General features: G+C 34.8%; 8 protein-coding genes, 1 non-coding gene and 2 pseudogenes across 16 annotated transcripts; 3 read left to right on the top strand and 8 right to left on the bottom strand.

Moving 5' to 3' along the window:
* Nucleotides 1-28,845: 28,845 nt before the first annotated feature.
* Nucleotides 28,846-36,060, bottom strand: LOC146900688 (S-adenosyl-L-methionine-dependent methyltransferases superfamily protein). Its single transcript, XM_085733832.1, has 7 exons — nt 35,884-36,060; nt 35,638-35,806; nt 35,333-35,412; nt 31,952-32,012; nt 31,689-31,804; nt 30,498-30,630; nt 28,846-29,982 (listed from the first exon to the last, which is right to left on the bottom strand). The coding sequence occupies exons 1-7, from the start codon at nt 35,981-35,983 to the stop codon at nt 29,697-29,699; spliced, it is 945 nt and encodes a 314-aa protein (XP_085589958.1). The 5' UTR covers nt 35,984-36,060; the 3' UTR covers nt 28,846-29,696.
* Nucleotides 36,061-37,858: 1,798 nt separating this feature from the next.
* Nucleotides 37,859-43,258, bottom strand: LOC146900686 (putative pentatricopeptide repeat-containing protein At1g77010, mitochondrial pseudogene; annotated as a pseudogene). Of its 2 annotated transcripts, XR_015022015.1 has the most exons (7): nt 40,448-43,193; nt 39,663-39,763; nt 39,463-39,573; nt 38,913-39,030; nt 38,630-38,813; nt 38,422-38,514; nt 37,859-38,028 (listed from the first exon to the last, which is right to left on the bottom strand). The product of XR_015022015.1 is annotated as a putative pentatricopeptide repeat-containing protein At1g77010, mitochondrial pseudogene, transcript variant X2 (transcript). The 2 variants fall into 2 exon arrangements; XR_015022014.1 differs by having other exon boundaries at nt 38,913-39,573; nt 39,663-39,771; nt 40,448-43,258.
* LOC146900687 (2-oxoisovalerate dehydrogenase subunit alpha 1, mitochondrial-like) lies at nt 39,553-40,618 on the bottom strand. The gene is made up of 4 exons (XM_085736969.1): nt 40,448-40,618; nt 39,938-40,032; nt 39,663-39,771; nt 39,553-39,573 (listed from the first exon to the last, which is right to left on the bottom strand). The coding sequence occupies exons 1-4, from the start codon at nt 40,616-40,618 to the stop codon at nt 39,553-39,555; spliced, it is 396 nt and encodes a 131-aa protein (XP_085593095.1).
* Nucleotides 43,259-58,471: 15,213 nt separating the features above from the next.
* Nucleotides 58,472-63,853, bottom strand: LOC146900685 (TMV resistance protein N-like). Of its 2 annotated transcripts, XM_085738488.1 has the most exons (6): nt 62,401-63,853; nt 60,982-62,089; nt 60,478-60,756; nt 59,583-60,368; nt 58,976-59,502; nt 58,472-58,671 (listed from the first exon to the last, which is right to left on the bottom strand). In XM_085738488.1, the coding sequence occupies exons 1-5, from the start codon at nt 62,886-62,888 to the stop codon at nt 59,032-59,034; spliced, it is 3,132 nt and encodes a 1,043-aa protein (XP_085594614.1). In that variant the 5' UTR covers nt 62,889-63,853; the 3' UTR covers nt 58,472-58,671; nt 58,976-59,031. The 2 variants fall into 2 exon arrangements, with proteins under 2 accessions (XP_085594614.1, XP_085594615.1); XM_085738489.1 differs by lacking the exon at nt 58,472-58,671 and having other exon boundaries at nt 59,216-59,502; nt 59,606-60,368.
* Nucleotides 63,854-66,568: 2,715 nt separating this feature from the next.
* On the bottom strand, nt 66,569-72,113 carry LOC146900684 (TMV resistance protein N-like). Of its 2 annotated transcripts, none has more exons than XM_085738491.1 (7): nt 71,572-72,113; nt 69,511-70,624; nt 69,115-69,393; nt 68,223-69,002; nt 67,613-68,126; nt 67,370-67,470; nt 66,569-66,888 (listed from the first exon to the last, which is right to left on the bottom strand). In XM_085738491.1, the coding sequence occupies exons 1-5, from the start codon at nt 72,063-72,065 to the stop codon at nt 67,668-67,670; spliced, it is 3,126 nt and encodes a 1,041-aa protein (XP_085594617.1). In that variant the 5' UTR covers nt 72,066-72,113; the 3' UTR covers nt 66,569-66,888; nt 67,370-67,470; nt 67,613-67,667. The 2 variants fall into 2 exon arrangements, with proteins under 2 accessions (XP_085594617.1, XP_085594616.1); XM_085738490.1 differs by having other exon boundaries at nt 67,370-67,447.
* A 3,074-nt stretch (nt 72,114-75,187) lies between these two features.
* LOC146900683 (S-adenosyl-L-methionine-dependent methyltransferases superfamily protein) lies at nt 75,188-78,693 on the bottom strand. 2 transcript variants are annotated; one of them, XM_085738492.1, is made up of 9 exons: nt 78,526-78,693; nt 78,292-78,436; nt 78,105-78,195; nt 77,036-77,233; nt 76,662-76,894; nt 76,438-76,569; nt 76,275-76,342; nt 76,095-76,156; nt 75,188-75,459 (listed from the first exon to the last, which is right to left on the bottom strand). In XM_085738492.1, exons 1-9 carry the CDS (start codon nt 78,639-78,641, stop codon nt 75,326-75,328), a joined length of 1,179 nt encoding a protein of 392 aa, XP_085594618.1. In that variant the 5' UTR covers nt 78,642-78,693; the 3' UTR covers nt 75,188-75,325. The 2 variants fall into 2 exon arrangements, with proteins under 2 accessions (XP_085594618.1, XP_085594619.1); XM_085738493.1 differs by having other exon boundaries at nt 76,662-76,891.
* Nucleotides 78,694-80,521: 1,828 nt separating this feature from the next.
* On the bottom strand, nt 80,522-85,726 carry LOC146900682 (uncharacterized; annotated as a pseudogene).
* Nucleotides 85,727-89,133: 3,407 nt separating this feature from the next.
* STR18 (sulfurtransferase 18) lies at nt 89,134-97,460 on the top strand. Its single transcript, XM_085735191.1, has 6 exons — nt 89,134-89,275; nt 89,375-89,455; nt 89,600-89,679; nt 96,668-96,738; nt 96,900-96,953; nt 97,127-97,460. Exons 1-6 carry the CDS (start codon nt 89,253-89,255, stop codon nt 97,211-97,213), a joined length of 396 nt encoding a protein of 131 aa, XP_085591317.1. The 5' UTR covers nt 89,134-89,252; the 3' UTR covers nt 97,214-97,460.
* Nucleotides 97,461-102,082: 4,622 nt separating this feature from the next.
* LOC146900680 (putative rRNA-processing protein EBP2 homolog) lies at nt 102,083-104,636 on the top strand. 3 transcript variants are annotated; one of them, XM_085734904.1, is made up of 3 exons: nt 102,083-102,238; nt 103,404-104,271; nt 104,471-104,636. In XM_085734904.1, exons 2-3 carry the CDS (start codon nt 103,409-103,411, stop codon nt 104,556-104,558), a joined length of 951 nt encoding a protein of 316 aa, XP_085591030.1. In that variant the 5' UTR covers nt 102,083-102,238; nt 103,404-103,408; the 3' UTR covers nt 104,559-104,636. The 3 variants fall into 3 exon arrangements, with proteins under 3 accessions (XP_085591030.1, XP_085591031.1, XP_085591032.1); XM_085734905.1 differs by having other exon boundaries at nt 102,088-102,229; XM_085734906.1 differs by lacking the exon at nt 102,083-102,238 and having other exon boundaries at nt 103,397-104,636.
* Nucleotides 104,637-108,915: 4,279 nt separating this feature from the next.
* On the top strand, nt 108,916-114,383 carry LOC146900679 (26S proteasome non-ATPase regulatory subunit 4 homolog). Its single transcript, XM_085738355.1, has 10 exons — nt 108,916-109,009; nt 109,121-109,234; nt 109,385-109,490; nt 110,570-110,684; nt 110,776-110,985; nt 111,639-111,927; nt 112,486-112,609; nt 113,027-113,115; nt 113,379-113,447; nt 114,055-114,383. The coding sequence occupies exons 1-10, from the start codon at nt 108,998-109,000 to the stop codon at nt 114,094-114,096; spliced, it is 1,170 nt and encodes a 389-aa protein (XP_085594481.1). The 5' UTR covers nt 108,916-108,997; the 3' UTR covers nt 114,097-114,383.
* A 1,667-nt stretch (nt 114,384-116,050) lies between these two features.
* LOC146900678 (U5 spliceosomal RNA) lies at nt 116,051-116,163 on the bottom strand. The gene has a single exon (XR_015024454.1). It is a non-coding gene; the product is annotated as a U5 spliceosomal RNA (small nuclear RNA).
* Between the last annotated feature and the right edge of the window lie 12,468 nt (nt 116,164-128,631).

The raw sequence follows: 128,631 nt of genomic DNA, 5'->3' as shown, positions 1-128,631 counted from the left end.
AAGAAAGACACAAAGCAATTATACTGGTTCCTTCCACAATCCGGAAGTAGTCCAGTCCCCCTTGCACTTCCAAGGAGATTTCACTAAGAGTAATATCTGATTACAATTGCTCAAGCACACAAGCAAGAGACTTCCTTTGCTCAAGCACACAAGCTAGAGACTTCCTTTGCTCAAGAACACAATCAAGAGACTTCCTGCTCAAGCACAATTGCAAGAGACTTCCTAACTAAACAAAATTACACAGAAAATTGTTTAAGGTTGAACACTTGATATACAATCAGAGGTGCTCACAATACACATCAGATACAGACTCAATGGACTTAAGAATTTCTAAGATATGACTTTAAGACACAGAAATTCTAAGTGAATGCAGAACAATTTCAGCAGAGGTTTGGCACTTGTAAAAATGTTGTGAGTCTTTCGTTCAGCGTTCTTGCATTACCAAATCTCTAGGTCTTCACTCCTTTATATAGAGGTGTGAAAGAGACATTGTGAAATTGCCAGCACACCAAAGAGTCGTTGTTGAAGCTTGATCTTTCACCAATGATATTTTGCCTGATTTGGTTGTTGTCCTATGAAGAACCAATTTGAAATCCATTCCTTATCCAAACGAACATCTATGCAGGCGAAGCCGTATTCTGGAGCTGTTTTCTTGTCTTGTAGCGTGGACACAAAACAGAGTAGTGGAGAACGTGGTTGTACAATTCGTACAAAGTACAATGTCAACGCTTTTGTCCAAATTGCAAGCACATGCCTTCAAACACCTTTGAAATGACCGTTGCAATGTTCCACTAATTTTCTGCTATGTTTTCGAATCCAATAGACAGCTTTTGCAATGTAGATTCTTCAATCTTTGAATCTTTTGCAAATCCAGTTGATCTTCAGCTTCTGGTGAAATGACTTCTGATGAGGCAGCTTCTGATGATGCAGCTTCTGATGAAACAACTACTGCAGCTTCTGATGGTGCAGCTTCTGATAATTGTGGCTTCTGGACCTCTTGTCTTTAGGAGCGCTTTTACTATCTTCAGGAGCAGCTTGACTTCAGGAGCGCTATTTCTTCAGGAGCAGCTTGCCTTCAGAATCATCTAAGCTTCATTTTCTTTTGCTCTTTATTTGCTCATTCAGAACCAATTAATGATGTAACTTTTTAACTGTGGTCATGTACACTTGAACAAATATTAGCTAGTCCAATTTACAATTTTTAATACCTTGTTATCATCAAAACTCTTTAAGGTTCATTGTTAAACATATTTTGTTCCAACATACCGTTGTTGAGTGGGGACTGACAGAAATGATCAATCAGCCTGAGCTGCTTCGAAAATCCATAGAGGAGTTAGACAACGTTGTTGGGAAAGGAAGGTTTTGGTCCAAGAAATAGATATTCCAAAACTCGACTATGTCAAGACATGTGCTAGGGAAGCATTTAGATGCCACCCAATTTGTGATTTCAACCTACTACATATGTCAATGGAAGACACAACTATTGGTAACTACTGTTATACCCTAATTTTGGACCTAAAAATACTAGCTCAATTCTTCTTTTCTTGCATTTCAAGTCATTTGATATGTCTCTGATCAGTTGCATTTTTCTCTGCATTTTATTTCAATATTATTTGCAAAATTCATGAAAAAGGGCATTTTAGTCATTTCCTATGTTAAAGTTCTTTCAGTCTTTTAAAAATTTGTTTGAGTCCTTTCAAATAGTTTGAATAAGTCCTCATTTCAATTCTATGTCAAAATCCATTTTAAAAGTTGCATATGAAGTCATTTTGAGTCGGTTTAGCCCCTAGGGGCATTTTAGTCTTTTCATGTGTTAAAACCCTGTTTAAATTCTAAAAATTGTCTCTGAGTCTTTTAATTCGCTTGTATGAACTCTTGCTTTAATCCCTTGTTAAAAAATCATTTTAAAATTGCATTTGAGTCGTTTCGAGTCATTTTAGTCCCTAGGGCGTTTTGGTCATTTCACATAATATTTCTGATTCATTTTAATCTGCTTTGTTGTTTTTAAACGTCTCGCTTTACGTTAATTTTCAACTTACTTTTTCAATTCAATTTTAGTTTTAATTTTCATATTTGTTCTTGTACTTTTGTTATTTGCATTTTAATCCCTTTTAGGTGTGTTAAGTCCACGTGCCACGTGTCCAAATGCTATTAGTCCACAAAAGTTTGTTAGAGTCCAGTGCCACATGTCCCACTCCAATTGGCCCAAGGCTTACCACATCACCTATAAAGGTCAAACCCATGGTCAATTTTCAAGGCACCAATCATTTCCACAAAAAATACACAAAAATAACCAAATTTTTTTCCCTCTCTCTCTCTTTTCTTCCCCAACCGTAACAACTTTTTCTCCACCACTTCCATCACCCTAACAACCTTCTCTCTCATCCCTAACCAACTTTCTCCACCACTTCCACCACCCTAACAACCTTCTCTCTCAACCCTAACTAACTCTCAACCACCACTTTCCACCACCAAAACCACCATAACCGCCATTTCACCACCATTTCCATCATAAACCTCCATTGATCCATTCCATTTTCGGATTCAAAACTTCACAAGGTATAGCCATCCGAAATCCATTCCAACGCTAATTCTCAGTGATGAACACCATCATCACAACCATAGTTGTCAAAGCGGAAACGCGGCGCGACGCGGCCACCCTAAAAATTGACGCGGCGCGGTATGCGGGCCCGACGCGGGGGCTATTACATGACGCGGATCCTAAAACTAAAAATTATTTTATTAATAAAGGGCTACTAAAATATGGAAAAAAATGTATTTAGTATTAGTATAAATGAAAAATTAAAGACTATTAATTGTTTTTAGTATTAAATACTATTATACTTAAATACTTTTAATTTTAAAATATCATATTATTCAAAAAAAATATTAAAATACCTTAAATAATATACTTAAACAATATACAAATTATATATTTTTTTTATAAAGACAAATAATATATCATGCCATAATTTAAAACCAATATACTACACTATGTATTATTTATTATTCCTTTAAAACATGTATTATTACTATTAATTTAGTAATACAAATTATTATTATGATTATTATATGAGTGTGACTTTTTTAAATCACATTAATCATTAATTATTAATCATTATTGAAAATAAAAAACAAAAATGAAATTAAATAAAATAAAGAATTGATGAGGGATAAGAAAGCAAAATAACAAATAATAGTAGGTTGTAGTGGAGTGGGTAGGTTCCAGCATAAAGTGCCTCACGTGACTAATAGTACGTGATTCTTTTAAATCAAACAGTGTGGAGCATAAAGTGCCTCACGTGACTATTACTTTCATCATCTTCAGATCTAGATCTAACAGTACGCGTCTTTTTTCTTTCCTCTTCCTTCTCCTTCCTCTTCCTCCCCTCGTCTCTCTCTCCTTCAGATCTACCGGAAACAACATCCAAGAACCAAAACACAGTCGTTTTGGCTCTCTCACTCTCGTTTTATGCTCCGACCCGAAATAGCGGCCGCTTTGACCCGCTATCGGCCCGCTACGCTACACGATTTTGCGGCCGCGAAACCCGAGTTCTCCGATAGCGCTGCGCAGTGGCGTTCTGACGCGGCTGTTCATTTTTGGCCGCTCCGCGCTGCGATAGCGCCGGGAGCGGCCGCGATTGACAACAGAGATCACAACAACACCAGAACGGATTCGAATCGAAATCACGAAGGTTCGAAGACAAAAGGTACTTGACGGTAACATCAATTCTGTGGCGAAATTGGAAGCAGCAAAGTAAAGAGAATCGAAGAGAAGCATCCAGATCGGTGGAGGTGTTTGCTGGATCGAAACTTCGTGGAAGCCTTCCGTTTAAGCATGTTCGTTCCTCCGATTTAGTTCAGGTATCGTCATCTTTCTTCTCTCGCTCCGATCTGTGTTATGTATATGTGCCTGTAATCATGTCGTCTTGCTACTGGTTCATCCTTTGCTCTCTGTTTCTGCATCGAATTTGAGTTTAATGTGAAGGATTTGCGTTTGCGTTGTTGCCGTCGTGTGTGTAATTGTTTCGGTTTTGGAGTTTTGTTCTTGATTTGAGAAGATTGAAGGAGGGTGACGTGAAGCCCTGTTGTTGTTTTGTGCTTGTGTGTTTAGATATGAAGGATGTCTTTTGAAAGATAAGAGGGTCTTAGTGGTATGTGTTGTATGTTTGAAAATGAAAGAAGAAAAGAAAAGAATGAACGATTGAAGGAAGAAGAAGAAGCCTGTACCCAAACTGGTTTTTATGTTGCCCTTGCTGGACCGGTTCGGTTGAACCGACCCGTTCCTGAACCGGTCCAGCCTAGTTAACCCGTTCCAGGCCCATATATTTTTCATTTCTGCTATTTCACTACAGTTTTGCTATATTCACCCCCCAGTGCTACTTCCTGCACCCCCTGTTTGCCTAAAACGTTTTAAAAAAATTCCATAAAAAATTCATAGTTTGTTCTTATTAATTTTGTGGTGTTTTTATGATAATCTTGTACTAAAAAACTTTATGAAAAATATTGATGCATTTTTTGTATTAATTCTTGAGTTTTATGTTGAAAGGCTTGTGAAAATGTGCACCATTTTGGTCCCAATTCTTGATACATGTGTGTGATTGGTGATGTGTGCGTTTATGATGAATTCACCACTGTTTAGTGCATTTCTTGCTGCATGGGAGTATGTGTAATTAGTTGCTTGTTTCGTAGGGCGTATTAATGATTGTTTGCGAAAATAAAACGTTAGATATATTTAGGAATGAATCATAATCTTGTAATTTGAGCATGAACCTCTAATTCTCACCTTCTTGCTGCATTTAAAAATTGCAATAATGTGGAAATTATAAGTCATGTGCCTCTTGAAGTATTGTGATTAGTTCTTAGTGTATCTTAACCCTTTATTTTTGTGTTCTTTGCATTTGTTTAGTGTTCTTTTGCCTTATTGCTTTCTTCATTACATTTGGTGTTACTAACCCCTTTCATCTTATGTTTCATGCACTCCATAAGCATACTTCATTCTTCCATCTTAGTTTCATTTCTTGCACTTTAAAATTCATGCAAAAAAAAATTAGAATGTAAAACTTAGGAATTCTTGTACTTTACTTTTATGCATTTTAATTTCTTGCAAGACCATAGAATGTATCTAGGCCAATGATGCAAAGGACAATGGACTCTAATGATGTACACTGACACAAGCACCGACACACGCACACACCTCACTTTAGATGTATGGCTAGGATATGCATGTTTAGATGTATGGTTAGGTAATTGCATGTTTAGATGTATGCCTAGGTTTTACACTTAGAGAAAATTCCAATTTTCCAAACAAAAAAACTTGAACCATCTCACTCAAATTTTTTTCCAAATAAACTCTTGGAACACATTCCAAGTGAATTTTTCTCTTTATTTTCTTAATAAAAGCATCAATGAAACTAATTCCAATTTTGACTTGTTTTTGCAAATAACTAATTCCAACCTCCCAATTTCACAATCTTATGCCCTTGAGGCCTCTCTCCCTCATTCTTCAAAATTCCAATTTTCAAACTTAAAATCAACCAACAAAAACAAAAACATTTTTGGAAGCGAACTACGGTGGATTTGATCCCTTAAACGGGTACGTAGGCAAGGAACAAAATTCCTTCAATTCAAATAAAATAAAAATTCAAACACTTCCTTCTCCCTCCAATTCTTCACTTAGAAACTCTTAGGTTTAATATTCCCTTTCTTAAATAGCATTTAAAAATAAAGCGCGCGCGTAGAAAGTAAAGACGGTTCCTATAGGATACTATAGTCGTTATGGGTGCCTAACACCTTCCCGTAGCGAAAACAACTCTCGGACCTCGATTCTCAAGGGTTTTGCTTACTTTTTCCCTTCCCAAGAAAAAAATAAGATATCACCGGTTAAAAAGGTTCAAACTTAATCAATGTTTGACACCCGAAAACCAAGATAAAACAGCTGGCGACTTCACTGGGGAGATTCGAGAGTTACGCCTAGTCTTTATTTCCACGCTTGCGCTCTTTTTACCTGTTTCTTTTACTTGCTTTCCTATGTGAATAAATGTTTAATTTCTTGCAAACGTGTGGGGTGAGAATATCAAAAGTCCTGCACCCGGGCTGAGTGAACTTAGGATTTAGGAGGGATATAGTCGACAATTCATTCTGGGGGTTGCCTCGTGTTTTGGATTATGCGATCAATCCCACATAGTTGAGGCATTTTAGGGGTGATGTTGTCGGCGCGTGTTGTCGCGTTTAGGCACTTTACTTCTAATTGTTCTATGACGCTATGAACCGTAGATAACCAAACCCATCCATGGCCATTTTCTAGGACGTAGTGCGGAGGCTAAACCGAGTGTTGTCTCGAGTTTTAGTCGTCACGCGATACTACACTCAAGTTAGACCTTCCACGGATAATCATGGGCGAGTGTTTGTCTCGTGACACCGTGATATATGTCGGAGAGGTTGCAACTTGGGAACCTTTTTAGAACCCGGTTACTATTATCCTAAAGCCCTAGATTCACCGGACACCGTGTCCACCCATGACTCCTCGACTTTGAACTTCAAACCCACCATGTTTTCTCCGAACTTGAACATAATCCTGCATTCATGCATACATGCATACATGCACAAACTTTTTCCATGCATTGTTATCGAAGGGCTTAGACAAGTTGAATTTGTAAACATTGTAGGAATGAAGAAGACTAAGTCCTACAAGTTCAAGGAAGTGGATTTGGCTAGTTTGAGAGATTTGGCACTCAAAGTTGAGGATCCGACTGGTTTCCGACATCGTTACGGGGCTTTACTTACTATTCTCCAGACTAATGTGGATGAGAAGCTTGTGCACACTCTAGTGCAATTCTATGATCAGGAGTATCGGTGCTTTACTTTCCCCGACTTTCAGTTGGTGCCTACTCTAGAGGCTTATTCTTCCTTGATGGGTCTATCTATTGCTAAGGGGGTGCCTTTCGCGGGATTTGAGAATCCTCCTACTCCATTGGTTATTGCTAAAGATCTCTATCTCAAGACCACCGATGTCTCCAAGAATATTGTCACTAAGGCACGCATCCGAGGGTTCACTTCAGAGTATCTTCTTGGGAAAGCCAACCTCAATACCACTTGTCAGGACACTCTTGAGGCTATTCTTGCACTTCTCATCTATGGGCTTATTCTCTTTCCGAATCTTGATGACTTCGTGGACATGAATGCTATTATGATCTTCCACTCCAAGAATCCGGTTCCTACTTTGCTAGCTGACACATACCATGCTATTCACGATCGTTCCGGCAAAGGTCGTGGATACATTCTTTGTTGTGTGCCTCTCCTCTATAGGTGGTTTATTTCGCACCTTCCGCAGTCTTTCCACGACAATCCGGAGAATTGGTCTATTTAACAGAGGATTATGGCTCTCACTCCTAATGAAGTGGTTTGGCTCACTCTCGCTTCTAGGGTTAAGGAAATCATCTTTGGCGGTGGGAAGTTTCTTAATGTACCTCTTCTTGGTACCCGGGGTGGAATCAACTATAACCCGGAGCTTGCTTTGCGACAATTTGGTTTCCCGATGAAAGAAAAACCCATCAATCTTGCTACAGCTCCTTACTTCTTTCACTACTCCAATGCTCCCACGGGAATAAGAGAGGATTTCATGGAAGCTTGGTCTAAACTTCGAAAGAAAGAGGTGAAGCATATGGGTGTAAGGTCCGGTATTGCTCATGAGGCCTATACACAGTGGGTGATAAACCAAGCTGAGGAGATTGGTATGCCTTACCCCTCTATGAGATATGTGTCTGCATCTGTTCCTACCATGCCTTTGCCTCTACTCCCACCTACCCAGGAGATGTATCAGGAGCATCTAGCTATGGAGAGTCGGGAGAAGCATCAGTGGAGGGCTAGATACTATGAGCCTGAGAACTTGATCATGACTTTGGATGGAAAGGATGAGCAGCAGACTCATGAGGTCTTGACACTGAAGAAAGAGTTAGCTAAGGCTAGGAGAGAGATCGAAGAGAAAGATAGGTTGCTTATGAGAGACTCCAAGAGGGCTAGGGGGCCCGTGACTTCTATGCACGATACTGCAGCTATGAGTCTGAGTCTGAGGATGATGCTTCCACTTCCTATGCTTGAGGATTTCTTTTTCCTGTTGTTATTTCCAGTTGTTTATGTTGTTTTACATTTCAAAGTCTATCCCTTGGCTTAGCATTTCAAAGGGAATCGTCTTGTAAAACTATATGTTGGTTGTTTGTTCCCCGTTTATGTTAATTGTTGTTTAGTAATGTTTACAAGTTTCTAGTTTGTCTAAAACCCTTCGATAACACATAAAAAGAATCTTTTTGCATATGCATTTACACATTTCATGCATCATATGCATTCATTGGTCACAAAAGACTTCTCTCGTGCTCATTGCCTCCTGGTTTTGTCCGCCGCAGTCTGAAAAGTGGCTCGTGCTCGCAAAGTCTACCAACCAGATAGAATTCATCAAACAAGATTTCACAAGAGAAGGATCATGGCTAACTTTGAAGAAGAAAATGCTCAGCTCCGTGCCGAATTGGCTTCTATGAAAGAAGACTTGGCTAAGGCTCATGACGCTATGTCCACTATGATGGCTGCCCAAGAACAACCAGCCACATCTGTCCCAGTTTCTACTGAAACAATTCCCTCTATCCCACTGTCTACTGTGGCTACTGATGCTCGTTTTGTTATGCCCAATGGGCGTCCTTATGGACTCTCGGCTTACTATTCTCCTAATACTGCTGCTGGTGTCTCTGGTTTTGCTGGTCAAGGACAGATTCCCGTATCCACTGCTATGCCTCAGGTGACTACTGTTGTTACCGATCCTATCGTCCACACTGTGCAACAGGTGATTGATGTCGATACTCCGCGTGGACAAGATCCTGCAATGGAAGCCATGAAAAGACAGTTAAGGGAGTTGGCTGGAGAACTCCGTGAGGTCAAGGCTAGCTGTGGGAACAATGTCTCTGCTAAGGCTCGTGATATGTGCTTGGTATCCCGATTTGAGATTCCTAAGAAGTTTAAGGTGCCAGATTTTGACAAATACAATGGATCTTCCTGTCCACATAGCCACGTCATTCGGTACGTCCGAAAGATGACCAATTATGCAGATAATGATGCACTGATGATACACTGCTTCCAAGACAGCCTAGCAGAAGATGCGGCAGACTGGTACACTGGTTTGAGCAAAGACAACATCCATACTTTTGAGGATCTGGCTTCTGCCTTTGAAAGTCATTATGAGTTCAACACCCGTCTGAAGCCGAATAGGGATTCTCTTAAGTCCCTGTCTCAGAAGTCAGATGAAACCTTCCGTGAGTATGCTCAGAGATGGAGAGGGGCAGCTGCCCGTGTTTCTCCTCGGCTTGATGAGGAAGAATTAACACAGACGTTCCTGAAGACCTTGAAGAAGGAATATGTTGAAAAAATGATAGTCTCTGCTCCAAACAATTTCTCCGACATGGTTACTATGGGAACTCGTCTAGAGGAGGCTGTCAGAGAGGGTATTATTGTTCTTGAGAAGGGTGAATCCTCAACTAGCGCACCTAAGAAGTATGGTAATGGCCACCATAAGAAGAAAGAATCTGAAATAGGGATGGTATCTGGTAATCAGTCTACACCTGCTAATGCTACTCCGTTACCTTTACCCTATCAATATATGCAGTACTCTCAACATCCTTTCTTCCCGCCATTCTACCAACAATATCCTTTGCCACCGGGTCAACCACCAGTGCCCGTTAATGCCATTGCTCAACAAGTACAACCATAACCTCCTGCTCAACAACAACAGCAGCAACAACAGGGTCCTCGGCCCAGGACTTATTTTCCACCAATACCAATGCGGTATGTTGATCTGCTCCCAACTCTACTTGCTAAGGGACATTGTGTTACCAGACCAGGCAGGCCTCCGCCTAATCCTTTGCCTCCTAGGTTCCGACAAGATCTTACATGTGAATTCCATCAGGGCGCTCAAGGCCATGATGTTGAAGGTTGCTATGCTTTGAAATATGTTGTGAAGGATCTGATAGACAGGGGAAGGTTGACCTTTGAGAATAGTGTTCCTCATGTTCTTGACAATCCACTTCCTAATCATGCCGCAGTTAACACGATCGAGGCTTTTGAAAGGGTTCCTATTTCTAGAGAGGATTCCATGTTGGATGTCCGCAATGTTGCTACTCCCTTGGTGCCGCTACATGTCAAACTGTGTCAAGCTTCTTTGTTTAATCACAATCATGCTTCCTGTTCAGAATGTCTTCAAAATCCTATGGGCTGTTGTGTGGTGCAAGAGGATATACAGAGCCTGATGGATGACAAGCACTTGATTGCCAGTGATGTATGTGTGATTGTGCCAGTGTTTCATGATTCTCCCGCTTAAAGTGTATCTAAGACAAGGAATGTTGAGCCCTTAGTGATCAGGTTACCTGGTCCAGTATCTTATGCCTCTACCAAGGCAATCCCTTACAAGTACAATGCAACCATGATCGAGAATGGAGTGGAAGTGCCTCTGGTATCCCCAGCTATGGTTGATAATGTTGCGGGAGAAATTACAGCTCTAAGAAGCGGAAAAGTCCGTCCACCCTTGTTCCAAAAGAACGTGGTTACACCTATTGCCACAATAACTCCGCCAGTTGCTCCTCCTATTGACAAGAGCCCCGGCCCAACAGGCCAATCTATTGACGAGTCTAATCTGGATGAAATTCTGAGGCTTATTAAGAAGAGTGATTATAAGATTGTTGACCAGCTGCTGCAAACTCCGTCAAAGATATCCATCTTGTCTTTGCTTATGAGCTCAGAGGCTCATAGGAAGGTGTTGATGAAAATACTGGAACAGGCCTATGTTGATCATGAAGTCTCTGTGGATCAGTTCGATGGAATAGTGGGTAACATCACTGCTTGCAATAACTTGGGGTTTGGTGACGATGAACTCCCCGAAGCAGGGAAACACCACAATTTAGCTCTGCATATCTCGGTACATTGCAAGTCTGACATGATATCCAATGTGCTGGTGGACACTGGATCATCCTTGAATGTAATGCCTGAATCTACACTAAGACAGTTGAGTCATCATGGAATCTCTCTAAGGGGAAGTAGTTATCTGGTTAAAGCTTTCGACGGATCTCGCAAAGATGTTCTTGGGGAAGTAGACTTGCCAATTACCATTGGTCCTGAGACATTTCAGATTACTTTCCAGGTCATGGACATCAATGCTTCTTACAGTTGTCTCCTCGGAAGACCGTGGATTCACGACGCTGGGGCAGTAACTTCTACTCTGCATCAGAAACTTAAGTTCATGAAGAACGGTAAGATTGTCACTGTACATGGTGAAGAAGCATATCTGGTTATCCAAGTGTCATCTTTCTCTTGTGTTGAAGCAGGGTCCGCTGAAGGGACGTCATTTCAAGGCTTGACTGTTGAAGGTGCAGAACCCCGGAGGGCTAGTGCTAGCATGGCTTCATTGAAAGACGCCCAGAAGGCTGTTCAAGAAGGGCAGGCTGCTGGCTGGGGCAAAGTGATTCAGATTCTGGAAAACAAGCGTAAAGAGGGCCTTGGATTCTCCCCAACCTCAAGCGTTTCAACTGGAACTTTCTACAGTGCTGGGTTTATCAATGTTGTTGCTGAAGATGCTGCTGAGAGTAGTTATGTGCCTACATTTGTTGTACCAGGAGGCACTGTGAGAAATTGGGAGGCCATTGATGTTCCTTTAGTCATGCATGCTTCCATGTAATGTGTCTTGTTGCTCATGTTTTTCTTTGTTTTCAAAATAACAATCCTTTCGCTCTGCCCAAGGCGAAAGTGATATCATTGTAAGGGCATGTTTATTTCGGCATTGCCGTTATCAATAAAAGTTGTCGTCTTTCTCACGACTCTTTGTTTTTTACTTTTTAGTGCCTTTTTCTTGGAAATAATGGTAATGCCAGAAAAAACCAAAACATCTGTATTTTCTTATTAATTTCAAAAATCTGCATAGAAAACATTTTTCCTAAAAATCATTCCAATCATATTATGCAGATTGAACCACAATAAACCCGTTGAACACAGTGACCCTATAGTTCCTCCAAATTTTGAATTCCCTGTATATGAAGCTGAAGATGAGGAAGATGATGAAGAGATACCGTATGAGATCACTCGACTGCTTGAGCAAGAAAGAAGAGCCATTCAGCCTCACCAGGAAGAGATTGAACTCATCAACCTGGGTACTGAAGAAAACAAGCGAGAGATCAAGATTGGTGCTGCACTTGAGCCAGAAGTGAAAAGGAAGATTATTCAGCTCCTCCATGATTATCCAGATGTCTTTGCATGGTCCTATAAAGATATGTCGGGTCTAGATCCCAAGATTGTGGAACATCGGATACCGACAAGACCTGAATGTCCTCCTGTCAAGCAGAAATTGAGAAGGTCTCGTCCAGACATGGCTCTTAAGATCAAGGCTGAAGTACAAAAGCAAATTGATGCCGGTTTCCTCATGACAGCTGAATACCCTGAGTGGATTGCCAACATCGTACCAGTACCAAAGAAAGATGGGAAAGTTCGAATGTGTGTTGATTACAGAGATTTGAATAAAGCCAGTCCGAAAGATAATTTCCCATTACCTCATATTGATGTGCTTGTTGACAGTACCGCCCAGTCTAAAGTGTTTTCTTTTATGGATGGTTTCTCTGGCTACAACCAGATACGAATGTCACCTGAAGATAGAGAAAAGACGTCCTTCATTACTCCGTGGGGAACGTTCTGTTATAAAGTGATGTCGTTTGGCTTGATAAATGCTGGTGCTACCTATCAAAGGGGTATGACCACTCTGTTTCATGATATGATTCACAAAGAGATTGAAGTATATGTTGATGACATGATTGTGAAATCAAGTGATGAGGAGCAGCATGTTGTGTATTTGAAAAAGATGTTTGAAAGACTGAGAAAATACAAGCTGCGGTTGAATCCTAACAAGTGTACATTCAGTGTACGATCGGGAAAGTTGCTAGGCTTCATTGTCAGCCAGAGAGGCATTGAAGTTGATCCTGACAAAGTCCGAGCCATCAGAGAGATGCCGGCCCCTCAAACTGAGAAGCAAGTCAGAGGTTTCCTCGGACGTCTGAATTATATTTCAAGATTCATATCTCACATGACTACTACCTGTGGACCAGTTTTCAAATTGCTCAGAAAGAATCAGCCTGTTGTATGGAATGATGAATGCCAGGAAGCTTTTGATAGCATTAAAGAATACCTGTTAGAGCCACCTATCCTTGTCCCACCAGTGGAAGGAAGGCCTTTGATTATGTATCTGTCAGTGTTAGATGATTCAGTGGGTTGTGTTCTCGGTCAACAAGACGAAACTGGTAAGAAAGAACATGCTATCTACTATCTGAGCAAGAAGTTCACCGACTGTGAGACTCGGTATACAATGCTTGAAAAGACTTGTTGTGCTTTAGCTTGGGCTGCCAAACGCCTGCGTCATTATATGGTGAATCATACAACTTGGTTGATATCCCGAATGGATCCAATCAAGTATATCTTTGAAAAGCCTGTTGTTACTGGAAAGATTGCACGTTGGCAAATGTTGTTGTCTGAATATGACATTGTGTACAAAGCTCAGAAAGCAATCAAAGGAAGCATCCTTGCTGAGCATCTTGCTTGTCAACCTCTTGATGATTACCAGCCGATTAAGTTTGATTTCCCTGATGAAGAGATCATGTATTTGAAAGCGAAAGACTGTGAGGAACCACTGATCAATGAAGGGCCGGACCCCAATAGCAAGTGGGGGTTGGCATTTGATGGTGCTGTTAATGCTTATGGTAAAGGAATTGGGGCCATCATTGTGACTCCGCAGGGACATCACATTCCTTTCACTGCTCGAATAACCTTTGAATGCACAAACAACATAGCTGAATATGAAGCATGCATCTTGGGCATTGAAGAAGCCCTTGATCTGAGAATTAAGCACATTGACATCTATGGAGATTCTGCACTTGTCATTAATCAGATAAAGGGTGAATGGGAGACTCATCATGAGAAACTGATCCCTTACCGTGACTATGCAAGACGTCTGTTGACATACTTTACCAAGGTTGAGCTGCACCACATCCCTCGGGATGAAAACCAGATGGCTGATGCTCTCGCTACTTTGTCTTCCATGTTTCGTGTCAATCACTGGAACGATGTGCCCGTAATCAAAGTGCAGCGTCTTGATAGACCCGCTCATGTGTTTACTATTGAAAATATGCCAGATCAGGTTGATCAAGATGTGAATGATAAGAAGTCTTGGTATTACAACATCAAACAATTCTTGCAGAATCATGAATATCCACCTGGTGCTTCCAACAGGGATAAAAAGACTTTGAGACGATGGGCTAGCAAATTCCTTCTGGACGGAGAAATCCTATACAAGAGGAACTATGACATGGTCTTGTTGAGATGTGTTGACAAACAAGAAGCTGAGAAATTGATGCATGATGTACATGATGGCACTTTTGGGACCCATGCTTCGGGCCACACCATGTCAAGGAAACTGTTAAGAGCCGGCTATTACTGGATAACTATGGAACGTGATTGCCACAAACATGCTAAGAGATGTCACAAGTGTCAAATTTATGCTGATAAGATTCATGTGCCTCCACATGCTCTCAATGTTATCTCTTCCCCATGACCTTTCTCTATGTGGGGCATTGACATGATCGGAAGAATTAAGCCAAAAGCTTCCAACGGACATCGTTTCATTCTAGTGGCAATTGACTACTTCACCAAGTGGGTTGAGGCTGCCTCCTATGCAAATGTGACCAAGCAAGTGGTAGTGAAGTTTATCAAGAATAACATCATCTGTCGATATGGTGTTCCCAACAAGATCATCACTGACAATGGTTCCAATCTGAACAATAGCATGATGCAAGCTTTATGTGAAGAATTCAAAATTGAACATCACAACTCCTCTCCTTATAGACCTCAGATGAATGGTGCATTTGAGGCCGCTAACAAGAACATCAAGAAGATTGTTTAGAAGATGGTCACTACTTACAAAGACTGGCATGAGATGCTACCGTTTGCCTTGCATGGTTACCGTACTACGGTGCGCAGTTCAACCGGGGCAACTCCTTTCTCTTTGGTATATGGCATGGAAGCAGTTCTCCCTCTGGAAGTGGAGATTCCATCTCTTCGAGTGATCATGGAAGCAAAATTAACTGAGGCTGAATGGTGTCAAAGTCGGTACGATCAATTGAATCTGATTGAAGAGAAACGTATGGATGCTATGGCTCATGGACAGTTGTATCAAGTGCGAATGAAGAATGCTTTTGACAAGAAAGTCCGACCTCGAGAATTCAAGGAAGGCGAACTTGTATTGAAAAGAAGAATAAGTCAGCAACCCGACCCAAGGGGCAAGTGGACACCTAACTATGAAGGTCCTTATGTTGTCAAGAAGGCTTTCTCTGGTGGTGCCTTGATTCTTACACACATGGATGGTGCTGAACTCCCAAATCCTGTTAATGCCGATATAGTCAAGAAATACTTTGTCTCAAAAGAAAAGAACAGCGTGGTAGGTCGAAAACCCGAAAGGGCGGCCTAGGCAAAAATACGCTTCCCGGTGGATCGAAAACCCGAAAGGGCGATCCAGGCAAAAGTTAGGGACAAAAAAAAATGAATATGAAAAAGCTCGCTGAGATTGTACGCAACTCAGGCAAGAATGAGCGCCTCGATGAGCCGAAAACCCGAAAGGGCGGTTCATGCAAAAATGAGGTTGACAATAAAAGACAAGTAACTATATCTGGCAAATCACCATCACCCTTGGGACATCTGCAACTGTCAATGATCGTTTTCATCAGAGGCTTCTGTACTTGTGAATTCAAAATTTCTATGAAATGTAGCGGTCATCGTGTTCAATGTATCACCAACCAATAAAATTACCATTTTCCAAGCTTTGTAAATCCGTGAAGTCATGCCTTTGGCTGACCCTCACTCTTCTACATCAATTTGAGTCTGTGCTATTTGTTTGAAACTCTATTTTTCTTTCCACTTTCAATGCTATATACAAAATATTCCCTTTCCATTTTGATGATGACAATGTCTGAAACAAACATTTTTGAAAATTGAAAAATCTTTTTCTGTCTATTTTTGAAAGCAAACCTGAGCAATAGGGTACATTTCAATGAAACATGCATGAATAAATGAGTGTCAATGTCTATTTCAATACATGTTACAAGCAGGTTACTCCCCAGGATGATCTGTGGTCAATGGCAAGAATGAAAAAACAGAATGAAAATAAAAAAGTTGAAAAATGCAAATGAAAAGCTTGCTAAGTTGAAAACCCGAAAGGGCGGCTTAGGCAAAAATGAGCATCCCGCTGATTGACAACCTATGAAGGCAATTCAGGCAAAAATGGGGCAATGAAAAGAATTTATTCCCCGGTGAATCGAAAACCCGAAAGGGCGGTTCAGGCAAAAATGGGGTTTGAAAATGAAAAAATAAAATATTGAAAAGCATTGACCACAGATGCGAACATCCAATGTTTACCCAGCACTGACACGCCTAGCAAAGGCGACCCGTATCCAAGATCTTCCAATGGTCCCTCCTTTACAAGTTTATATTGCCCTCAGCCATGGTTTCGATACGTCTCTCCACGACGGTCTCTCCAAAGAGGATTTCTATGTGAATATGTTGCAGCACGAGCCACTACGTGCCCAATCTTCCAATGTTTTGTCTGCCTTTGTGAAACTTCTCTGTCAAACTACAAACCAATCATGAATTTCAAGCATTCATACATGCATAATCATGCATTTTATGTGCTCATACATTTAATAATCTTGTTATACCATACATACATGTTGCATTCCCGATTTCAATTCCCAACTCAACTCAATCTTCACTTTCAAACTCAACTCACTTCCAATTTCAATCTAATCTCAATTTCGATTCTGTTCAATTTCAACTGTCAAATTCAAATTCAATCTCAACTCTCCAATCTCAATTTCAAATCATTTCAAATCTCAAATTCGATGCAATCTCAACTCTCAAACCTCAAATTCAATTCAATCCAATCTCAATTTCAGTTTCAACTCAATCTCAATTTCAATTTCAAATCAAATTTCCAATTTCAATCCAATCTCAATTTCAATCCAATTTCAATTTCGAATTCAATTCAATTTCAACTCTCAATTTCTATGTCTCTGATCAATCTCAACTTTCAATCTCTCTTTCAACATCAAACTTTCAATTCAATGTCATTATCAATGTCAATTCACTCTCAATTTGCTTTTTGGACCAACAAAATTGGTCATGTCTATTTTCAAATCAAATCAATGTCAGCTTACTCTCAATTTGAATCTTTCTAAATCCAACTTTCAATTTGTATCTTGTTGTCGGTCAAGTGGCAAGTTCGATCGAAAGAACAGCTTGTACCTGCTTATATGTCTATGTTTCAGGTCAAACGGCAAGTTCGATCCAAAGAACAGTTTGTACCCTTTGCTTATGTTTTGTTATCGGTCAAACGGCAAGTTCGATCCAAAGAACAGTTTGCACCTACTTACATGTTGTGGTATTGATCAAGTGGCAGGTTCGATCCAAAGAACAGCTTCTGTCTACCCTTTGTCTATATCTTCGATCAAGTGGCAAGTTCGATCCAAAGAACAGCTTGTATCTGCCTATATGGCTATGTTTTCAATCAAGTGGCAAGTTCGATCCAAAGAACAGCTTGTATCCATTTCTTGTTTGTATTTCTTGGTCAAGTGGCAAGTTCGATCCAAAGAACAGCTTGTATCTGTCTTTTGTTTGTATCTCTTGGTCAAGTGGCAGGTTCGATCCAAAGAACAGCTTGTGCCTATCTTTTGTTTGTATTTCCTTAGTCAAGTGGCAGGTTCGATCCAAAGAACAGCTTGTACCCATCTCTTGTTTGTATCTGTCGGTCAAGTGGCAGGTTCGATCCAAAGAACAGCTTGTACCTATCTTTTGACCCCTGGTTTGTCTACCCTGTCAATGTCTACCTAAATCCCCGGTGATATGACATGCTCTGTTAGACTCCAGTTGCTTGTCTTGCATTCATAATCAAAATGGCATGGCATTCGTGTTTTGAAAATCTAAGAGCGTATTTTTATGTCCAAAAACAGTGCAAATGTTAATATTTAAGTATCTTCGTCCCGTCAAGTCAAAGACCTCGTCTCTTGACTCTCCGGACAAAGAAACTTAAATAGGGGCAGCTGTTATACCCTAATTTTGGACCTAAAAATACTAGCTCAATTCTTCTTTTCTTGCATTTCAAGTCATTTGATATGTCTCTGATCAGTTGCATTTTTCTCTGCATTTTATTTCAATATTATTTGCAAAATTCATGAAAAAGGGCATTTTAGTCATTTCCTATGTTAAAGTTCTTTCAGTCTTTTAAAAATTTGTTTGAGTCCTTTCAAATAGTTTGAATAAGTCCTCATTTCAATTCTATGTCAAAATCCATTTTAAAAGTTGCATATGAAGTCATTTTGAGTCGGTTTAGCCCCTAGGGGCATTTTAGTCTTTTCATGTGTTAAAACCCTGTTTAAATTCTAAAAATTGTCTCTGAGTCTTTTAATTCGCTTGTATGAACTCTTGCTTTAATCCCTTGTTAAAAAATCATTTTAAAATTGCATTTGAGTCGTTTCGAGTCATTTTAGTCCCTAGGGGCGTTTTGGTCATTTCACATAATATTTCTGATTCATTTTAATCTGCTTTGTTGTTTTTAATCGTCTCGCTTTACGTTAATTTTCAACTTACTTTTTCAATTCAATTTTAGTTTTAATTTTCATATTTGTTCTTGTACTTTTGTTATTTGCATTTTAATCCCTTTTAGGTGTGTTAAGTCCACGTGCCACGTGTCCAAATGCTATTAGTCCACAAAAGTTTGTTAGAGTCCAGTGCCACATGTCCCACTCCAATTGGCCCAAGGCTTACCACATCACCTATAAAGGTCAAACCCATGGTCAATTTTCAAGGCACCAATCATTTCCACAAAAAATACACAAAAATAACCAAATTTTTTTCCCTCTCTCTCTCTTTTCTTCCCCAACCGTAACAACTTTTTCTCCACCACTTCCATCACCCTAACAACCTTCTCTCTCATCCCTAACCAACTTTCTCCACCACTTCCACCACCCTAACAACCTTCTCTCTCAACCCTAACTAACTCTCAACCACCACTTTCCACCACCAAAACCACCATAACCGCCATTTCACCACCATTTCCATCATAAACCTCCATTGATCCATTCCATTTTCGGATTCAAAACTTCACAAGGTATAGCCATCCGAAATCCATTCCAACGCTAATTCTCAGTGACGAACACCATCATCACAACAACACCAGAACGGATTCGAATCGAAATCACGAAGGTTCGAAGACAAAAGGTACTTGACGGTAACATCAATTCTGTGGCGAAATTGGAAGCAGCAAAGTAAAGAGAATCGAAGAGAAGCATCCAGATCGGTGGAGGTGTTTGCTGGATCGAAACTTCGTGGAAGCCTTCCGTTTAAGCCTGTTCGTTCCTCCGATTTAGTTCAGGTATCGTCATCTTTCTTCTCTCGCTCCGATCTGTGTTATGTATATGTGCCTGTAATCATGTCGTCTTGCTACTGGTTCATCCTTTGCTCTCTGTTTCTGCATCGAATTTGAGTTTAGTGTGAAGGATTTGCGTTTGCGTTGTTGCCGTCGTGTGTGTAATTGTTTCGGTTTTGGAGTTTTGTTCTTGATTTGAGAAGATTGAAGGAGGGTGACGTGAAGCCCTGTTGTTGTTTTGTGCTTGTGTGTTTAGATATGAAGGATGTCTTTTGAAAGATAAGAGGGTCTTAGTGGTATGTGTTGTATGTTTGAAAATGAAAGAAGAAAAGAAAAGAATGAACGATTGAAGGAAGAAGAAGAAGCCTGTACCCAAACTGGTTTTTATGTTGCCCTTGCTGGACCGGTTCGGTTGAACCGACCCGTTCCTGAACCGGTCCAGCCTAGTTAACCCGTTCCAGGCCCATATATTTTTCATTTCTGCTATTTCACTACAGTTTTGCTATATTCACCCCCCCAGTGCTACTTCCTGCACCCCCTGTTTGCCTAAAACGTTTTAAAAAAATTCCATAAAAAATTCATAGTTTGTTCTTATTAATTTTGTGGTGTTTTTATGATAATCTTGTACTAAAAAACTTTATGAAAAATATTGATGCATTTTTTGTATTAATTCTTGAGTTTTATGTTGAAAGGCTTGTGAAAATGTGCACCATTTTGGTCCCAATTCTTGATACATGTGTGTGATTGGTGATGTGTGCGTTTATGATGAATTCACCACTGTTTAGTGCATTTCTTGCTGCATGGGAGTATGTGTAATTAGTTGCTTGTTTCGTAGGGCGTATTAATGATTGTTTGCGAAAATAAAACGTTAGATATATTTAGGAATGAATCATAATCTTGTAATTTGAGCATGAACCTCTAATTCTCACCTTCTTGCTGCATTTAAAAATTGCAATAATGTGGAAATTATAAGTCATGTGCCTCTTGAAGTATTGTGATTAGTTCTTAGTGTATCTTAACCCTTTATTTTTGTGTTCTTTGCATTTGTTTAGTGTTCTTTTGCCTTATTGCTTTCTTCATTACATTTGGTGTTACTAACCCCTTTCATCTTATGTTTCATGCACTCCATAAGCATACTTCATTCTTCCGTCTTAGTTTCATTTCTTGCACTTTAAAATTCATGCAAAAAAAAATTAGAATGTAAAACTTAGGAATTCTTGTACTTTACTTTTATGCATTTTAATTTCTTGCAAGACCATAGAATGTATCTAGGCCAATGATGTAAAGGACAATGGACTCTAATGATGTACACCGACACAAGCACCGACACACGCACACACCTCACTTTAGATGTATGGCTAGGATATGCATGTTTAGATGTATGGTTAGGTAATTGCATGTTTAGATGTATGCCTAGGTTTTACACTTAGAGAAAATTCCAATTTTCCAAACAAAAAAACTTGAACCATCTCACTCAAATTTTTTTCCAAATAAACTCTTGGAACACATTCCAAGTGAATTTTTCTCTTTATTTTCTTAATAAAAGCATCAATGAAACTAATTCCAACTTTGACTTGTTTTTGCAAATAACTAATTCCAACCTCACAATTTCACAATCTTATGCCCTTGAGGCCTCTCTCCCTCATTCTTCAAAATTCCAATTTTCAAACTTAAAATCAACCAACAAAAACAAAAACATTTTTGGAAGCGAACTACGGTGGATTTGATCCCTTAAACGGGTACGTAGGCAAGGAACAAAATTCCTTCAATTCAAATAAAATAAAAATTCAAACACTTCCTTCTCCCTCCAATTCTTCACTTAGAAACTCTTAGGTTTAATATTCCCTTTCTTAAATAGCATTTAAAAATAAAGCGCGCGCGTAGAAAGTAAAGACGGTTCCTATAGGATACTATAGTCGTTATGGGTGCCTAACACCTTCCCGTAGCGAAAACAACTCCCGGACCTCGATTCTCAAGGGTTTTGCTTACTTTTTCAGTTCCCAAGAAAAAAATAAGATATCACCGGTTAAAAAGGTTCAAACTTAATCAATGTTTGACACCCGAAAACCAAGATAAAACAACTACCATATACCAAAAGGTAGTTGTGTGGTACTTGGAAGAAAAGGACTCGGTATGAATCCAAAAATATGGACAAAACCACTTGAATCTAAATCAGAAAGACATCTTAAGACTAATGGTTCTAACTTTAATTTAGGATATCCAACTTTAAATGTGATAACGTTTAGCATAGGAAGAAGTGGGTCTCTTGGGCTCGTCCTTGGGACTTCAATGACTTTAACATAAAATAAAGTGCACAACAAGCAACAGAAGCAAGTGAACCAAAAATCATTTTGACTCTCGATTTTTGTAAATTAAAACACCCCTCCCCATGTTCCAAATAACCTATTGGCTCCTTCATGTATAGAAAATAAGAAGACAATAAATATATTATTTTTACTCAAAACAATAAATACACGAGTAAACAATAATTTTTTAAAGAAATATTGAATAAGGTTAAAAATGGTATTTTTGAATGGAAAAAGGTTGTCCTATTTTATCGTTTTGGAAATGATTTACTTTCCTGTTATTTATTTTGATGTGTAAGAGAAAATATGATACCTTGAAGCCATTGTGACGATTACTTTGTTAATTATTTTATATTCTATAGTTCTTTTCTCCGCTTCAAAATGTCTTTCAAAGAATATTTTTGAAAATAGGTACTTTAAAGTTAAATATTTATGTTTTTGAGTTTAAAGTGTCACACATGCTCGCTCGAGCGCGCGCGAGCACACACACACGGATAAACATTGGCTCTGCCAATGCCACAAGTGGATTGACTTTCGTGGTACCAGCATGTTATTCATAAAGGTTGATGCTAGATTAACCGGGTGGCACACTTCAGGTGAAGGCATGAAGCATCCTCGCAAATAACATTAAAGTCATTGAAGTCCTAAATCATGTATGACTCAAAAGAGAGTAATGGATTCAAATGAGTCTCCCCAAATCATATATCTTCCATATAAATTTAGTTGAGAAGAATAAATTAAAAATTGTATTGTTAGCATAATTCTTTTCTTTATCCTAAATTTCGATTATATGCTAATCGAGCCAAATCGGTATTTACTTATTATTTTCTTTACGGTATTCTCTAATTTGATGTATTATAAATCAGTAATCGTATTGAAACACAAATCAGTATTTAGAAAGACTCGTTTGAATCTGTTACTCTCTTTTGAGTCATTCATAAGTTAAACCAATCAATAATTGCTTTAAAAAATTATGACCAGGTCATGGAATTGTAAAATTCATGAGTTTGAGTAAACTGTAGAAGATATTATTAATTAGATATTTTGAGTTGAGATGATATCATGCTTTTAAACCTTTTTTTGTGATAACATGCTTTTTAAACTTTGTGTTATGAATGAATGTTGGGTCGATAACCCATCGTCTATAGAAAAAGATAATCCCTGCTGTCTATGTGATAATCAAAGGCAAATTGCTATGATAAGGCATTTTCAAATCCTTTTATGAAATGTCATAACAAAGTAATCTATATTGTTTTTAGTGTGAGCAAGCAAAAGATAGTTGACGAAAGGAAAGGGTGAGAAATTGAGGTGAAAGCTTAATATGACAAATGACAATGGGAGTCAAGTTGCTTTTGTATTTTTCATTGGTTGAATTGATAAATAATATTTAACTACTTTATATCTCATGGTTTCAACGTTCAATATTTTAGGAAAATTTAATTCTTAACTTTAAATTTTGTATGTCAAAAAAACTTTGAATTTTGTCTTTAACTTCAAAACAAAAGATAAGAATGGGTGATTGAAAAACACTAGGACTTGGTCATATGAATGGCTGATTACCTTTACGATAAATTTATGTTTAAGGAAACCTTCCACTCATAATGAAGGATTTTGGATTACTCAATTGAGACAAAAAAAAAAAAAAAAAAAACAGATTACTCAATATATCCTCACATCATTTTGCAGTTAATAATGTTTAACAAGTATTAGCAGAGAAATTTATAAAAAAAAAAAAAAACATAAAAGAACATAAATGAATTATACTAAAAGTTAAATAACGAGCAAAAGTTATATGATCAAATAGGCTCTAAAGTACAAACACCTCTGAAATTAGGCGTGTTCGTATGAAATGCTTTCTAAAAAATTATTTGCTTCGACACAATTCACATATTCCTTTGACACTTCACAAACATATTCTACGAGGTAAAGATGTTTTGAAGTAGTGATCACCAATGAGGGGGGTCAGAGGCCTTACATTTGATTACATTATTGTTATTTTCAATGGAACATTTGGAAGGCAGTAATGCACCGCAATATCAATATCAAATATACTATGTGTATTTTATTTATTATTAATTATGTTATTGGTATGAAGTGTCCACGTGCTTTAGTGATCAGTGATCACCCATCTTTTTGGGAAATATGGTATGTCATCTTTAGTGAGCTCCATCTTCGTAATCACATTTTTTCCAACCACACGACTCAAGCATGTAAGATATCCGAATATAGTTTCATTTGGACCAATGTAACAATGATATACTATATGAATGTTTGGTTTTACTTATGAGAGGCAAAACTGATCACATTAGAGGTATGTTTGGTTCCATTGATTCAAAATCAATTTTCACAAACACAAATCCAAAAAATATGAAATGCTATAGTTATGGGCTTTGTATGCTCTCTGTTGGAAAGGGTAACCCAAGTTGCCATCTCAGTGGTAATTGTGGATGGGAGTGCAACTGGTTCTTTTCACTAACGTGGGAGTTTGAGAAAGAACAAGAACAGTGATAAAGCATACTACCCAGAAAAGAAATCATAATTCAGTCAAAAAAATAAGATCATAATCAACCCACTTTTGGTCCCAAGATAAGATAACAAATTAAAGTCCAATCCTTATTGGTTGTTTATCACTTTCTAGCATCAACTTTTCCTTAATGTTTATGTACCCCAAAGGCAATGTGAACAAATTCAACTGACCAATATACTGTAACCAACGGTTATTGAGAGAACATGCAAAGGGATATATAACTAGCACTAAAGATTAACGGTTCCAAGCAAATTTGCAACGATAACAAAAGTTGCAGCTCAAAAGTAGACCCAATATAGCAAAGGAACCAATAATACTATAAACTGTAATGGAAATTTTCTACTATAATTTATCATTCCTTTTTTTTTCATAGATTTTCTCCACATCGTGGGAATTTAGCCTTTTCTGCTATATTCAATTCAATTGATAATTAATGATTTATTTAGTGAGACACTTATTTATTCTTTGCATGCCTTTTTTCTTTCTATTTTGAACAATTGTATATATATATTCAAATGTTTTATTATTCCCTTAAAAAATATTTACTAAAAACATAATTCTTTATCCCCTAAAAAAATACAACTCTTTAGCTTGTAAAAAAAAACATTATTTTTAAGCTCTGAAGCACACAAAGTGTTCTGTCGAACACATTTTAGATATTGATACTTCTTACACACGCCTTAGACATGTGTCAATGGCCTATTAGCAATATATAAGTAAAAACAAAAAGTATATATGTTTTCAACTCAAGAGGCATGTTAGATACCTCTTAAACACGTCCCCGTAAGCTTAACTCAGCTGGTAAAAACAATACATGATATATGCAAGGTTTGAGATTCGAACCCTAAATATCACAAATAAAAAAAAAACCTTTTAAACACCACTAAAGCACAGCATCCACAATGGAGACTCTCATCTTTGAGGTCTTAAATGAGTCCCACATTGACACATCACTTTTTAATAATTTTTTAATAATAGTACCTAATAGGCACTCAACCACTCCAATGAAGACCCTCTAACAAAAGGTCTAATTGGGTCCCACCAATATTATTTATTTAATACACTAGCTATTTTAATACACTTTTTAATTATTATTTTAATAAAAAGGTGATGTGGGCCCATTTAAGAATGAGGTCTTAATTTAAACCTTACATCTTTTAAGACCCTCACTTTTTTTTTCCACAATGGGGGTACCTATTAGGTACCAGGTCTTAAATGTTTAAGACTCTCCCATTGTGGATGCTCTAAGTTGACTTTTGGTCAAACACTCCTAACCATAGATTTAAACTTTTTACAATTTTACTTTTTGAGACAAATAGAAAATGATTCTCTAGTTCACAAAAAAAAAAAATGATTCTCTTATCATATTTTTTGTGCGGCTAATTATCATAGGATTAATTTAGTTCTTATAAAGTACATGATTCATCTTATCTTAGCATTATTTATGCAAGGATTTCATTGTAAAAAGATCCTATCATTACTCTTTTTCCCAGGGATCATTATCATTCCCATAACTTTGTTATCATAAGGCTAATATATTAATTATCTCAACTTTCAATTTAGTTTATGTCATGTTAACGTGTCATATGTCTGATGTCGGTATAAAGAATATGTGCTTCATTGTTCTTAAGTATCACATTCAAGCCACGTTCCACTCGTAAATTGTCCTTAATGCTTTGCCAAGAGTGATTCCTCCTTACATCAATTTTTTAGGGTACCATCAATTTTGAAGAAAGTAAAGTGTATGTTTATATTCACTGTGAATTTATCAAATCTACGATGATTCTAAACATGAACTCAGAGATATTTGGAATCTCTAAAGAGAAAATACACTCTAAAAATAAACAATTGTGTTTATATTTATGAAAACTAATAAACAAACAAAACATTTTCATTATTTTTGAAAGTACATCATCCCTAATTAATATTTTGTCTTTTCTCCATCACAATGAAGAAATCACAAAGTAAACAGAGACAATAAAATACTCGTGTCTTCTTTATTATATTGACACTATAGTACTACAGCTTAAAAATCAACTACGGTAGGTTTGCTTTTATTCTGATTTAGAATGTGACAAATGTCACTTGTCATCATCATAAATATTTTTTTGATCCAATGTAGAACAAGATAGAGATCATGCACCGTCATCATGATCAACTTTTGATTGGACAATGCACTAATTGAGTTGACGGTTGATTTGATCCAGCTCATCTTTCAGCCCGGATAGGGTGACATCGTCACGAATCCTAAACAGATGGGGTGGTGTTCCACCGTTGTAGTAGACTGCCACTAGCTTGGTGTTCGGATCAAAGCCAGGGAATTCCATGATTTTTTTTCTGGTGTAGTTTACTTGTAATGAAAACAGGGACCCCTATTTATAGAGGTATTTGGGCGTTGTGAACCACAAAAATTGTCGGTACAATGCAGGCCACACAGAAGAATCCAATGCTGAATCAATCCGGATTATACAATCCGAACCAACCCTCACCATACACAACGTCCCAAGTTTCACTTTGGGACACCCCATTATCGTCTTTTTCCGGAATACGTAATCCGGAGTGCATACGTAATCCGGATTATATCTTCCGGACTTCACCAGAAGTTTTGGCCGGTGGTCTGCACCACAAAGAAAACGTTTTTCAAACGTTTTGGGCGGTGGTCAAGTGTAAAAACACGTTTTTTGACCGGCATTGATGGCCTCCCACACGTTTTTTAACCCCCTCCCCTATAAATATGGTTCATTTTCTAAAAAAAATTCACACCTTCTTCTTTCTTCTCTTCTCCTCTTCTACAACGATGTGTTTCCATCGTTAGCCTTTCATAGAAAGAGGCCTCTTTGGAAATCCATCAGGGGTCATATGATCGGTCAATAGGGTAGGGGTCAGTCTGAATCTGAGGTGGGTTTGTCTGGGTGTCATGTTGACCATCATGGTCTCTTGTTCCCTGGAGGCCTCTGTGCCCCCTCTGTCTCCCCACCAACAGATTTTCTTCTTCCCCGCCATCTTCTTTCCTCCCACCCTCTTTCCTCTTCATCAGTGGCTGGAGTTAGAGCTGGAGCCACTGGTATAGCTTATGTAATAGGATAGGATTAGAAATAGATTTAGGATATTATGTAATAAGCTTAAAAAGCTTGAAAGCTTGAAAATTATTGTAATGTATTGTTCATATATTAATAAAATGGATTGTTTTTATGTTTGTGTCTTTTTATTTATGTTTTTTAGTTTATTTGCATTTTCTTTTACGAATTGTAGACCTTACAATTGCAAAAGTTCTGGTAAAACACTATTCCGGGTAATATAATCCGGATATATCTGCAAATTTCTAACAATGAAATCCGGAAAACAAAATACGGACAAGGGGTAAAATTGGAAAAAAAAATAGGGCGCGCGAGGAAAGGCATAGGATGGGAAAAGTAACACTCCATTCTTTAAGGCAATACTCATAGGCTAATAAACATACCAGACAATATAAGATTTAGTTGAGGCAATAGAAATGACTAAGTCGTGTCAAGGTGAGGTAAATTGTGAACCAACTAGAGGTGAAGTTCTAGCATAGTGTGGGCCCCAGTTCAATGTAATTAAGCCATTTGTCCTCGGTACTGAATAAGAAGGGGCAGACAACTGATCTATTAGCAAAGACATCATTCTGCTAATATGGTAGTGGAAGCAAAGTTGGTAATAGTTGATGTGGAACTTTAGTCTCCTTTGGGAGTTTAACTCTTGGGAGCTTTAATCTCCTTTTTAGTTTCCACCTCTTGGGTGATTTTGATCCTACTATGGCATTATTGCTCGTAAGGCTTAACTCTCCCTACGGGTTTAATCATTTTGGTATCAACAATCACCCAAACTTTGGAATTCATTCTCTTGATAGCTTATGGAAAAAATCGAATTTCTTGATGGTTTATTTGATATTGCAGAGCATAAAATCTATCCCTAGCTGAGGAAGTCATCAAAGTGGGAATTAAAGGTGAGGTTAAGACAATATAGAGGATGATAGTTTTGGTATAAACAATAACTGGGTGAGAGAATATGATAGTTTTGGCCTAGATATATACGGTATGATGACATTGGTACAATATACATGTAAATCATGTGTGATGAATTCTTGAAAATTCAATATAAAATACAAAAGTTTTTTTTGAAACGAAAATACAAACAAGTTAACACACATGGTATTATAAAGACAAATAGGTCGTTGGTCGTTTACAGTTTCTTGATAACAAACTTTGGTCAGTTACTTTCAGTTATATATGCATGAAAAATATTCAGTGGTTGCCATGTTTCTTGGACAGAAAACTCTGAAAAGTATTATCTGACATGCATTAGTTATAGGAGTCCTTTGCGGCTGCATGAACCCTTTCAGTAATTTGGAAACATTTTATTTAGTACATGAACCGTCTTAGGCTTGTGCTTGTCCCTGGCCCCCACCCTTTTTCTACGAGACACTACTAGACCATCCTTTTACAGAAAAAATAAATAAATAAAAAAGGCAAGTAAATTTCACAAAGGGTACAATGAGACATTCAGAGTAGTCCAATCGACAAAACAGAACCTTATATGAAAATTAATACTGATAGTTGCTTACTTAATAGCTAAGAATCCCAAGTCATATGTCCATACATAATCTCACTGCAAAGACAAAGCACATCTAATTACTATTACTATTACTATTAGATACAAGAAAAAAGCATCAATTTTCCACTTGGATAAATTTCTAGTTTAATAGAACCAAATGCTATCTTTTGACAAGTAGAGCTTCACCCCATTGGTGGAGTTGCTTTGTTTACTCAATGGACTGCTCTTCTAAAAGCTTTATCCTTGTAACTATGATGCCTAAATGAAGATAAGGGGAACTTTTTTCTGTCAAAAGTTGCAGTGCAGAAACCATTAGCTAATCCAAGAAACCGTCACGATAATAAAACCACAACCAATCCCCAAACATGATTCATCTAACCTTCCATTTTTTAATCATAATCATGACACACTTGTGAAAGCATTTTAATCACTAGTAATAATATTTTATACCACATGAAGAACTATTGATGACTTTTTTTTTTTTTCTTCTCCTTTCTTTCAGGTTATAAAGACCAAGTGGGCTAAAATAAAGTTTTTAAAAATCTCAGGTACTTTTGTGACAGATATTATAATCTTCACTTTTGACGTGAATCCCCACATCCCCTTCACATTCATTTGTGCCTTCTTGGATGACAAAAGTACTGTCTATTGAAGATGTGACCCCAACAAAAAATTACATAAGCGTGCAATTGGTAAGTGTCTTCACTAGACATTTCCTCTGTTGGAGGAATAGATTTCCACTTATCTTTACGAACAGTCAACCAACAATGAAAGGAGGTCCCAGGCAGAATGTCTAGAAGAAAGTTCATAGGGTGATTCTGATTAAGAGTGGATAGCAGTGACCTGTCTCATAACTGGGCCAATAGTCCCTATCTGCACCATTCAAGAACCCCTCATGACGCTTCCAGACTTCTTTGTCATAGTTCTCTGTTACACTGAAATGCAAGCCATGTTCTTCAGCTACCTCCAAGAACTGGTCCAATGAGTTTCCTCTTTTTGGACTTAAAAATATAGCCTCGGAAGATCCTGTTTTTGATAACAAGTGCTTGACAATTCGAGCAAGATCTCTGTGGAAATCTTTGAAGAAAGTGCTGTCAAAATAACCATTCAATGTCATAATATAAAGACAAGCTTATCATAAAGACCAAAATAAAAGGCAAGTCAAGCTGCATGCATGTGAATCTGCTGATTAATTTCGTACATAATATAAGTTTGCCTTTTCTCCACTTGAAAATATTTAGTCATTATCTGAACATATCCAACTTTAAATATTGAAAATGATAAAAAGTTAACAAAGGAAACATAGAAAAGTAACTCCATTGACCAACCATAACATGAATGCAAAAATTTGTTCATCGATGAAAAAAAAACAAATCCTCCATGAAATAAACAATATATTTAATGATCCGGAATTATCACCACATGCTGAACCCTTTGACTCTTATATTTATCAAAACTATTTATAGAAAATGCTATTGGCATCTAAGTAAGAAATTACAGGTTTACAGCTATGTCACTAGAGCTGAAAATAAGATTGTCATCTAAGTTGGAAAAGCATGCAAATATTGAACAGTTGAAAATTGAAAATTCAAATAAAAGATTTTACCAATCACTTGCAACAATGATATCAAAAGCATCTGCAACACTAGAAGTATCTTCCTGATTCCAATGAAGCTTCATAGACTTCACAACCGTATCCCCAAATGCTCCAGAGTTAGCTTCAATGTTACGCTGAGTATCTTGATTGTCATCGATGAACAATCCACTTGACATGAAAATATTTAATGAAGCATATTCTCAAAAGGAATAATATTCCATGCAAACTTTTGAAAGAAAAAAAAAACTTTTAATGCTGTGTTTATTACATTGGGACGAGAAATCTCCCCCGTAAAGGGAGAAATGTCAAACATGGGCGAAGTATTTCAACGGCAACGCAGAAGCACTAATACCAGCAGTAGAGTACATTTGTTTTTAATATAAATATAGGTGCTGATACTTTTGCTTAAAGATCTCACTACTTCCAACCATGTATGTTTTTTAAAAATCATATTATATAGGGACGACATAATCCTAATTATACAATTATATATGGACAGTCAAGGTTAGACTTGGACATAACCAATCTGTCTATCAGCACACCCACATGCATACATATGACAAGATCAAATGACACCAATTTGCTTGTAATAACTAATTCAAGTTTTTGAGTGGTCTTTTCCTTTCCACAAGTAAATACTAAATACAACAACTGAAGTTGAGACAGACATTAAATGACAAACACTTGGGCAATAACTTCCATATTATCTAAAGTAGGAAATACAGGTCTATAAGAGCACAAGATATCACCAAAATGCCACCAAACTCGTCTGATAAGGTCATCTATAACTAAACACTATATCTGTCCTGCTAACAGCGTGAAATCACGCTGCAGTAAATAACCGCTCACAAATGAGTTCAAATAAGGCTTAGGGAAAAACATGTTAACTAATGAGTAATAATGGCATCAACGGCTACTATAAAATTATATTTTACACATATAAGACACCTAGCATCCATTGTGAATAAAGGTCTAAAAGGTGATCATGAAATTTTAATCCAGTTGTTTCATGTTTATCATTAAAAATACAAAGGGAAAGAAAAGAACTTTGTTGAAATTTATACCCAGGAGACACTATTTTCCCTTCCTCACATCCATTTGTAGAACAAGTATTGAATTCTTACAATACAATTAATCATCTATTTAATTAACATAAGAAATTAAGAAATGTTGTCATCAATAACTATAGCAAAAGGATACAATCAACTACTTGTGGATTTCCATCTGAGATTACAACCTCAGATGCCTCAGTAACAGCTGCAATAACAAATCCAGCCAAGCCATAGCCAGAACCAAGCTCAATAACTTTTTTAGACCTAAAAGAAATCATACCAGTCTGAGGTCACAGAAAAATAACAGTCAAAATGATGCTAATATACAGAGGAAGAATAAAGTAAAATATAATAATAGTTATTCAAAGCTGAGTAAAATCCTCATAAAAGAAAAAATATAGATCCTCAAACCTGAATATATCTGTATGTGACAAGCAATAATGAGCAAGAACATCTTCTGATGGCCAATTACCTGCAGAGGACATCATGAATTTATAAGCACCAACTGTGAAAATAAAAAGACCTGAATCAATATGAAGAGGATAGTGAAAATTGTAAGTGGTAGCAAATGATCACCTATGATGTTTCATCCGAAAAATGTCCCTCCAGCGAATAAAAGAAAGTTTTTTTTGTAGATAAAATTGTTTTTTTTAGGCAAAAAAAAAATTTAACATCAGAACATTTACGCAAAAAAGTAATCTCCCTCCAGTGAATAAAAAACCTCAATAGCCGATAAAATCGTATTCATCCAAAAAATAGTGATAGCAAATAATCACCTATGTTGTTTCATCCAAAAAATGTCCCTCCAGTGAATAAAGTTTTTTTGTAGATAAAATCATCTTTTTTAGGCAAAAAATAATAACTTTTTTTACATCAGAACATTTACACAAAAAAGTAATCTCCCTCCACTCAATAGCATATAAAATCGTATTCAATTAGCTATTAAATATGCCCTAAAATAAATTTTTAAAGAATAGCCTTATCACTGTAAGAAAAAAAAAAACCTTATCTACATAATTGCTACAGAAACTTTGATCAGTTAGAAATAATGCAAATAGGGTAATTATGGTTACTCGATATCATGTAAATAGGATAATGTTAATCTTTGTAGTGAGTGTGACAAGCTTCATTGTGTCAAACACAGATTTCACCACTTGTCTTTCCCACTAAACATGATATCTAGAGCCCGATAAGAGCCAACCTTGATCCAAGAATCCCGGGATACCCACTAGTTCATCGGTACCAACTTTTGTTTTTTCCAGAAACTGTGTTTTCCCTAAGATTTTTGGTCTCCACTAATGTGTCCTCATTCCAGAAACCCAAAAATCCGCTACAGCCACTGTTAGATTGTTTTCTGGCCACCATCTGACGCTTTCCAGCAACTTTTCTGGCCAGCAACATCACCGTTAGATGCACCTACATACAACAAACAGCGTCGCAACCTTAACCTTTGCGCAGCCACTTTCAGCCATGTGTGTCTGCTTTCTTCAGGCAGCCACCAGCTGAGCTTTGGTTGCCCTGAACCCTACATAGATCACCTCAATTTGATTTAATTAGTGCATTGCATGAGATAGCGTCCAAGCTGCACATACTTGTTCTTGCTGCTTGATGCATGCTTCAGTGCATTTTGCAGTGCCTATTGTGACTATGGGCAATGACTATTGAAAGCTCCCATTACATAAACTAATCCTACAACAACTAATTGCTATGATGATATCTTGAAATAGTTTGTCGAGCATCTGTTTAAGCTCCACTACCTCTATTGTACACAGCAGTAATTTGTTGGCTCGTACTTCCAATCATCATCTCTTGGTCTTTGGGTTCTGGATTATAGTGCCATTGATTGCACCTTCAGATATAAATAGCTTCTCTCTCAACTCCCTCCCTGGGTTATTTCACATGGTTACCTTAGCTAATGGTTCCCAAACAGAGTCCACACACCCAACCTCTCCTTCCTCTTTCAATTGATTTTGTGCTATATGTTCCAAGATTTCCAATTAATTTACTTTTTATTAGCCGCTTAAACTGCTCTCTTGATTGTTTCATATCTTTTACTAGAGATTTTTTTTTTTTTTTTTGAGGGATCAATGTTCAGGTTAGATGATTGACATTAGATGTGAGTTTAATGATCTCTACCAACTCACCGACTACCTTGGCATTGGCAATGCCACAGATTCCACCTTCTAATGCATGCTGAATTGGGTCATTCTATCCTGACAATGTTACAGCAATTAGTCGAACCTTGTCCAAGATTTCCACTACGTCTTGCGAGTTGTGTTAACTCAAGAAACACGAGTAGTTTGCTTCCTAATCAAGTCAATATTGGAATTAGGTCTCCTTTTTCCCTAGTCCATTGATATATGAGTTCCTAGTCATACTAAATCAACTTTGGAGTTCAAATACTCTGGATTATTTCCATTTTCCAACAATTTTACCATGAGATAGAAAACAAAATTTGATCTAATCATGCTTACCTTATGCGTTGATATTACATGTTTACCTCGATCATGTTAAAGTTTTATGCAGCAGCATCTCATTTCTTCACCAAACATCATGTGTTCATTTCATACCCCTCGACAAAATGGGGTTAATAAATGCAAAAATGCCATCTTATTGAAACAGCTCAGGTGTTCCCTTGAAGGTTACACTCGATACCAAAAGGGTATTCCATTTAAACTCAATAGATTTTACCTTCTTTGAATCTAAACAGTGCAAAATTGCAGATTTGTTCCTTAGGATGAGTCTTCGAAACTGGTTCATCATCTTCGTAAATAACCCAGGGAGGGAGTTTCATGGACTTCAATTATGTTATGTGCTCTCTTTCATAGACTCTGGTAGAACACATAACATAATTGAAGTCTATGAAAGAAGATAAAAAAAACAAGTTGTGATACAGGGAATCACAACCAATAGAAAAAAGGAAAGAGAGATTTCCATTATCCAGGGGTAACTAACTACTGAGCTGGAAGCTGAGAGTAGTAGGGAAGGAGTAAGATGCAGCTCGAAAGCGGTCTTAAGGGAAGTATAGAGAGAGAAGGTAGGTCAGGAATATGGTGGGACTTTGGAAGAGATTAAACCCTCTCAAACTGCCTAATGTTTCGGATAACTTCTTTGTTTTTTTCTTCTTTTTCTGTGGGTTGTTTTTTTCATTCAAGTTTTATATTACTCTTGATATAAGCCTGGTTTTGTCCAATAAAACAGTGTTTTGTTTATGTTCTCTTCTATTATATGGCTTTTATCAACTGGAACAAAAACTCCAGGTCCATTGAGCTTCAATCAACAAGTGACAGGTAACTAAACGGAACCTCCACAGCCAAAAATAAATAAATTGAAGAAACAAAAAATAATAACAAGATCAAGGGAGCAACATTAACCAAATCCCACTGGATATTTACAAGGGAAACCCTTATAAATGACCATGTGATTTATGCAAGATCCCAAAACAGCAACTAAGACAGAAAGTCTTCCTTAAAAACTTGGGGGGTTACACTCCGGCCTAATACACCAAACTGTAGCATACGTCACACAACAAATGTAATTATTTCAAGTCCTAAAGAAAAGACTTCTCCTCAATATAGAATAAAAACTTTGACAACAAGCTTATAGCTCATGTGCCGCTTTATTCTGAACTGTTCAACTATTCTACATTGACAATAGAATAGCATGAAGTTTACACCACAGTCTGAGTAAAAAATGATGAGAATATTTTATGCAAATATAATCAGTCATTGTAAGCTCGGAAATGAAAATCTTAGATGCAGTTATGTGTTTTGAGATGGCGAAGAAACTTACAGACAAGCCCAGTGTTGTCAATGTTGTATTTGTTACATGTCTGAAAATCATTGAGATCAGCATGGTTGTCAACTCTTTGTCTGCATGAATAAAATATAACAATAGATAATGTTCAACTAAGAATCTTTGATGGCTAATTTTCCATTTCCTATTTTCAATTTTGATCTTAATATTCTAAAAAAAAAATTATAGACAAATGTTAACAATGTTAGAAGTTCCAGATCATCAAACTCCTTCAACGTCTCTTAACTCACCGACCGAGCTAACTTGAATATTTTAAATTGAACACCAAAAACAAAACTGACCTCAAAAAGAGTTTAGGAGCGTGAGGGATTGGTAAAGTGTAACAAACTCGAGCATCTTTGCTGCAATTATTTGAACCACGTTCATCGTGGATTACATGAGATTGTATCAAGTTGAATCCATGACTGGTTCTTCTTGAAATGCGTTTGATACTCGTTTGAGATTGTTCGTCTGAAAATAATTGGGGCATGAAAAGAAGATTGAATAGGAACGAAATTTGATGAATGTGGATGTGAGAATTGAATTACCTGAGTTTGTTGAAGAAGAAGAAGAAGGGTTAGAGAGAAGAGCTTGACGAAGGATTTTCCATCTTAACGATGAAGCTTTCTCGTTCGTTCTGTTTTCCATCTTTTGATTTCAGTGCCTGGGGGAGACTGAGTGAAAGAATAACGAGAAGAAGACGTGAGGCTGATGGAATTTTTGTTGAAATGTTTGTGGTTTAAAAAAAAAATATTTTGACATTTTATTTTTGAATGAAAAATACTTTGTCATTTCATCCGTCCCAAATTATAATCTTTTTATATATCGATCATTTATTTTTTTTATTATACTGCTAACTATTTTTTTTTAAGAAATTATACCACTAACTATTTATTACTCTGTCAAAAAAACACTATTTATTACTTTATCTTTTTTTTAATTTACCTTTCTCATATTATTTATTAAAAACAATTTTATAAAACAACTTATAATTTCTTTTCATGCAAAATTAATTACATTTCTTAATTTTATTAAATAGTCAAAATGACTTATAATTTGGAAAAGAAAATGTAACGAATAAGATATTGTGTTTAGATATTAAAAAAAATAAGAAAAATAGTTTTATGGTCGCTTATCATTTTAGAAACTAACTAAAGGAATTAGGTATTCATTTATCCTCTTTTATTTTCTTTTTCGACAAGTCATTTATCCGTTTTTCTAATGCAATTAATTATACATAAGAGATATCTCAATTGTTGCATATAATATGATAAATAAATTGCAAAATAAAATTACAATAAGCTCTTTTCTATAATATTCAATATTACCTTTATTAGGGGGCTTTTGTTTCAAGTCATATTTAGAGATTCCTGCGAATATGATAGCATGAAAGATATATTCCTATGTTTGTTTCAAATTTTAAAATTTTATTCCTTTGTTTTGTTCCTAAGGAAATTTGGAGGAATAAAATCATTAATTACTATCCATAAATATCGTTTTACCAGTCATTCTCAGGAATACTTTAAATACTAACCAAACACATTTTCTCCGTAAACCCGGGAATAAAATTTTCATCCTTATATTCCCAGGAAAATTATTCCCACGATTACATTTTGTAAATTTGAAACAAACACCCCCTTCCAGTGGAGTTGTTCCTATTTTAATATGATTTAACTATTTTTTAATTACTAACTCAAATAATATTAATAAAATAGGATAAAGTAATAAATATTCTAGTTTTAATTGCATTGACATAAGAGCAACCAGGGCCGGCCCATAGCCCGTCGAGGCGGGGCGACGACACCGGGCCTCCAATTTTTTGGGGCCCAAAATATTTTTTGGGTTAATTAAGTTTTTAGTCCCTATAAATATTCACTGTTTTGTTTTTAGTCCCTACAAAATAAAATCACACTTTTTAGTCCCTGTGACATTTTCCTTGAGCATTTTAAGGACTAAAAATGCTGATGGAAAAATTTTATATGGACTAAAAATGTTGTTGGAAAAATTTATAGGGACTAAAAATGTTGATGGAAAATTTTACAGGGACTAAAAAGTGTGATTTTATTTTGTAGGGACTAAAAACAAAATTCTGAATATTTATAGGGACCGTTTACTTAATTAACCCATATTTTTTTTATATGTAAGACACGAAAATAATGGTTATATATATATATATATTAAAAGCAAATTATTTTAGTATGTACAGCTTGCTTCAGTGGCGTGGCCACTTTTTGTTGAGTGTGAGGTCATGTGTTCAAGACCCATCAAAGTGTGATTTCTAATATTATTTTTTTTAAAATGGCTTATTTATTTTTGTTGGGGCCTAGAATTTAATTTTTTTTGCATCCCTTATAAAATTAAAACCGAGCCTATGAATTTGTTAAGACGGCCCTGAGAGCAACAGAAGCTACAGAGCAATATTCTAGTTTTTCTATAGTTTATTTCTATGTTATTGAAATGTTACTTTTATGGTAGAACACGTTAATTTAATAGTGAGTAACACAAGAATTTCGAAATAAAAAGTAACCAGAAGAATATGCATGCAGCCCCCAACTTTATTTTACATTCTGACTGTGAATTTGTGAACAAATGGTTATTTGAATTGGAAATATCTACAAAGGAACATCAGAAGGGTAATCTTTGGGATGCTTCTCAATGATTTTTCTAAGTTCTCTTTCTTGTCTTTCTTGCTCCTTAGGCTTTGTTTGGGAGTTTGGAGGGGAAGGAAAGGAAAGGCTTTGAGGGGTGCAAAATATGAGGAAAAATAGAGAAATCTTTCAAAAAAATTAAAAAAGTAGTTTTTTAGAGAATGATAAATTAATGCATATGATTACTTTATTTTTAATTTTAAAAATATTATAACAACATAAATTAAATTTGAAGAATTCTTATTAACCCTCCAAAACCCCCCAAAACCCTCCTCCAATACAATTTTTTAGTTCCTCCAAATGAGGAGGGTTTTGTATTATGAAGAAAAGTTAACCCCCCAAAACCCTCCTCTCCCATTTTCCTCTATTTCTTGCACTTACTTATTCCTTTTTTCCCAAGCCTTCCCCTCCCTTCCCCTCCAAACTCGCAAACAAAGCCTTAAGGTTTGATGAAAGTTTGTCATAGACATCAGTAAACGTCCTCAAGTGGAGGTTTTTGTGCTTTCTCTGCCACTTGAATAGCATGCATAACTGTAATACAAATCCAAAAAAACAAAATGTCAAAACTCAAAACAGGTTGGTGCATGCATACCAAGATATATGTTGGACTAAATAAATTGCAACAAAATTAACAAATTGAACTCACCTTCTTCCTGACCCTGCTTCTAAGCTCCAATTCATCCTTGTCACTCTACCAACCATTCCTTTCAACCCATTTTTTGAATCTATTCACAGGATTTTTTTCCATCTTCCAATATTCAATCTCATCAATTGCTCTGTACTTGGTTGAATCGTCGGATGTAGAGTGGTGGCCTACCCTATAACTAAGCCTGAACATCATTCATTCACCATAAGATCAGTTAGTGAAAATACTTAGAATCATGATAATCTTTGCATGATGTAAAATTAGGAGCTCAACTCAATCATACCTCAATTAAGACTGGTCTTTGTTCTTTTATAGCAATTTCATGTGTGGTATGAACTGCACTATAAACAGCAAGTGCATCATTTCCATCTACTCTGATACTCCATTTCCATAAGCTTGACCTTTCACCACAATATAAGTGTCTAGTTTTTCTAAAATTGGAAGTTAATCACAGAGACATGAACATGATATAGACCCTATTTGGACAAACAACTTAATTAAGTGCATATACATTATGTATAAGCTATATCTATAACAAAAGATTTAAGTCAAATTGTTTTCATACAAGGTATAAGATGTCTTTGTAAGCTATCCTGGAGAGCTTATGGAAATAAGCTAAAAACAGCTATGGACTTGTCATAAGTTGTTTATACAAGCTTTCTCAAAAAGTCTCAAGTATTTATATGAATAGATAAACTCAAGTAAATCAGTCCAAACAGGACATATATTTAGTCAAATAAAAAGTTAAAAATCAGTGACATATCAAATTTGGGTATGGTGGGACTAAGTAATTTTCAGACAAAAAAAAAGTAGGAAGAATTTCTATTGAGTACTTCGAAATTGTTCTTCAACAGGGGTACTGATGGCTCATCCATTGTTGCGACAGATAAAAATAACTGGAGCCTCCATTACTGCTGCAAAATTCATACCGGCATCAAATCTCCCTGCAATATTTCAAATATCAGCGATTAATATAGTGATGTATTATTCTATTATTACTTCAGAGAGAAGGCTCATATTCATCATCACTAACCTCGCTAGTACCACCATCCCCGCAAAAAGTTACTGCACAAGCACTTTTGCCGTCCATTTCAAGCGAATAAGCAGGCACCAACAGCTTGAGGAAATCGTGTTCTGAATTTCTTGCCAAACAACATTAACTTAATCAGAGTGAATGTCACAAATTAACAATTTCAGGAAATTATTATAACATGTTATTATAGTATATGGTATCTATTATGTCTTGCGCAATAGGGGATGAGACTGAAGTAATTGTGGTTGTTAGAGCCGTAGTGTATAGGCATTTGCCTTCCTTTACCAAAATCATTTGCGTTTACAAAGCATTGATGAGCAAACTGTTGCAGAGTGAAACCGCGCCATAACAGAACTCTAGGCTCCCGGCACTAGCAGCCACAATGTTACGTACATTTAATCATCCATAGTTAATCAAATTATAAGTGTTCCAAACAACAGGACTATTGTTCACTTATTAGTTAAGAAAATTGCAGGTTGATGCCAATTTGGTCCATGGAACTAATGAAATTTCAAAATGATTCTTGAATTTGAAAATTCTCAACCGCGTTGGTTCTTGATTGAAGATTTTTAATTTTGAGAACTATTTTAAAATATAAATAATTTCAGAGACTAAATTATATTACAAGTGTCTTAAATTGGTGATTCACATTTGGGAGTTTCAGTTGTCCTATTTCGTTTCCAGAGATCCACAATAGCAGAAATTGTAACATAGCAAAATATAAAAATGAGTTGAATTTGAAAAGAAACATGAGGGAATTTCAATGCCTTGGGGCAGAAGCAAACCTGAGGCAAGATAATATCATCAGAAGAAAGTGCAGCAGCTGATGCAATGTTAACTGCTGCTTCTCCCATTGAGGTGAGGTAGAAGGAAATTCTTCCTTGCCTCTGTACCTCATAGAATATGCTGTCCGTAGTTTGAAGAGTGGCCATCTCCGAATACATCCACACAGCCATTTCTTTGCCTAAAGTCTAAATTTCTGAACCTCAAAATACCTTCCTGTCAACAACTTCACTACATGATTTGAATCTTGGGATTGATCTCTATACAGGCACTAAACTTCAGCCTGGGTGTAGAGTGTAGACAGCATACCATTCTTTTTTATGTTGCCTATAGTCTAGATTTCTGTCACCTGTGGTAAATAATATGGTGCATATGCGCCAAATACTTTTCCAACTTTCACCGCCAATTGTCCTACACTCAAGGTATTTTATGTATTGGGTAAAATCTTGTGCTTTTAGCTCTAGCTGCTAGAACTTTTAGATTACTGTTGACAAGAAACAGTCTCAACCCAACTCAAGCCATTTTAAGCCCCTCATTCTCTTCAAATTGGTGAGTCAGCGCTGGTAATAGACCAGAAAACTTCAAGGCTTAATAGTAGTTCCAAGCATATTTCACTGAGGCATTGTCCTCCTTAGGTTGATTACTCTTCACCTGGAAGTGAGATGCTGAGTTTCTCATTTAACAATCCATCCAACTGCAACCAGGAATCTTCTGAACATTCTTATTTCTCATCAACTCTCTTACTTGTGCTGATCCTTCCCAATCCTCCGAAGTTGCAAGTATGTTAGACAATTGTATATAAGCACCTGAATTTCCAGGATCAAGCTGAATAATTTTCTCTGCAGCCATCTGTCCGATAGTCTTATTTCCATGGGATACGCAGCCTCTTAATACTGATAACCACATGTTTGCATCAGCCTGAAAAGGCATCTCTTCAATAAGATACATTGCTTCCCCAAAACAACCAACTCTGGCAAAAAGGTCTACCATGCAAGAGTAATGTTCAATCCCTGGATTTATATCATGGTCATGCTTCATAGTACGGAACAGATTCCTTCCTTCTTCTACAAGACCACAGTGATCACAGGCTGAAAGAACCCCAGTAAAAGTGATAGCAGAAGGCCTCATACCACTATACCCCATTTCATTAAAAAGGGTTAGTGCTTCTATTCCATGTCCATTTGTTGCATATCCCATCAGCATTGTATTCCATGAAACTTCATCAGTTTTAATCATTCCATCAAAAACTTTTCGTCCCATCTCAACAAGACCACATTTACAATAAAAATCAACAAGTGAGGTAGAAATTATTTGGTCAGATTCAAGCCCCAAAGTAATAGCTTTACCAAATACCTGCTCACCGAGTTCAAGGGATGATTTAATAGCACAAGCACTTATAACACTAGCAAAGCTAAACTTGTCCATTTTCACGTCCAGCTTATTCATCCTAGAGAAAGTATCCAACGCCTCACTTGGACATGCATTCTGAGTGAGGCCAACCAAGATTGAATTCCATGAAATCAAGGTTTTATCAAGCATCGAGTTAAAAACCCCTTTTGCATCTTCAACTCTTCCACAATTACAATACACAGTAATCATAGTATTAAGCAAGATCGCATCATAAACTTTCAGCTCACCAAACAACTTGCAAGCTTCATGGGGGTGTTGACATTTGGAGTATGCATCAAGCAGAGTACTAGCAACCACAATATCATGAGTCGCCCCAATTTTAAAAGCGTGATCATGCATTTGCTTCACAAGTTCAACATTGAGCAAGCTACTGGCAGCACTCAAAATGTTTGCAACAGCAGAGAAATCTCCCCAAACCCCATTCCTACGCATTTTGTTGAATAGAGCCAATGCTTCCATTTCCTCACCATTGGACACGTAACCTGAAATAATTGAATTCCACAGCACAGAACAAGGACCGACCTTGTTATCAAAAACCCTTCTTGCACCACTCATTCTACCGGCATTTGCGTAACCTGATACCAAAGCAGATAGAGAAAAATCATCAACTTCCTTCACAAAACCCACGACCCGAGCAGCACTATCCAAATCACCACATTTCCCATAAAAATTAACTATCGAACTACACAAAACCTTGTCTTGTTCGAATTCAAAACCATCAATAAAAACGCGTGCATGAACTTGTTTCCCACAATCAAGAGCAAACAAATCAGCACATGCACCAAAAACAGTCGACAACACAAACGCATCACGGTGCACCGTTTCCAAAGGGTCCAAATTCATCTCCTTAAAAAGTAAAACTGCATTTCTAGGATACCCATGTCGAGAATAACCATGAATCATCGAATTCCAAACAAGAGGATTCTTCATAGGCATGGCATTGAAGAGAGCCTGAGCTTGTTGAAGATCACCCGACTTGGAAAGCGTCGAAACAACGAGGTTCCAGGAGTAATGGGTTTTGTGGGGCATGACATGAAACAATTCCAGTGACTTGTTTCTGTGACCTAAGTTAATGTGAGCTTCAATGAGGGTGTTCCAAGAGAAAGGATTTGGTTGCGGCATTTCGTCGAACAGTTTGGATGCATCATGGAGAGAGCCGTGGCGCGAGTATAATTGGAGGAGGCGGTTGGTGGTGATGACGGATGAATGCAGGTTACCGGTTTTGAGGAGTGAGAGGTGAAGTTGTCTCACTTCACGAAGCGTGCGGCACACGCTATGTAACTGCATAGTCATAACTTTCACACCTCTTCTTCATTCCTCCTGTCATTTTATGGTGATACATATGCTTTTATCTACAACGAACATAATAAAAAGGCAAAATTACACAATTAGTCTCTTAACTTTATTTTAGGTAACACTTTCGTCCTTTATCTTTTTTTTTTTGTCACGATTTAGTCTTTATGATATAAAATGATAAGATTTGCCTTTGTCTATGAGTTTGATGAATTTTTTTGGAGTTTTTGATTACTTTTTTAATAAAAAATGATAACTATGTTGTTATTTTATAACATAAAGGACTAAATCGTGACAAAAAAAATAAATGACGAAAGTGTTATCTAAAATAAAGTTAAGGGATTAATGGTGTAATTTTGCCTAATAAAAATTAATCAAGTTTATGGTAAAATTATAAGAAAAAAATGTTAAATCAAAACACAGTATTTTGTTACGTTAGATTAGAATAATGTTTTTTTTCCAATATTGTTTTCATTGTTTTTTTTAATGAGATTTAAATAACTTTTTATTCGATAATTCAAGTAATATTCCTTAAAAAAAAAGTAATATTATAAAAATGGTAAAAATATTTTAAATGAATGATAAAAATATTTTAAATGAATGATAAAAATAGAAGAAAAATTTCAACCCAAAAGAGCGTATTTCATTTATATATTGTTATGGATAGCAACACATTAAGTTCTCCACTTGGTATCTTTTTTTTTTTTGGTGGCCGGGGTTTGAACCCCGAACCTTGCATATTTTATGCATTGTTCATACCAACTGGGTTAAGCTCACGACGACTTCTAGTTGGTAGCTAACAATAGAAGTTCGAACTACGAATTCTTTCCTTTTTAACACTTAAAAGTGTGTTAACAATTAGACTATTAAACCAAAAAAAAAAAAGAATTTAATAGGCACGCACTAACATTTTAAAACAATTTTATAGTATTATCCAATAAGAAAACTTATCAATCTTTCATGACATATAATCAAGAGTTTAATTAGCATGTTTTATGAATGTACAGTCATTTTATAAATGTATTTAAAAATGTGTTGTCACATCAAGTAATGAATATGACAATTCATGTGTTTTCATTTTCATTAATTAGGATGATAACACATCATTGAATGCATGTGTAAAATAATTGTATTTGTTAGTGATGTACTGCCTCTGTACCGCAATACTTGACCTATTTGGCCATTTCACACAGATTAAGAAAAGTGTAATGATGAAAGAAAGAGAATGATATTTTTACTGAATTGCCCTTATTAATATTTTTAAACCTTCACTTTTTTAAGTAATGATTACTTTCTTTGTTTCACTACAAACTTTTACATGGAGACCACAAAAAGTAACTATAAGGGGTAAACTTGTCAAATTAAGCTTAAAAATTTGAGAAGGTCAAGTGTTGTGGGACAAATTTTTTTCCCAAATAGGTCAAGTATTGCGGGACGGAGGGAGTATATTTTTAGAAAAACATCTAATGATACGTTGTCACGACAATTAATGAATATGACAACATAATTGAGATTAATTTATATGCATTGGTGGTGTAAAACATTTTTTTATACATGCATCTAATCAAATTACATTATAGTTTCTTTTTTATAGATTAGCTTTTGAAACATTTTCATAAATATCTATGTGACATGATTTAATTGCATGCATGTGAAAAATGTTCATTGAATATCGGTGTAAGACTATTTTTCGCTAAGAGGCTGTGCATCTTCTATTTTCTCTAGTTGTAATCCTATTTGGAGTTTTTTTTTTTTTTTTGAAAGAAATCCTATTTGGAGTTATAGAGTTTTTTTTTTTCTTCTAAGTATTTAAAATTGTGTATATATAGAAAATAGTGACTTCTAGGGTATGGACGTAATTAAGTCCACAAATTAACATAAAGACTAATTCGTCCTTCATATGAAAATGTCAAATTCGTTCTTCGTATGAATGTTATTGACTGATATGGGTATTAATTTGGGTCTTGTTAACTAGTGTAACACCCATACCAGACGTATCTAGAAAGTCTAGCACGTGCGTTAATATTAGTACTGGATACATTAAAATATACAACAATTAAAAACTTCGAATGAATAATATTTACATCAAGTTACGTTCGTATGAATAATAATACAACACAACTCATCCATACATAGAAATACATCCTTGATGTCCATAACGTCTTGCAGCTTTACGAACGAACCCTTGAAGTAATATCCATCCGGCTCCGAACATGCATAAACATCCTGCTTATCTGAAACAAATAAGGATTGGGATGAGACATAATGTCTCAGTGAGTTCCCCTAAATCCTAGGCTATAGGCAACCTCAAGGGGAAACCTACGGTCACCACGTGTCTACATTACAACCTGACGGTTGATTATACGTGTGTGGGGACTTGCATGCTTAGACGGTAGTGCATACTAGAGCCGTCATAATCATATCTTAGCTTGTTATAGGTTTCTCATCTATACATGTCATGGCGGTTGAGGGAACCTAAACCGCATTGCCAAGCATACGCTTTACGTAACATAGCCTAAACATAAATAACATAGCATATTCATGACATGATTCTAAACCGGACGATTAGGGAAACCTAAGGTCGTCACGGCATAGCTTTCTTTACTTGTCCTATACATATCTAGCTCTCGTCTAATAGCATATCATGCTCTTGTTCTTGTTCTTAAACATAATCATACATGGGCTCGATCATGAGCATAAACATAACATAATCATAATCATAATAAACATAATCGTGTCTAAGTTCATTAATTGGTTAGCGTTGAACAAACAATTATTATCTTGATTCATTTTTACGGATAGTCCCGGGTGGAGTTGTAACGCCCGTCTTAATTATTCGATTATTTAAAAATATATTTATATATATGATTTACGTGATTTTCATGACTGATATGTGTGAATTTTATGATTCATGAAGTTGAGTGGGTTATATGATTTATAACTGAATTATGAGGGATATTTTGTTGTGGTGAAGTTGTTATGTTGTTATGACTTATTTTATTATTAAATAAAATAAGATTTGATAAATAAAATAAAAATATTAAAAATTGGGCTGTGATGTGAGATGAGCAATTAGTAGTGATAAGAGTAATTAGGAGAGATAAATAGACAACAAAAGTTAGAAAACAGAATACGTACGTTTTTGGAGAAAAAGGGAGAAAAGTCAGAAAAGAGGAGAACCAGAGGGAGAGCTGCGATTTCATCATAACCAGGTAAGGGTGAGACTAATTTTCAATATTATTAAGGGTACAATTCTATAGGATGAATTTAGCATGATTAGGTTAAGTTTTGGTGAGAATTGAGAATTAGGTTTAGGATCAATTTTGATGAATGAATCAAGAACAGATATTAGATTGATGCAAAATTAGTGTACAGACCTTAGATATGATTTAAGATGATAATTAGATGCTATTTGGATGAAGGAATCATGAATATAGGTGAAAAGTTGTGATTTTTAGGTTTCTGGCCGTACTGACATTCATCGCTCGCACCTGCGAGCAAGAACACTCGCAACTGCGAGCTAGAACCCAGAACTCGCAACTGCGAGCAACACAACTCGCAACTGCGAGTGACCTGTGAGCTCGCAACTGCGAGCTGAATAACTCGCCACTGCGAGTAAATACGTAGGAACCCAGAATGCACACTTTGCTCGCCATTGCGAGTGAAGTTACTCGCCACTGCGAGTTAGGCTGTTAGTTGCCCAAAATTGTCCCGATGCGATCCTTTCGCACGTGTAGTCTTGAGATGACCTTAGAAGTAAGATTAGAGAGCTGTTTAGGATGCTTTCATAAGCTCCAGAAGTCTGTTAGGGTGACTGAAATTAGAAGTGTTGCTGCATGAATGCTATAATGATGTTTTATGATATTTATATTGATGTAATTAATTCTTATGTGAATGTTAACAGATTCAAGCGTTGTTAATTGTTGTATGTTGCTGCTGTTTTCTGTTGTCGACTGTTAGTGTCTTGAGGTTCCATGAGTCGGTCTATGTTGTTGGAATTTAAGAAGTTGTCCATGATTATGAGTCGTATGAGTTATACACGTCGTTGTCTAAGTTGTTGGAAGTTGAGTTCATTGCATACTCATTAAAGTTGGGGGCTTTAGGCCCGGCAGCCTTTGTGCTCATTAAAGTTGGGGGCTTTAGGCCCGACAGCCTTTGTGCTCACACGTTGAAGAGCCTATTATGCTCATTTTGTTGTTGATTGGTACCACATGCATTTGCATATCAAGAGGTTCATGATGTTTAAGTTGTCAAGATGTTGTCGAGTTGATAGAGTTGCATGGTCAAAGATGAGTCGTGTTGTTAAGTTGTTGTTGAGTTGATAGAGTGGCATGGTCAAGGATGAGTTGTGTCGTCAAGTTGAGTGTTAAGTTGATTATGATTTGTGATGAAAATTAGTAATGGTAATGATGATTGTATTTGTTATGTAATGAAAAATTATGCTAATTGTTAATTGTTGATATGTTATTAATGTTTAATTGTTAAATGCATTTTATTGGATTATATGCTTAATGTATTGATTATGAAATCTCACCCCTTCTGCGTATATGTTGCCTCGACCGTGGGTAATGTGCAGGTAATAAAGATTAGAGGCGTTCATGAGTGGACTCTCAGTTGGTGTCTAGGTGCTCTGATACGTAACGGGATGGGGGCTTGCTTTTACTTCTATTCCTTACGTGTCTCTTTTATGAACTAATTTATGAGATTTTTCAATAAGGCCTGCGTGCCAAGACTTTTAAATGTTGAACTATTTTCCGCTGCAATAGTTTAAGATTTTTCATGATGTTGAATTTGAAGGATAATTATAATTATCCATTTTATGATTTAAATGAAGTATGTGACATTCCGTTGTGATCAAAATACTCTGATTTTAAATGAAATTTTTATGTTGGGAAAACGGGGTGTTACAATTGGTATCAGAGCAGGTCGGTCCGTCCGGCCAAGTAGTGAGTCGAGTCTTTAGGAGTTGGAATACCACTATTATGATATTCTAAATGTTGTGTGTTGTGCAGAGAAGAGACCTGGAGGCTGCGAATCTTATTTGCTATAAGAGGACTAGAATGGCTGGAAGAAATGATGCTGCGATTGCTGCTGCTTTGGAAGCTGTAGCCCAAGCTGTGGGACAACATCCAAATGCTGGTGCTGGTGCGAATGCTGATGTGAGAATGTTGGAGACCTTTCTGAGAAATCATCCTCCTACCTTCAAAGGAAGGTACGACCCTGATGGAGCACAGACGTGGCTCAAGGAGGTTGAGAGAATTTTCAGAGTTATGCAATGTACTGATGATCAGAAGGTGCGTTTTGGAACGCATATGCTGGCTGAGGAAGCTGATGACTGGTGGGTGAGCCTCCAACCTACCCTAGAGCAGGATGATGCAGTTATTACTTGGGCTGTGTTTAAGAGAGAATTCCTAAACAGATATTTTCCTGAGGATGTTCGCGGGAGAAAAGAGATCGAGTTCCTTGAGCTAAAGCAAGGAAACATGTCGGTGACAGAATATGCAGCAAAATTTGTGGAGCTGGCTCAGTTCTATCCACACTACACGGGGGACAATGCTGAGTTCTCCAAGTGTATCAAGTTTGAGAATGGTTTGCGTGCTGATATTAAGCGAGCCATTGGTTACCAACAGATCCGTGACTTTTCTGCTTTGGTGAGCAGATGCAGAATCTATGAAGATGACAGCAAAGCTCATTATAAGATTATGAGTGAGAAGAGGGGTAAGGGCCAACAAAGTCGCCCAAAGCCTTACAGTGCTCCTGCTGACAAAGGAAAAGGAAGAGCTAATGATGAGAGGAGGTCAAATAAGAAGGATGCTGGTGCTGAGGTTGTTTGTTACACTTGTGGCGAGAAAGGCCATAAGAGTAATGCTTGTACTAAGGATATTAAACGGTGTTTTCGTTGTGGCAGTAAAGGGCATACACTTGCAGAGTGTAAGCATGCGGACATTGTGTGTTTTAACTGCAAAGAAGAGGATCATATTGGGTCTCAGTGTACGAATCCGAAGAAGACTCAGACTAGAGGGAAAGTGTTTGCTTTGACTGGTACTCAGACTGAAAATGAGGATCGTTTGATCAGAGGTACTTGTTATATTAACAATACTCCTTTAGTTGCTATTATTGATACTGGTGCTACACATTGTTTTGTTGCTTTTGATTGTGCTTCTAAGTTGGGTCTTGCTGTGTCTGATATGAGTGGAGAAATGGTCGTCGAAACTCCAGCTAAGGGTTCGGTGACTACTTCTCTTGTTTGTTTACGATGTCCTTTGTCTATGTTTGATCGTGATTTTGAGATTGATTTAGTTTGTCTGCCTCTGAGTGGAATGGATGTAATTCTTGGTATGAACTGGTTAGAGTACAACCATGTTCTCATTAATTGTTTTAGTAAGTCGGTGCGGTTCTCTTCTGCTGAAGAGGAAAGTGGAGCAGAGTTTTTGTCTACTAAGCAGTTGAAGCAATTAGAACGCGATGGGATCTTGATGTTTTCCTTGATGGCATCCTTATCTTTGGAGAATCAAGCGGTGATTGATAAGTTGCAGGTGGTGTGTGATTTTCCTGAAGTTTTCCCTGATGAAATCCCTGATGTACCACCGGAAAGAGAAGTTGAATTTTCTATTGACCTTGTTCCGGGAACGAAGCCTGTGTCTATGACACCTTACCGTATGTCAGCTTCTGAGTTGGCTGAGTTGAAGAAACAGTTGGAGGATTTACTAGATAAGAAGTTCATTAGACCGAGTGTTTCACCTTGGGGAGCGCCGGTATTGTTGGTTAAGAAGAAAGATGGAAGTATGAGGTTGTGCATTGATTATCGACAACTGAATAAAGTAACTATAAAGAATAGATATCCACTTCCTAGAATTGATGATTTGATGGACCAGCTGGTGGGTGCACGTGTGTTCAGCAAGATTGATTTAAGGTCGGGTTATCATCAGATTAAAGTAAAAGATGAAGATATGCAGAAGACGGCCTTTAGGACGCGATATGGCCATTATGAATATAAGGTGATGCCTTTTGGTGTGAGTAACGCGCCTGGTGTGTTTATGGAGTATATGAATCGCATTTTCCATGCATTTTTGGATCGCTTTGTGGTTGTGTTCATCGATGATATTTTGATTTACTCTAAGACAGAAGAAGAACATGCAGAACATTTGAAAATCGTTTTGCAAGTGCTGAAAGAGAAGAAGCTGTATGCTAAATTGTCTAAGTGTGAATTCTGGTTGAACGAGGTAAGTTTTCTGGGCCATGTTATTTCTGGTAGTGGTATTGCAGTCGATCCATCTAAAGTTGAAGCAGTATCACAATGGGAGACTCCTAAGTCAGTTACAGAGATTAGAAGCTTTTTGGGTTTGGCAGGATACTATCGAAGATTTATAGAAGGATTTTCTAAGTTGGCACTTCCGTTAACACAGTTGACGTGTAAAGGTAAAACCTTTGTGTGGGATGTTCATTGTGAGAACAGTTTTAATGAATTGAAGAAGCGTTTGACGACGGCTCCAGTTTTGATTTTGCCAAAACCTGATGAACCTTTTGCGGTGTATTGTGATGCGTCCAAACTGGGCTTAGGCGGTGTGCTTATGCAAGATGGTAAAGTTGTTGCTTATGCATCAAGACAGTTGAGAACTCATGAACGAAATTATCCTACTCATGACCTTGAATTAGCTGCAGTCGTATTTGTCCTTAAGATTTGGAGACATTACTTGTATGGTTCGAGATTTGAGGTGTTTAGTGATCACAAGAGCTTGAAGTATTTGTTTGATCAGAAGGAATTGAATATGCGACAGCGGCGGTGGCTCGAATTGTTGAAAGATTATGACTTTAGTTTGAATTACCATCCGGGTAAAGCTAATGTTGTTGCGGATGCCTTAAGTAGGAAGAGTTTACATATGTCTGCTATGATGGTGAAGGAATTTGAATTACTTGAACAATTTAGAGATATGAGCCTAGTTTGTGAAATGTCATCTCGGAGCGTTAAGTTAGGAATGTTGAAAATTGATAATGATTTCTTAAAAGATATTAGGGATGCGCAGAAAGCTGATGTTAAGTTTGTGGACTTGTTGGTTGCTAGTAATCAAACTGAAGATAGTGACTTTAAGGTCGATGATCAGGGTGTGTTGAGGTTTCGAGGTAGGATTTGTATTCCAGACAATGACGAGATAAGGAAGATGATTCTTGAAGAGAGTCATAGAAGTAGCTTAAGTATTCATCCCGGAGCTACAAAGATGTATCATGACTTAAAGAAGTTGTTTTGGTGGTCTGGATTGAAACGTGATGTAGCACAATTTGTGTACTCTTGTCTGATTTGTCAGAAGTCGAAGGTAGAGCATCAGAAACCTGCAGGATTGATGACACCGTTAGATGTACCAGAATGGAAATGGGATTGTATATCCATGGATTTTGTGACAAGTTTGCCGAATACTCCTAAGGGAAATGACGCTATTTGGGTGATTGTTGATAGATTGACGAAGTCGGCACATTTCCTTCCGATTAATATTAGTTTTCCTGTGGCTCAGTTGGCAGAGATTTATATTCGAGACATAGTGAAATTGCATGGTGTTCCTTCAAGCATCGTGTCAGATAGAGATCCAAGATTTACTTCTAGATTTTGGAAGAGTTTGCAAGAGGCTTTAGGCTCTAAGTTGAGATTGAGTTCGGCCTATCATCCTCAAACAGATGGTCAGTCGGAAAGAACGATTCAGTCACTCGAAGACTTGTTGAGAGTTTGTGTACTTGAGCAAGGTGGAACTTGGGATAGTCATCTTCCATTGATAGAGTTCACTTATAATAACAGCTATCATTCAAGTATTGGGATGGCACCTTTCGAGGCTTTGTATGGTCGGAGGTGTAGGACTCCGTTGTGTTGGTTTGAGACCGGTGAAAGTGTGGTTCTAGGACCATAAATTGTTCAACAGACTACTGAGAAAGTGAAAATGATTCAAGAGAAGATGAAAGCGTCGCAGAGTCGACAGAAGAGCTACCATGATAAGCGTAAGAAAGACCTTGAGTTTCAAGAGGGAGACCATGTGTTCTTGAGAGTTACTCCAACGACCGGTGTTGGTCGTGCATTGAAGTCAAAGAAGTTGACTCCAAAGTTTATTGGTCCTTATCAGATATCCGAGAGAATTGGCACGGTGGCTTATAGAGTTGGCTTACCACCGCATTTATCGAATTTGCACGATGTGTTTCATGTGTCGCAGCTGAGGAAATATGTTCCAGACCCATCCCATGTGATTCAGAGTGATGATGTGCAAGTTAGAGACAACCTTACGGTAGAGACCTTACCCTTGAGGATTGATGATCGCAAGATGAAGACGTTGAGAGGCAAGGAGATACCTCTAGTGAGAGTTGTTTGGAGTGGAACGACTGGTGAAAGCCTGACATGGGAGCTAGAGAGTAAGATGATGGAGTCTTATCCAGAGTTGTTTGCTTGAGGTAAATTTTCGAGGACGAAAATTCTATAAGTTGGGGAGAGTTGTAACGCCCGTCTTAATTATTCGATTATTTAAAAATATATTTATATATATGATTTACGTGATTTTCATGACTGATATGTGTGAATTTTATGATTCATGAAGTTGAGTGGGTTATATGATTTATAACTGAATTATGAGGGATATTTTGTTGTGGTGAAGTTGTTATGTTGTTATGACTTATTTTATTATTAAATAAAATAAGATTTGATAAATAAAATAAAAATATTAAAAATTGGGCTGTGATATGAGATGAGCAATTAGTAGTGATAAGAGTAATTAGGAGAGATAAATAGACAACAAAAGTTAGAAAACAGAATACGTACGTTTTTGGAGAAAAAGGGAGAAAAGTCAGAAAAGAGGAGAACCAGAGGGAGAGCTGCGATTTCATCATAACCAGGTAAGGGTGAGACTAATTTTCAATATTATTAAGGGTACAATTCTATAGGATGAATTTAGCATGATTAGGTTAAGTTTTGGTGAGAATTGAGAATTAGGTTTAGGATCAATTTTGATGAATGAATCAAGAACAGATATTAGATTGATGCAAAATTAGTGTACAGACCTTAGATATGATTTAAGATGATAATTAGATGCTATTTGGATGAAGGAATCATGAATATAGGTGAAAAGTTGTGATTTTTAGGTTTCTGGCCGTACTGACATTCATCGCTCGCACCTGCGAGCAAGAACACTCGCAACTGCGAGCTAGAACCCAGAACTCGCAACTGCGAGCAACACAACTCGCAACTGCGAGTGACCTGTGAGCTCGCAACTGCGAGCTGAATAACTCGCCACTGCGAGTAAATACGTAGGAACCCAGAATGCACACTTTGCTCGCCATTGCGAGTGAAGTTACTCGCCACTGCGAGTTAGGCTGTTAGTTGCCCAAAATTGTCCCGATGCGATCCTTTCGCACGTGTAGTCTTGAGATGACCTTAGAAGTAAGATTAGAGAGCTGTTTAGGATGCTTTCATAAGCTCCAGAAGTCTGTTAGGGTGACTGAAATTAGAAGTGTTGCTGCATGAATGCTATAATGATGTTTTATGATATTTATATTGATGTAATTAATTCTTATGTGAATGTTAACACATTCAAGCGTTGTTAATTGTTGTATGTTGCTGCTGTTTTCTGTTGTCGACTGTTAGTGTCTTGAGGTTCCATGAGTCGGTCTATGTTGTTGGAATTTAAGAAGTTGTCCATGATTATGAGTCGTATGAGTTGTACACGTCGTTGTCTAAGTTGTTGGAAGTTGAGTTCATTGCATACTCATTAAAGTTGGGGGCTTTAGGCCCGGCAGCCTTTGTGCTCATTAAAGTTGGGGGCTTTAGGCCCGGCAGCCTTTGTGCTCATTAAAGTTGGGGGCTTTAGGCCCGGCAGCCTTTGTGCTCATTAAAGTTGGGGGCTTTAGGCCCGGCAGCCTTTGTGCTCACACGTTGAAAAGCCTATTATGCTCATTTTGTTGTTGATTGGTACCACATGCATTTGCATATCAAGAGGTTCATGATGTTTAAGTTGTCAAGATGTTGTCGAGTTGATAGAGTTGCATGGTCAAAGATGAGTCGTGTTGTTAAGTTGTTGTTGAGTTGATAGAGTGGCATGGTCAAGGATGAGTTGTGTCGACAAGTTGAGTGTTAAGTTGATTATGATTTGTGATGAAAATTAGTAATGGTAATGATGATTGTATTTGTTATGTAATGAAAAATTATGCTAATTGTTAATTGTTGATATGTTATTAATGTTTAATTGTTAAATGCATTTTATTGGATTATATGCTTAATGTATTGATTATGAAATCTCACCCCTTCTGCGTATATGTTGCCTCGACCGTGGGTAATGTGCAGGTAATAAAGATTAGAGGCGTTCATGAGTGGACTCTCAGTTGGTGTCTAGGTGCTCTGATACGTAACGGGATGGGGGCTTGCTTTTACTTCTATTCCTTACGTGTCTCTTTTATGAACTAATTTATGAGATTTTTCAATAAGGCCTGCGTGCCAAGACTTTTAAATGTTGAACTATTTTCCGCTGCAATAGTTTAAGATTTTTCATGATGTTGAATTTGAAGGATAATTATTATTATCCATTTTATGATTTAAATGAAGTATGTGACATTCCGTTGTGATCAAAATACTCTGATTTTAAATGAAATTTTTATGTTGGGAAAACGGGGTGTTACAGGAGTAACCCCGAGATCAATCCCATACATGACCGATGTACGTACATCGGACTCCCTCGGTGTCGTGCGGGTCCCTTGCGGCTTAAACCGTTCCCCTTAGGTCGAGAACCTCCCGTATCCCACTGGCGTGGATAACAAGAGACACGAGCACCTACGACTTGTTACTCAGTGACATGCGGGTCCCTTACGGCTTAAATCGTTCTCATTACGAGAACCCCTTGTATCCCCCTGATGTGGATATCAAGAGACATGTCACCTACACATATTAAATCATGGTCTTGTCGTGCATATAAGTTAAACATATACATATTCACATATTTACCTCGGAACCTTAATCGATCCGATTGGCGGTAACTTATACTTATTCATACTTAACATAGTGGAGGGGTCTAACCTATCAATCCACAACTTACATATTTGCTAAGCCATTCTAGCTCATGTGCGAAGAGATTACACTTCGCGTCTTATCATTCTAGGGATTCTTGCTATTTTCTAGTTCTCGACTAGCTAAGCCGAGGCTCTACATACATTCCCTTTCTTAGTTCATTGCTACCCCATCATGCTTAAACTCTCTTGAGCTATCCTTGTGATACATGCTAAAATTGCCACGATTAATGATGCAAGGATAATTTGACGATGTGTGCAAATGTTCATTAATTTCTAAGGTCCGAAAATGCCATAAACCCAAGTTTCAAGCCGTTTATAAATTCTATGATTTGATAAAGCCAAACTTGTTCCAGTGGAAAGATGAGTGAAAACAGTGAAAGAACACTTCGAAACGATCGCTACGGACCCCCACACGACTGCCCCCAAGCACCCGAACGCAGAACAACGCGGAGGTTGTCCTGTCTGGGGCGCCTGGCACCAGGAGTGGGGCGCCTAGCGCTGGCTCCCTGTGTGTGGGCGCCTAGCGCCCTTGTACAGGCGCAGCGCTGCGAACTTTTGCGTTTTCGGTGCTTTCGGTTACGGGTTTTCGCCATTTTCGACCCAAAACTCGTCCAATTTGACCCTGTAATGCACCAAACACATCCAACAACTTGGATAGACTTATTTAAACATATATCATGACAATTTTAACATATATCTAACAAGAATTACTTTGGGGTTACTTAAGTTTCATAAAAACAAAACTAACATAAAACATGATTTTCTTCACAAGATTATCAAACCCAAAGGTAGGTAATCTATCTATGGAACTCACCAAGCTTGTTTCTTGTGTTTGTTTCAAGCTTCAAGCTTCTCAAGGTTCAAACCCTAACTTTGATTCCAAGCTTCTACTCATTCCCTTTGTTGTTTCTTGCTCTAGAAGTTGCCATGACCCTTGCTTGATCTCCAATTCCATGAAATTGGAAGCTTTGATGGTAGAAGATTGAGGGAAAGGGCCGATCCAAAGAGGGGGAAAGGATAGAACTCTTTCTCTCAACCCTAGAGAGAGAAAGATTATGTGAAATGAGATATTTTTGGGCCAATCCCACTTAAATATCTCTTTCGCGTGAAATTACCAACATGCCCTTGACTTAAGCGTGTCAAATCCAGCACTGATACTTAACTCGTAATAGGCTGATATTACATAATAAATATTTACCATACTTACTTTCCTTGAATTAAATCCTCTGATACATTTGTCTAATAAAATTTTCCTTTAGCTGATGAGCGGGATGTTACAACTAGTGCCTCCGGGGCACTAGTTAAGGAAACAAAAAAGGTAATATTTGCATTGAAAATATAATTCTTTACATTTTTTTAACTTTGACTACCCAAGTTTCAAGGTCCTTATACTATATTTAGGTTCCTTAGCCAGTGTCCGGGGGCACTAGTTAACATTTTTCTATTAATTTTTGTCATGGACTCTATTAAGCTGCAAGGATAGCAGTAGTACTAAGCGACACAAGCTGCAAGGATCCAGTCTTAGCAGATAATTTCATTGTAGTTGAGCAAGAAGACAAAATAGTAAGGCTTAAGTTTGCAGAAATTCAAAGGCGTGCTGCAGTGTGTATAATGATTGAGATTGAGATTGAATGAAAAATGTGATCTTTTTTTTCTTTTAGATTGAATGAAAAAACTATATACAAAATGTCTCTTTCAACAAAAAGCATCCTTGCAAGAAAATATTCTTATTTTGAATTCCAAGTCTTACACATGTTCTCCCTTAAATAAATCAAGTCTTAAACCCAAAATCATGGTTAACAATAACTAAACATTTGTGCAAGTTGTATCTCGGTTCGATACAGAACTGAACTCAATTGATGTGAATCTTTAGTGTGTAGCTATTTTAGACATGAATATCATCTTAAAACCCGATCCATTATGATGGATCAGATTCACTGTGATAAATCCTGATTCATTCTAATGAATCACTATCTAAACATAGTGTAGGGGTAGCTGATCAATTTTCTTTTGTAATTTGATATATGATTTGATTTTTAATCATTTTAAGTTTCATGAATCATATACGATGTACCATGTCACTTGTTTTTACTTAAAATTACATTTTTATTATTAATAAAGTATCTTACTATTCATAATAATATTCGATTCACGATCTGTAAAATAGGCCTTTGATTCATAATTTGAATCACATTTTGATAAACATGCTCAAAAACGTTTTTTCTTTTAACATTATTCATAAACAATAGAACGACATAGAATATAAACAAAAGAGTGGTGATACACATATACATCCATATGTGGCATACACCTTTAAACCCCCACACAAAATTGCAACATGTGGCAATGTGGGACCCACACACAAACACATTCAGCCTTTTGACCTTCTCTCCTCTCTCTTCCGTCTTCTTCCTTCCTTCACACTTGAGCTCTCTCATCTCTTTCTCTCTCTTCCTTCACCCTTGCTCTGTTTTAGAGAGAGAAAATTGAATATCAACTATGAAAACCACATTTCATAACCAAGTTGTTGGAACTGTTGAAGAGTGTTGTTGCCTAGAGTACTTTGGAGCAATTTTAAATCATAAAAAAAAAATGTTGTTTTCTTCGTAATAAAAACACAACCCCTATAGCTAAAATCTACATGCAGCTCAATTTCTCTCCACATCAATTTTCCATAAGAATGTCCCAACAAATCCTCTCAAAAAAAAACTAGTCCCAACAAAAGTCTCCATTCATTCTCTAGTTCAGTTTATCGGCTTTGAATTTTCTAGACTATTCCTAAACACACAAATAGAAATTAGCTTTGATTCCAATAGATGCAATTAAGCATATAGTGGTAACCCTCCTCTTTCAAATTTGTGATATGGAGTTTAATGTTTTTACTATTTGATTTTCATATAATTACTTTTTTTGACAAAATTCGTATAATTTTTTTAATTATTGAGTTTTGAAATTTTCCTTTCTTTTTTTTGCTGTATAGTGTATACGATTGGATTTGAGTTGTCAAGAAACTCATTTTTTTAATTGAAGAAAGAAACTAAAACTAACTTTGTGAGATTACAAATTCTAGTTTTGGTGATGAAGTGGATTAATAGATACCAAACCAATTGCCAAAGTTTCAATAAAAAAATGGTCACATATTTTTCATCTTCACCTTTCAAAACCCAACAAGTTGTTTTTGTTGTATTAGGTTGGATTTTGATTTTCCGAATTTGAGTTTGATTTTCTAGATTTAATATGGGAGTGGTGTTATATATAGAGATAAAGGAAGGAGTTGCAGACTTACACAAGAGAAGTGATGGTGAGGTAAAATGACTAAATTATCCCTTAATGCCACATGGGGGTGGTATAAAAGTGGTACAAATAAAAGGGTGTACACCAATATTTTCCCTAAACAATAATGGGTACAAAGATATCTACCAGGAGCAGCACATAGGTCCAGCACATGACCCCCTGGTGCTCTACTTTAAGCAATAACAGCAGCTCCAGAAGATGGCTTCAATTCCATATATTTGATACAACACAACCAACCATAATCAATAACATTAATAAACCAAAAACAAAAGAAATACAAAAGGGTTTCAATTTCAACCACTGTTATACCCTTTAATATTCTTTTATGTTATCATTCTCACTTCTACCACACTAATCATTCCTATTCATTCAATTAGCATATCTGGCTACCAGCTATAAACTGGTATAGATGATTTATTTAGACAATATTTTTGTAAAATAAAATAAAAAATTAAACAGGGCAACTAAAACAAGTTAAAGTGACAACATACAACAAGATAATTTACCTTGGAGATTTGTGATTTCTTAATTTTTGAGAACATCAATCTAATATGATCTTTCTTCAAGGGTTGGTGAATCGAATATCTTGTGTGATACTCTTCTGTTTCAATACATGGATTCCACTTTCTATAAGGATTGGGCTCCCGGTTACATCCTTATATATAATCTTCACATGGTTCCATTCATTTTCTAAAACTGCTGCTTCCAAATTTTTTTCTTTTTTTCTTATACCTTCTTCTTCCAAATTTTCTTTGTATATTATGTTTTGAAGATCAAAAATATATATATGATCTGGTATAACTTGCAAATAACGTTCATCATCGCAATTATTCCATTCATTGCCATTGATGATCACAACGGCAGTCATTGCAGATTCGACAGATATCGACCCAAGAGCAAGACAAAGAGCTATAGCAGGGAATTTGTTACGAAACCAAAAAGAAACTGACCCTCCGCTGCTACAGTGCTCAAACCAATCTGGAATTCTTGATCCTGGAAAATTAAACTTGGTACTTCCAGCTTCATGCAATTCCTGTTAGTTATAAAGTATATAATAGCAATTTTAGTATTTTATCATTATATATAAAATAAAATAACAAAGATTAAAAATACCTGATTCAGTAACATTGCTATACCAGTCAAAGATTTACATCGCCGTGCATTAAATATTTTCAAGTTTGGCGCTATTCCTCTAACTTCTCGAAGATATTTGCAACCATCCAAGCAAAGATCCCTTAACAAATGACATTCTTTTATGCATTCTGGAAGGATTGTGAAATTATTATACGATAAGTTTAATTCTTTCACATTAACAAACCATGTGAGAGTTATTGGAACAAATTCATCTGAGAGATTGCAGTTTGTCAGACGAAGACATTCTACGTTTGAAAACACCGTTTGAAGACATTCACCCTCGTCCAACTTCGAAAATCTCAACCCTTTTGCTGCCAAACCAATTATCTCAACTAGTTTTGGCATCGTGAAAATGCTACTTGGTAACTTCAACATTCCACAATGACGCAGTTGTAATGTTTGCAGATGAGTAAGATTTTGAAATGAATATGGCAATTCTTTTAAGGGAGTTCTCTCTAAAACAAGGTTTTTCATATTTTCCATCTTTCCTAATATTTCTGGAAAACTCTCCAGAATTGTGCAAAATGAAAGATTGAGTTCTTCAAGGGATATCAATTTCATAGGTGGAAAACTCTTAAGCTTACTACAACCTTTGGCACTCAAGACTTTAAGTTTATCCAAGAACCCAACTGATCCGTCTATTGTAATTAAATTCTTACAATTTTCAAATGATAATTTTTCTAAATTTAAGAGAGAAGATGTATCAGGTAGTTCTGTCAAACGATCTGCATAATCAAGATTTAAAATCTTCATATTCAAGAACTTCTGCAAAAAACAAAATACAAAATAAATAAAGAAACGAAAAAATCCAATGAGTAATGTTAAAAATGAATTTATGAATTTACATACTAAAAAATTAAGTTGTTAGACTTGCCTTCAATAAGTCATTCAACTTGAGTGATGTTAAGCAATTTCTTGGTAACTTGAATATGGCCAGTTTTTTTGGATGAAAATCATTTGGCAAATATTCTGAAGGATATCTCCACCATTCGACTACTCTTAAACTATTTGGAAGATATTTTGGTCCTCCGGAAAAATGACCACCTCTAACAATAAGGGTCTTTAGGCTTTTCATCTTCTTGAAAGCCATTTCATCCAATTCTACCTCATCTTCACACATCCTCAGATATATGACTTTAATCGCGCTAGTTCCCTTTTAACATAAAAAAGAACGAATGATCAACCATACTTACATTACATGTCTATGCATATTATATTCAACAAATATTTAGAAAAATGTATATGATATATAGGAAAAATATAAAACAAGTGTTATGCATGCTTTTAATTGTTTAAAAAGAACAATTTAAGATTATAAAAGAATAATAAATTATCCACATCAATCATACTCATTATTGCTAAAAAAAATCATACTCACAGTATTGTCTTCTAAAACCTGAATTATATCTTCGTGAAACCATACTCGACTTCGTTTCCCAGGTTCTTCCGGTGATTCCAATCGAACAATTTCTTTACCCATATCCTCTATCAAGTCATGCAGACTCAACTCACCACGGCAATTAATCTTTATGAGAGACTTTTCAACCAATACTCCAATATGGTATTTCATGCAAGCACCATAATGAGCATGAAGCAAATCTTCTACATCTGCATTATTTATTCCTTGGTAGCAACAAGCAATGTCAAGAAAAACACTTTGCTCATCCTCCTCTAAAGCATCAAAACTTACTTTGAGAATCTTTTGGATCTCTTTATTAGGAATGATTTCATACCGATGTAATGCAGATTTCCATTCTTGTACACTCTTTCCAAATAAATTGGAACCTATTACTATCAAAGCCAATGGAAGTCCAGAAGCATAAGCTACAGTACGGTTCAAGACATCGAAATGACTAGGATGAAATTTTTCTGTTTTAAAAGCTTTCCAAGCAAGCAATTGAAGAGCATCTTTCTCGTTTAATTCTTTTAACTCGTATGCTTTATTAACCATGTGCCTTGACAACAAATGTTTGTCCCTGGTAGTAATAATAACTCTGCTTCCTGGACCAAGCCAATCAGATCCTCCAACCAGGGCCTCCAGTTGTTCTATTTTGTCAACATCATCTAGAACCAAAAGAACTTTTTTTTGCTGAAGTCTATGCTTTATTATTGAAATTCCTTGCTTGACACTTGTTAATTGAATTTTCTTCTCTCCAAGTGTTCCTGAAAGAAGAATCTTTTGGATATGTTGTAGCCCGTGTTTGTCTGAATTTTCTCTGATGTTTTCAAGAAAACACAAAGCTTCAAAGTGGTCGGCAATAAAATTATAGACAGCTAGAGCAAGTGTTGTTTTACCAATCCCGCCACATCCATGGATTCCAATCATGTTGACCTCGTCATTGGACCCAATATCAAGAAGTGAATTTATTTCTAGAACTCGAGGCTCTACTCCAACTGGATAGTCAGCAACAGGTAAAGGCACACGGTTTATCTTATTAGAAACATGTTCAACAATGTTTCCAATAAACTCATAGTCATATCCATCCCTACCAAAGCAAAGGCATGAAGTCATAATAAAGTATAATATACGTTCATGTTATAATTATTAGAGATGCAGTTAGTAGCTTAGAAATTAGTAGTTAGTTACTAGTTTGTGAATGTCTACAATATGTATGATGACATGTAATCATTCAATTTTCCATCAGTATCATTTTATCAAACAAAACAATGCAATTTTAGTCTCTTCTCTCTTCTCTTTAATATACTGATTTCTAACAATATATAATAATCTGATTTCTAACAATATATAATAATTAAACAAAACAAAAATATGGAAAAAGAATAACAAGGTAGGTACCCAGTTTGAAAATGCCAGCCTGATAAGCTAGCTACTTGTTGTAGAGCTGTTCTCCATTTCTGCAACCTCAGCATGTTATTTTTGAATCTCTCCTCATGCATAGCAAAAGCTTCTCCGTAAGATCCTGTCTGCTTCCTCACATCAGAAGGATCCACTTCATAAAATATTGGCAAAACCAATCTACCCTTTCCCTTAATGCAATCAATGATCTTAACAAGTTCATCTAAGCAAAATGAAGAAGATGCATAGTTCTTAGAAAGCACAATAATGGCAATTCTAGACTTTTGAATTGCCTCTAAAAGTGATGGTGTGATTTCATGCCCTCTCTCAAGTTCCTCGTGGTCAATAAAGGTGTGGATTCCCTTGTTATGAAGAGCTTTGTAGAGATTTCCAGTGAAACTATAGCGAGTGTCTAGACCTCTAAAGCTAAGGAATACATCGTAGGTGAATCCATAACAGAAGGATGAAGAGGATGTTGGCACGGCCATTAGCAGAGATTAAGGACAGAACAATGGAGATGTGAATTTTGGATTTCCAATTCCAAAGTCAAAGAAAGAATTGAAGTAGTTGAAATTGAAATGAACAACAAATGAAAATAAAAAATGATAGGATAACTTCAGACAACACAACTTGAAAATAAAAATATATATTGTCAAAGTTGACTTGGAAATTATTCTAAGTCAAAGTTAATTGATATAATTAATAATCCTTTGTATTGAAATAAACCCATATAGTTACAAGCTAACTTATAATTGATAGATTTATAACGAACAACTTATAAATTACTAGTTTATAGAGAATAAGTTAGTTAATTGAATTCATAGTATTTGGTAAAATTAACCGATGAACTAGTTTATAAATATGAAATGACAATAAAAAATATGTTTAATTAATATTTAATTTTTTCAAGTAAGATAACAAGGCTAGAATCAAAAGAGAAAATGATAAGTTATAATTAAATTATAAAGTAATTGAATTAGCTTATCAAAATAAGTTATAAGCTAGCAAAAAAAATTATTAAGGTCATGAAAATAAATGTTACCAAACAGGTATACGTTTCATATGAAATATTAAAATAAAATAAAAAAATATCTTATCAAGAAATAAGGATCAATTTTATTTGTTGTTTCACGCTCTTGGTGCTTGTTTTAGGGTGTGGTTATGGTGCATAAGGAGATTTTTATGCACCGTGCATAATTGCTTTCTACACCCACCATAATTGCTTTCTACACCCCAAGTGAAAAGAATTATTTGGGGTCAAACCCACTATAAAATCTATTTATTTGTGGGCCTAATAAAGCCTCATATTATAATTTTTTTTAACAATTTATTTATGCAAAATAGCTTATTCGAAATAGTTTATTTATGCAAAACAACTTATTAGAATGATTTTTTAAAAACCACTTATTCAAAACAACTTATCTATGCAAAACAGCTTATTCTGATCTCATTTTAAAAAACAACTTATTCAAAATAGCTTATTTATGCAAAACAGCTTATTCGAAACAACTTATTAGGATCACTTTTTTTTAAAACCGCTTATTCAAAACAGCTTATTTATGCAAAACAACTTATTTGTTCAAAACAGCTTATTCAAAACAGCTTATTTATACAAAACAGCTTATTCCGATTTCATTTTAAAAAACAACTTATTCAAAACAACTTATTTATGCAAAACAACATATTTATGCAAAACAACTTATTCAAAACAGCTTATTTATGCAAAACAGCTTATTCGAAACAACTTATTTATACAAAATAGCTTATTTGTGCAAAACAACTTATTCAAAACAACTTATTTATACAAAACAGCTTATTCAAAACAGTTTATTTATACAAAACAACTTATTCCGATTTCATTTTAAAAAACAACTTATTCAAAACAACTTATTTATGCAAAACAACATATTTATGAAAAACAACTTATTCAAAACAGCTTATTTATGCAAAACAGCTTATTCGAAACAACTTATTTATACAAAATAGCTTATTTGTGCAAAACAGCTTATTCAAAACAACTTATTTATACAAAACAGCTTATTTGTGCAAAACAGTTTATTTATACAAAACAGCTTATTCCGATTTCATTTTAAAAAACAACTTATTTATGCAAAACAACATATTTATGCAAAACAACTTATTCAAAACAGTTTATTTATGCAAAACAGCTTATTCGAAATAACTTATTTAAACAAAATAGCTTATTTGTGCAAAACAGCTTATTCAAAACAACTTATTTATACAAAACAGCTTATTTGTGCAAAAACAGCTTATTCAAAACAGCTTATTTATACAAAACAGCTTATTCGAAACAACTTATTTATACAAAATAGCTTATTTGTGCAAGACAGCTTATTCAAAACAACTTATTTATACAAAACAACTTATTTGTGCAAAACAGCTATTTTGCACAAAATAAGCTGTTTTGAATAAGCTTTTTATGAGTTAGAGAGAGAAATGAGTATGGATTATGAGTTTCTTTACTGGAACATTGTTTAACATGTTATACACTGAAATTATTACTGAAACAATAATTATGGTTTAATGGTTTTGATAGTCATGTATGTGAAATCAAGATAATTGTGTAATGGTTTTTAATGAAATTATTATTGTTAGATGGTTTTGAATAATGATTAAGATGTTATACACTGAAATTATTACTGAAACCATAATTATGGTTTAATGGTTTTGACAGTCTTCTATGAGAAACCAAAATAATTGTATAATGGTTTTGCTATGAATATGGTTTCTGTGAGTTGTACTTCAAAACTATTTTGCTGTGGAAATGGTTTCTGTGAGTTGTACTCCAAAACCATTTTGCTGTGGGAATGGTTTTCGTGAGTTGGACTCCAAAACCATTTTGCTGTCGAAATGGTTTCTGTGAGTTGTACTCCAAAACCATTAGATGTACTTAATGGTTTTGAATTTTCTTTTTCATCAATTCACAGCAAGAAACCTTCGCCGGAGAAGACAGAGGAGACGAATCCATCGCAAACGCAACACATACATATTACAAGTTATATTTATACATTGAAAATTATTATTCTATATACACAATGATTAAATCAGTTGAGATTAAGAACCAATTAAACGCTAAACCATTACATAACATTGCTTTGCGTTAACACTTAAATCAAATCCCTAAAATATGGATCTTAAAAAAAACTAAAAAAGCAAGAAAAAACGAAAACGATGCATGCAACGTAATATGAAATGGAAGTTTCCGGCGCCGGAAGATTACAGATCGGAGCGAGCTTTGAAATCTGAAGCGAGTCGAGAAGCGATTGCAGAGTGATACATAGTATCATGAAACGACTCAGTGCCAACGGTCATCTTTCTAAGCTGCTTCGCTTTCTCCTCTGTGAGACCACCGGAGAAGCGCAGATTCGACGCCTTCGCCGCCGGATCTGATTTTGATTTCGGTGCTTTGTTGTCGGAATCGAGTAGATTCGTTCAAATTCGTTTAGATTCGACGGATCTGTTCGGCAAAACTGTTTAGCGCAGGTTCTGATGACATGCCAAACAGCGGGGTCCACCAGTTGGTGGAGGAGGAATTTTGCCGTCACCGTTTGCGTCGAAGTTGTTGAAGACTTTTTTTATAAGGCTGAGAGAAGAATGATGGAGGTGACGGCGGTGGGGAACAGAGTTGACGGCGGTGGAGGAACAGAGTTGGACAGAGGATGGAGGGTGTGGTGGAGGTGGTCGGTTGAGAGAGGAAGAGCTGAAGCTGAAATCTGATGATTGTGATGCAAAACAATGGTAAAGAGCTGAAGCACAAGATCATAACACGTGTCCCTGATCTGACGGTTGTGATATGCTTATGCATGGTGCATAAGGAAGGACTTATGCACCATAACTTTTGCGCTTGTTTTATGTTTTAAACTATTAAGAGCTATACAAAGTTCCTCAAAAAAAACTGAAATTTCTCACGACCTATGTTATTTTTTTTTTCTTTTTTGCAAGTTCTTGTTCTTTCTTTTTATTCCTTCAAATTTAAAAAAACAAAGGTGGCTTCGTATTTGTTTACCGTCGAGAGTGAGAGCAACGGTAAAAAGAGCAGAGGGGAATGGCGATGCAGCGAGGTTCCACGGAGGTAGAGGACGGAAGATGAGAGAAGAACAAAAATTCAGTGTTGCTTCGTAGTTGGTACTCTAGGATCCAATGATTAAGATTGAATGAAAAATGTGATCTGTTGTGGACCAATGGTCCATTTTAGCCGTTCCCAAAATTCTATGCTGGCAAACATCATAATAACAACAAAAATGTCAATTGTATGAAACCTCGTAATATACTTGAAGCACATCTAAAACTATTTGGCTATTGGAAAAAATAATGTCCGAGGACATAACAAGGAGATCAAAAGATTACTTTCCTAAACTTTGCTACAAAGAGTCCACTAGTTTGTGATGTTAATGGATCGAATCGCCGTGTTTTTTGTATGCGGCCGCCCTTGCAAGGCCAATTTCTGGCAGCATCAATCTGTCAATTCTGTAGATTGAAATAAGTGTTGCAAAAACATTAGAGGAACAAACACCTCAAGTATATACAGTGTAGATATATGATCTAATGAGTAATCCTAGGCCAAACTATGCAAATGTTTAGTGTGTAGCTATTATAGACACGGATATCGATCATCTTGAATCCCAATCCATTATGATGAATATGATTCACTGATGAATCCTAATTCATTTTAATGAACCACTATATAAACTTAGTGTATCGGACCACTTTTCTTTTGTAATTTGATTTTTAATTATTTTGAATTTCATATTTGATATACCAACTTATCTATATGTCACTTGATTTTACTTAAAAATTACATTGTTATTGGTAAAATATTTTACTATCCATAATAAGATTTGATTCACGATTTGTGAAACGGGCTTTTGATGATGTTTTTTTTTTAACATTATTTATAAACAATAAAAAGACATAGAATACAAACATGATTGGGTTCAAAAATATGTACCAGGAGCAGCACATGATCCCCTGGTGCTATACCTAAAGCCATAACAGCAGCTCCAGAAGATGCATCAATTCCATATATCTAACACAACACAACCAACCACACTAACCATTCATATTCATTCAATTAGTTTATCTGGCTACCAACTATAAACTGATATAGATGATTTATTTAGACTATATTTTTGTAAAAATAATTAAATAGAGCAACTAAAACTAGTTACAGTGGCACAGCAAGATAATTTACCTTGGAAATTTATGATTTCTTAATTTTTGAAATCATCATCTAATATGATCATCCTTCAAGGGTTGGTGAATCGAATATCCTCTATGCTACTCTTCTGTTTGAATACATGGATTCCACTTTCTATAAGGACTAGGTCAGTGTTTTCACCCCGATACATAATCTCCACGTGGTTCCATTCATCTTCTAAAAGCGCTTCATCCAAATTATCTTCGAATTTCATCTGTTGAAGATCAAAAATATATGTGTGATCTGGTTGAACCACCAAACATGGATCATCGTATCTAAACTTGTGCTTGTTCCTAGAGTTAAGTTCACATTCATTGCCATTGATGAACACGAGGGGGTAGATTGTAGATTCGACAAACAACGAAACGGGAACAAGACAAAGACTTATAGCAGGGAACTTGTTACGAATCCAAAAAGAAATTGACCCTCCGCTACTACAATGCTCGAACCAATCTGGAATTCTTGATCCTGGCAAATAAAACTTGGTACCTCCAGCTTCATGCACTTCCTGTTGGTCATAAAAGTTCATAATAGCAAATTTTAGTACTTTATCATATACTTTATATCATATAAACTAGTACATATAAAAAACAATTAAAAAAACCTGATTAAGAAACATTTCTGTACAAGTCCAAGATTTGCATCCTTGTGCATCAAATATCTTCAAGTTTGGCGCTATTCCTCTAACTTCTCGAAGATATTGGCAATGACTCAAGCAAAGCTCCCTTAACAAATGACATTCTTTAATACATTCTGGCAGAATTGTGAAATCATTACCCGATAAGTTTAACTCTTTCACATTAACAAACCATGTGAGAGCTATTGGAACAAATTCATCTGAGAGATTGCATAATGCAAGGTGAAGAGATTCTACGTTTGAAGACACTTTATCTTCACCCTCATCCAATTTTGGAAATTGCCATCCTTCTGAAACCCAGCTAATTATCTCAACCAGTTTTGGCATGGTCACAATGAAACTTGGTAACTTGAACATTCCACAGCAACGCAGTTGCAATGATTGGAGATGAGTGAGATTTTGAAATGAATTTGGCAATTCTTTAAAGGAAGTTTCCTCCAACACAAGGCTTGTCATATTTTCCATCTTTCCTAATATTTCTGGAAAACTCTCCAGATTTTTGCAAAATGTAAGATCAAGTACTTCAAGGGATATCAATTTGATAGGTGGAAATATCTTAAGCTTACTACAACCTTTCGCGCTCAAGACTTTAAGTTTATCCAATAACCCAACCGATTCATGAATTGTAATTAAATTCTGACAATTTTGAAATGAAAATTGTTCCAAATTTAAGAGAGAAGATGTATCAGGTAGTTCTGTCAAAAAATCTGCTTCGTCAAAATTCAAAATCTTCATATTCAAGAACTTCTGCAAAAAAATAAAATACAAAATAAATAAACAAATGAGAACCAATTGCATGAATAATGTTACAGATGAATGTATTAATTTACATATCAAGGAAATGAAGTCATTAGCTTACCTTCATTAAGTCAGTCAACTTGAGTGACATTAAGTTACTTTTTGGTAACTCGAATATGGCAAGTTTCTTTGGATTAAAATCATATGGAAAATATTCTGAAGGATAATTCCACCATTCCACTACTCTTAAACTATTTGGAAGATGTTTGGGTCCTTTGGAGAAATGGCCACCTTTGATAATAAGTGTTTTTAGGTTTTTCATCTTCTTGAAGGCCGATTCATCCAATTCTACCTCATCATCACACTCCATCAGGTATATGGATTTAATCGCGCTTGTCCCCTTTTAACATACAAAAAAGAAAAAAGATAAGAGCAATTGTGATGCAAGCTTTTAATATAAAAAGGAAAATATAACGATATAGAAGAAAAATAAAGTATCTGCATCAATCACACTCACTGAATTGTCTTCTAAAACTTGAATTATATCTTCGTGAAACCATAATCGACTACGTTTTCCAGGTTCGTCTGGTGATTCCAATCTAACAATTTCCTTAGCCATGTCCCCAATCAAGTCATGTACAATGTACTGACCTGTCCAACTAATCTTTATGAGAGATTTTTCAACCAATACTCCAATATGATATTTCATGCAAGCATCATAATGAGCATAAAGCATATTTTCCATATTTGCCAATTGATACTCTTTTCCTATGTAGATACAAGCCATGTCAAGAAAAACACTTTTCTCATCTTCCTCCAAAGCATCAAAACTTACTTTGAGTATATTTTGGATCTCTTTATTTGGAATGATTTCATATCGATGTAATGCAGATTCCCATTCTTGTATATTCTTTCCAAATAAATTGGAACCAATAACTATCAAAGCCAATGGAAGTCCAGAAGCATAACCTACTGCACGCTTCAAGACATCAAAATAACTAGGATGAAATTCTTCTGTTTTAAAAGCTTTCCATGTAAGCAACCGAAGAGCATCTTCCTCGTTTAACACGTTTACTTCATATGTTCTCTTAACCCCGTGACTTGACAACAAATGTTTGTCCCTAGTTGTAATAATAACTCTGCTTCCAGAACCAAGCCAATCAAATCCTCCAACCAAGGCCTCCAGTTGTTCTATTTTATCAACATCATCTAGAATCAAAAGAACCTTTTTTTGTTGGAGTCTGTGCTTTATTATTGAAATTCCCTGTTTGACACTTGTTAACTTAATTTTCTTTTCTCCAAGGGTTTCTGAAAGAAGAATCTTTTGGAGATGTTGTAACCCGTGTTTATTTGAATTTTCTCTCACATTTTCAAGAAAACACAAAGCTTCAAAGTGATCGGCAATCAGATTATAAACAGCTAGAGCTAGTGTTGTTTTACCTATCCCTCCACTTCCATGGATCCCAATCATGTTTACCTCATCATCGGACCCGATATCAAGAAGTGAATTTATTTCTAGAACTTGAGGCTCTAGTCCAACTGGGTAGTCAGCAACGGGTAAAGCAACACGATTCATCTTCTTGGAAACATGTTCAACAATCTTTCCAATAAACTCGTACTCATATACATCCCTGACAAATCAAAGCAAGTTTTAACGAGACTTATCAAAGATTTTACTACTATGTCCCACAATGTGGGTATCATATTTCAACATATATTACAAAAAATATTCAAATGGAATAAACAAAATAGTGATTTTATCATATTGTGTCATTAAGTATCAATGTATTCACCAACATTATTATAAATATAAAGCAAAATATAATAACTTGACAGTGATAAATGCACCAATACTTGACAAAAGAAATAATAATTAGTATTACATTAAAAATGACATCCATTTTGAGTTTCGTTTTTAAAAAAGTGACACTCATTATGGGACAGATATAATTTCATGTTAGAACTTATAATGATGACAAAACTACATCTGAAGCCCATTAATTAAATTTGAAGTGCCATACAATACAAGTCTTTTAATCGTCATCAAACATACTCTTCTTTCAAACTGTACTTCAAATCTACAATAAAATTGCTGGCTTTATATATGTTGGATTTTGGAGAATTATTTTGTATCCTTTTCTAATTGTATCCTTCCCCCTTTTTTATTCTAATTGTATCCTTTCATCACTTTTATCCTTTGTTGCTACTTACAAATGCTGCTAAAATAACAACATATTGATTGAATTGAGTAGAGAATAAAAAAGTATAACAACAAAGGATAAAATTAGAATAAAAAAAAAGGATAACAACAAAGGATAAAATTAGAATAAAAATGTTATAAATCGTTCTGTTTCATCAACATTCCAAACAATGGAATGAAATATTTATTTCATTTCATTGTGTTCCACTCCGTTCTATTCCACTTTTGTTCTATTCCGCTCCATTAGTTTTAACTTGTCCAATCAGAGCCTAAGTTCTTTCAAACTATATTAAATCCAAAACAAACCCACCCTAAATGTGTTTCCACTATAACAAAACATAATTATATAGAAACAAATATGTAAAAGAAGGTAGTTACCCAATTTTGAAATGCCATCCAGACAAGTTAGACACTTGTTGCAAAGCATTCTTCCATATTTGCAAGTTATTAGCATTGAATCTCTCTGCATGCATAGCTAAAGCTTCACCGTAAGATCCTGTCTGCTTTCGCACATCAGAAGGATCAACATCATAAAAGATTGGCCAAACCAACCTACCCTTCCCCTTAATGCAGTCAAGGATCTTGACAAGTTCATGTAAGCAAAATGAAGAAGAAGCATAGTTCTTAGAGAGCACAATGATGGCAATTCTAGACTCTTCAATTGCCTCTAAAAGTGATGGTGTGATTTCATGTCCTCTTTGAAGCTCTTCATCGTCAATAAAGGTGTGGATTCCCTTGTCAGAAAGAGCTTTGTAGAGATTTCCAGTAAAACCGTAGCGAGTGTCTAAGCCTCTAAAGCTGAGGAACACATCGTAGGTGAATCCATAACTGAAGAAAGAAGAAGATGAAGATGATGATTCTCTCAAAGCCATGTAAAGAAATCAAAGATTGTTTGTGTTTGTGTATTGGAGATCAAAGAAGTGAAAAATAAGAAAATGGCATATTCATTGCGTTAATTAGTGTATTAGCCATATGGGACCTCCTTTTTGACTATGAACATAATATCAGTACGGATGATAATTTAGGACCACATAAATTTCAATCAGCTTGGAATCGACAAGGTGTTTAGCAAACTACAGTAAGTTATACTTTTTAATGAACAAAAATTTACAAATAGTTCGTTTGTAAACTAACCCACTCGTAAAAATACCTCCTTAAAAAAAATAAAAAAATTGTATGAAATTCCTTTGATTTGTCGGGTTATATATCCTAAAAGCTCCCTAAATTAGGGGTAGCCTTTGGGTGATATAGTATTTGGTGACATTGGACAACTACAATATTACAAGTGGTTTTACTCTCTCTCTTTCACAATATTCTTTTGTACACTTGTGACATTGTGGTTGGTCAATGTCACCAAATATTTTTTTTGACAAGTAATGTCACCAAATGTTATGTCACACAAATGTTACCCCTAAATTAGGGTTATTTTATCAGTCATTATAAAATATTAATTATTATTCCAATTTTAGTCTCTATAAAACAGTTATCCATGTTTAGTTGTCATTTTTTATAAAAGGGTGAAATATGTTTTTGATCTCTATAAATATACAAAGTTTCGTTTTAGTCCCTCTACATATTTTCTTTCATTTTTAGTCCCTCAAAAGTTTTTTATCATTGTTTTTGACAAAAACATAACTGCATATGAGTTGTCTTAAAAGTATGGATCAAAAGTGATGATGAAAAACTTTTGAGAGACTAAAAGTAGAATAATTGTTTTAAAGAGACTAAAACGAAAAGTTAATATATTTATAGGAATCAAAAACATATTTAACCCTTTATAAAATTAATATGTTTTTAGTTTTACACATGAGGCTAAAAGCACCACAATTTTGTATAAAAGACAGAGATAAAGTTGTACAAAATCAACTGAGGTTGCATTTAGGAGATGAGGTAAGACTCGCACAACGTGACTAACTTAAGTTTGAGATGGATGTTCATATTTAGTATCTAACAATGTCTTAAATAGAATTAGCTCTGGGTGATAGAAATATGTTTAAAAAAAGTTTAAAAATTGATAACAAGATTTTAATAACTAAAATATTAAGATGTCTTTTTATAAGAAAAATAGTATTAAAGGGAACTAACTTATATATATATATATATATATATATATATATATATATATATATATATATATATATATATATATATAGAGTAATGATATTTTGACATCCATTTGATGACAACTTTGTTGACAACCTTGTTTTTCTCACTTCTTATTGGTCAAAAACAATGGAGAGAGAAAAAGGAAGAGAGAGGATAACAACATCATGTGAGTATGAGAGAGAAAGTTGTCCAAAAGTTGTCAAAAAGTGGTTGTCAAAATATCATTTCTCATATATATAAAAGTTGGTGTCATTTAGTTAACTTTTTTTTTAACCAAATTGTTTGTTTATTTAAATATAGTTTTTTTTGGTTTATCATAAGATCCCTCTATTGGAGATAATCTAAAACATTATCGGATATAAAATGTGAACACCTCTCTCGGATATATATCCTATATATATATATATATATATATATATATATATATATATATATATATATATATATATATATATATATATATATATATAGGGTTATGATAGAAGACACCTTTTATGAAGGTGTCTTTTATCAAGTTACTCTATGAGCATTTGCGAAAAGACACCAACTTACTTTTATGAAGGTGTCTTTTAGCAAAGTTATAACTAAAAAGTGAAAATCACACCTTAAGGTGTGACTTGTTAAAAGACACCACCAAAGGGTGGCTTGTAACAAAACTCTCTCTCTATATATATATATATATATAGTTGATTCCGTTTGTAGTGTTTAGTAAAGTTAATGACTCAACTAACTTATAAAAGATATGTTTAATTAATATTTAATTTTGTCAAGTAAGATTACAATGATAAAATTGAGAGAGAAAATGATAAACTATAACTTAATTGAATTAGCTTATCAAAATAAGCTATAAACAGGAAAAAAATAAGTTATAAACCCATGAAAGAATTTTTTACCGAACACTTGCATCATATTAAAGATTTTTTTTTTTTTTTGAAGAATCATATTAAAGATTTGTTCTTACGCCAATTGAATCATCAACATAGATACAAACCATCAAGAAATTATCTCCATTCTGCTCACATATAGATATGGTTCACGTATGAAATATTAAAAGAAAACCCATTCATCAAGAAATAAACATCAATTTTATTTTTTGTTTCACACTCTTGGTGCTTGTTTTAAATCGTAAAGAGCTGGTGCTTGTTTTAAATCGTAAAGAGCTATACAAAGTTGGTCAAAAAAGTTTTTTTAAAATTTCTCACAACCCATGTTCATTTATTCTTGGGTTAATGGGTCTTTATCCCCTGTAATATAGGTCATTTCCAGTTTTCCCTCCTGTAAATTTTTTTTTTTTATTTACCTCCCTGTAAATTTTTTTGTTTTGATTTACCCCCCTAATAGGCCAAACAAAAACCAATTTTATTTATTTTTCAAGAAATTTTCGTTTTTGTTTGGCTTATTAGAGGGCTAAATCAAAACAAATTTTTTTTTACAAGGGTGTAAATCAAAAAAAAAAAATTACAGTGGGAAAACCGAAAATGACCTATATTATAGGGGGATAAAGACCTATTAACCCTTTATTCTTTGGACAAGTTCTTGTTCTTTCTTTCTTTTCCTTAAAATTTCAAAACCAAAGGTGGCTTTGTCTTTGTTTATTCAAGGGTGGATACAGTAAGAAGGAGGAAATTGTAGAAGCCGAGGGAGCGAGACAATGGAGCAGGTGTCATGGACTTCGGAAAAAGCATCACCGATGAAGATAGCTAGAAATGTCCAAACGCGAGTGAGAAAGCGACATTAACAAGGGCAAAGGAGGGACGACGATGCAACTATTCGGGTTCCACAGAGGTAGAGAACAGAAATTCAATGACTGGAATTGAATGAAAATGTGATCTGTTGTGGACCATGGTCCATTTTAGTCGTTCCCAAGATTCTAGGCTAGCAAACATCATTGATCTGAATGAGTTAAATTTCAATAAAATTAATAACAACAAAATATCCTCTGTATGAAAACTCCTATTATACTTGGAGCACATCTAAAACAATTTGACTATTGGAAAAAATATGTTCTGAGGACGTAACAAGAAGGTCAAATGACTACTTTTCTGAACTTGGCTACAAAGAGTCCACTAGTTTGTGATGTTAATGGGTCAAATCGCCATGTTTTTTGTATGCGGCCACCCTTGCAAGGCCAATTTCTGGCAGCATCTATCTCAGTCAACTCTGTAGAATGAAACAAGTGTGAGGAACAAACACCTCAAGCACATAACGTGTAGATATCATATAGTATGATCCAAGGAGCTACTAGGCCAAACTAAGCAACTAAACTGATTATGCAAGTTAAACAATAGGTTGAGCATGGAGGCATTAGTAATCCAAGAATGAGGATCTATCTTCTACAAGAAAAACATAATACCATTTGACAACAAACAAGCACACTGAACCTGCTAATCACATTAATTAAATTAATAAAAGATATGATTAAATATATTTGTAGTCCATAAAAATTAGGATTGTTCAACCTTAATCCCTATGAAACTTTTACCCATTTTTAATCTCTAAAAAATATAAAATCTGTAGGTTTTTAATTCCCATTGCAGACTAAAAACAGTTTATATATATATATACAAGGACCAAAAATGAAATAAAATTTTGTAGAAACTAAAGTTTTAATTCCCATTGCAGACTAAAAAAATGAAATAAAATTTGTAGAAACTAAAGTTGAAAGACTATTAGAGACAAGAAATATATTAAACTAAAAAACAAGAAATATTTAACACTGGCCATTTCAAATAGGTGAAGCTTCAGACATAATTTTGAATATATGTAAAAAACTTGAAGAATGAAGAAAATCCTACCAGCTGTTATATTTTCCTTCAAGAATTGCTCCACCACGTCTTCATTTTGAGCAATAGTTAAGCTAATCAACAATAAGGTATTTGTTAGAATAAAATCACATTATGTAATTGTGTCGTGCTTTTGTGTGCGTGTATTTAACTGCGTGTAAAAGAGCCTAGATGTTACAGAGAAAAAGGCACCTGCAAGTGCTATAGACAAGTGATCCTCCAACTTTTAGTAGTCTGAAACCGTTGGTTAGAAGATTCAGCTGTAGTGAGATGCAAAAGATGTGTGGGTTAAACGATAATTTATTTAAGACTAAAGGCGTGCATGTAATTAAAGATCAAAATAACAAGTCATTGCCTGAAGAACATGTAAATCATCTGTCCTCTCAGCATCCAGCACACGGCGTTGAAGAGTTATCCAGCCCCATTGTTCAAACTTCTGAACATGTTTAATTGAGCCATCATGAGTGCATTCTGCATCCACAAGGACCTGAATCAAATCCCAACATATGATCAAAATTTTAAGGGTGAAAACTAAGCAAACAAGTATGCGTGATGAATTCAAAATAAAGCGGTACTTACTTTGTCATAGCCATAGCTTGCAATCTCATTTTCAGATGCAGTCTTATATAATTCTCCTTTGGTAAGACCTACAACTCCAGAATGTCGTCCATAATATATGAGTTCAGGAGGGTGAGACTTAGACACCACTTGTGGAGTGCCACACTTCTTTGTTCTTTTCCTCTCTTTCCATGGTCTTCTAGATGTCCACTCCTTGAACACATCCATTCTTTCTTCCAATCTACACTCACCTGCTTAATACTTGATAGAATGAAAACATTTCAAAAATGGCTAATAATTATTAACAACTAAGTATGATATTGGAATTTCAGTATCACATTCCAAGATTAACCATAAAATTAAAATATCAATGTCACAACTTAAACTTTACTTACATGAATCGGAATCAGAACGAAACCCCACAGGAATAACCGAAAATGTTGTTCCATCAGCAACAAAAAGCCGGCATCTATCACCCAGTTTATATTTCTGCAGCATTGTTCTACAGGCTGCCAACCGATGCCTTGCAGCGTCAACTCCAGTTACAGAGCCCGAATCACCAAGAAGGTCAAGCATCATACAAAGTTTAGCACCTAGACATCGCATTTGAAGGAGAATCATTATAATCATGACCTTAGCAAATAAAAAAATATATATACAAAGTTTCTTTTTCAACTGAAAGCATCCCCAAAAAAAAAATGTTCTTTATTTAGTGTTAACTGTCTACACGTGTTCTCCCTGAAATAAATCAAGTCTTGATCGCAAAAACACTTTTTAATCATTGTAATAAACAATAAGAGGTCAGACTATAAAGCAAAGATACTTCACATATGTCAAAGTATTGGTGTCCGACAATGATGTATCTCATAGTATACTTCCCGACACGTACCCAAAAAGTATCCAATAATATTTTAGATCCATTTAAAAAATATTTCCACCAATAGTTCTCAGATACAACTTTGATACTTCTTACCAACTACAGACACAAATGATGTCTAGATACGATACACTTCCGTTACATCATATTAAATACAAACACAAAATTGTATGTTTTTTTGCCACATTCATAGTAGAAAAAAGAACTTCTAATATAGGTGGGAGAAAGATTTGTAACAAAACAAGCATGTTTGGAACCACGACCAACTGGACTTTGAACGCGCTGTCATTGCGCAACTACAAGCTATCCGTACTTATTATTATGATCACAAACTTGAAAACAAACCTACTTGCTATTGCTACGATTACGAGTACATTTTTTTAAATTGTGATCGTCATAGGGTGACTATTGATATGTTTACGTACTTATAAGCAATCAGCACATATAATCTCTATTCACAAACTTGTTAAGGTATCTTGGCCGTATCCTATCTTAATTTTTAAAATTTGTCGTATCCATATATCCGTGTTATATTGTATAAGTGTTGTACTACATATCCGTGCTTGTTAGAGGAAAGAAATATATACCAGGAGCAGCACATAGATCCAACACATGATCCCCTGGTTCAATACCTAAAGCCATAACAGCAGCTCCAGAAGATGCATCAATTCCATATATCTTATACAACACAACCAACCATAATCAATAACAAAAATTATCTAAGCATAAAAAATGTTTCAATTTCAATTCAAAATAGCTCATTCATTCACTGACCTTTCCTTCTTGATATGCCTTAGTGCTGGCAATTTGAATATTGGGTGGAAGAGTGTAAAAATCTGGCAACCAATCCAATTTTTGGGGTTTACATTTAACTTCTGATTCAATTTCTTCAATACAATCTTCGAAACCGGGTTTTAACCTTTCACCGACAATCAAAAAAGTAGTAAGAACTAAGAATTGAAGAAGTGAAAGAGGACGAAAGCGTGAAGAGTGAAATGTGAAAATTACCGAATGTATCGTGGAGTGGAATCAATTGAAGTGTAAATGGATGGGTCGATCCCGTTGGATTCTAAGAACTGAAGAAAAGCTTCTGGTAGTGCCGCCGTTAAGGCGCCGTGTTCCATTGTGGATTGAGGGCGATCGGTGTTGTCCGGCGAGAGTTATGTGATTTTGTTTGGTCGTTCAGGGAGGTAATTGAGGTTGAGACTTGAGAGCAACATTGGGATGGCAAATTGGTCATCCCGCCTTGTTTAGGTCGGTCCCACTTAAGTCCGCCAAAAACAAAATCAGATTAAATATGATTGGTTCAGCTTTTACCATAATTGATTCTCGATAAAAGTGAATTGAATGAATAGTGATTTATGTTTCGATGTACTCCCTCCGGTCCTATATATAAGAAACAATTGACTTTTTAGATACATTTGATAATTGATGTATCTAGTGTAGAATATAGATCAAATACATCAATTAAAACAACATAAAATCAGTTAAAATCAGTTCTTGAACAACAATAAAGTAGATCTATCAATGAATTCAATGTTAAAATCAGTTGTAAAAGTCAAAAGCTACAAATTATAACTTCAAGTAGAATCAATTCTACAAACAAAATTAATTCTACTTTGAGTATGTGTTTGGAATACCAGTGCAAAGCTAAAAAAACACATCTAAGCAAAAGCTGAAATTTCCAGCTTCATAAAGTCACGCTAAAAGTGACATTGGGAAGCGTGCACCGTGAAAAAAAGGTGAAACCAAAAACTGCTTAAATCATCAAAACAACATAAAATCAATTCTACAAACATCTAGAATCACTTTTGGCCCTTTAAAATTTAAACCATTCACATGCCTAGTCTAGTGGCAGAACAAGTTAATCGACCCATAAATTTGAATTATGATGAGTTATTAGGTCGCTTTACCTTAAGTTTTGTCTGAATCATTAAAAAAATAAGCTAGTAAGTTGAAGAGTTGGTGTGTTGTCCTCAGGCCCGGCCTTAAGGGAGTGCATGGTGCTCTACCAGACCGGACCTCCAAATGTTAGGTGTAACACCCCGTTTTCCCAACTTAAAAATTTCATAAAAATTATCAGAGTTTATCATCATAACGGAGCATCACATACAACATTTCCAACAATTATAGTAATAGGAATACTATTTATTTAAGCAACCTGTCTTTATAAAATTCAATAATCAATGCAGCGGAATTTAGTTTACATCATCTCATAAAATCCTTGACATTAAAAGGCCACAACTTAACATCTCAATTAGTCTTCATAAAATACTTCAACATTATTAAATAAAATACGTAACAAGGAAAAACAAGCATCAGACAATCCCCATCCCGTTACGTATCAGGGCATCCTAGACACGATGTGAGGAGTCTACTCACGAACACAGCTAGTCCCGGTTACCTGCAAGTTACTCATACGAAGGGCAACATTTTCAAGCAGAAGGGGTGAGATTTCACATTCATTAATTAACAAATAATAATTCATAAAAAGATAACCAACAGCATATATCTAACATTAATATCATCATTTTAACATCATTTAACAAAGCTAAGTAGTCAACAACTTCATAGTTACCAAAAGCAACATATTCATTCTCATAACTCATCATTTATATCATTTATTAACGTTAGGACAGCAACAACAACGGCAAGACAGCAACATCATCACATCATTCATCATTTATTATAAGTTATGATGACTAGACAATGCAACAACAACTCCAACAACAACTTAGACAACTTCAACATGCATGTGGTACCACCAGGGCATTAAGCCCCCATCGCTAAGGTCATATTTGGACATGTCGGGCATTAATCCCCCATAGCTAAGGTCATAAAAACCTGTCGGGCATTAAGCCCCCATCGCTGACTATGCATCAACTCGACTCTAAATGCAACAACTTCATTTTTCATGTTAAATTCATTAATAATTACTCACAAGGATTTCATCACATCAAACAACATCTACTGGAACAACAATTCAATCAACAACATATTTCATTTATACATCAGAACCTATTCCAACAAGGAAACAAGTCAAAACTTCAACAATTTGCGAAACAACAGGTCTGTACTGCACTAACTCGCAGTGGCGAGCTAAACTACTCGCAATGGCGAGTTCATCAGGGGAACTCGCAGTTACGCATAACATTACTCGTAGTTGCGAGTTAAGGGGTTACTCGCAGTTGCGAGTGGGAACGCTCGCAGTTGCGAGCGATGACAGAACAGGGTTCTGTCGCAGCTCTGCAACACATCTCAGTCATCCAATTCTCACTACCCAGGTCCCAAATTCATTATAGATCAACATCGAAACGTTTTCTATGACTAATTAACATCTTTCTACATCAAACTACATCAAAGTTCACTTAATTCTTCCACTTTTAATGATTTTTGACCTAATCCCAATCCCTCAAACCTATAACAACTGACCACTTCCTATGAATGTTAATAATGAGAGTTAGTCCCACCCTTACATTAGATTATCTTTCTAAAATCCAACAGCCGCGTTCTTCGTTCTCAGGGTTCTCTTTGACTTCTCTTCTTTCTCTCCTCTTTTCTCAGTTGTACGCGTTCTAATTTTTCTTTCTCACTTACAGATTTTATTCTTTCCCTAATTGCTCTTCTCACCACAATCCTACTCTTTCCCCTATTAATTATTTCTACTAATAATAATATTTCTCCCCCACTTAAGAATAATACTTATATTATCAACTATTATCATATATTCCACCAACAATAATAGTAATAATAATATTCTAACAAAATGCAATAATTCACTCAAATAATAATTATGAAAAAGTGGGCGTTACAACTCTCCCCCATTTAGAATATTTACGTCCTCGTAAATGTACCTTGTTCAAACAACTCTGGGTAAGATTCTCGCATCTTACTCTCTAATTCCCACGTCAAACTTTCACCAGCTGCTCCTTCCCAAACGACTTTCACAAGAGATATTTCCTTGCCTCTCAGCCTCTTCACTTCACGATCTTCTATCCTTACTGGTAAGGTCTCGATGGTAAGGTTGTCCCTTACTTGCATATCACATGGGATGGATCCGGCACATACTTCCAAAGTTGCGATACATGGAACACATCATGCAAGTTCGAAAATGTGGTGGCAAACCCACCCTATAAGCAACCGTTCCAATCCTTTCTGAAATCTGATACGGACCAATAAATCTCGGAGTCAACTTCTTTGACTTCAATGCACGTCCAACACCCATCACCGGAGTGACTCTCAAAAACACATGGTCTCCTTCTTGGAACTCAAGATCCTTTCTGCGCTTATCATGATAACTTTTCTGCCTATCCTGTGACTCTTTCATCTTGTTTCTAATTAACTTCACCTTCTCGGTAGTCTGTTGGACAATTTCTGGTCCCAATACCACACTCTCACCTGTTTCAAACCAACACAGCGGAGTCCTACACCTCCGACCATACAAAGCCTCGAAAGGTGTCATTCCAATACTAGCATGGTGACTGTTGTTGTAAGTGAACTCTATCAGAGGTAGATAACTATCCCAAGTTCGACCTTGCTCAAGCACACAAACCCTCAATAAATCTTCCAGCGACTGAATTGTCCTTTCCGACTGTCCATCTGTCTGCGGGTGGTACGCTGAACTCAACTTCAAATTAGTACCCAAAGCCTCATGCAAACTCTTCCAGAACCTCGATGTAAACCTCGGATCTCTATCCGACACAATGCTCGATGGGACACCATGTAGCTTCACAACATCTCTAATATAAATCTCTGCTAACTGGGACACAGGAAAAGTAATATTAATTGGAATGAAATGAGCCGACTTCGTCAATCTATCCACAATCACCCAAATTGCATCATTCCCTTTGTTTGTATTCGGCAAACTCATCACAAAATCCATGGATATACTGTCCCATTTCCATTCCGGAATCTCTAGCGGTGTCAATAACCCAGCAGGTTTCTGATGCTCAACTTTCGACTTCTGACAAGTCAAACATGCATACACGAATTGTGCCACGTTGCACTTCAAACCAGACCACCAAAACATTTTCTTCAAATCTTGATACATTTTAGCAGCTCCCGGATGAATACTCAAACTGCTTCTATGGCCTTCTTCAAGGATCATCTTCTTCATCTCATCATTATCAGGAATACAAATTCTTCCTCGAAACCTCAACACTCCTTGCTCATCAACCTTAAAGTCACTGTCTACAGCAGGATCGCTTGCAACCATTAAATCTACCAACTTCACATCTACTTTCTGCGCCTCTCTGATACTATCCAGAAATTCATTGTTGATTTTCAACATCCCCAATTTCACACTCTTTGGCGACACTTAACAAACCAAACTCATGTCTCTGAACTGTTCAAGCAATTCCATCTCTTTAACCATCATCGCCGACAAGAGTAAAGTCTTCCGACTCGATGCATCTGCAACAACATTAGCTTTTCCAGGATGATAATTCAACCCAAAATCATAGTCTTTTAGTAACTCGAGTCATCTTATCTGCCTCATGTTCAACTCCTTTTGATCAAATAAATATTTCAGACTTTTATGATCACTAAACACCTCAAATCTGGAACCGTACAAATAGTGTCTCCAAATTTTCAACACAAAAACCACAGCAGCCAACTCTAAATCATGTGTAGGATAGTTCTTCTCATGTATCCTCAACTGTCTCGAAGCATAAGCTACTACCTTGCCATCTTGCATAAGCACACCACCTAAGCCCAACTTGGACGCATCACAATACACCACAAAAGGTTCATCAGGTTTTGGCAAAATTAAAACTGGAGCCGTCGTCAAACGTTTCTTCAACTCATTAAAACTGTTCTCACACTGAACATCCCACACAAAGGTTTTGCCTTTACACGTCAACTGTGTTAACGGAAATGCTAACTTAGAAAATCCTTCTATAAATCTTCGGTAATAACCTGCTAGCCCCAAAAAGCTTCTAACTTCGGTAACTGACTTTGGAGTCTCCCATCTTGATACTGCATCAACTTTGGATGGATCTACTGCAATACCACTACTAGAGATAATATGGCCAAGAAAACTTACTTCTTTCAACCAGAATTCACATTTAGATAACTTGGCATATAACTTCTTTTCTTTCAATACTTGCAGGACGATCTTCAAATGTTCAGCATGTTCTTCTTCAGACTTCGAATATATCAAAATATCATCTATGAATACAACCACAAAACGATTCAAATAGTCATGAAAAATGCGATTCATGTACTCCATAAACACACCTGGTGCGTTAGATACTCCGAACGGCATTACAGAATATTCATAATGTCTGTAACTCGTCCTAAAGGCCGTCTTCTGAATATCTTCATCCTTCACTTTAATCTGATGATAACCTGACCTCAAGTCAATTTTGCTAAATACACGTGCACCCACTAGTTGATCCATCAAATCATCAATTTTGGGGAGGGGGTATCTATTCTTTATCGTTACTTTGTTCAACTGACGATAGTCAATGCACAATCTCATACTTCCATCCTTCTTCTTTACTAGCAACACTGGTGCTCCCCAAGATGATACACTTGGTCATATAAACTTCTTGTCTAACAATTCTTCTAACTGCTTCTTTAATTCTGCTAACTCCGAAGCGGACATACGATAAGGCGTCATAGACACAGGCTTCGTTCCTGGAACAAGATCAATAGTAAATTCGACTTCTCTCTCTGGCGGCACGTCAGGAATTTCATCAGGAAATACTTCTGGAAATTCACACACAACTTGCAACTTATCAATCTTCGCCTGGTTCTCAATGGACAAGGACGCCATAAAAGAAAACAATTGACTTCCATCAAGCATCAGATGCTTTAACTACTTAGTAGTTATAAATTTGGTCTCTGCTTCCTCTTCTGGAGAAGAAAACCGCACCGTCTTGTTGAAACAATTTATGTGAGCGTAATTATACTCTAACCAATTCATACCAAGAATTACATCCATTCCTTTCAATGGCAAACAAATTAGATCCATAGGAAAATCTCTACCAAACATAGACAAAGGACAACTCAAACATACTCGAGAGGTAGTTACCGAACCATTAGATGAGGTTTCGACAACCATCTCTCCATTCATCGGTGACACATCAAGAGTCAACCTCGAAGCACAATCAGTAGCAATAAAACAATGCGTGGCACCAGTATCTATGATAGCAATTAAAGGAATATTATTAATGAAACAAGTACCTCTGATCAAACGATCCTCACTAGCTGTCTGAGTACCAGCTAAAGCAAACACTTTACCCTTGGCCGGGGCCTTCTTTGGTTCAGTACACTGAGCAGAAATGTGCCCCTTTCCACCACAATTGAAACAAATAATGTCGTCGTGCTTGCATTCTGAAACTGTATGCCCCTTGACGCCACAACGGAAGCACCCTTTTACCTCATTAGCATCACAAGCATTACTCTTGTGACCTTTTTCTCCACATTTGAAACAAACAATCCCAGCAGGAGTCTCATTCTTCTTAGGTCTTCCCTCATCATTCACCCTTTTCTTGCCCTTATCAGCTGGAGCACTATAAGGCTTCCCACGATTCTGTTGTTGCTTACCCCTCCTCTCAGTCATAATCTTATAATGAGCCTTTGAATCATCTTCATAGATTCTACATCTGCTCACCAAAGCAGAAAAGTCACGGATTTGTTGGTAACCAATGGCTCGCTTAATATCAGCACGCAAACCATTCTCAAACTTGATACACTTAGAAAACTCAGCATTGTCTCCGGTTTAGTGTGGATAGAACTGAGCCAGCTCCACAAACTTCGCTGCATACTCTGTCACCGACATATTTCCTTGCTTCAGCTCAAGAAACTCGACCTCTTTCCTTCCGCGAACATCTTCAGGAAAATATCTGTTTAGGAACTCTTCCCTAAACACAGCCCAAGTAATAACCGCATCGTTCTGCTCTAGGGTAGGTTGAACGCTCACCCACCAGTCATCAGCTTCATCGGCCAGCATGTGCGTACCAAAACGCACCTTCTGATCATCAGTACATTCCATAACTCTGAAAATTCTTTCAACCTCTTTGAGCCAAGTCTGTGCTCCATTAGGGTCGTACCTTCCTTTGAAAGTAGGAGGATGATTCCTCAGAAAGGTCTCCAACATTCTCACATCAGCATTAACACCAGCACCAACATTTGGATGTTGTCCCACAGCTTGGGCTACAGCTTCCAAAGCAGCAGCAATCGCAACATCATTTCTTCCAGCCATTCTAGTCCTCTTATAACAGATAAGGTTTGCAGCCTCCAGGTCTCTACTCTGCGCAACACACAACAATTAAAATAACATAATAGTGGTATTCCAACTGCTAAAAGACACAACTCGACTCTCTACTTGGCCGGACGGACCGACCTGCTCTGATACCAATTGTAACACCCCGTTTTCCCAACTTAAAAATTTCATAAAAATTATCAGAGTTTATCATCATAACGGAGAATCACATACAACATTTCCAACAATTATAGTAATAGAAATACTATTTATTTAAGCAACCTGTCTTTATAAAATTCAATAATCAATGCAGCGGAATTTAGTTTACATCATCTCATAAAATCCTTGGCATTAAAAGGCCACAACTTAACATCTCAATTAGTCTTCATAAAATACTTCAACATTATTAAATAAAATACGTAACAAGGAAAAACAAGCATCAGACAATCCCCATCCCGTTACGTATCAGAGCATCCTAGACACGATGTGAGGAGTCTACTCACGAACACAGCTAGTCCTGGTTACCTGCAAGTTACCCATACGAAGGGCAACATTTTCAAGCAGAAGGGGTGAGATTTCACATTCATTAATTAACAAATAGTAATTCATAAAAAGATAACCAACAACATATATCTAACATTAATATCATCATTTTAACATCGTTTAACAAAGCTAAGTAGTCAACAACTTCATAGTTACCAAAAGCAACATATTCATTCTCATAACTCATCATTTATATCATTTATTAACGTTAGGACAGCAACAACAACGGCAAGACAGCAACATCATCACATCATTCATCATTTATTATAAGTTATGATGACTCTACAATGCAACGACAACTCCAACAACAACTTAGACAACTTCAACATGCATGTGGTACCACCAGGGCATTAAGCCCCCATCACTAAGGTCATATTTGGACCTGTCGGGCATTAAGCCCCCATCGCTAAGGTCATAAGAACCTGTCGGGCACTAAGCCCCCATCGCTGACTATGCATCAACTCGACTCTAAATGCAACAACTTCATTTTTCATGTTAAATTCATTAATAATTACTCACAAGGATTTCATCACATCAAACATCATCTACTGGAACAACAATTCAATCAACAACATATTTCATTTATACATTAGAACCTATTCCATCAAGGAAACAAGTCAAAACTTCAACAATTTGCGAAACAGCAGGTCTATACTGAACTAACTAGCAGCGGCGAGCTAAACTACTTGCAATGGCGAGTTCGTCAGGGGAACTCGCAGTTACGCATAACATTACTCGCAGTTGCGAGCTAAGGGGTTACTCGCAGTTGCGAGTGGGAACGCTCGCAGTTGCGAGCGATGACAGAACAGGGTTCTGTCGCAGCTCTGCAACACATCTCAGTCATCCAATTCTCACTACCCAGGCCCCAAATTCATTATAGATCAATATCGAAACGTTTTCTATGACTAGTTAACATCTTTCTACATCAAACTACATCAAAGTTCACTTAATTCTTCCACTTTTAATGATTTTTGACCTAATCCCAATCCCTCAAACCTACAACAATTGACCACTTTCTATGAATCAAAACTTGTTAATAATGAGAGTTAGTCCCACCCTTACCTTAGATTATCTTTCTGAAATCCAACAGCCGCGTTCTTCGTTCTCAGGGTTCTCTCTGACTTCTCTTCTTTCTCTCCTCTTTTCTCAGTTGTACGCGTTCTAATTTTTCTTTCTCACTTACAGATTTTATTATTTCCCTAATTGCTCTTCTCACCACAATCCTACTCTTTCCCCTATTAATTATTTCTACTAATAATAATATTTCTCCCCCACTTAAGAATAATACTTATATTATCAACTATTATCATATATTCCACCAACAATAATAGTAATAATAATATTCTAACAAAATGCAATAATTCACTCAAATAATAATTATGAAAAAGTGGGCGTTACATTTGGGGCCTCAAACAAAAAATTATGTCTAATATCCACCCCCATTTAAATAAAAAAAAATATGTTACTTCTTTTTCTTTCTTCAGTACACGTTTGAGTTTTTTTTAGACTTTAGTTCTCCTTTCTGTACATAAATTTGATACTATCAGACCATCCTAATTTGTAAAATCACTTAATGAGTCAAATTTGAAAGTTATTTCATTGAAAGAATCACAACAATCATTTTTTTCTTCGCATAAACCATTCGTTTTCCCTTCCCACAACGAATGAGTGACAAATCCAAACGACACTGTTAGGTAAATTTCATCTCTCTTTCACTTAATTTTCTTTTTTTTTTTAATTTCGTTTCATGTTTAGAAGTTCTTATTCTGATTTTTTAATGAAGTTTAGCTACACAAAAAAATTAAGTTTTTATTTTACTAGGGGCATATTTTAAAAAGAGAGCCGAGCCTCCTATTTCATAGGGACGGCCCTGGTTGTCATGCTCTTTTGGCGAGTTAAATAGAGCGATCCAATTAGATGAGACGACTTTGAAACTTCGGCTCAACTCATAATAATAGTGAGCTAAACGAGACGGCCTAGCAAGTTGGGCAGTTTTGCCACCCTGGCAATATGTCGTTTAACAGTGGACGGTGGTGGCTAGCCGTATTGTGAATACTCTTTTTTTTTCTTCTGTCAAATGCAGTTTTGGTCCCCTATTTTGTTAAATGCACAATTTTGATTCTCCATCTTTTTCCTACATTTTTTATCTTCTATTTTCACCAAAAAAATAGGTAGAATTACTCATGCTTAATTAACATCAATCAAACTCATACATTTATCTTTCACTAATATTACATCATAGGTAACCTAATATTAGAAGATGTTATAAATTACAAATAATTTTTCTAGTTTTTCAATTCGAAATAGCTTGGTCCCTAATACATTAGAGTTCTACATATCCTTGCTTTAATGTGTCTTAACTATGTGTTCGAGCGCGTATTTGATTCAATTTTTCACAACTTCACACTTAATTATAAATGATTCTTGCTACCATATACAAATGTCTCCGTGAACATAGTTCGATTGCTAAATTATGATATTTAAAGGTTGGAGTTTGAACCTCATACACCACTTATTTGATTTAACGGTGAATTATAGTAGTCATTAGGATAAAAAAAAAAAAAACTATTATTGCAAACATAAGTTAAATTAGCTCTTGCAATTTTTAATCATGCAGCTGGGATCCGACTCATTACGCAACGAATCTGACTCATTACGCAGTTGAGAAGCAGAAGCAATGAAGTAAGCACCCACACGATCTAACCTATATATCCTCAAAAGTGGGAGCTGTTCAATATTCATCCATAACAGTACACACACCCAAATTATTATTGTATATAAACCCATTACATGTCCAGGTACATGAAACTATATATTATTATATCTTATCATCATCATCTCCTAGCCATTTTGCCAATGTCATCATTTCTCATTTAATTTTTTTTCCTTTCTCTATATATATCCTAATTCAGCTCTCACCGTTTTTCATCAAGCCAAAGCCACGTACATCTTCATTTGATAGATAAATAGACACTACTTTGTCATGGGTTCTATTGGAACTGAAAGGTGACACTTTTACATGTTTTGTAACTTGTACTAACATCTTCAATATGTCACTGTTTTTAGTTAATTTCATTTTCTTAATGTTGTTTATTTTTCTTGCAGTTCAAAAACTGAGGTTGTCACTGTTGATGTGCTTGCAACCAAGTCTTTGATCGAGACCACCCATGTTTATCTTGATGTGAGGTAAGAAATGTTTTTCTCTTCCTAATTTGTCTTTTATAAAAAATAATAAAGAACTTGATTTTATTTTCTGGATTTTTGCCATCGGGGTCTCTTTCAATTTTCTCAACATTGAATTAAATTTTTCTCATGCTAATTTATATATAGGACGGTGGAAGAGTTTCAGAAAGGGCACGTAGATTCAGAGAAGATCATTAACATTGCATACATGTTCAATACACCCGAGGGTAAGGTGTTTTGGCATTGGCAATGACTTAAATCGCATTTGGGGATACAAATATGATAAAAGTTTTATAGGGTTTAGCCATGAATCACTAGATACAAATTATAGCATATCATCAATAACAAAAAAACAAGAGATTGTGTACCTTTGAATTAGGTTGATGAAGGATAACCGTAGACAACGCCGACAACTATGAAAGGGGTAACTACCCTCATTCCGTCTAGCTCTAGGTTTTCTCACCAATCTTTAGAATAATTAACCGTCTAATGGGATGACGTTTAAATAGCTAAACGGCTGAGGGCAGAGACCTCTCATTGGACTTATCTAAATGGTCCAACCCATCACGGTCCATTTAGTAACAAAAGCCCAATCACTCAAATTCATCATATAATTAGTGCTTAACACAATAGACCATAATTTATATTATGACATCAACTTATAATAATTGATTATTGTCAATCCATAATTGATTAATTAAATAATTAATCCAACAATCTCCCACTTGGATGACAATACTCAATTACTAAAAAAATAAAAAAAATTCACTGTCATAAAGAATTTAAAAAATTTAAAATTACATGTATGGTCAAAGCACTAATCATTCAAAAGAGAAGTAAGTTTTAATGCTGCAGAAATTGAATCCGATAGGGAAAACAAATCATACAGATCAAAGACTCACTTTTCTAACAAATGATGAATCTATAGTGACACGTTTGAATTAAAAAGAATATGTCACTAAGAATAGCCCAAGCATTTTAAAAATGCTATAACAAACTCCCACTAACCCAAAATAACATAGACTTAATCAAATCATTATGAGTTACAATACTCATATATATAAGTCTGTGGTTAGTGGTTCTGCCAATGAGTTTTCAATATTACAGAAGTCATATATCCACATAGGTACACGAATAGTAATTACTTATAGGGATAGCCTATTAAGAGAGTGTAATTACATACAGTCAAAATCAATAAATGTTCTACGACATTCAATTAATCCAAGTTTTATAAAAAATGTGACTATGAAAATCCATAAAAGCAAAATAGGAAATTCAATAATCCCCAAATTGGATTAACATAGACACTTAGTTTAAAGAAAAAAATGTGGATTAATGTGGCCACTAGAATGTCAAAAACAAAAGAACATTTATGATTATCTCAAATTATAAGTACCACAAAAACACAATATCATACTCGATAGGAGTATTGATATTATACATTGTACTTACTATTTATGACCTCATAAAATGTGGAATGTTGGTAAAACAGAAGCACAATGTATATTTGCATGCCAAGAAATTATTGTGCATATTCCAACAAAATTGACGTAAGCATCCAATTATGATGCTCATTGAGATCGATAGAATTTTAGCATATATCTCAATATAATAGAATGAGACTAAAGTTTAAAGTCTCTTAAGCTATGCCATATTTTATAGTGTGCACAAGAGTATATGGCAATAACAACAATAATATTGTGTACACATTTCTCTTGATCTCACATATATATATAAACAAGAGTGAGATTTCTCATTTGAGCTCATAATATATAATATTGTGTACACACTCCCACTGATCCCACATATATATAAACAAGAGTAAGTGGAATTCTCATTAGTGATCACTGATACAAAATATTATAATAATGTAATATTCAACAGTGGGATACTCAATTACTAGTGCAAGATCATCAACATAAGTGGTTATATAATTTTAGCCAATAGAGTTTCATGAACTCAACCACATATTTTGCACATGAGCATAGCAGAATTATTAACACAAGTGGTAACTCAAGGATAATATAAAACCCCTTAAATACATATTTTATCAATGGCAGATATCATCAAGAATTGGGTTTCATAGTTAACCACATATTCTGCATTTACAATTAAGGAGAACGTAAATTTTCATTTAAGAATTTTATAACATAAGATCTCCTTTTCACAATTAAAATTCCACAGAATTTTATAAACAAAGTAACCGTTATATGACAGAGTATGATGATTATATAAAAATTTATCATCATATGAGTGAGATGAGTCTCTAAAAATAGGATATAAGACTCTGTTCACAATTTTAATAACTCACTCAAAACTCAAATGCTACAATTATACTTACACAAATTTGAGAAACAATTAGGTTACAAGCAGCGGAAATACACAAGACTTATATTTTATTATTATTGAGGATATAAGAGAAAATAGTCATAAGCTTCCATAAGTATTAAAGAATAGCAATAACATAATTAATATCCTCAATATAAGTCTCTATTTCATATCTAAAATATGAAAACAAATAAATATTTGTTTATGAGATATAGTTAGTTGACATGTAGAATTTTTCTCAGTTGTTGAAGAATGATAGTTAAACTATCTTACCCACAAAAGGATGATTATGTTAAGTAATGTCATACCGATAGGGTATGTCCATCACGTTACACAATACATAGCAATGATTCTCCCACTTGATAGAGAATAGACAATGATAGTTGAATTAAAAAGGTTTGAAAGATATTTTATTTAAAATATTCAACTATTTCTCTATCACAAAATGATATGTTAAGTAACGTCACACCGATAGGGTATGTCCGTCACTCGCATAACAAAGGGATAGTAGCAATCCGATATATTTATATATATATAAAATCACATTTAGGTAGAAATTTAATTCAAAATGTAATAATATTGGATTGCAAAATTTATACAATTTTCTACATGTCTTTTAACAAAGTAACTTACTTATATTAATCTCATTCAAGGATCTTAACGATAATAAGTAAGAACTATATCATCACAATGTACCATTCTTATGTCTTACAAAATTTAAACATTGATTGAGTATTCTAATTATAATTGACATAAGTATAAACATTTTAGGTACATTGAATAATAACAATTATATTAATAACAACACACCGATAGGGTGTGACTGTTACCAATATAATGTTAATCTATTTAACAAAATTTGCATAATTGTACCCACAATAGGTGAGATTACAATTATACAAATAAATAATGTTTATGCTTAAGAGAATATGATACAATAATATCATGCATAAACAATTATACTTAAATTTACTCATCTTCGGTCATATTCAAATGATAGAAAAATGCGCTTAACAATATTTTAAATTAGCACATCATAAATATGACTTTAGAATTTCTTTTATATGAAGTAGTATAATAACAAAAATTGTTATTTGGAATAGAAGTGTGTCAAATAGTTTTCTAATTTATCCAGAAAAGAACTCTTAGAATAAAATTTTTCAATACTCCCACTATAAATTAAAAAAAAACACAAATACAAAACGGAGCATTATAGTAAGAAAATAGTATATAACAACAGAGTTCTGTTTAGAATATTCTGAAAAAGGATTTCACTTCTATATAGGATATCATAATTGCACAACAAAAGAGAAGAAGAACTAAATTTCTTCATATGTGCAATAATAAGCAATAAGTCACAAGAGGATAAAATAATTAAATAACAACTTACCTCGCAGAGTGTGACGTTCATCCTTATACTTAGAGCCACTGAATTTTGATGACTTAACGAGAATATCTTATAATATAGTCATCTCAAAATATTCATCAATAGAGAATAAGCAATTATAAATAAGCATACGTGAGACTCTAATTATAAATCAATATGATTTATATAAGAATTCAGATGTAAGGATGATACATATTTCAAAAAATTGCCTCCATTCTTCATAAGTTGTTTTGATAATAGTTAACAGATAAACAACAAAGAGGCTTACAAATTTTAATTCATCATTATGATTTTAGCATAAAAAAATGCAACAATGCATTATTTACTATATACAAAAATACATAGTTTAACATAATTGTGATCCAAATATTTAATTGCGACAAGACACACTAATAGTATTTATCACAAAATTTAGAGTAATAAATTACGGGTCTAGATTAGGGAGTATAGCAGAAAGCATAATGTATATTAAAGAGAAATATGTCAATATTATATTCAATTAATATAAATGACACATATATACAACTCCCTATACTCATTTTGAAAACAAAATATTATGAGGACCCTTCAAAACAATTTGTGACAAGAATCAAAGACAAGTGTCTTAGTTTTAAATATGTCGCCAAAAGAATGATCAATTAGTGAACTTTGGATCTTTATGCTAAGACAATATGAATTCAAGAATATCTTACATTAGAATATTTATAATGCCAAGAATATTTAAAATCGTAAAATATAAATTAATTATACTTGGCATTAAAATTAACAAAATTGAGCCTTCTATAAATTCACAATAGTAAATATAAGAGAGAATTTTCAAAAACAGTTTAAGCTCAAATATTGAGAATACATGATTTGAAATAAATTATTCTCAATTTAATCGATATATGAACTTTTCAAGATTTGACAAAATTTTGAAATCCATGCATCAAAAAATACAATATCAACAATTCTCAAAAAAATATATTAGTTTATACAAGATATTTGAGACAAGAATATAAGACTGAGTCTAAAGATTCTTCACAATACTAACACTTTAAAAGAATAATTTACATAAGTGTTATATTTTAGACTCAAACCTAAAGAATGCATGATTTAAAAGAACATATGATTCTCATATTAGTATACATCAAATATTTAGAGATCTCATAAACTAATTTAAATCCCAAATCTCAAGGGTATAAAATAAATCAAATCTTCTAAATATTTTGGGTGCAAGAGAAATTACATATTTATGCCAAAATATTATAATATTTACTAATTGAGGATGTAAAATTCCTCATTGACACATTAATCTAAGTTCGGGAGAGTGAGATTTATCCGATGTGTCACATAAGAATAAGAAATGTTGATAAAATTTTCATACAACAAATGTAAGAATATATTTTAAATAACCCCATATAAGACTACATAATATAACTTTGGGTGTCAAAACAAATTCCAAAAATTTACCAAATATTCAGAATATTAAATTATTATTATTTGGTAAAAGATAACAAAAGACTGGAATATATATATATATTTTTTTTATTTATAAGCGAGCGCGTGGTGTTAACGCGTGTGGCATCTTCTTTGCCCGATATCATGAAACGGGTCGATATTGACCCGTGAAGCGACCCGATCGATTCTCGTTTGTTTACTGGCGCGGTGAAGCGGAAATAAGGGCGTTTGGATCGCGGTTTATCGATTAAGAGAAGCCCTCGATCAATTTTGGGAATCATTAAATCCGTTCATAGAAATCGTGAGTTTTGTGGCTCCGATTCAATCTAGCATATAAGATGACGATTCTCTAAGATTTTACAAACCCATGAACGTGATACAAAGATATAAAAAAAACCTTTGAAAATTTTATTATTGTTTACGCGTTAGAGAAAAATTGAAAAAAAAAACGAAAATAGAATTTTGGGTCGCATATACTAATCGATAGTATACACCAAAAAGAATTAGGTAACCATCTATTCTCAGGTTATTTTCAAACTAAATTATCGATTAAAAACAAAACTCACGGTATTTGATAAATTTGAGAATTGTCAAAACCTTGCAGATGGCATGGTGTATATCGGAACATATTACATAGTATATTCAATTGAAAGAATGAACCAAACACACAAGGTACATATAATTGTAGCCATAAATTGTATCTACTGGCTCTGATACCAATTGATGAAAGTTTTAGATTTTTAGCCATAGATCACTAGATACAAATTATAGCATATCATCAATAACAAAAAAAACAAGAGATTGTGTACCTTTGAATTAGGTTGATGAAGGATAACCGTAGACAACGCCGACAACTATGAAAGGGGTACCCTCATTCCGTCTAGCTCTAGGTTTTCTCACCAATCTTTAGAATAATTAACCGTCTAATGGGATGACGTTTAAATAGCTAAACGGCTGAGGGCAGAGACCTCTCATTGGACTTATCTAAATGGTCCAACCCATCACGGTCCATTTAGTAACAAAAGCCCAATCACTCAAATTCATCATATAATTAGTGCTTAACACAATAGACCATAATTTATATTATGACATCAACTTATAATAATTGATTATTGTCAATCCATAATTGATTAATTAAATAATTAATCCAACAAAATATTCTTCCTTTGATGCAAAATATAAACATAAGTGAGATAATGAAAGTTTGATGTATTTGAACCAAATTTTGTACAAAATGCATATTGTTTGACTCACTTTTGTTTATATATTTTGCAACGGATGAAGTACCATAATAATGTCCACACGTCTATTTTTTCTCAACACGATCATGTTAATCGCACTTTTTATTTGGTTGCTTAGATGATTAATTTAATTAACAATCAAAAATGTGGTTGATTCAACTTCATAATCAAGTAAGATTTTACTCAAAATTATGGTTAATTCAACTGTATAATTAAGTATGATTTCACAAATTTCAACGTGATATAAATTAACAACAGGGCCGGACCTTGGGGAGTGCAAGAAGCGCTACCGCACCGAGCCTCTAAAAACTATGGGCCTCAAAATAATTATAATACCCACCCCCATTGAAAGAATCACAACAATTATTTCTTTTTCGCATAAACCATTCGTTTTCCCCTTTCCTACGACGTAGGAGTGACATTCCAAACAACACCGTTAGGTAAATTTCACCTCTCTTCCACTTAATTTTATTTTGTTTTGTTTCGTGTTTAAAAGTTCTTCTGATTCTGATTTTTTAATGAAGCTTAGCTACACAAAAAGAATTGCGTTTTGATTTTACTAAAGCCTATTTAAAAAATAGAACCGAGCCTCCTATTTCATAAGAACGGCCCTGATTAACAATATATTCGATTGAATTCCTTAAAACAATATATATTCAATTGAATTAACCACAATTTTGCATATAATTAACTAGGTGTAACTGTCAGATGTGCAGGGAAAATTAGGTGTTGATAAAATATTTTTGTATTCTTTATTTATTGAAGCAAGGTTTGCAAATTTAATTGTTAGAATGAAAATCATGTGATTTTTTAAAACAGGGAGGGTGAAGAACCCAGAGTTTCTGAAGGAGGTTTCGTCTCTTTGCAATAAAGAAGATCACCTCATAGTGGTATGGTTAATGAAAAGTTCGGTTCAATTATATACACACACGATTTCAGTTCAGTTCTGTGATATATGACTATGAAAAAATTAGTGTTAAATATGACTATAGCACGAATATTATACCTTATACCAAATTTTCTCAACTTTAGTTTGAAATCTGTATTTCAGGGTTGCCAAAGTGGAGTGAGATCTTTGTATGCAACTGCTGATCTTCTAGCTGAAGTATGTTAATTCCTGTCAACTTCACTACATTCTTCATGAAAATCATTTGAATATGAAATTTTAACTCCTCAATTTATATTCATTCTGCATTCTCAATTATTTCAATTCAATCTCAAATATATTGTGTGGCAACTTTTATTTAATTTAACATGAAAGAACATATGAATTGGCAGGGGTTTAAGGATGTGTACAACATGGGAGGAGGTTATCTGGAGTGGGTTAAAAAGGAATTTCCAGTGAAGATACATGTGACCAAATAGAAGCTTTTGCTCAGTTATATTACATGATCTTGTATAATTAGAAGGGACCCTTTCACAATTACCACTTTCAGCTTGTTCATTAAGTTCTATAATTTTTAGATGCTTGAGTGTAAGTGTCTAGCCATATTGAAGGCAAGACAAACTATGTTTACAGTTGTATCTACTTGACTTGAATAAATGCAAAAGATTGCATTGGGTAAACTACTAATATTGTTGTGTGTATAAAAGATTGTATCTATTTGACCTAGCTACCACTACTGCCTTGAAAAACTTTTCAAGATGCACTTTTAATTTTATCCGGATTAAATATGTTTTTAATCCCTATAAATGTCAACTTTTCATTTTAGTCTAAAAAATTTCTTCAACTTTTAGTCCTCCAAAAAAATTTCATCTTCATTTTTTAGTCACTCCTTTAAATTAAACTCATATGTAAAATTCATATATTTGAATAAAAATTTGCAGAAAAATTTATAATATCATAAGAATCTCTCCCAAAAAAAAATTAGAATTTTTTACCAAAACATGAATTAATTATGAATTTTAATATTTTTGGAGGTAAAAAAATCATATTTAATTTATGTTTTGTTAAAAATTCTAATTTTTTGGGGAGTGGTTTTTACAATATTCTATACATTTCTTCACAATTTCATTAAAAAATACAAAAATTTACTTAAAAATAGAGACAAAAAATAGTTATTGAAAATTTTATAGGGACTAAAACGAAAAGTTATATATTTATAGGAATCAAAAACATATTTAACCCTTCTATCAATACTCACCGGTACATCTAGTTCCACTTTTGGAAGGGTCGAAATTGATTTTAGAGATATAAAATTAAGGGTTAATTATGTTTCTAGTCCCTATAAAATAGCGACCTTGTAAGTTTAGTCCTTACTTAATTTTAATAGCATTTTTAGTCCCTATAAAAAAAAAATTTACTTATAATTTTAGTCCCTGCTAAAACAAAGTTTGATTAATTATCCTTAAACTCTTAAATTTGTGAACGATTTTTTTGAGACAAGATTAGAACACTATGAAAGGTTCGTTTACTAAAATTTAGAATTTTCAGACATGAAATGAATTAAATATGAATTATTTAAAACGACAAAAGTTAAAGATAAAAAGTAATAAAATCTGGACGTAGAAATCAAATTTTGCGATAATTTTTTGCGGAGGAACTTTTAGTAATATTCTAAACATGTCTGCAAAAAATTGTTCAAAAATTTAAGAGTTTAAGCATAAATTAAACAAATTTGAATTGAGTAGGGACTAATACTCAGGGCAAAAAAACAAAATTAGGGACTAAAAATGCTATTAAAATTAAGTAAGGACTAAACTTACAAGGTCGCTATTTTATAGGGACTAGAAACATAATTAACCCTAAAATTAATTTTGACATGTCTTAATGTTTTTCAACGGGACAATGCTTCTTATTACCAATCATGCTTTAACGAAGCGTAAGAGTAATTCTTCACAATTAGATTTATCTCCAACCACAACCTATTTCCGACACCTCCCACTATTATGTTATGTTTTTTTTGTTTGTTTTGAAAATGAAATTCTTATCTTTCTTGTGTTCCATTCTTCGTTCAAAATAGCATTACTCTTTTAGAAATGATTGATTTTTTCTTTCTAACTTCAAGTTAAGATTTGTAGTTTTCAATTGTAAACATGACTTCCTTCAAAAAAAAAAACTGTAAACATGACTTTTATACTAAAATTTATCATTCAACTCATTTTTATGGTTTTTTTACGCAAACATATAAATCATTTCACATTCATCTCACTTTTAACTAAAATTAATTCTACAAATTCAATTTATTTTAAAAAAATAATTAGCTACACTCATCTCACTTTAAAATAAATTTCTGGTTATTTACATAAACATATAAATTTTTTCACATTCATCTCACTTTTAACATAAATTAATTCTACAATATCAATTTATTTAAAATAAATTTTTATCACTGTTAAATCAAACACGCAGACTAACTAATTATGAAACTAACTAATTATGAAGGTCAGTGAATCAACATCCTTTTCTTTGATCAGTATCCTATTCATAAAGGTCAGTTAATCTCATGAATTTCATTATCGAAGAATTTCTATTTATTTAAGATTACATATCAATTGTTAAGGTAAACGTAATTTAATTTTACGTATACAATTACACTATGAGAGGTTCGTGTAAATTCAGTTTACGTATGTACAAATATGTACAACTTAGGTAGTGTGCGCGTGAACAACACAAACGTAAACTTAGTTTACATGACTTATGTAAACTAAGTTTACATTAACTATGAGAGGTTGGTGTAAATTCAATTTACGTATGTACAATTACTCACTCTGAGAGGTTAGTGTAAATTAAGTTTACGTATGTATTATGTAGAGTGTGTATGAACAAATTTATACACATAGACGCAAATTTAGTTTACATAGCTTATGTAAACTTAGTTTACATTAACTACGTGAACTGAACTTACATAGTTTTAAAAACTACTATCTTTCTCTAAATTTCACATTTTTCTATCCTACGTTTCAATCAATTTTACAGATTTATCAATTTTTCTATCTTACGTGATTGGATGTTATTGAAGAGTGCGCGAGTGGAAAGAGACAAGGAGATGAAGGCGTTCAAAAATCGTGTGTAAGTCTTTCTTTCTGGCTTTGTCAGGGTTTGAGAGATGAATACGTGAAAATAACGATGACTTTCAAAAACAGTGTTAGTGTTGGGAAATGATGAATATGTGAAATAAAGGAAGCCCCACCATAAATGGATTAACATTGTAAGAGACTTGCACGCAAGTTTTCTGACGGTTTCATTGTTAGTCAAGCGTTCCATTTTTGGTTGGAAGAGAAAAACTTAACTTACGTGTCTCTATTCTCCATAAAAATTAATCATTGTTAAGTGACGATAAAAATTTCGTATCAACATCATAGTAAACAAAAAGGGTAAGCCCCAAACAAACAAATGAAAAGTAAAAAAATTAAAAACCTCTGAAAAACACTACAATTCTATGATCTTCGGTTGAGCTTAGAGAAATAAAGGTAGTAGGTGTCTCCAACATCATAATACTCATCTCTAAAATAAAATATGACTTAAATATGTTATTCGTCCCTGCAAATAGGGGTCGCTTAAAATTTCGTCTCTGCAATCGCTAATCCTTTTTTTTTGCCCTTGCAAAGTTTAATCAGTTAAAGATTCGTCCTTTGACCCAGTTAATCACTGCCACGTCAGCAATTTACCAAAAATGGCATGGGAATTGACGAAAATACCCCTGGTTTATTTTTTTTTCCTTCAAATTTTTTTTTTTCCAGATTTTTCCCGAATTTTTTTTTACAATTTTTTCTCCGAAAAATTTCAGTTTTTTCAGTTTTAATTTTAACATTTTTTTGTCCGAAATTTTTTATGATTTTTAATTATTTTTTCAGATTTTTTTAAATTAAAAAAAAATTCAAAATTTTGAAATTTTTTTTAAGGAAAAAAATAAGCCAGGGGTATTTCCGTCAATTCCCATGCCATTTTTGGTAAATTGCTGACGTGGCAGTGATTAACTGGGTCAGAGGACGAATTTTTAACTGATTAAACTTTGCAGGGGCAAAAAAAAAGGATTAGCGATTGCAGGGACGAAATTTTAAGCGACCCCTATTTGCAGGGACGAATCCCATATTTAGGGGTGTTCAAATCCAAACCGATCCAAAATAAAACCGCGAACCGGTCCAAAAAAACCAAAAACCGCAAAAAACCGAATATATTTGGATGTTGTTTTGGAAAAACCGCTATGATCGGATCGGATTTCGGATTGCCTTTTCAAAACCGAGCCGAACCAAACCGAACCGCAAAAGTAAACTTTTATACTTATTTATTATTTTATTAGTATTATATATTGCACTAATATATTGCTTATTGGTATTTAATCTTATATATTGCATTAGTTTAATCTATATTATTACTACTTCATCTATTTCAATTATAATCAATCATTTAATGTTAACTTTTTTTAATAAATTTGTGTCATGTTTTGTATCAAACTTATTATTTTATTGTGTATGAGTAATATTAATATTAAAAAAAAACTTACATGTTACACTTTGGATATCCAAAAACCGATCCAAATTAAACCGCATATATTTGGATCGGATCGGTTCGGATTTTTTTAACATAATCATCCAAACCGAACCGAACCGCACGTGATTTTTACTTTGGATCGGTTGATTTTTTACCTCAAAACCGATCCAAACCGGACCGCGAACACCCCTACCCATATTTAAGCCATAAAATATAAACAAAAGTAGCAGTAGTTGAAAAATTATTGTATATGGTTAAAAATTTAGTCACATGTATCAAACTTTTCACGCATCATTTTTATTTATATTTTACTCTAGAGAGAGTGTTATCATAACAGACAAACCAAATTTTACAAATTATCTGCAGCGTGGTTAACCTCAAGGTGAATATAAACAAGGAGACTCAACTCTCGAAACAAAGATATTGATAGTCAAAATATAACTGAACAAATGACAACACATGAAAGAAAAATATTGAACAACATTCATTATGATATTTTTTTACTAGTCACTAGCAATAATTTTTTTTAAGGAACTAGTAATAATTATTATGTGATTAAATAAAAAATAAAAATAAATTAATAAAAATAACTGATGCTGAGACTACTGTTAATGATGAACTAAAAGTTCTATAATATTTTTTATCGAGTAAAAGTTCTATAATATTTGATTCAAAAAGAAAAGGTAAAAATAAAATTCAATTTATTTGCATATTATTAAATTAATAAAAACATATTAACCCTTATTATAATTGTTTTATTAAATAATAATTACAAATTACTTATATTTGAAATATTGAGCTAAAAAAAAAAAAAGATGGGCTTATAATCTCAAGCGCAATCCTCGGCTCCATCATCATTCCTGAAGAAAAATAAAAAATTAAGTAAAACCCTAAAACAGCAAATTACAGAACACCCAGGCGGAGTTCGTCGCCGGCTGCCAGAAACTGTGAGAAAGGTTAGATTTTGCTACTTGCATTTGCTTTCTGAATAGTCCTTTTCATCTTCTTGTTTATTCGGTGATTGTTTGTTTTCGTTTTCATTTTACCATAGCTTAGCTCAAACTAGCTTCAGGGTAACATAACATTTTACTGTGAATTCTTCATAAGCCTCTCTGCCTACATTGTTTAATATCGAAATGCATGATTAAGGGCCTGTTTGGATTGATTTATTTGAGTTTATCTACTAGCATAAGCTCTTCAATATAGCTTATGAAAACAACTTATAGCTTATACAAATTTAATTTTGTTTTTTTTTTTGTTATAGAAATAGCTTATGCATAAGCACTTATGCTATAAGCTGCAAATTAAGTTGTTTTTCCAAACAGGACCTAATTCAGAGGGTTGTGCTGTGCCTTAATAGTTAATACAAAACCTTCATTAAAAAAAAAAAAAAAAGAAGAAAAGAAACTGGGATGATGAATCCTGTCATAGTGGACATTAACATGGCTAGGTACACTATCGTCCACTTCTTTTGTCTCATACTTTCTGTCATCACCTGAAATTAGTGTAACTGGGACATAGTTGCGAGGGAGAATACACACACGTGTAACACCCAACTTTGCTCTGCAATTCATACTCAAAGTAAAATCAGTATCAATAGAGAGAAAGGGAAAAATTTGTGTTATGGTTCGGTTCTCGTTTTTTATGTTCTAAGAGCTGCCAAAGGGCAATCTGTTCGAAGATGTTAGGTTCCAATTAATGAAAATCGCAACTGTAATTTGAAAGTACACTTTGTTGATCTGATGTTATTTCCATGATTAAGTATCTATTATTATGTTTATATATTACTGGTGTTGATATATGTATTTTGTGTTTTCATTCTCCCCTTAATGAACTATTGAAATTTTGAAACTAACTAATAAATTCAGAAAAATAATCATACATTCTTGTTATCTGTGTCTGCCATAGAATATATGTGGGAATCCTTTAACTTCCATACAACTGTTAATTCGGATCGTGTATGGAAATGTTAAGACTGTACTTTGCAAGTAATACCTTCTCCCCCCACCTTTAGGCTGAGGAATCTTTTTTCCATTAGACATTATTTTGGTTTATTTACATGTTGGACTTCATTTTTTTGGCCTAAAATGTTTTTACTTGTCTTCTTTAATACCATGATAGATTGAATGGAGCTGCCTCTAGTTAATGATGATACAATGGTTGATGGTGAAGCTGAGTATTTGAGTGAGGAAATGTCACCATCTGAATCAGAATCAGAAGAAGATGTGAAATTAGCTGAACCATCTAAAAAGGCAGTAAATAACAGAGATGCTCTATTAGATAAACTTGGAGACATAAGCTGGCCAGAGAATGTGGAATGGATACACAAACTCTCCATTGACATCGATCAAGAGCAGGAAGTAGATGTTAATGATGACTTGGCACGAGAGCTTGCATTTTACACTCAGGCATTGGAGGGTACTAGACAGGCCTTTGAGAAACTTCAGTCAATGGGTCTCCCTTTTCTAAGGCCTGCAGACTATTATGCTGAAATGGTGAAGACAGATAGCCACATGGAAAAAGTGAAAAGTCGGCTATTAGCAGAGAAGCAGAAGATGGTAGAGGCTGAAGAGAGAAGAAAGGCCAGGGAGGCCAAGAGATTATCTAAAGAGGTTCAGTCACAGAAATTAAAAGAAAGGGCCAAGCAGAAAAAGGACGACATTGAATCTGTTAAGAAATGGAGGAAGCAGAGGCAACAAAGTGGGTTTGCTGACGATGGCGCAGATAAGGCTTTGGACTTCGAGGACGGAAAGGTGTTCGAGCGGTCAAAGAAGAAAAGACCTGGAGTGTCTCCGGGTGACCGATCAGGAGGTAAGGCAAAGCAAGCCTTTGGAAAGGGAAAGAAGCCAAAGAAAAGAGATGTTAAGAATTCCAAATTTGGCTTTGGAGGCAAGAAGGGTTTGAAGAAGCAGAATACAGCTGATACTACTAATGATTTTGGTGGCTTCAGTAAAAAGGGTGCTGTTGGAGGAAGTAAGAAGAGAAAGAGGTAAAATAGAATCTTCATTTAAATTGTTTTTACGAGAAAGAGATGCCATGGAATATGCTAATGACACTATCCTCTGAATTTTTATCAGCTCTAATAGTTCAATTTTGTAGCTGGACTAATGCTGACTTTATAATTTAATTAACATTTTTAAAATTTTTACATGTCTACTCCAATTTTGATGCTTTGCTATATGATGTAGCTCCGTTGAGTACACAAGACAGTGTAATGTAGACATATCCGTAATTTGTTCAGTTGACCACCGTGTTTTCTTACTTTTGTTTGTCTGAATAGAGTAATATAGGTGTGTGTCCATGTTGTTTTGTTACAAGACAATGGAAGAATGGAACAAAATTTAAGTTTCCTCATCTTTGTGGTGCCAAAAATTCTGATTATCCTAGTCCTTATATACTATTTACTCGCAGCACTAGTAGTATATAAAAATGCTATGGAGGAAACGATCAGGATTGCGTTCACTGTAAGCATGTAAGAAAGGATTTGGCTCTTCTAAGAGTATATAATGTGTAATTTCAATCATGTTTGTCTTTTTTATAAAGAGGTCCTCTCTCTTATCCGCCTCACTGGTTGTAGCATTCAGTTGACATACTTATACCGTGAAAGAAACACATGCTCTGATGCTCTTGTTCTAAGAGAACATTGACATTCATTTTTATTTTTACAAGTTTCAGATGCCTGTATTGTTATGGTGTTGGTTCCTCTGTGAATTTAGTTCACGGGTAAAACTGATGATGAGTTATAATTACCGATTAAAAATGAAATGAACCATTTTTGTCATGTTTTGAAAAGTCTAGTGACGAAACTTAGAGTGCATGTTCATTTTTGTTATGTTTTGAAAAGTCTAGCGGCGAAACTTAAGAGTGCATAGAGGAGAAGCAATGTTGGGGAAATTTATGTATAACAAAGTATGGAATAATTTAAATTTCAACTAATCATTTTTCACTCGATCATAACTCTACATTTTGAAGGCTAAATTTATCTTTTGACAAAAAACTCAACAAATGATTTGCCTCATTCTTATTTCTTTGTTCAATAATAAAATAATTGAACAATGGGGATCTCTCACACACACACAAAATTAGTATCCTACAAGTTCCATAAAAATACTTGTATTATTACTTTCTAAGTTAACAAATCATCAACATTTGCTTGCATGAAGTTTGACTTTAGTATAAAATCTAGAGTATAATTATAAGGTCTTTTGATGTTCCTACTGGTTTGGAGAATAAATAATCTGGTGTGTAAACTCGACACATATTTAAGAAACACTTTCAAAGAATTTTGCATAACATGCAAACATGCAATTTTGACACATATTTTTGCTTTCTCATTCCTTTTAACTCTTCATCACTACTATTCCCTTCTCTTGTACCACCAACCTCCATCATGGCTTCTTTTCCCTCTGCCAACAACCACCATGCTCTCTTTGCACAAATCAAGTATGCTGCTACACTCTCAAATCTGAACCTAGCTTCATTAACCGTCCGTTCAGAATTTTGTGGTCATGAAAAATAACCTTCTCCAGAGCCACCACCATCGGAAGAAACGGAATTTCTGAGATATTGTTTTTGTGGACATGTCATTGTTATTTTGTTTTCTTGTTGTTTTTTTATCTGTTGTATTTTGTTCCTAAGTTTAGTTTAATGAAAAGCGCGAAATAAGTTTGAATGTCGGGAATAATGTTGAGTAAGGATCTAATATTGGCTGGCTGCAAACCACTCTTTTTTCTCCACTCAACAAACACTTCTTTCACAAGTGGTGAGTTTAACCAATTTAGAGAACCTGTATGGTCAATACATGCGTCCATATCTAAAAGTTATATTGGTTTGGTAATGCTCTATTCGTTTTTAGCTTCTCAGTTTATTGATGCCCAAATTTTGGTCGACTTATTTGTGTTGGTTTTTGAATGTGTCTTAGCACATTGTGTGTCTATATTGTACTTTCTTTGACTTATCTAATCTAATGCAAAATGTTGTTTCTTGTAAAAAAATATCTTCGTTTTTCTCTTTTGAAAAATTCCACCGGTTCGCACATATCAGTCCACAATCTTAGAAAAGAATGTATGCCTAAGATTATAATATGCACCATTAAACGAATAAGATCAGCATAAAAAGTTATATTTTTAAGCAAACATCAAGGAATCATTGGTGGGAGTGGAACAACAAGATTATATGGTTTATTTGATGTCATGATAGAGATATAAAAGTCATATTTTTGTGAAGGGCACTTGATAAAGAATCAAAAAAGGTAAATTATTTGATACTTTGAAGTTTGGTTGGGTACCGGTACCCTCTACACAAATTTGTTTAACATTTGAATTTATTTTAAAAATAAATTAAAAATGAAATATGGATACATATCCAACCAAACTACATGAATATCATTGTGTTTACCATTTAAAAGTTGAAAAAGAGTTATTTTCAATACAAATTTTGTCTTTTCTTTATATTTTTAATTTTTTAACAAGTGTTCCATGTTAACATGACTCATAATATTATGTGTTAATTCAATGAGTTTTTAGGGGGATCTTAATTCGTTGTTTGATGAGTACTGGCATATGATAACATTATCATATGTCTCTAGTTGAAATTTTATCTTTGGTTGAGATTGAGTTTTACACTGGCGGAATGAAAATGATTTTCACAGTTGCCTTTATGGTATTCTAGCATATAGACGAGCATCGACTCATCTATATGTTTTTCTTGAATGAAAACCTCACTCAATCTTCATGAGTGATGATAAAGTTAAGCAAGAAGTTGTACATTAAATTCTATCATTTTTTTTTTGAAAATATTTTTATTTTAATACTATTTATTCAAATTTAAATTAGAATAAGTTAAAATTTGAATTCTTAAGATTAATTTAAATTGATTTACTATTGGTGTCAATTTTGGTGGGCAAGTTCATACATATGCTCTGACTTAGAACAGGTTCCCATAAGTAGATGGTGGAATTGGTCCCCTCGGATTAGTCGGTACTTGGATTGGATACCGAATTTTCAAAAAAAAAAAACTTTGGGTTAGGTAAAATTTAATTTAATTCAAGTTTAAAATTAGGCAAAAACGTTGGGGACCAAAAATTTAAGTAGGGATTAATGTTGAAAACGCGCCTATTTATAGACTTAAACATAATAAAAATTAGGCTTAATTGCACTTTTGCCCCCTATATTTTGTCAATTGTGCGATTTTGCACCCCATTGTTTCAAACGAGCGATTTTGCACCCTATATTTTGCCAATTGTGCGATTTTGCACCCCATTGTTTCAAACGAGCGATTTTGCACCCCATAGTTTTCCCCTTTTCTGATTTTGCACCCCAAAAAATCATAAAAATATTCAATTTTTTTCCAAAAAATTTAAAAAATTAGAAAAAAATCAAAAAATATAGTAATTGTTTTTAAAATCAGAAAAAAAATCATATATCCAGATTTTAAAAAAAGGTCAGATTTTTTTAAAAAAATTTGGAAAAAAATTTAATCTTTAAAAATCTGGATACAAATTTTTAAAAAAAGACAGATTTTTTTAAAAAAATTCTGGAAAAAAAATTTAACTTTTAAAAATCTGGATACAAATTTTAAAAAAAGGTCAGATTTTTTTTAAAATTTAATTTTCAAAATACAAAAAAATCTGGATTTTTAAAAATTAAATTTAAAATTTGTAAATTTTCAAAAAGTAAATTTTGTATATTTGTAAATTTGGAAAAAAAATCTGACCTTTTAAAAATCTGGATACAAAAAAGTAAATTTTAAAAAAATATGACCTTTTTTTAAAATTTCTATCCAGATTTTTAAAAATTAAAATTTTTTCCAGAATTTTTTTAAAAAAATCTGACCTTTTTTAAAAATTTTGAAAATTTACTTTTTTTGTATTTTGAAAATTAAATTCCAGAATTTTTTAAAAAAATTATATTTTCTGATTTTTAATTTTTTTTCGATTTTTAAATTTTTTTTGGAAAAAAACTGAATATTTTTATGATTTTTTGGGGTGCAAAATCGCTCGTTTGAAACAATGGGGTGCAAAATCGCACAATTGGCAAAATATAGGGTGCAAAATCGCTCGTTTGAAACAATGGGGTGCAAAATCGCACAATTGGCAAAATATAGGGGGTAAAAGTGCAATTAAGCCTAAAAATTATAATAAATGTACACCAAGAGAATGATACAATTGTAAATTAAATTAAATAACCTAAATAAATGGTAAAATTAAAAGAATGACATTAAAACATTTTTTGGGGTACATCAAAACTTAGTATCCCTTTATATTTAGGTATAGATAAAATATAAAAAATAATATGAAGTCAAATACAAAAATATGTTCATATTTTTCACCAAATAAAGAATAATTTATTAGGCCGAAATTGTTAGGCCGGATATCATGACCAGGGTTCGAACCCCGGTACCTCCACTTGTGTGTGTGACCCCCGGTACCTCCACTTGTGTGTGTGAGTTTATAATGGCTTTGCCATTTCGTCTATCTACCAAAAAAGAATAATTTATTTTTCACATCGTCTTTAAAAAAAAAAACCTCATTTTGTTTTAAATAAATCACTTTTTGTTTAGTTTAAGATTAAAATAACTTGTACAAGAATAAAAAATCGTTATTAAGTAGAGAACCTCCTTCGCAAGCACCTTCAATTCAATTCTCTCATCTTTCAGAAAAAAAGTGTTCTCAACTCTTTCAAATCTCGTTTCCAAATTTCTTCAACTTTCCAACAATGGTGCTCGAGGTAACCTCTCCGATTTTATTTTCCTCTAATCTTCATCGATTCAATTCCTCCACTGCAATTCGATCAATTAGGGTTTTCTTTAATCGCATCATTAATCTTTGATTTTAATAGGCTACACTTATCATTATGGATAACTCTGAACATATGCGTAACGGTGATTACTCTCCTTCTCGATTTCAAGCTCAATCCGACACTGTTAGTCTTATTTGCGGTGCTAAAACTCAGGTTACTCTCCAATCCAATGCTTAATTCTTGATTCTAAGCAATTTTTTAGGGCTAAATTATATATTGCATTTCAGACTTGGTTTTTATGTTTAATTTTAGGTTTAGGGTTTATGTGTGTTGATATTGTTTTCTTTTTTTGATGAATTTCAGTCTAATCCTGAAAATACCGTTGGAGTTATGACCATGGCCGGGAAGGGAGTTCGAGTTTTGTCTACCCCTACCAGTGATTTGGGCAAAATCTTGGGTTGTATGCATGGTATGTTTTTTTTTCCTCTTAAATCTTTGGTACTCTCTGTGATAAGTGCTCTATGCTATGTTGGAGGAAATCTGGTTACAATGTAGGATGGTGGGAGATTGACATCTTTTAGCCTGTTTCGACAACCGCATAATTTGCAGCTTATAGCATAAGTACTTGTCACATATAAGTGATTATAATAAGCTATTTCCATATCGAAAGATAAAATAAAGTCAAACTGTTTTTGTATAAGCTATAAGCTGTTTATAAGCTATCCTAGAGAACTTAAAAAATAAGCTGAAAACAGCTTATGAATATGTCACAAGCTGTTTTCTGAAGTTTTCCCAAACAGTCTCACAAGTGCTTATGGCTGTAGATAAGCTCAAATAAGCCAATCCAAATGGACCCCAAGTGTTTTTTTTTTCTTTTCATTTGTACAAGTACAAGCTGTTTTCATAAGTTTTCCCAAACACTCTCACAAGTGCTTATGCTAGTAGATAAGCTCAAATAAGGCAATCCAAGCAGGCCCCAAGTGTTATTTATTCATTTGTACAATTAAGTACAAGGTTGTCTAAGTAAATTCTATGTGAATTGGATTTTTAGGTTGTGGAAGTTTGTCAGGTTCTGCTATCTAGGGTCTATTTGGATTGACTTATTTGAGCTTATCGGCTGGTATAAGCACTTGTGAGATAGGTTGAGATATCTTGTCGAAACAACTTATAACATGATCATAACTGTTTTCAGCTTATTTATTAAACTCTCCATGATAGCTTATGAAAACAATTTATACATAAGCACTTGTATGATAAGCGCTTATGCTATAAGTGCTTAATTGAGTTGTTTATCCAAATAGGACCATAGTTTCTTTCCTTTTGGCTTCTTATCATTTTAGATGCATCGGCAGCTATGTGTATGGCAAGTGCCACACTGTCATGGGGATGGATGGCTATTAGAAATATTACACTTTCATCTGGGGATGGTTATTACAAAGATTAAACTTTCATCGAACTCATTTTTGTATATATTGAGCAAGTGAAACAAGTTTACATCGTATTGGATTCATCTTTTGATGCAAGAGTTTATTCATTTTTCTTCCTCAGGTCTAGAAATAGGCGGTGAGATAAACCTAGCTGCTGCCATTCAGGTGGCACAGTTGGCTCTTAAGCATCGGCAGAATAAGAAGCAGCAGCAAAGGATTGTTGTCTTTTGTGGAAGGTATGAACAACTATTTATTCTTCATTGTTTGAAGTTTATTCTTTTTGTAATCGATTCCCCTCCCATAATCTAATTTGGTGCTTTATTATAGTCCTGTCAAGCATGAGAAGAAAATGTTGGAGATGATTGGAAGAAAGTTGAAAAAGAATAGTGTTGCACTTGACATTGTCAACTTTGGAGAAGAAGATGAGGGGAAGACAGAGAAGCTGGAAGCACTCCTTGCAGCTGTAAACAATAATGATAGTAGCCACATGGTTCATGTTCCACCTGGTCCAAATGCTCTGTCGGATGTACTTATAAGGTTTGTGGGTTCAATTTTGTTTTATATATTTTTCTTTTTCTAAATTTGTACACGGCATTCCCATTTGAATTGGGATTTCCTGTTCGGTAAAATTTTAGAAGTTTATTATTATTTATTTAACTCTTATCCCTGCTGTTTCTACTCAACTCTGCCTATTTCTCTTCTAACTCTTTTTGGAGAGAGTTTGAGAGTGTAGACTTTGAAGTTCTATGCATTTTAAAAAAATCTTTTAGTCAATTTTTAACTAAATCCCCAAATAGCCATGAATTCTTCCAGTACTCCTTTAAATGTCAAATCTTTCATTTGATCAACCCAGTTAGCACTACTGGCATGCTTCAAACTACTTTCTTAACCATCCACCTTATATATATATATAGCCTTTGGAGTTGTTTGCTACATTATGATTTTTACATCCGAGTCTTGGGTGTTTAGCCATGGTTGTTTTCATCTCTAGGTTGGAAGCCTTGCTCCGTTTGTTTTTCCCCCCTCTAGTATTATTCTTTTCTCACATTTGTATTTTGTTTGTTTCTTGAGGGTACTTTATCCTTCCTTCCTTCCTTCTATAAAAACTTCCCTCCTTTATAATCTGATAAATTCATCTGTTTATTTGCGCGAAACTTCTGGGATATTTATGTTACCTTGTGTTGTGGCAGTACACCTATTTTTACTGGTGATGGAGAAGGTGGAAGCGGTTTTGCTGCTGCTGCAGCAGCAGCCTCTGCAGGTGGTGTATCTGGATATGATTTTGGTGTGGATCCAAACTTGGACCCTGAATTAGCTCTTGCTCTGAGAGTTTCAATGGAAGAGGAGAGAGCCAGGCAGGAAGCAGCTGCGAAAAAGGCTGCAGAGGATGCTTCCAAACAGGAGAAAGGCGGTGAGCAGCAAGCTACTTCCCAGGATGCAACTATGACCGAGCGAACCAGTACAGAAGCTGAGCCTATGGTTTGTGTTATTAGTTATTTAAGCCATTTTTGTTACCTGTTTTGTCCTTTGCTTTGTTTTGATTGTCATTGACTCATTCTGACACTCACCACCATCATGACTCATGCACTAATATGGGAAGCCATTTGTTATCAGTCTGTATGGAGGTTTTACATCCCATAACTACCCTTGGAGATGTTGCATTTTTCCGTTGGCTCACCAGCATATATTCTAAGTACTTTTCCATGTGGTTTAAATTATACAGATAAATTAGTTATTGTAAATGCTATGGGTACAGAGGAACTTGTAAAGCTTATTTCTAGCATTTTATTGCTTTTCTGTGCGCAACTCAACATCTTTGCCAATGAATAACGTCTTTTTCATGGGCTGATATAACACACACACATTTTGCAGTTTTTTTGTTTGGTTCTACCTGATTTCCGTTTGAATCAGTTAACTTTGTTTTAATTTTTAATTTTATTATTATAATGTTTCTCTACACCGTATCATGTTGCAGTACTAGTTTTTTGTTAACTGATTGACACTTTTTCTGTGTGAACTGGCTTTCACGTGGAACAGGACGATGAGAATGCTCTTCTACAACAGGCCCTTGCAATGTCAATGGATGATCCTGCAGTTAACCATGATGGAAGAGATGCAGATATGTCTGAAGCAGCTACAGATGACCCTGAGTTGGCTCGAGGTGGGTTTTTGTTTTATGTTTTTTAGCCATTATTCATCTAGACATGAGTGAGTATTTTTAAGTCATTTTAGTCTTGTCCTATGTTAGAAGTTAGTTCTTATTATGTTGCATGATGATTGATCTGGTTCTGGAATTAAGATAACAATTGTATTAATTTTGGTTCAAACAAGAGGGATATAGTTTTTTCTTAGTTTATTTTTTTGTTTGGTGATCTAGATGGGTATCACTTCATTGAACATGGGATGCTTTGTATGGATTTATTTTTTTGCTCAGCCAACTCATAGTTTTTTGAGGGTTTGGCTTTGTTGAATCTTGAATAGTTGCCTTCTCTTCTGGGATAAGTTGTGCTGATGAAAAAAGCAGTTTGTATTTCTACTATAGTTTTTTCACTAATTTCTTGTCTTTTGTTGCTTGGAGCTCTACAATTGTCAGTATCAGACACCACCACGGACGAAGTGACTAGATTGTTGGCGGATCAGTCCTTTGTATCTCATGTCCTTGCAACAGTATGTCTGATAAACCTACTAAATTATTTTATTTAAATGTATTAGTGGCAGTGTTGTTAAATACTTAAATGGCGGCAATTGCAGTGGTGATTTTTTTAAAACTGCCATAGGCAATTTTTGAAGGGATACCCACCATGGCTGCTCCATAGGCAGCAGCATGTTTATATGGTGGATAATGTTCCTCCTTCCGCCATTGACCACACTGATTAGTGGAATGATATGCAATATGTTTTGTACCGAGTAATAATTCTTTGTTTCTGCAGCTTCCTGGGGTTGACCCAAATGACCCATCTGTCAAAGATTTGCTGGCTTCCATGCAAAATCAGTCCAACGTAAGTCTTCTTTTATTAGCAAATACCACTGGGTTTAAAGGAACTTCATAGAAAATGTTAATGTTGGCATGATTGAATTTGGCTTCACCTGGATTGATTTTGAGCTCCATTTCATCTCTCGTCGCGTCTTCTAGTTTGTATCTTGTTTTCCTTATTCAGTATAAGTTGGACTTTGCAGTGCATTATCTGTATTGTCGTCTACCTATGGAATGATTTTTTAGAACCATAGTTGTTGGTGGAATTTATATATGGAAATGATGTCAAAATAATCAAGTACCTTGCTAAATAATTTGAGTGAGAAAATAAATATATGCTTAAGCGGAAATATTTGTTTATTATCAATATTTTTTTTGCTTTTTAAATGGTGAAGGTAAAGAGAGAGCCTCTATATGGTGCTTTAAGTGAGTAACGATATCGAACAGTTTTCAGTAAATGACATATTCAAATGTGGTTGTTATTCAAATTTTTTTGACAGAGCATTATACTTTTATATAAATTCTATTCGATCACATTTATGCCCAACATTTTTTCAAATCGAACTATTGGTATTTAGATTTTGATACATGTTGTGCATTATTACTGATTTTATGATTGTATTGTCCATCAGGCTCATAAGAAGAATGAAGAGGAGGGACCAAATGAGGAGTAGTATTCTTGAGTCATTTTGCTTTCTTATTTCTGTTCCTTTGACAGACACATTGGTATTGGTAACATGTTGGTTGGTGGTTCTAATGTGGACATTACTTTACTCGAACTGCAGTTATGAGTCTCCCTAGCTTACTGGAACAGATGTATGTCTTAGGTTAAGAAGCCTGTTATCATTGAAGGCATTAAGCGAGAACATACGTATACATTGTTTTATGGTGAAGAATATTACATTGATATGTTTGTCGATCCATTACAGAAGTATAAGAATCCATTTATTATTGTTTTTTATTTAAGGTTTTTAGTTTACAAGCAGAGGGGCTCAATGCTGATACGTGACCTTTTCTGTGGTCGTCTCTCTTGCTAAAGGATAGCATGTTTAAAAATCTAATGCACTAGCTATATTTCTGTCAATATTGTCCTAGTTTCATACTTAAGAGCATAGGAGGAGTAAATATTATATTTAGGCTCTGTTTAGGGGTGGCCTTTGGGTAATAGTAAGGATGAAAGAGAAATTGAAGGAATAATAATCTCCCAATTTAAATGTTCCATATTCTTAATATGATTCTTTCCTTACATTGGGAAACTAAAAAAATGGATTGGATTGGAGAAGCTCTTTGCAGGGTTTAGGTATATTCTTCAAATTTTGTCTATGTTTGGTAATACTAAAAATTAAATCAATTATAAACATTCTCACATTTTCCCTCCTTTCAAAAACACTCTCAAAAGTATAAGATTTAATTCTCTTTTCCCTTGCTTGAGAGTTTTCCCATCCATTCTCCTCGAGATTCTAGTGACGTGGATTCTGTCTCAATCTTCCTCTTCTCTCGTGTCCGTCTCTGTTTTCACCTCTTTCTCGTGAGACTTTCTTCTATTTTATTTGCATATTGTGCAGATACCTTTTGTTTTCACGCACACTACACTTTTCAATTTAGGGATTTATCCATTTATTATATGAAACACATCTCACACGCTCACCTGTCTCTAGTCCTGTTCACACACACATAACTTTTTTTATTCTTTTCTATTTTTTCTTTTATTGTGTGTGTCCTAGTATACTTGATAATTTTCTTAAGTCTGCATAAACTTAAACAAAAATTACTGAAATGGAAGGAGTATCATTATTTCCACCAACTAGGAATCTAATTCTAAACTATCTGCCGTCGAGGAATATGCATTACTGCTGAGAATCCAAATCAACTCATTTCTTCTCACTCAAAAGAACAAGAATTTACTGCTGAAAATTTCAAAATTTAATGTTTCTTGTCACATAAACCTATATATGACGCGGACAAATTACTCCCTCCGTCCCGGAATATCTGACCCAAAATAACTGAGTCATTTACTAAAAACAAGTGTCCCAAAATAACCGAGTCATTTCAATTTTCAATACAACTTACATCATTCTCAATACAATATAACTCTAATTAATACTACTTTCATCATTCTCAATTCAATATATTCCACTTTCCCCTTTATTTATACATTTTTCTTAATCTGTGTGAAAAACCAAACTGGCTCAAATATTCCGCGACGGAGGGAGTATATCATTTTTTTCAAAGGACAATTATATCATGTAATTAACATGTAATAACAAAATATCATAATTTCCTTCAAAAAAAAAAAAAAAACAAAATATCATAATTAAATGTACCTCCAAAGTCGACTATCGATCAATTGATAATTTTTTGTTTGATTATTTTTTCATCGAATCGATCTTTAAAAACTATTTTTTTTTTTCAAATTTACATAATGTTTCAGCCTCCCCTCTCACCCTAAAATTCTTCTAAAAAAGAAATAATGAAACAAACAAATCACAATGTGTCTATTTTTCCCCAGTTGAGGAAAATAAACGTTATAAATAACTCAATTAAGAGAAATCTTGAAAAAACTAGAAAGGTCCCTCTTAAAAGGAGTGTTCCAAATTAAAAACTACAAAATATTTAAACTAATATTGCAGAGCCCTAGAGGACCCTTCCAAAAACTAGCGTATGCCGCTAATTGTGACGCTCACACGGTATTCTTTAGTAAAAGGCGAAAAAATAGTTCGCTATGTGATCATCACACGGCTCCGTGCTTATTTGAGGTGGAAGTCCTTTCATTTTATATGCAAGCAGCTTGTTTGGGTTTATGCACTAGCCGATGTGGGACTTTAGCCAGACCCCCCCTTTCCTTTTTCTACTCTACGGTGTAGAACTTGTCACAATCTTCCCCTATTCAGTCAACTGATCAAGACACCTGTATGGAATGTTTAACATCGTTTTAGATTTCTTCAATATCTTTCAAACAAAAATTCCCCTTCCTTCTCAAACATCAGGAGCCTCCTTCATCCTTGGCATCATATCTTTCATTTCCATGAGTATTGTCTAATCATTTTTTTTCCTATCTCCAACAATACCACACATGTACAGTACCAAAAGTACTTATTTCTTGCAGGCTGAAGCATCTGTTAGCTCTTCTTTGGCATGTCTGTCTAGTCAGCAATCAGCTGATCAATGTTCAGCACTTGCATTAGCATTTGCTCAGGTAATGTTTCCAATGAATGAAAGGAGAAAGAAGAAACAAGAGTATATTGTAGAAGTATGTTGTATCATTGCTCCTGCCACACACACACATATTTAGGATAAATTTTTCATCTTATGTCGATTGTATCGTAGATTATTACTGGATTTTGGCAGTGCCAATTACTCAATTTACAGCCCTCCGACAGAAGACAATATACCAGAAGCTACAGACTTGGTAACATTTTCATAAGAGTTTAATGAGAATGCATTGTCGGTGTAAATTAGTTTTACATTGACATTCAATGAAAGATTTCTATTTATCCATGTCATACCATCAATTTCAAAATGCAATTGGAAAAATGGAGAATTTTCATTAGATGTTAATATAGAACTGATTTCCAGCGATAGTGCATATCCTTCTTTAAATCATTTTCACTATTTTTTGTTAAGAATATGGTGGTTCAAGTTTGTGTGACATATTAATGAGTTGTATCCAGGTATAGCGGTGCTGTATAATGTAGGAATCAGACTACCAGTGAGAATATATCATTTCCTTGAGGTAATATAAAATAAAACATTTCTAATATCGGTGCTGTTAACTAATGAAAATAATCTTGTAGTGAAGGATTCATCTTGTAACTAACATTGAAGCACAATATGTGGATGATGTTAACAAATTTTAGAAAATATTATGTGACAATTTGCTTAGGATTCTATTTTTTTTAGGCAAAATTGCATATTTTGTCCCTTAATTAATTTTTGAGTTTTACTTTGGTCCCTTAATTAATAAAAGTTATGTTTTGGTCCCTTAATTTTATCTTCATTTGCCAAAATGGTCCTTTCTATTAGTTTTCTAATGTCTAATATTCATGATATGATTTTCGTAATTTGATTGCAGGTCCATAGTATGCAAAATGTGAAACACCAACACCTAATTTTTTTTTCTTCTATTTTTTCTTCATCTTCTTCCTTCGTCTTCCTCATAATCTTCATCAACTTCATTAATATTCATCAAACAAATCCAAAACAAACAAAAAAAAAATAAACATTAAAAAAAAAAAAATCAAAATGAACTCCTTTCATGGCCTCTCTCTCATCTCCTCTCATCTCCCATGACCTTTCTCCTCTTCATTTTCTAATTTTTTCATATCTGGCAAATTACTCGTCAAACAACCTTGTTTTTCTTTAATCAGCTCATATTAAATGAACTCCTTCCATAAAAAAAAAAAAAACCAAAGAAATCAATATGGAAATTACAAAAGTCAATTGAAAGCAATTACAAGTCGAAAGGCAAAACCCACCAAAAAATGAAACTTGAGCGCCAAAACTATACAAGGTAAACTTCTAGGCAAAACTAAATAAGGTAATAGGCTAAAACACGAAAACAAAACCCGAGCACAAAAAACCAGACATCCAACACAGCCTTGTTTAAGATATATTGATTGTTTCAAATTTCAATTGACAAATCAACATAAGTGATTTTGAATAGGAAAGATTTTAAAGTGTTGAAGGGATTAACTAAGACAAAAAAAATTGAAGAATAAACAAAAAAGGAGTGGGTTTGTGTGTGTCAAATGAGACATGGAGAGTGAGGATGGATTCTCGTGGAAATAGAGGAAAGAAATATTTGAAAGTGAGAAAGAAAAAAACACGACGGGATTGTTGATGACGAGTTGTTGAGCTCGGAATGAGTCTGTCGTTTGTCAAGATGAATTTGTGAATGGATGAATAAAAATGGGGTTAAGGATTTGGGTTGAAGTGAATTAATTGAGAAGAGATGAATAAAAGAAATGATAAACATGCTAAAAAAGTATTTTAAAATGTTGGAATAATTCTGATATGAATCAATTCTGTGTTGTTTTTCTAAGTTTCTGGTGAAAGTATTATCATGATGATGAAGATGAAGAACAAAGAGGAAAAAGAAGATGAAGAAGTATAAAATAAAATGGAAAATGCTATTTTTCAAGAAAAATAGCTTCAAGAATTTTTCAAGAAATAGTTGGCAAATTTTAATTGGATGATTTATTTGTCCACTTCTTATTTTTCAGCCACACCTCCTTGAATTGTGGCAAATAATGCATTGTGATTGGCTATTCTTTATTCTTGAAGAATTCTTGATGTTATTTTTCTAGAGATATAGCATTGCTCAAATAAAATTAGGTGTTGATGGTCAATTGTTAGATTTCACCTTCAAAATTCAACAGTTCTCTGTTTAAAAAAAAATAAAAAATCAAACGGTTTAAATTAAAAAAGTTATCTCTTATTATTTAAAGTTAACTCGTAATTTTGTCCTAGATTTACCCTAATTTCCCTGCTTAATTTTACTATATTAACATTATCTCTTCTATTATCTCTTACTAGACTATGACCCGTGCGCCGCACGGGTCTAATGTGCTATTTAACATTTGAGTAAATAATTATTTATAAATCAACCTATATTAAATTAACTTTCTATCATATAAGATGTATTCCAATATTTAAAGGGTTGAGACGTTAAATAATTTAAAAAAGAGATCCATGGTTCAATTTGTAAGTAGTTGAGTAGTGTTTTTTACACTGAAAAAGTGTATTTAGACCATCCGCAATAAGAGGATCTTGCTCGGTAAGTACCTATTACGGCAGAAGCAAAACCTGCTGCTCAAACAACTAAACCGGTTGAGAACTTGCTCCAAATAATCTCCCAGTCGATAGATATCTTTCTCGTTTTGATATATAGTTGTCATATTCAGCAAGCAACTTCAATTAATCAAACTATTTGAGAGAAAACACCATTTGATATAAACTATTTGAGAGTCAAATGATTTATGCTATAAAAATAAAATCCTTTCAATTAAAAAAATAGAATAAGGCAACATATGCATTAGAACAGTAAGAATTAGAAAGTAATAATGCATTATATATATCGAGAATTACACAAACAGATACATTACACTATAAAGCAATATTCTTGAGGTTATCATTAAAGAACATGTTCAACTTCACAACCAAAACCAAAGCTAAGCCAACTGCTGGAAAAATTTGGACAAATTGCAAATAATCCAACCTTGTAACACCACCAAACAGCCCCAATATTGATCTAAAACTCTGCTACCCCCAATAAACAGATGTAGAAAACTCAGCAAAAGAGCAGAGCAGTCCTTGCAAACAACAAAATCTCATCAGCCAAATAGAAATAAAACAAATCCACTACCACACAAAAGAATTATTTGGGTCCCATTAACACTTGTAAAAGATTGAGTGTTACTCGTGGTTGAAATATGAAATAGTTGTAGGGCCAATTTGTTTCGGAAGTAGAGATAAATTTGAAATAGTTGTTTCGGAAAATAGAAGAGATAAATATGAAATAGTTGTTTCGGAAAATAGAAGAGATAAATATGAAATAGTTGTTTCAGAAAATAGAAGAAATAAATATGAAATATGATCAATGGCTAAAATTGAATGGCGCCTAAATGTGCAAGATCCAATGGCTCAGAAAAGTGGAGGGAAAAATGGGGGGGGGGGGGGGGAATATTAGGGTTAGGGTAAGCTTCAGGGGTTAAGCTTTAGTAAATAAGATAAGATAAAAGATAAATAAATATGAAATAGTTGTAGGGCCAATTTGTTTCGGAAGTAGAGATAAATATGAAATAGTTGTTTCGGAAAATAGAAGAGATAAATATGAAATAGTTGTTTCGGAAAATAGAAGAGATAAATACGAAATAGTTGTTTCGGAAAATAGAAGAGATAAATATAATATGATCAATGGCTAAAATTGAATGGTGCCTAAATGCGCAAGATCCAATGGCTTAGAAAAGTGGAGGAAAAAATGGGGGGAAAAAAATTAGGTTTAGGATTAGCTTTACGGGTTAAGCTTTAGTAAATAAGATTACTTAAAGTTAACCCGTAAACAATATTTTGTCCTAGATTTACCCTAATTTCTCTGCTTAATTTTACTATATTAACCTTATCTCTTCTATTATATCTTATTACTTAAAGTTAACCCGTAAGCAATATTTTGCCATAGATTTACCCTAATTTCTCTGCTTAATTTTACTATATTAACCCTATCTCTTATTAATAAAGCTTAACTCGTCTCGCTATTACTTAAAGCTTAACCCATCTCGCTATTATGTTAGTCAAATTATGTTCCTAATTTCAATGATAATCACATTTATTGTTCATTCCAATTAAAAGATCAAAATCTGTGTCGGGTCGATGTCATGTTACAGTATCAAGGTCGATGTCATGGACATAATATGATATGGTACAGTACCAATGTCTATGATAATTAATATTATGAATTTAATTAGAACAATTAAGACATTCAACTAAACTATTTTGTTATATGTTACTGTCAAATATTACCTTCGATATCGCACGGGTCGATGGTCTAGTAAGGTTTATAATGGACCACCTAGATTTTTGATCCACCTTAGATATTTAGGGTTAAAACTAACATTAATGATCGATTTGACAAACAAAAATGAAATTAAGGGATCAAAATGGAACTTTGCTTAATTAGGAGACAAAAATGAAACTAAAATATTAATTTAGAGACCAAATGTACAATTTAGCTTTCTTATTTTGGCAAATGGGGGTGTAGATGGATCCGCAACATCTTAAGCAGAATAAAGTAACAGCAAATAGTTTAAAATGACCTATTTGAAACTTTTGAAACTTAAAGGACTGACTTGAGAATTCTGTCAAACTAAAAAGATCAAATTGAAACTTTCGAAACCTAAAGGACTAACTTGGGAATTATGTCAAACTAAAAGTACCAAAAGTGATATTTTTTTTGTTATATTGTTGATTTCATTGAAATAGATAATCGTGGTTAGTTTGCTATGTTATAATTTGAAAGCAAAAAACATTTATATTTTTACTTTTAATCAAAATTAAAATTTCATAAAAAAACATCACATAATTTTCAAACGTTAGTGCAATAAAAGGAGTGAAAAAACGGACACGTGAGTGCCCGTCTTTTCGGTAGTAAGAATAACTTTTTAAGGGCATAAAATAGTAAGTTAATGTTGTTGGAATTTTGAAATTTGTGTATTCAATACATTAGAATAATTTTATTTTTTTGATTTTATAATGAATAATTTCTTAATTGTGAATCCTTAAAGAGTGTTCTTTGGACACTTATTAGCAAGACCCATCTTATATTCAAATAACTCTTGGTCCTTTAAGTTTTACAAAAATACCGGGTTAACCCTTTAAATTCTTAAGTTTTAAATTGATCCTTTTAAGTTTCAATTAATTTATTGTAGTTGTTAATTCAATGCACCTATTTGAATTGATTTTGACACTCTCTCTCTCTCTCTAACCTTTACTTCCTCTGACTTCTCTCTAAACACATCTCTCCACCGTCTTTTCCCCTTTCATCCAAATCTTAACCAGCACCATGTAGAATCCGTTCACGGTGGTGCGATGAGATTCTTTCTTTCTCCGCACCACCCTTTTCCGGTCGTGTGGTGTTGCTGCAAGCTCTTCCTCCGGTTCCTTTTGAGCGGCGTCGTTTGATTTGTTTTGGTTCTCAATCTTCAGATCGGCGCCCGTTCTGCTTTTGATCGGTCCTCACCTCGTTCACAAGTTTGTTCCGGTTGTGTTTTGTTCTTGTTTGTACCATCGATTGGATCATGTTTGTTGATGGTGCCGCTACTGTGGTGAGGTGGTGGTAGCCGTCACGTCCTGTTTTGTTTTGGTTGGATCACTGGTAGTTTGTACCATTGATCTGGTTTCTGCTTTTGGTTTATTGTTGTTTATCTGTATTGTTTTTTCTTCGTATTGTTTGCTTGTGTTTCAGATCAGAGACATGGTGGTAATAATTATGGCCTTTTTGTGGTGGTGATTTTGTTGGTTCTGTTTCACAAACCCGAAAGGGTATGGTTCTTTAAACCCGTAAGGGCTGTTTGGTTACTAACGTGTGTTGGACTCATCCCATGATCTGGGTTCAGACACGTCTGATACTGGTTTTGTTGGTGGTCTGTGCTTGATTCTCTGATATTCCAGGTCTGTTGAGATCTGCAGGTCTCAAGGCGTCAAGACTGCCTCCACTCTGGTTCTCATGCTCGAAAGAGCTTTTATGCTTGCTGCTGTGTTCAGGGAGCTGCTGGCACTTGGATTTTGTTACCGTGTTGGCGGTCAATCCATTCGCCAAATCTAAAACCCGGATGTTCGTTGTAAATGTTCACTTGTTATATTTTTTGTAACTTGGTTTCGTGCCCGTACGCGGGTTCGCTGAGTTGCGCCCTTAACGAGTTAATATTTGCTAGAATAGTTTAGGGCTGGACCACTTGGTTTGTTTTATCACGATGTACTTCCCTTTTGGGTTATACCTGGGTCAGGTTTTATGTCCCCCAGTCTCTGTATCTCTTTGTTTTTATTATATTATATTATATTTTGTTTTGCCTAAAAAAAAAAAAAAAATGCACCTATTTGAAGTTTTTAAGTTTTAAATAAGTCCTTGAAAAGGTAACAATGTATTAAATTAACGATTTAATTGATCTATTTAAAACTTAAAAAATTTAGGCTTAATACATGCTTTGGTCCCTTAACTTATTTTCGGATTTCATTTTGGTCCCTTAACTTTAAACTGTGTCAATTTGGTCCCATAACTTTACCTATTTTTACACTACTGGTCCCTTCTGTTAGTTTTTTACCAAAAACGTTAAGTTTTGCTAGGTATGCTCTCCACGTCAGCAATACAAAAGGGGAAAGATTGGTGAAAATTAGGGTTTTTTTTTTCTTCTCCTTGTTCCACCATTCCTTCTCCTTCGTGACCTTCCTTCTCCTTCTTCCACCATTCTTTTTCTTCTTCATTCTCCTCAGAAATTCGAACCACACAACACCTTCAGGTGAAATGTCGAACCAGACATTAAAAACTCAATGGGTTCATGAAGAATCATATGCATCTGGATCTGTTGGGTCTAATTTGAGAAGAAGGGCAGTACCAAATTGTAGGTGTGGAGAAACAGTTGTAATTCGAACTGTAACTGATGCTTTGAATCGTAATTTTGGGAAGAAATTATGGGGTTGTAGAAATTACAGGAATTCGACTGACAAAGGATGCAGCTACTTTAAGTTAGTTGATGAAGATGATGGTATGGATGAAAGGGATTTGTTGATTGAAAAACAGAAATTGAAGATTGAAAAACAGAAGAAAAAGAAAAACAAGTTGAAGATTGAGTTATCAAGAACAAGATAATGGTTGATCATGGCGTTATTTTTTGGATTTTTATGCTTTGGGATTGTGTTGGTCTTAGGAACAATTTTAGTTTGCAAAACCACATACATTTTGAGTGGATTTTATTTGAAATAGGAACAATGATGTATTTTGAATTCTAGGAACAATGATGTATTTTGAATTATAGGAACAACTTTGTAATTTGAGTGGATGAATGAATTAGTTGGTATTGTTATGAATGTAATGTCTAGGTGACTATGACAGAATGGATGTAATGTGTTTGATGAATGAATGTAATGTGTTTGATGAATGAATGTAATGTATTTGATGAATGAAGAATGAATGCAATAGTTTGAATGAATTGTGCTTTGTTGATGTTCATTTTAAGTATATAATGTTGAGTTGCATAATGGTATATCAGGAACAATTAAGTTGAGTTGTATAATGGTATAACAGAATTGCAAAATGTTATAACAGGAACAATTAATATGTGCTATAACAGAGTTGCATAATGTTGAGTTGTATAAGATGCAAAAGTGCTCAATAGCACATCATTCCATTAAATTCATAAGTGCAATTACATCATATAATTCATCAGCTATGAGCAATGTCACAACACTAAGTGCTTATCAGTTAAAAAGTGCAGAACATTGCACACCAAAACAAAGTGAAATGTGCTTAATATCAGTCAATAGCACATATTACATTCAAACAGACTACTTAATAAGCTTCTAACCAAAAAGACTACTGATGTAAGATTTTTCCTACACGTCATATAACTATGTACACGTGAGCATATATAGGATCGTTTCCACAGGGAGTTACGTTTAATCATAAGCATTTACACAATCGTTCACATTAAGGGTTTGGATATAGTTTGTTTGTTTGTAACACTATATCCATATTTGACACTAAAGTAAAAACGAGAGGGGATCGAACTATTTCGCTTGCGGTATAAGATAACGAGCAAGCATAACAGCAGCAATCTCTCGATCGATTAACAGACTCTAGCTTTATAACCAATATTATTACAATCATTTCTACAATATCCTTCGTGTCCAAAGCGACATCGTTATTTCTAGGTTATCGTTTAAACATTCGTGTCCAAATTCCTTAAACGATAACAAAGTCGATCGGATGACTTAATCGACCGTGTCCAGCCTGATTAAATATCCGAAAGCATTAAAATCTTGATTAAAAGTAATTATCAAAAGTTTACAAACTTGTCAAGAATGATATAACATAAGATAGATTGTTATTCTAGGTCTAGATTCAAGGGTTTGTGTCCAAATCATCTTGAATCTCTTTGAAAGCATTAAAAGCAAGAATAACAACAATATTGAATCATATAGCTAGAACCATATATATTAAAAGATCAAAAGATTACATAATAGCTTGATTGTTACCTCAATACTACAAAGAAAGTTAGTTACATATAGACATGTAAACTAATGCAAGGAAGGAAGGAAAGATGAAGATTCCATGCCAAGATCCTTGATGTCTCAATGAATCTAGGGTTGAATCTACTCCTTAATCACTTGCTTTGTGTTTCTCTCTATGAAATAGCTCTAACCTCTCTCTAGAAATGTGTAAAATGTTTCAATGGAATAGTGAATAGTCCTAGAGAGAGGGAAAACTTGTATTTAAATGGGCTGAAAACGTGTAATCTCGCTTAAGCGAGATACATCTCGCTCAAGCGAGAATCATAAATATCCAACCATGGCCAATGAGATCCTGCCACGTAGCCCTGCTCCTTGATGAAGTTGCATCTCGCTCAAGCGAGTTAGACCTCGCGTAAGCGAGGTTGCTTGAAACTTAAACCGCCTTGGAATCCTGCTTAAGCGACTTGGAAGCGAGATGGGAGCGAGATTTACAATTGTTCCCTGGAGAAATCTCGCGTAAGCGAGATGATCTCGCGTAAGCGAGATGCCAAAATCCACAAGCGACCCTGGAAGCGAGATGCAAGCGAAGGTTGAGCTTCTCCCTGGAGGAATCTCGCTTAAGCGAGATGACCTCGCGTAAGCGAGATTTGCTTGGTTCACACAACTTGAGTTTTGGTCCTTGCTTGTCATTTCCTGCATAAATTGGGTAGAATTAGGCATATAAAGCATAAATGGTATAATTACAACAATTGGTTGCTTTTCCGTAGATAACTTGCATAACAAGTCACTAAAAATGCCTCTTTTAACACATGAAATATATTACTTTTGAGCACTTATCAAACTCTCCCCAACTTAGCTTTTTGTTTGTCCTCAAACAAAAGAATCAAAAGGAAACTAACAAGGCTTTGGACAAGCTTTCTAGCACAATATCAAACAATTCAAATCAAATAAAAATCTTCAAGTGGTGATTCAAATGTGAAAGCACCGGCAAGCATGAAGTTCTCCATTATTCCTAGCACAGCTATAAATGTGAAACAAGTCCTAAGCACAAAATACACATCATAAACTTCAAAGTATAAACATATCTATCTATGAACCACACCTAACACACTTCTTTGAAAGTAAATGCAATATAATGATAACAATGACTGAGGTAATGAACACACATCCAACAATCATGCTAACATCCTATTTAAGTTAGGTGTCCATCCAAATATCGTCTCAAAAAGCATAAAAGCATGGATCAAAAGGTCTTGCAAGGGTTATAACTTGGCCGGGCTACAAAAGAAATGTCATATGTGGGGCAATTGATCAGAAAGCCTATCAAAGAGGAACATTTTTTTGTATCACAACTGGAAATCCATATACTTCCCTACCAAGAATTAAAACCTTTGGTGATTAACAATCAAAACAATAACCTTGACAACTTATTCTATTTTTGATTTTTCTTTCTTTTTCTTCTTTTTCTTTTCTTTTCTTTTCTTTTTCCAATGTACAACTTTTTCTTTGATTCAATGTTGTCAGGTTATTTTACAACTTCACCAGAACTTAACATATAATGCCTCCTTTCTCTCCCCAACTTGAATACAACCAAACTCTAATTGAATGTTCCCCTATCCTAAGGCAAGGGACAAAGTACAAAAAGGTTAAGGGTTCAACAAAGTAACATTATCAAAGTCCTATAAAATTCAACCATGAACTGGATTTGAGAAAAATTTCAGGCAAATTCAACAAGCATTGTGCTTATGAATATTGACAGTTCATGTTTGAGGACTTGATTCATTTAGCTCAGATTGGGGTATCAGATACTCACTCTTCTCACAGGTAGGCTTTATGTGGTCAAGTAGGTTACTCTCGATTCAAAAAGTGCCTTGATCCTTTCCATGCTTTCAAACAGTTCAAAATAATTATCAGATTTAACATAACTAAAACAAGTTAGACGATGATTATCGGTCTCCAGCATATATACAACAGATTGAAGCTACCTCACATTTAGGTTAAGTACTAAGTGGTTCAAAGATATTCATGTTTATGAAATGACTTAAATGATCTATAATTTGTGCACAGTACAAATTTCACATTCATAGTAACACCTAGAATAACAGGAAACCAATACCTTGACATTGCGCTTTCTCACAATTCATATCATTATCACTCACCTGCTTTTGCTCAATAATTGGCTCCATGGAGCACTTTAAACTTTGATGTTCATGAGCAATTTTTCTTTTAACGAAACACAAGCAAGATTAATCAAAAATTTCATCCAAAGCAATAAGTTAAAAACCAAACAACAAGCTAAGCTATTTTAACCCAAAACGAAATTAAAATTAAACCAAAGTATTGAACACCCAAAACCGTGCTCAAAAAGTATAAATTCAAAAGCAATAAATTGTTCCAGTATAAAAATAAAAACATAAACTAAAAAGTCAAAGCAGAAGTCAAAGTAAAATAAACATCAAAAGAATGCGGTCAGTGTGCCGCATCATCATCCATATCATCCTGAGACAGATGGACACTGGCTGTCCTCTCTGGATCATGAGCACCATGCAAGCTAGCAGTCCTATCTGGATCATGAGCACCATGCAAGCTAGCAGTCCTCTCCTGGGTGTGAGATGGTCCTGCTCCACTGCCCCCTCCTGGGTAAATTGGCCTGTCCCCAGGCCACATGCAAGAGTCATAGTACTGTGCTGGAGTGAACATGAAACACCCAGGGTCCATGTGAGCATCGTAAAGATGCGAGTAGATGCCCTGGTTGCTGCGGAAGATAGCAGCCTGCTGATCCATTATGTGATTCTCTCTCAGTTCCTGTGCCTGAGCTAACTGAAAGGCTTGCTGCTGCTGTGCCTGAGCTCTCTCAACTGCTCGCCGCTCATACTGAGCCATGTATGCCTGAAAAGAAGAAAAATCAAAAGTGCCGGGCTGCTGAGGTGGTGGCATAGTCTGGTGAGGATCTTCATGCTCTGGAAAGTCCTCAGGTTGGGGTACATCCTCAGGTTGGGGTACTTGAGAAGAAGAAGCAGCACCCTTAGAAAGTGCTCTAGAAATGTAACCCCGAATGTACTTGTCATCAATGGGAGATACAAGCTCTTCTGAAAAAGGCTCGGTGACGGGTACCTGATGATGCCTAAGTAAACCCATAATAAAGCCCGGAAAAGCGAGTCTAGTCTCTGGTCCTGCTACACCACCGAGAGCTACATGCTTCAGCTCTCTTGAAATAATTGCAGCCACATCCACTGCCCTTCCTTTGCAAATATGCCAGATCAGAGGAGGCATCACTTTCTTTGGAGTTGTGGTGACATGGCTTTTTGGCCAGACATTATGAACCAAGAACTTAAAAATAATACCAGCTTTAGGCCTCATATCAGAGAAAGCTGCCAAATTGCGGTTACCCGCTTTGGACTCGGTGTATGTCCTTCCTGGTAGGAGAATCTCTCTCTCAATCTTACCAAGGTTCCAATCAGCAGCCTCTTCTCTTTCCGCATAAGGAC

This window comes from Medicago sativa, chromosome 8 (genome assembly GCF_051527215.1).
Source record: "Medicago sativa cultivar Bolivia chromosome 8, Bolivia_mono, whole genome shotgun sequence".
Taxonomy (NCBI): Eukaryota; Viridiplantae; Streptophyta; class Magnoliopsida; order Fabales; family Fabaceae; genus Medicago; species Medicago sativa.
The sequence above is the reverse complement of the archived record's forward strand: the minus strand, read 5'-3'. Positions and strand labels throughout refer to the sequence as shown.

Bases quoted from the DNA above. Each gene is read 5' to 3' on its own strand.
- LOC146900684 (XM_085738491.1), bottom strand. From the start codon at position 72,065: ATGGCTTTGAGAGAATCATCATCTTCATCTTCTTCTTTCTTCAGTTAT. The intron at 70,625-71,571 runs GTAACTACCTTC...TTGATTTGTCAG, and splicing joins GGATGGCATTTCAAAATTGG to GGATGTATATGAGTACGAGT. The intron at 69,003-69,114 runs GTAAGCTAATGA...ATTTTTTTGCAG, and splicing joins AGTTGACTGACTTAATGAAG to AAGTTCTTGAATATGAAGAT.
- LOC146900685 (XM_085738488.1), bottom strand. From the start codon at position 62,888: ATGGCCGTGCCAACATCCTCTTCATCCTTCTGTTATGGATTCACCTAC. The intron at 60,757-60,981 runs GTGAGTATGATT...TTATGTTAAAAG, and splicing joins AGGTTTTAGAAGACAATACT to GGAACTAGCGCGATTAAAGT. The intron at 60,369-60,477 runs GCAAGTCTAACA...TGTTTTTTGCAG, and splicing joins AGTTGAATGACTTATTGAAG to AAGTTCTTGAATATGAAGAT.
- LOC146900680 (XM_085734904.1), top strand. From the start codon at position 103,409: ATGGAGCTGCCTCTAGTTAATGATGATACAATGGTTGATGGTGAAGCT. The intron at 104,272-104,470 runs GTAAAATAGAAT...TATATGATGTAG, and splicing joins GGAAGTAAGAAGAGAAAGAG to CTCCGTTGAGTACACAAGAC.
- LOC146900688 (XM_085733832.1), bottom strand. From the start codon at position 35,983: ATGGAAAACAGAACGAACGAGAAAGCTTCATCGTTAAGATGGAAAATC. The intron at 35,413-35,637 runs GTCAGTTTTGTT...TTATTCATGCAG, and splicing joins GCTCCTAAACTCTTTTTGAG to ACAAAGAGTTGACAACCATG. The intron at 29,983-30,497 runs GTAAAATCTTTT...TTATTTTGACAG, and splicing joins ATCATTGTTGCAAGTGATTG to CACTTTCTTCAAAGATTTCC.
- LOC146900687 (XM_085736969.1), bottom strand. From the start codon at position 40,618: ATGGCTGTGTGGATGTATTCGGAGATGGCCACTCTTCAAACTACGGAC. The intron at 40,033-40,447 runs GTTTGCTTCTGC...TGTGGCTGCTAG, and splicing joins ATGATATTATCTTGCCTCAG to TGCCGGGAGCCTAGAGTTCT. The intron at 39,772-39,937 runs GCAAATGCCTAT...TTGTTTGGCAAG, and splicing joins AATGATTTTGGTAAAGGAAG to AAATTCAGAACACGATTTCC.
- LOC146900679 (XM_085738355.1), top strand. The intron at 109,491-110,569 runs GTATGTTTTTTT...TTTCTTCCTCAG, and splicing joins AATCTTGGGTTGTATGCATG to GTCTAGAAATAGGCGGTGAG. The intron at 110,986-111,638 runs GTTTGTGGGTTC...GTGTTGTGGCAG, and splicing joins CTGTCGGATGTACTTATAAG to TACACCTATTTTTACTGGTG.
- STR18 (XM_085735191.1), top strand. From the start codon at position 89,253: ATGGGTTCTATTGGAACTGAAAG. The intron at 89,680-96,667 runs GTAAGGTGTTTT...TTTTTAAAACAG, and splicing joins CATGTTCAATACACCCGAGG to GGAGGGTGAAGAACCCAGAG. The intron at 96,954-97,126 runs GTATGTTAATTC...ATGAATTGGCAG, and splicing joins CTGCTGATCTTCTAGCTGAA to GGGTTTAAGGATGTGTACAA.
- LOC146900683 (XM_085738492.1), bottom strand. From the start codon at position 78,641: ATGGAACACGGCGCCTTAACGGCGGCACTACCAGAAGCTTTTCTTCAG. The intron at 78,196-78,291 runs GTCAGTGAATGA...GTGTTGTATAAG, and splicing joins AGGCATATCAAGAAGGAAAG to ATATATGGAATTGATGCATC. The intron at 76,157-76,274 runs GTGCCTTTTTCT...ATTGTTGATTAG, and splicing joins CTTGTCTATAGCACTTGCAG to CTTAACTATTGCTCAAAATG.